Source organism: Phocoena phocoena, chromosome 4 (genome assembly GCF_963924675.1).
Source record: "Phocoena phocoena chromosome 4, mPhoPho1.1, whole genome shotgun sequence".
Lineage (NCBI taxonomy): Eukaryota > Metazoa > Chordata > Mammalia > Artiodactyla > Phocoenidae > Phocoena > Phocoena phocoena.
The window spans coordinates 7,991,255-8,135,433 of record NC_089222.1 but is presented as its reverse complement, the minus strand read 5'-3'; the positions used below and the strand labels follow the sequence as shown (position 1 = coordinate 8,135,433).

At 38.4% G+C, this 144,179-nt stretch overlaps 1 protein-coding gene and 1 pseudogene across 1 annotated transcript; both read right to left on the bottom strand.

Annotated features, from left to right (window-relative positions):
• Positions 1-27,366: 27,366 nt before the first annotated feature.
• SGO1 (shugoshin 1) lies at positions 27,367-41,530 on the bottom strand. Its single transcript, XM_065876679.1, has 8 exons — positions 41,384-41,530; positions 37,553-37,707; positions 37,273-37,469; positions 33,395-33,471; positions 31,672-31,730; positions 30,353-31,159; positions 27,679-27,868; positions 27,367-27,472 (listed from the first exon to the last, which is right to left on the bottom strand). The coding sequence occupies exons 2-8, from the start codon at positions 37,692-37,694 to the stop codon at positions 27,367-27,369; spliced, it is 1,578 nt and encodes a 525-aa protein (XP_065732751.1). The 5' UTR covers positions 37,695-37,707; positions 41,384-41,530.
• A 13,993-nt stretch (positions 41,531-55,523) lies between these two features.
• Positions 55,524-83,312, bottom strand: LOC136122607 (nuclear receptor subfamily 2 group C member 2-like; annotated as a pseudogene).
• Between the last annotated feature and the right edge of the window lie 60,867 nt (positions 83,313-144,179).

Genomic DNA, 144,179 nt, shown 5'->3' with positions numbered 1-144,179 from the left:
GCATGTGGGCTCAGTAGTTGTGGCTTGTGGGCTCTAGACCGCAGGCTCAGAAGTTGTGGCGCTTGGGCTTAGTTGCTCTGCGGCATGTGGGATCTTCCCCGAGCAGGGCTCGAACCTGTGTCCCCTGCATTGGCAGGCGGATTCTTAACCACTGCACCACCAGGGAAGTCACCAAAGTGGTCTTGAGGGAAAAAAAACGGAGCTGGAGGAATCAGACTCCCTGACTTCAGACTATACTACAAAGCTACAGTAATCAAGACAATATGGTACTGGCCCCAAAACAGAAATATAGATCAATGGAACAGGATAGAACACCCAGAGATAAACCCATGCACCTATGGTCAACTAATCTATGACAGAGGAGGCAAGGATATACAATGGAGAAAAGACAGTCTCTTCAATAAGTGGTGCTGGGAAAACTGGACAGCTACATGTAAAAGAATGAAATTAGAACACTCCCTAACATCATACACAAAACTAAACTCAAAATGGATTAGAGACCTAAATGTAAGACCAGACACTATAAACCTTTTAGAGGAAAACATAGGAAGAACACTCTTTGACATAAATCACAGCAAGATCTTTTTTGATCCACCTCCTAGAGTAATGGAAGTAAAAACAAAAATAAACAAATGGGACCTAATGAAACTTAAAAGCTTTTGCACAATAAAGGAAGCCGTAAAGAAGATGAAAAGACAACCCTCAGAATGGGAGAAAATATTTGCAAACGAATCAGTGGACAAAGGATTAAACTCCAAAATATATAAACAGCTCATGCAGCTCAATATTAAAAAAACAACCCAATCCAAAAATGGGCAGAAGTCCTAAATAGACATTTCTCCAAAAAGAGATACAGATGGCCAAGAAGCATGTGAGAAACTGCTGAACATTGCTAATTATTAGAAAAATGCAAATCAAAACTACAATGAGGTATCACCTCACACCAGTTAGAATGGGCATCATCAGAAAATCTACAAACAACAAATGCTGGAAAGGATGTGGAGGAAGGGGAACCGTCTTGCATTGTTGTTGGTGGGAATGTAAATTGATACAGCCACTATGGAGAACATTATGGAGGTTCCTTAAAAATGTAAAAATAGAATTACCATATGACCCAGCAATCCCACTACTGGACATATACCCAGAGAAAACCATAATTCAAAAAGACACATGCACCCCAATGTTCATTGCAGCACTATTTATAATATCCAGGACATGGAAGCAACCTAAATGCGCATTGACAGACGAATGGATAAAGAAGATGTGGTGCATATATACAATGGAATATTACTCAGCCATAAAAAGGGACGAAATTGGGTCATTTGTAGAGACGTGGATGGATCTAGAGACTGTCATACATAATGAAGTAAGTCAGAAAGAGAAAAACAAATATCGTATATTAATGCATATATGTGGAAGTTAGAAAAATTATACAGATGAACCAGTTTGCAGGGCAGATATTGAGACACAGATGTAGAGAAGAAACGTATGGACACCAAGGTGGGAAAGTGGGGGGGGTTGGTGGTGGGATGAATTGGGAGATTGGGATTTTCATATATACATTAATATGTACTAAATGGATAACTAATAAGAACATGCTGTATAAAAAAATAAAAAATTCAAAAAAATAGATAAACAACAAGAACCTACTGTATGGCACAGGGAACTATATTCAATATCTTTTGATAAACCTTAATGGAAAAGAATCTGAAAGAGAATATATACATATTCGTAAAATGGAATCACTTTGCTGTACACCTAAAACTAACACAACAATAAAAAAAAAAAAACATACAATTTAAAAAGATACCTGTAAAGCAAATGTGACTTCACCCCCAACCTCACAAAACCATCTCCTCTGGGCCCCATATACAGAGAAATTCTGGAGCTTCCACTAGTATAGTGCTATGAGGCTATGGAAAGGAAGGCACAGTCTGCTAAGTGGGGATTAAGGGAGAGCTTCCCAGAGGATGTGTCTTTTAAGTTGTTTAGTGAGGTGAATGGGGAATGAAGCACAATCTGGAGGAAGACAGGTGGAAACAATACAGGGTGAGAAATCCTCGAGGGAGTCAAAAATCAACTGAGAAAATCCAACAGGACAGGAATGTGAGGAGCAAAGAGGAGTGGTGTGGGATGGTATAGGGCCATGATAGGCCATGGGAAGAAGATGGGATTTAATTTCACAGGAAATAGGAAATGGCTGTTTTTAACAAATCAAATTTTTTTAACAAATCAAATTTTGTGATAAAAAAAAAAATCTTCACAGTGGATCAGAGACTTCTGATTGCGAGAGAGCAAAGAATAACTTAAAACCCTTGCTCTTACGCAGACAAGATGGTTGAGTAGAAGGATCTTGAGCTCACCTCCTCACACAAGAAACACCAAACTTACATCTAACTTCTGAACAACCATCAAAAGAAAGACTGGAACCTACCAAAAAAGATATTCTACATCCAAGACATAAACAAGAAACCTATGAGACTAGTAGGGGCACACTCATGATATAATCAAATCCCATACACCCCCTAGATGGGCAACCCACAAACTGGAGAACAATTATATCACAGAAGTTCTCGCACAGGAGTGAGAGTTCTGAGCCGCACGTCAGGCTCCCAAGCCTGGGGGTCCAGCAACAGGAGGAGCCCTAGAGCATTTAGCTTTGAAGGCCAGTGGGGATTGAGTGCAGGAGCTCCACAGGACTGGGGGAAACAGAAACACCACTTTTGGAGGGCACACAGAAGGTTTCGTATGCACCAGGACCCAAGGCAAAAGCAGTGATTTCATGGAAGCCTGGGCCAGACTTACCTGCTGGTATTGGAGGGTCTCCTGGGGAGGTGGGGGTAGCTGTGACGACCTGTGGCGACAACACAGTTAGTGGCAGAGGTAATTTGCAATATTCATCAGTGTGAGATCTCCTGGATGCCGCCATTTTGGCACTAAGGCCTGGCCCCATCCAATAGCCTGTAGGCTCAAGTGCTGGCATGCCTCAGGCCAAACAATGAACAGGGTGGGAACACAGCACAATCCATCAGTAGACAGGCTGCCTAAAGACTTCCTGAGCCCACAGCCAATTCTAGGCATGGCCCTGGCCACCACAGGGCCAAGAACCAGCTACACCAGTGGACAGGCACCAAGCCCTTCCACCTGTAAACCTTGCACAAGCCTCTAGACCAGCCTCACCCACCATGGGCCAGACACCAGAAGCAAGAAAACTACATTCCAGTTGCCTGCAGAACTGAGTCTGCAACACAGATCAGAACCTACTGCGAGACCAGTTGGGACAGACAGGTGGAGGCTAAATGATATTTTACTAAACAACCAATGGATTACTGAAGAAATCAATCAAAGAAGAAAAGGAAATAAAAGGAATCCAAATTGGAAAGGAAGAAATAAAACTGTCACTGTTTGCAGATGTCAAGATACTGTATATAGAAAATTCTAAAGATGTGACCAGAAAACTATTAGAGCTTGTCAATGAACTCGGTAGAGTCACAGGATACAAAATATAAAGAAATGTATTGCATTCCTGTAAACTAACAATGAGCTATCAGAAAGAGAAATTAAGGAAACAATCCCATTTACCATCGCATGAAAAAGAACAAAACACCTAGGGATAAACCTACCTAAGGAGGCAAAAACTGGTATTCCGAAAACTATAATATGCTGATGAAAGAAATCAAAGATGACACAAACAGATGGAAAGATATACCGTGTTCTTGGATTGGAGGAATCAATATTGTCAAAATGACTATAATACCCAAGGCAATCTACAAATTCAATGCAATCCCTATCAAATTACCAATGGCATTCTTTACAAAACTAGAACAAATATGTTTTTAAATTTGTATGGAAACACAAAAGACCCTGAATAATGAAAGTAATCTTGAGAAGGAAAAACAGAGCTTGAGGGATCAGGCTGTCTTCAGACTATACTACAAAGCTACAGTAATCAAAGCAGTATGGTACTGGCACAACAACAGAAATATAGATCAATGGAACAGGATAGAAAGCCCAGAAATAAACCCATTCACATATGGTCAATTAATCAACAGTAAAGGAGGTAAGAATATACAATAGAGAAAAGGCAGTCTCTTCAATAAGTGGTGCTGGGAAAACTGGACCAGTACAGGTAAAAGAATGAAACTAGAACATTCTCTAACACCACACAAAAAAATAAACTCAAAATGGATTAAAGACCAAAATTAAATTCCTAGAGGAAAACATAGGCAGAACACTCTTTGACATAAACCACAGCAGTATCTTTTTAGATCTGTCTCCTAGAGTAATGGAAATAAAAACAAAGATAAACAAATGGGACCCAATTAAACTTAAAAGCTTTTGCACAGCAAAGAAAACCATAAACAAAATGAAAAGACAACCCACAGAATTGGAGAAAATATTTTCAAATGATGTGACCAACAAGGGATTAATTTCCAAAATATACAAACAGCTCATACAGCTCTATATCAAAAAACAAAAAGACCAAACTCAAACAACCCAATCAAAAAATGGGAGAAGACCTAAATAGACATTTCTCAAAGAAGACATACAGATGGCCAACAGGCACATGAGAAGTGCTCAACTGGCTAACTGTTAGAAAAATGGAAATCAAAACTACAAGGAGATACCACCTTACACTCATCAGAATGGCCATCATTAAAAAGTCTGTAAATAATAAATGCTGGAGAGGGTGTGGAGAAAAGGGAATCCTCCCACACTATTGGCGGGAATGTAAATTGGTGCAGCCACTATGGCGAACAGTATGGAGTTTCCTTAAAAAACTAAAAATAGAGCTACCATATGATCCAGCAAACCCACTCCTGGGCATATATAAGGGGAAAACTCTAACTCAAAAAGACACATGTACCCCAATGTTCATATCAGTATATTTACAATAGCCAAGACATGGAAGCAACCTAAATGTCCATTGACAGATGAATGGATAAAGAAGATGTAGTATATATGTACAATGGAATATGACAAATACATTAAAAAGAATGAAATAATGCCATTTGCAGCAACATGGATGGACCTAGAGATTATCATACAAAGTGAAGTAAGGTAGACAGATAAGGAGAAATATGATATCACTTATATGTGGAATCCCACCCCCCAAAAATTAATGATACACATGAACTTATATACAAAACTGAAACAGACCCACAGACATAGAAAACAAACTTATGGTTACCAAAGGGGAAAGTGAGGGGTATAAATTAGGAGTTGGGATTAACATATACACACTACTGTGTATAAAATAAGTAATCAACAAGGACCTATTGTATAGCACAGGGAACTCTACTTAATATTCTGTAACAACCTATATGGGAAAAGAGTCTATAAATGAGTGACTACATGTATATGTATAACTGAATCACTTTGCTGTACACCTGAAACTAACACAACACTGTAAATCAACTATACTTCAAAAACGAAAGCCCTTGACCCCTAAAAATACCTGGAAATGCTGGATAAAAGTGAAATAAACTTAAGGACATAGCTGAGTTTACAAGGAAGAAAAGGCAATCATGAAGTGACATAACTAATAGGAAATTAAAAACAGGGGCATCAACACTGGTACTAATTCTTTGGCCACTCTGGGAAAGTTGATATCTCTGTAATTAAGGGTCTTAGGTTTTAATATGTCTGTGAATTGATCAAAACAAGCTATTTCCACCAACACCACCCTAGACACATAAAGACAGAATCTGTAAAGGTCTGCACATACTAGTGAAGCATGGGCTAAAAAGTTTCCTAAGGATTTGAAGCCCTAAGACTGTACCTCAGCCAGGCTTGGGCTTCAAGGTTACTTTTCCTACCTGATCTAGGAATCCCTAAAAAATCCCCAAGCATAACATAAAGTAAAAATTGGTTCTTGGGCAGATGATATCTCTAAGGGCTCCTGGTCAAACACAAACTCAGTCTACAGGGATGTTTCCACAACCTAGTCCACAAATTTTTCTCAGAACAAAAAAATAAGTCCCTTGAAAGATGAGCTCACAAAGAATTGGGAAACGTGCAAAGAAATCATAATCAAAAGTCAGAAGATCAAACAAATACCAGGTTTAGACACCTAAAGTGAGAAAACACACCAATGCTCTGAAATAAAATAAGTGTTTATAATTGTTAAAACGGAAGAAAATATTAAGGGACTGGTTAAATAGACTATGATACAGTCAAGAATAGAGTGAGTGAATTAGAATGCAGAGCTGATAAAATATTACAGAAAGAACACAGCTAAAGTGATGAAAATAGGAGAAAGAGTTAAGGGGCAGGATAGGCTGTAAACAATGTGAATTCCATTAGAGCAGAGTATGTGCTTTGCTCACTGAAGTATCCTGAATGCCTAGAACAGTGTCTGGCATAGGTGGTGCTGAATATCAGTTAAATCAAAGTCCAGCAATTATTAGAGGTAAGGAGAGAATGGGGAAAAGGCAATATTTAATGAACTAAGAATTTTTTTTTTTCGTTACGCGGGCCTCTCACTGTTGTGGCCTCTCCCGTTGCGGAGCACAGGCTCCGGACGCGCAGGCTCAGCGGCCATGGCTCACGGGCCCAGCCGCTCCGCGGCATGTGGGATCCTCCCGGACCGGGGCACGAAACCGCGTCCCCTGCATTGGCAGAAGGACTCCCAACCACTGCGCCACCAGGGAAGCCCAAGAATTTTTTTTACAATCAATAAAAGGCATGAATATTTATAATCAGTTGAATCCATTATGTCATTATGAAGACATAATGACTATAGGACTTCTTCACCCACTATAAATGAGAAAATTGGACTTAGTATATTAATCAATTGTTTTCATAAATTGGGCAATAGGTATTACAGGATTATGACCCTAGAGAGACGGCAAATAAGGAGGGCAAGCCCTATGAATTTCTTCCCAAAGCAGTTTCCCAAATTATAGCAAAGGAGGGGGAGTCCAAATAGTCCAGTACTATCGCTGGGTTGAGGAGACAGAGACTGAAGTTTCAAGGAAGCTAGAATTTGCTAGCAAAGTATTGGAGACGAAGGTGCTATGCAGAGACAGAGCTCCAGTGTTCTGCTCAGGGGTCCTTGAGTCTTAGTTGAATACTAGTCTGCATATGTGTAGGATGAAAGTTCACGAAGCTAGAGAAAGAACAGCTGTGGCGTAAAGAACAGTTACATAAGCTGAATCACTCTAAGAGCTCACACAGGCCTGGGAGTCATTCATGCATTCAGCAGACAGAGGGGACAGATCTTGTTGGATACATGGCACACTCAGTGGAGACCTTAGATGCTTCAAAGCTTAGTATTGGGGATAAAGGAACCCTAGAGTAAAAGCTACCCTAGACCTGCCCCACCAAAGCCTAAAACCAAGCCTACAAAGATCAGGCTGATCTTCAAGTAACTTAATTGCCCAACAAAACAAAGTTCAAAACTCTTTAAAGGTCTATAATAAAATACAGTTTATAAGGATGTTTAATTCCCAATGTACAGTATCCAATAAAAGAAAATGACAAGATAGAAGCAGGAAACTGTGATACATAACTAAAAGAGACATTGACCAATAAAAACTGATCCAGTAATGACAGAGATAATTGAATTAGCAAAGAAGGATGTTAAAACAGCTTTTATAAACATTATAAATATGCTCAAGGATATAAAGAAAAACATGAATATAATGAGGAGGAAAATAGAATATATATATAAAGATCCATATGGAGTTTCTAGAGGTGAAAAAATATGGTGTCAAACATAAAAAATTTACTGGGTGGGATCAATGGAAGATTTGACAAAGCAGAAAATAGAGGTAAACGTGAAGCAGCAGCAATAGAAGGTATACAAAATGAAGCATAGAGGGAAAAATGACTAAAAGTCATAAACAAAATTAGAAAATATCTTGAACTAAATGAAAGTGAAAACACAACATATCAACTTTGTGGGATGCAGCTAATACAGTGCTTAAAAGAAAAATTACAGAATTAAAATACTCACTAAAATAAGAGAGGTCTTAATTCTGCCTACCCTAAGGTAGGAAAAAAGCAAATTAAACCCAAAGAAGAAGGAAGAATAATGAAAGAGTACAAGTCAATGAAATAGGAAATGAATGAACAAAAAAGAGATTAATCAATGAAAGTAATAACTAGTTCTTTGAAAAATTGATAAACTTCTAGTTAGACTGATGATAAAAAAAGAGCACAAATTACCAATATCAGGAATGAAAGAGGATATTACTAGGGTCTTTCATGCAAGATGTTAAAAGGATAAGGAAATACTGTCAACAACATAATGCCAGTGTATTTGATAACTTAGATGAAGCGAACAAATACCTTGTGTGACACAAATTAGCAAAACTGATTAAAGAAGAAATTAAAACCTAAAAATCCCTATAACAATTAAAGAAACTGAATTCATAATGAAAAACTTTTCTTCAAAGATAACTTAAGGCACAGATGACTTCACTAGTCTGCCAAACAGTTAAGGAAAAAGTAATATCAATCCTACACAAAAGCTTTCAGAAGACAGAGGTGGAAAGACTTCTGAATTTATTTTATGAAGCCCTGGTACCAAAGCCAGAAAAAAAGAAATTATAAGAAAACAGTACAGCAATAACCATCACAAACATAGGTGAGAAGATCTTTTAACAAATATTAGCAAATGGAACTCAGCAATATACAAAAAGGATAATAGACTGTGAGCAAGTGGGGTTCATTACATTAAATGAAGGTTGGTTGACCAGTGGAAATCCATTAATGTAATTAACTATATGAATGAATTAAGGAGAAATAAACATGTTTATCTCAATAGATGCAGATTAATTAATTAAATAAGCATCAACAAAATTCAATCCATTCATGATTTAGAAGAAAGAAGAAAAAAACTCTCCCGGTAAACAATGGATAAAAGGAAACTTCCTCAATATGATAAAGATTATCAATAAAAACTTACAGCCAACGTCATAGTAATGCTGAAGGACCAAATGCCTCCATGGTGGAGATCAAAACAAAGATGTCCACTCTCATCACTTCTATTAAACATTATAGCAGAGGGTCTAGTCAACACAATAAGGCAAGAAAAGGCATAAACTTAAAAATACAGAAATGAACTATATTTGTAGACTATAAAATCAGGTACATAAAAACAATTACAAGGAATCTACAAAAAAAAGGTACTAGAACAAGTGAGTAAATTTAGCAAGTTCTATAAATAAAATTCAATTGCATTTCTACAAACTAGCAGCAAACAAGTGAAAGCAAATTTTAAAAATACTTTTATAATAAGTCAAGAACCTGAAATGCTTAGGATAAATTGACAAAAATCTAAGTAAAGATAAGACTGACAAAAACTTCTCAACCAGAAGATCAAGACCTTAAGAAAATGAAATACTGGGGGAGGTAATGGTCAACCTACACTCAACAATCAAGACCAAGGGCAAAGAACTGAGACCAAGATGGCGGAGTAAAAAGACCCTGAACTCACCTCTCACAAGCACACCAAAATCACAACTCTCAGCAGAACAACGACTGAAGAAAAAGACTGGAACCTACCAAAAAAGGTATTCTACATCCAAGACATAAACAAGAAACCTATGAGACTGTAGTAGGGGCACACTCACGATATAATCAAATCCCATACCCCCTGCCCCCACCCCCAGATGGGCAACCCACAAACTGGAGAACAATTATATCACAGAAGTCCTCGCACAGGAGTGAGAGTTCTGAGCCCCACGTCAGGCTCCCAAGCCTGGGGGTCCAGCAACAGGAGGAGGAGCCCTAGAGCATTTAGCTTTGAAGGCCAGAGGGGATTGAGTGCAGCAGCTCCACAGGACTGGGGGAAACAGAAACTGGGGTCCCAGAAAGAGAAGAGAGAAAGGGTCAAGAAAATATTTGAAGAGAAAAAAGCTGAAAACTTCCCTAACATGGGAAAGGAAACAGTGAACCACATCTAGGAAGTGCAGAGTCCCATACAGGATCAAACTAAAGAGGAACACACCAAGATACATTGTAATAAAAATGATAAGAATTAAAGGTAGAATACTAAAAGCAGCAAGGGAAAAGCAACAAATAACATACAAAGGAATCCCCAGAAGACTATCAGCTGATTTTTCCGGTGAAACTCAGCAGGGCAGAAGGGAATGGCACAATATATTTGATGAAAGGAAAAACCTACAACCAAGAATACTCTACCCATAAGGCTCTCATTGAGATTTGACAGAGAAATCAAAAGCTTTATAGAAAAACAAAAGCTGAAAGAATTCAGCACCATCAAACCAGCTTTATAACGAATGTTAAAGGAACTTCTCTAGGCAAAAAAGAAAAGGCCACGACTAGAAACAAGAAAATCATGGAATGAAAAACTCACTGGTAAAGCAAACATACAGTAAAAGTAGGAAATCATCCACAAAGAAAGCTAGTGTGCAGGTTAAAAGACAAAAGCAGTAAAATCATCCGTATCCACAATAAGCAGTTAAGGGATACAGAAAACAATTAGATGTAAAATATGATATAGAAAACAGTAATTGTGAGTGGAGGAGAGTACAAATGCAAGGTATTTAAATGCATTTGAAATAAAGAGATCAGCAATTTAAAACAAAAACGTATATATACAGAGAGAGACTTCTATACAAAAACCTCAAGGTAAACAAAAACCAAATATCTAAAATGAATATACACACAAAAAGGAAAAAGGAATCCAAACACAACACTAAAGAGAGTCATCAAATCACGAGAAGAGACCAAAGTAAGAAAGGCGAAAAAAGACCTACAAAAACAAATCCAAAACAATTCACAAACTGAAAATAAGAACACAGATATGGATAATCACCTGAAATGTAAATGGATTATATGGTCCAAACAAAAGACACAGACTGGGTGAATGGATATAAAAACTATATTCGTGTATATGCTGCCTACAAGAGACTCATTTTAGATTTAGAGACACAAACAGACCAAAAGTGAGGGGATGGAAAAGGTATTCCATGCTAATCGAAATCAAAAGAAAATTGGAGTAGCAATACTTATATCAGACAAAACAGACTAAAGACTGTTACAAGAGACAAAGAAAGACCCTATATACTGATGAAGAAAAAGCAGGACACTACATAATGATAAATCCAAGAAGATATAATAATTGTAAACACAGACACACATCAATATATATGGCAAATGTTAACAGACATAAAAGAAGAAATTGACAGTAACATGATAATAGTGAGGGCTTTAAAACCCTACTCACATCAATGGCCAGATCACCCAGACAGAAAATCAATACAGAAGCAAAGACCTTAAATAACACATCAGAACAAATGGACTTAACTGATATTTATAGAGAATTCCACTTGAAAGCAGCAGAATACACATTCTTCTCAAGTGCACATGGAACATTGTCCAGGATAGATCACATGCTAGACCACAAAACAAGCCTCAGTAAATTTAGGAAACCTGAAATCATATCAATCATCTTTTCTGATGAAAACACTATGAGATTAGAAATCAACTACAAAAAACCCCTGCAAAAACCATAAACATAATTAGGCTAAAAAACATGCTAATAAACCACCAACGGGTCACAGAAGAAATCAAAAAGAGAATTAAAAAAAATACCTAGAGACAACTGAAAATGAAAACACGATGATCCAAAACCTATGGGATGCAGGAAAAGCAGTTCCCAGAGGGAAGTATTTAGAGATACAAGCTTACCCTAAGCAACAAGAAAAACCTCAAATAAACAACCTGAACTTACACCTAAAGCAACTACAGAAAGAACAAGCAAAACTCAAAGTTAGTAGAAGGAAATATATAAAAACGGAGCAGAAATAACTGAAAGAGAGATGAAGAAAACAATAAAAAGGATCAATGAAACTAAAAGCTGGAGCCTTCTAAAGATAAACAAAATTGATAAACCTTTAGCTAGATTCATCAAGAAAAAAAGGGAAGTGGGCCTGAATCAATAAAAGAAGAAATGAAAAGCAGGAGTTACAACCACCACCACAGAAATACAAAGACTCTTAAGAGACTACCTAGAGCAACCACATGCCAATTAAATGGACAACCTAGAAGAAATTGACAAATTCTTAGAAAGGTACAATCTTCAAGACTGAACCATAAAGAAATAGAAAATATGAACAGACGAATTACCAGTACTGCTGTTGAGTCAATAATATCAAAAGTCCAGAACCAGGGAGTTACTTGGTAGTCTAGTGGTCAGGATTTGGTGCTTTCAACCCGTGGCCCGGGTTCAATCCCTGGTCTGGGAACTGAGATCCTGCAAGCTGCGTGGTGCAGCCAAAAATAAAACCAAAACAAACAAACAAAATAACCAAAAAATCTCCAGGACCAGATGGCTTCACAAGTGAATTCTACAAAACATTTAGAGAAGAGTTAACACTTACCCTTCTGAAATTATTCCAATAAATTAGAGGAAGGAACACTTCTGAACTCATTTTATGACGCTACCATCATGCTGATACCAAAACCAAACAAAGATACCACAAAAAAATAAAATTATAGGCCAATATGTTCAATGATGAACATAGATGCAAAAATCCTCAACAAAATACTAGCAAACTGACTCCAACAATATATTAAAAGGATCATATACCATGATCAACTGGGATTTATCCCAGGGATGCAAGGATTTTTCATATCCACAAATCAATGAATGGGATACACCACATTAACAAATTGAAAAATAAAAACCATATGATCATCTCAATAGATGTAGAAAAGCTTTTGATAAAATTCAATACCCGTTTATGATAAAAACTCTCCACAATGTGAGCACAGAGGGAACAATCCCAACATAATAAAGGCCATATATGACAAATCCACAGCTAACATCATACTCAATGGTGAAAAGCTGAAAGCATTTTCTCTAAGATTAGGAAAAAGACAAGGATGTGCACTCTCACCACTTTTATTCAATATAGTTTTGGAAGTACTAGCCACAGCAACCAGATAAGAAAAGGCAATAAAAGGAATCCAAATGGGAAAGAAGTAAAACTGTCATTGTTTACAGGTGACACAATACTATATATACATAGAAAATTCTAAACATGCCACCAGAAAACTGCTAGAGCTCATCAATAAATGTAGTAAGTTTGCAAGATACAAAATTATACAGAAACCTGTTGCATTCCTATGCACTAACGACAAAATACAGAAAGAGAAATTTTAAAAAACAATCCCATTTATGATTGCATCAAAAAGAATAAAATACCTAGGAATAAACCTACCTAAGGAGGCAAAAGAGCTGTACTCTGAAAACTAATGAAAGAAACTAAAGACAACACAAACAGATGGAAAGATATACCGTGTTCTTGCATGGGAAGAATAAATATTGTTAAAATGACCATACTCCCAAGGCAACCTACAGATTCACTGCAATTCCTAAAAAATTAGAAATGGCATTTTTCACAAAACTGGAACAAAAATTTAAAAAAGCTGTATAGAAACACAAAAGACCACAAATAGGCAAAACAATCTTGAGAACGAAGAATGGAGGAGATATCATGCCCCCTGACTATACTACAAACCTATAGTCATCAAAACAGTATGGTACTGGCACAAAAACAGACACACAGATCAATGGAACAGGATAGAAAGCCCAGAAATAAACCCATGAACTTATGATCAATTAATCAACAGTAAAGGAGGTAAGAATATACAAAAGAGAAAAGATAGTCTCTTCAATAAATGGTGCTGGGAAAACTGGACAGTGACATGTAAAAAAATGAAATTAGAATATTCTCTAACAGGATATATAAAAATAAACTCAAAATGAATTAAAGATCTAAATGTAAGACCAGATATTATAAAACTCCTAGAGGGAAATAGAGGCAGAACATATTTTTACATAAACCGCAGCAATATTTTCTTGGATCCGTCTCCTAGAGTAATGGAAAGAAAAGTAAAACTAAACAAATAGGACCGAATTAAATTTAAGTTTTTTCACAGCAAAGAGAACCATAAACAAAACAAAAAGACAACCTACTGAATTGGAGAAAATATTTGCAAATGATGTGAGAACAAGGGATTAATTTCCAAAATATACAAACAGTTCATACAGCTCAATAGGAAAAACAAACAAACAAAAAACTGAACAATCCAATCAAAAAATGGGAGAAGACATAAATAGACATTTCTCCAAAAAAGACAGATGGCCAAAAGGTACAGGCTAAGATTCTCAAAATTGTTAATTGTTAGAGAAATGGAAAGCAAAACTACAAGGAGGTATCACCTCACACCAGTCAGAATGTCCAGAGTGGGTGTGGAGAAAAGGGAACCCTCCTACCCTGTTGGTGGGAATGTAAATTGGTGAAGCCACTATGGAGAACACTCGCCACAACTACTGAAGCCCGCGTGCCTAGAGCCTGTGCTCTGCAACAAGAGAAGCCACTGCAATTAGAACCCCACACACCGCAATGAAGAGTAGCTCCTGCTCTCTGCAACTAGAGAAAGCCCACACAGCAATGAAGACACAATGCAAGCCAAAAAAACCCCCAAAAAACAAAAACTAGTTTTAGTAAAGAAGGCTAGATATCATCAATGGGCTAGGTTATAAGTTATAAAAATAACAATGTAGGCACAAAGAATGTGAACAAAGAAAACTAACAATGGCAGAAAGTAATAAAGTAGGAAATTAAGAAAAAACTGAGGATCGACAAAAGCTCATCCTTTGAAAAGATTAAGAAACCAGAAAAGATTAAGAATGATTAACAACAATGAAAAAAATGGATCAAATACAAGAGAAAGCAGGCACAAATAGGCAATTTTTAAAAATGACATAATTACAGAGTATAGAGATTAGAAAATACTTAAGTATGATAAATAACTTATACCATTAAATAGAACAATGGAATACATTTCATTTCCTGATAAAATTAATTTAATTAAAATAAAAAAAGAATTAGAGAAACTGTAAGACTTATAATTTAAAAAATGAGGCAAAAATTTTCTTACAAAAGCTACAGGATAAAATAATTTTAGTGGTAGGTTTTACCAGATCTTCAATAAGTCCCATTTGTTCCATAAAGCAAAAAGAAAAGATTCTCCACTAATTTTATGAGGCTAGTAGTCTTGCTACCAGAAATACAAGATATATATGGGAAAGGATATGGGCAAATTTTACTTATGATCATACATACAAAAAATTCTAAACACAATACTAGCAAACCAACTCCATCTATGTATTTTTTTTTAAATGCGACTTACAAGAAAACATAGGTGAAAAGCTCCATGATGTTGGATTTGGCAATGATTTCTTGGGTATGACAAGCAAAAGCACAGGTGATAAAAGGAAAAATAGATAAATTGCAGTTAGTTAAAATTAAAAACTTTTGTGCATCAAAGGAAAACAGAGTAAAAAGGCAACCCATATAGTGGGGGAAACATTTGTAAATCATACATCTGATAAGGGATTAATATCCAAAATATATAAGGAACTCCTAAGACTTAAGAACAAAAATAAACAACCTAATTCAAAAATGGGCATAGGACTTGAATAGACATTTCTCCAAAGAACGTATACAAATAGACAATGAGCACAGGAAAAGATGCTCAACATCATTAATCACTAGGGAAATGCAAGTCAAACACAATGAGACACCACTTCACACACATTAGAATAATTATTATTAAAAAAACAGAAAACAAGTATTAGGAAGAATGTGGAGAAATTGGAACACTTGTGCATTGCTGGTGGAAATATAAAATGGTACAGTTGCTCTGAAAAACAGTATGGTGGTTCATCAAATATTAAACAGAATTAACATATGATATAGCAATTGTACTTCGAGGTATATATCCAAAAGAATTGAAGGCAGGGACTCAGATATTTGTACATCCATGTTCATTGCAACATTATTTCCAATACCAAAACTGGGGAAACAACCCAAATACCCATTGATGGATGAATGAATAAACAAAATGTGATATATACATACAATGAAATATTATCCAGGCTTAAAAAGTAACGAAATTGTGATACATTCTATGACATGGATGAACCCTGAAGACGCCATGTTAAGTAAAATAAGCCAGACACAAAAGGACAAACATTGTCTAATTCCATTTATGTGAGGCATCTGGAATAAATAGTCAAATGCATAGAAACAGAAAGTAGCATAGTGGTTACCAGGGCATGCGGAAAGGAGAGAGGGGTGAATGGGGAGTTACTGTTTAACGGGTACAGAGTTTCAATTTGGGATGATGAAAAAGTTTTAGAGATGGGTAATGATGATTGCACAACAATGTGAGTGTACTTAATGTCACTGAACTGTACACTTAAGATCCAAATAATAAAATAGATTTTAAGTTAGTTATCTATGACTGCCAAAAAAACAAAAATTGTCACCATACAGTAACCAACCCAAAGGTAAACAAACCAATGGAAAGAAACTTGGTATATGACAAAGGCGGCAATATTCACCAGTGGGGAAAGGATAGATTAGTCAATGGATAGGGCTGGGACAATTGGCTATTCCCATGGGCGGAAAAAAACTAGATCCCTACTCCTCAAAATGCCATGTGGTTTAAAGACCCAAGTGAAAAGCAAAGCAATACAAATTTTAGACAAAAACCTTAATGAAAGAGGTGATAGAGGATATTAATATTTAAAACTCCTGGGACTTCCCTGGTGGCTCAGCGTTTAAGAATCTGCCTGCCAATGCAGGGGACACAGGTTCGATCCCTGGTCTGGGAAGATCTCACATGCTGCAGAGCAACTAAGCCCACGCTCCACAACTACTGAAGGCTACGTGCCCTAGAGCCCATGTGCTGAAAATACTGAAGCCCATGTGCCTAGAGCCTTTGCTCCGCAACAAGAGACGCCACCACAATGAGAAGCCCGAGCGCTGCAACGAAGGGTAGCCCCCACTCACCGCAACTACTGAAAGCCCACATGCAGCAACGAAGACCCAACACAGCCAAAAATTAAATAAATAAAACTCCTGAACGTCAAAAAACATTATAAACAAGGTAAAAAAAAAAAAAAAGGTAAAAACTGAGGATAGACAGTTATAACCCATGTAAACAAAGACAAGGAACAGTACCTAGAATATATAAAGAAAGCATACAATTTATTAAGAAAAATACATTCTAGTAGAATAGTAGGCAAGAGTTATAATAAGCAGTTCATAGAAAGAATGAGAATGACCACTGACACTTGCGTTGCCACAAATAATTAATTCAATGAGATAAAAATCTCATAAGTAATTAATGAGAAATCATTTCACACTCGCTGGCTTGGCTAATTTTATTGTTCAATAATACCAAGTGATCGTGCCTAGGGGAAACTGGAACTTACAAATTGCTATTAGGGACAGTGGCCAAGATGGTGGAGTAGAAAGACCATGATCTCATCTCCTCTCACAAGCATGCCAAAATCACAAGTATCAGCAGAACCATCAATGAAAAAGACTGGAACCTACAAGAAAACATCTTCTACAGCTAAAGACATAAAGAAGGAACCACAAGACAGGTAGGAGGGGCACACTCACGATATAATCAAATGCAATACCCCCTGGGTGGGTGACCCACAAACTAGAGAACAATTATATCACAAGTTTTCCCACAGGACTGAGAGTACTGAGCCCCATGTCAGGCTCCCCAGCCTGGGGGTCTGGCACCAGGAAGACAAACCCCCCAGAACATTTGGTTCTGAAGGCCAGCAGGACTTGATAGCACGAACTCCAAAAGACTGGGGAAAACAGAGACTCCATTCTTGGAGGGTGCACACAAGATCTCGCACACACCAGGACCCAGGGCAAAAGCAGTGACTTAATAAGAGCCTGGGACAGATCTACCTGCTGGTCTCGGGAGAGTCTCCTGGCAAGGCAGGGGCTGCCACGACTCACCCTGGGGACATAGACACTGGTGGCAGATACATTTAGGAACATTCAACCATATGAACTCTCCTGGTAGCTGACGTCTTGGCTTATTAGTGCCAAGACCTGGCCCCACCCAACAGCCTGTAGGTGCCAGTGCTAGGATGCCTCATGCCAAATTACTAACATAGCCGCACCCATAAGCAGAAAGCCTGCATAAAGACTTCCTAGGCACACAGCCTACTCTAGAAAGGCCCCTAGACATGGCCTGGCCCACCAGAGGGCCAGGACCCAGCTCCACCCACCAATGGGCAGGCACTGGCTCTTCCTGCCAGGAAGCCTACTCAAGCCTCTATTTCAGCCTCAACCATGAGGGGGTAGAACCAGAAGAAAGAAAAGTATGACCCCACAGCCTGTGCAACCAGTCTGCCAATTCAGGCCAGACCCTTCCCTGGGACCAGTTGGGCCATGGCTCTGCCCACTAGCAGGCCAAAGCAACCTTCAGGATACCCTGGACTTCATACCCAAGTGTCAGGAACTGTTCCCTCCCCCAACGACCTGAAATGAGTTTTGGGACCCCAGGGGCCTGCAGCCAGACTCCGGGAACTAGCCTTGACCGCCAGTAGTCCCAGCACTAACCCCAGGGTCTGGCTTCAACTGCCAGTGTGTGGGCAAAAGTCCCAGAGTCTTTGGGATCCTAACTCCGCCCACCAGTGAACCAGTACTAGGCCTGGGGCACCCTAGTGTTCCACAACCAGCCTCCCTGTAACCAGGCCCCTGAACAGCAGCCAGTAGCATCCTCACAAGGCAAGGCCTGGCAACCAGAGTGGGGGCCAACCAAGCCTACCAGACCACCCACATAGTCAGCCCGCCACAACATAAGGACCCAGGCAGCCCTCTTAGAGGGACCCCCTAGAGCTTATCGCTTGGGGGATGAGAGGGGGGTGCCCTGCTGGGACGCCTAGGATGCCTCCTATAGAGGGCTACTTCTCCAAGGCTGAGAACCATAATCAACCTACCACATACATAAAAATAGAAACAGCAACTTAAACAAAATGAGGCGGGTGAGGAATATGTTCCAGATAAAGGAGTGAGGTAGAACTCCAGAAGAACGAAGCAAGGTGGAGATAGGCAATTTACTGGAGAAAGTGTTCAGGGTAATGATGATAAAGACGATTAAAGAACTCAGAAGGAGGATGGATGCACAGAGTGAGAAGTTAGAAGTTTTTAACAAAGAGTTAGAAATCATAAAAAACAACCAGAGATGAAGAATAAAATCACTGAAATGAAACATACACTAGAAGGAGTCAAGAGTAGACTAAATGACACAGAAGAACAGATCAGTGAGTTGGAAGACAGAATAGTGGAATTCAATGCTGCTGTACATAAAAACGAGAAAAGAATGAAAAGAAACGAGGACAGTGTGAGAGACTCCTGGCACAACATCAAGCTCACTAATATCTGCATTATAGGGGTCCCAGAAAGAGAAGAGAGAAAGGGTTGAGAAGATATTTCAAAGAGAAGAGATAAAGCTGAAAACTTCCCTAACCAGGGAATGGAAAGTCAGCCAAGTCCAGGAAGCACAGAGTCCCATACTGGATTAACCCGAAGAGGGGCACACCAAGACAAATGGTAATCAAAATGACAAAAATGAGAGATAAAGGGAGAATAGTAAAAGCAACAAGGAAAAAGCAACAAATAACATACAAGGGAACCCTCATAAGGCTATCAGCTGATTTTTCAGCAGAAACTCTGCAGGCCAGAAAGTGGGTGGCATGATACATTTACAGTGATGAAGGAGAAAAACCTATAAACAAGAATACTCCACTCAGCAAGGCGCTAATTCAGATTTGATAGAGAAATCAAAAGCTTTACAGACAAGCAAAAGCTGAAAGAATTCAGCACCACCAAACCAGCTTTATAAAAATGCTAAAGGAACTTCTCTAGGAAAAAAGAAAAGGCCACAAATAGAAACAGGAAAATTACCCAATGAAAATGCTCATTGGTAAAGGCAAACATAAAGGTAGGAAATCATCCACATACAAAGCTAGTAGGGAGGTTAAAAGACAAAAGCAGAAAAATCATCTGTATCCACAATAAGCAGTTAAGGGATACAGAAAACAAATAGATGTAAAATATGATATCAAAAACAGTAACCGTGAGGGGAGGTGAGTACAAATGCAGGATTTTAAAACGCATTTGAAATTAAGAGAACAGCAACTTAAAACAAAAACCTCACAGTAAGGACAAAACATAAATCTATAATAGATATACACACACAAAAAAGGAAAGGAATCCAAAAGTAAAGACAGTTATCCAATCGTAAGAGAATAAAAGAAGGGTGAAAAAAAACCTATAAAAAGAAATCTAAAACAATTAAAAACTGTCATAAGAACATATATATCAATAATTACCTTAAATGTAAATGGACTAAATGCTCCAACCAAAAGACATAGACTGCCAGAACGGATACAAAAATAAGACCCATATATGTGCTGCTTACAAGAGACTCATTCAGATCTAGAGACACATACAGACTGAAAGTTGAGGGGATGGAAAAAGATATTAGATGCAAATGGAAATCAAAAGAAAGTATATAAAAATATTTATATCAGACAAAACAGACTGTAAAATAAAGACTGTTACAAGAGACAAAGAAGGACATTGCATAATGACCAAGAGATAATTCAAGAAGATATAACAACTGTAAATATATATGCATCCAATATAGGAGCACCTTAATATATAAGGTAGATATTAATGGACATAAAAGGAGAAATCAACAGTAACATAATAATAGTAGGGGACTTTAACACCCCACTTACATCAATGGACAGATCATTCAGACAGAAAGTCAATAAGGGAACACAGACCTTTACTGACATATTAGATCAAATGTACTTAATTGCTATTTATAGGGCACTCCACCTGAAAGCAGCAGAATATGCATTCTTTTCAAGTGCACATGGAACACTCCCCAGGACAGATCACAGGCTAGGCCACAAAACAGTCTTCAGTAAACTTAGAAAAATTTAAAACATATCAAGCATCTTTTCCGACTGCAACACTAGGAGACTAGAAATCAACTACAAGAAAAAAAACTGCAGAAAACACAAAAGCATATAGGCTAAACAATATGCTACTAAACAACCAATGTATCACTGAAGAAATTAAAAAGGAAATCAAGAAGTACCTAGAGACAAATGAAAATGGAAACATGACAATACAAAACCTATGGGATAGAGCAAAAACAGTTGTAAGAGGGAAATTTAGAGATACAATCTCAAACAAACAACTTAACCTTACACCTAAAGCAACTACAGAAAGAACAAACAAAACCCAAAGTTAGTAGAAGATGTCACAATATCAGAGTAGAAATAAACGAAATAGAGACTAACAAAACAATTAAAAAAATCAATAAAACTAAAAGCTGGTTCTTTGAAAAGATAAACAAAATTGATAAACCTTTAGCCAGAATCATCAAGAAAAAAAGGGAGAGGGCCCAAATCAATAAAATCATAAATGAAAACGGAGTTACAACCAACACCAGAGAAATACAAAGGACCATAAGAGAGTACTACAAGCAACCATAAGCCAGTAAAATGGACAACCTATAAAAAATGGACAAATTCTTAGAAAGGTACAATCTCCCAAGACTACACTGGGAAGAAATAAAAAATCTGAACAGACCATTTACCAGTACTGAAATTGAGTCAGTAATAAAAAAACTCCCAAGAAAGAAAAGTCCAGGACTAGATGGCTTCACAGGTGACTCCTACCAAACATTTAGAGTTAATGCCCATCGTTCTGAAATTATTCCAAAAAGTTGCAGAGGAAGGAACATTTCCAAACTCATTCTATGAGGCTACCAAAACCAGACAAAGATATCACAAGAAAAGAAAATTACAGGCCAATATCACTCATGAACACAGATGCAAAAATCCTCAACAAAATATTAGCAAACTGAATCCAACAATACATTAAAAGAATCATACACCATGATCAAGTGGGATTTATCCCAGGAATGCAAGGATTTTTCAATATCCGGAAATCAATCAGTGCAATACACCACAGTAAGAAAAGCCATACGATCATCTCAATAGGTGCAGAAAGAGCTTTTGACAAAATTCAATATCCACTTATGATAAAAACTCTCCAGAAAGTGGGCATAGAGGGAAACAACCTCAACATAACAAAGGCCAGATAAGACAAAGCCACACCTAACAACATACTCAAATGGTGAGGAGTTTAAAGCATTCCCTCTAAGATCAGAAACAAGACAAGGATGCCCACTCTCACCATTTTTTTTGTGTGTTTTTTTGGCTGCACCACGTGGCATGCGGAACTTTCCCAACCAGAGATCAAACCCGTGCCCCCTACAGTGGAAGCATGGAGTCTTAACCACTGGACCACCAGGGAAGTCCTCTCGTCACTTTTATTCAACATAATTTTGGAAGCCCTAGCCACACCAATCAGAGAAAAAAAGAAAAAGAATCCAACTGGGAAAGGAAGAGGTAAAACTGTCACTGTTTGCAGATGACATGATACTATACATAGAAAATCCTAACATGCCACCAGAAAACTACTAGAGCTCATCAATGAATTTGGTAAAGTTGCAGGATACAAAAATTAATATACAGAAATCTGTTGCATTTCTATAAACTAAGAAGGAACTATCAGAAAGAGAAATTAAGGAAACAATCCCATTTAGAATTGCATCAAAAAGAATAAAGTGCCTAGGAAGAAATCTACTTAGGAAGGCAAAAGACCCATACTTTGAAAACTATAAGACGCTGATGAAAGCAACTGAAGATGACACAACAGATGGAATGATATACCATGTTCTTTGATTGGAACAATCAATATTGCTAAAATGACATACTGCCTAAGGCAATATAAAGATTCAATGCAATCTCTATCAAATTACCAATGGCATTTTTCACAGAACTAGAACAAAAAATTTTAAAGTTTTTGTGGAAACAAAAAAGAATCTAAATAGCCAAAACAATCTTGAGACAGAAAAATGAAGCTGGACGAATGAAGCTGGACGAGCAAACTACAATGCTACAGTAATCAAAACCGTATGGTACTGGAACAGAAACATATATCAATGAAACAGGATAGAAAGCCCACATATAAACCCATGCACTTATGTTCAATTAATCTATGACAAAGGAAGCAATAATATACAATGGAGAAAAGACAGGCTCTTCAATAAGTGGTGCTGGGAAAACTGGACAGTTACATGTACAAGAATGAAATTAGAACACTCTCTAACACCATACACAAAAATAAACTCAAAGTGGATTAAGGACCTAAATGTAAGAATGGAAACTATAAAACTCCTAGAGGAAAACATAGGCAGAACACTCTCTGATATAAACTGCAGCAATATATTTTTGGATCAGTCTCCTAGACCAGTGGTTCCCAACCTTTTTGGCACCAGGGACCAGTTTCGTGGAAGACAATTTTCCCACAGACTGAGGCGGGGTGCATGGAGATAGTTCAGGCAGTAATGTGAGCAATGCGGAGCGGCAGATGAAGCTCTGCTCGCTCACCGCTCACCTCCTGCTGCGCAGCCTGGGGGGTTGGGGACCCCTGTCCTAGAGTAATGGAAACAAAAGCAAAAATAAACAAATGGGCCCTAATTAAACTTTAAAACCTTTTGTACAGCAAAGGAAACCATAAACAAAACGACAACCTACGGAATGGGAGAAAATATTTGCAAAGGATGCCTCAGACAAGGTCTTAATTTCCAAAATATAGAAACAGCTCATGCAGTTAAATATCAAGAAAAAAAACCAAACAACCCGATCAAAAAATGGGAAGACAACCTAAATAGACATTTCTTCAAAGAAGACATACAGATGGCCAAAAGGCACTTGAAAAGATGCTCAACATCGCTAAGTACAAGAGAAATGCAAATCAAAACTACAATGGGGTATCACCTCACACCAGTCAGAATGGCCATCATCAAAATGTCTACAAATAATAAATGCTGGGGAGGCTATGGAGAAAAAGGAACCCTCCTACACTGTTGGTGGGAATGTAAATTGGTGCAGCCAATATACAGAACAGTATGGAGATTCCTTAAAAAACTAAAAACAGAATTACCATATGATCTAGCAATTCCACTCTTGGGCATATATCCAGACAAAAGTCTAACTCAAAAAGACGTGCACCCCAACATTCATAGCAGCACTATTTTGTAACAGCCAAGATACGGAAGCAACGTAAATGTGCATTGACGGATGAATGGATAAATAAGGTGTGGTACATATATACAATGGAATATTACTCAGCCATAAAACAGAATGAAATAATGCCATTTGCAGCAACATGGATGGACCTAGAGATTATCATACTGAGTGAAGTCAGTCAGAGAAACACAAATACCATATGATATCATTTACATGTGGAATCTAAAAAGTGATACAAATGAACTTATTTACAAAACAGAAATAGACTCATGGTCAAAGAAAACAAACTTATGGTTACCAAAAGGGAAAGGTGGGGGAGGGAGGGTTAAATTAGGAGTTTGTGATTAACAGATGCACACTATATATAAAATAAACAAGAAGGACCTACTGTATAGCACAGGGAACTATGTTCAATATCTCGTAATAACCTATAAGAAGAACCTCCATTATAGGTTATATATATAACTGAATCACTTTGCTGTACATCTGAAACTAACACAACATTGTAAATCAAGTATACTGCAAAAAAAAAAGTAAATACATATTTAAATTAAAAAAAATTTGCTGTTTGGAAAATGATATACTCCTTGTGTCTGGAGAATTGGTACCACCATTTAGAAAGCAACCCTACTTCTAGGTACTAACTCCATGGAAACTTATTTACACACATACAAGAATATAGAATATTCAGTGCAGCACTAATTTATGATATTGAAAAAGTGGAAGCAAAATGTTTATCAAAAGAAGAATAAGTCTGGTTTATTTATATAATAAAATTCTGTACACCGATGAAAATAATCTATATCTGCCAATGTGGACAAATCTAAAAACACAATGTTGAGCTAAAAGTAGTTTCAAAAAGATACATAAAATATAACATTCCTGTAAAAATGTTAAAACACAAAACAATCTTAATAGTCTATGGATAAATGCTACAATAAGAATATTAAAATACAAAAACTGTAAAAGTATAAAACCACCAAATTTAGAAAAATAATTGATTTTGGAGATGAAGGGAAGGTGAGGATCAAAGATAGATGAAAAAACATCAGAAGAGAAAGATCTATAAAGTCACAGGAAAGGCAGTCAAAGGTAGCAGGAGTTGGCAAGCTTTTGGGGTAAAGGGCTCAAGAGTAAATATTTTAGACTTTGCAAGAGGCAAAATGAAGGATATTATGTAAGTACTAATAGGGGTTCAAAGTTCGTGTTTTCTATCATCAGAATCGATAGCAAGTTTTTTTTTTTTTTTTTTTGTGGTACGCGGGCCTCTCACTGCTGTGGCCTCTCCAGTGGCGGAGCACAGGCTCCGGACGCGCAGGCTCAGTGGCCATGGCTCACGGGCCCAGCCGCTCCGCAGCACGTGGGATCCTCCCGGACTGGGGCACGAACCCGTGTCCCCTGCATCGGCAGGCGGACTCTCAACCACTCCGCCACCAGGGAAGCCCCCGATAGCAAGTTTTTGATTTAAAGACATAAAAAACATTTTCAGACCATATGAAAGCAGGCAGAGGGCTGAATTCGGTCCGTAGTCTGCAGTTTGCACAGTGCTGGCCTAGAGCAACGTCATGCAATAGAACTTTCTGGGGTAACGGGAATGTTGTACATCTGCATTGTCCCCAGTATGGTAACCACTGGAGACACATGTGGCTACTGAAATGCAGCAACTGTGACTGAGAAATTAAACTTTACATTGTATTCAATCTTAATTAAGATAGCCATTCTAGAGTTTCTATGAATTCAAAGAACAGCTGTAAGAGCAGTGGCTGAACAAACAAACTAGAAAAATAAGAGACTGTGATGGGAGAGTAGAGCATATGAACCAGTGATTCCTTCAGGGACAGGAAAACTTGGGCTGATGGAGAGGATTTTGGGTGTGACTAGCATGGAATGCAGGAAGATGTGGAGTCGCAGTCAAGAAAACTTGAGGTCAGGGTTAGAAGAGTCACCCAGTAAAACAGAAATTGTTGATCATGGACAGGGCGGTTCCACAACGAGAAGCTGAAAGAGAAGAGACGTGTGAGGATGGGAGACCTATGGGGGCGAGGACTACAGAGAAAACCAAGGTTTGGGAGAGAAATGTCCAACAAGGGTGAGAGTGGTGAAGGCTGGAGAGAAAGATGACCAGGGAGATATGCTACCTCTGATATTTAAAGAACGGAAGAAAAACACAAGCACTAATCTTATACAAACTTTATTGCTCTTTAAAAATGAATAACTTTAAATTTTACAGAGGTATATACAAATGTAGTCTTCAAACTCTCAGAACTGAACTAATTCCCTCTCACTGAATTAATTTTTTTTTAAACTAGTTAAAATTTTACTCTTCAATTAGGAACCTTGAGGAAAAGAAGTCACATCATGATTTAAAGGCAAAGGCAGAGACCCAAAACCAGCTGGTTTTTCCTTGTTAGGCTGGAGCACAGTTTAAGCCAGGCCAGACCCACTCCAGCTCTGGCCACAGTCTGCTCTCTACAGCCTGGTCCCAGGTTTGTTTGGTTGCAAACTGGCTTCACTTCTCTGAAGACCCAGCTTGAGCAAATTCATGGCTTCCTCAAGTTTGAGCATCCCTCACTTCTGTCATTGGTGGTGCCACCGGCCATGGCCTTAGGAATTGATCAAAAATACAAAAAAGCCCTTGGCATTCACACATTTAACATTTGGCATTTTTGACTAAACAAGTAACTATACTGAAAGGCCATGACACAATAATTTGTGATTTTGCTGAGGTATCCCTATGAACAATGTATGCCTGGAGCTGGGGGTTCAGAGCCAATCACTTACCTGGTCCCTGAGCCTAAGCAACCATCAATTCTCTGATCATGATCTAATACACATTTTATCTGAAAAACCAAATACAACAATAGTATAAGGGATCCACAAACAGCTTAGGGTACACGCTACTGTGAATGACAAGGATTTATTTTGTTCAAATATTGTACAAAGAGTTTCAAAAGATCCTCAGCCTGTCTTCAAAAATCATTCATTCAATCATAGTATTACCTACTTAAGGGAAAAATAAAGATGCCTTATAATTAAAACATCTTAATCTGAAAAAACATTAATTTCCAAGTGTTGGTATAAGATATATTTTGACTAAAATTAGGCAGTATAAAAAATCTAAACTATTATAGTGCTTAAGTCCAATTATTTATACCTAAAAGAAAAAATAAACCAAATGTATCAAAGGTTTAAGAAAAACCATCACATTTGAAGCATAGTTTTGAAGAAATGTTCACGATCTAGAGTCCTGTCAAGAGAATATTCTATGGCAGTAGTTCAACCCACTTGAACAGTATCTTACAGATTCTCTCGGCACCACAGAAGAGGGTGTAGGATGAATTTAAACAACATCCAACAAACGCTTCATTGTACTCGCTTCATGCTTTTTTTTTTTTAGAACTGCGTCTGGAATCCTTTTTCTGCTTAAAAATAGGTGAATTCAAGAAACACAAATCTGTAAAAGGGTCCCCTCTTCTCAGTTTCCTGTAAGAGTAAAGAGAACTCGTAGGCATAATTATAAGCATCCCAATACTAACTTACTCTTCAGTATAAATCTACTGTAGAGTATGCCATTGTTAATATTCCCGGTTCAGATTTTCATCAAAATGGTGTATTTCAAATAAGGCTCCATAACCTTAATCCTCCCATGTGTATCATTAAAAGTTAGCTCCCACAAGCCAAATACTTACGAAGCAAGCGTGGGTTCCTTATAGTTCACACTGGCCGTGCACCTACGTTTATGCAAAGACACTGGTGGGCTTTCTACATTCTTTTTTGGAGAAAGAGAAAGTTTTCTGGTTTTCACTACAGGATACAAGGGGACATTTGTGATATCCTTCAGGTGAAAATGAGGTGACTGGTGAGTTTCAGGTAGTGCACCTACAGAAAACAAGTTTTATTGAATATGGTTCCAAAAAACAAACAAGCAAACACAGGAACTAAAACTGTATGCAATTACACATCTTAAAAGTATATAAAATCCAGCATTTTATAACACAGATTTTTAAAAACTTGTTTACCATTTTTTCCTCCCAGATAACACTGAAATATTAATTATTGTAGCTGTGAAGAACTGACTAAAACAACAGTTTACTAAAACTTAAATTTCTTAAAAATTAAAGAAAAAATTAAAATTCTTCTAGGATAGCTTGGGCACAACGAATTAGTTTAAACTACGCAATTTCATTTAGTCACACCTTGCTCTTTAGAATCATCCAGGCCTCAATCTCTTTCAATTCCTAAGTTTATCATCAAGTGACTTCTTATTGTCTTATAAAGCCACTCAAACTCATTCTATTAAATAAATGAGAACTCTAAATCGTATTCTCTGGGTAAACCAGGAGAAAAGGTGTTCCCTCTAGTAAAGCTAGTCGGTTAAACAGTTACCCAATGTTTTTCCTGTCATAAACATCCAAGTTATTCTACTTGGGGCTACATCTATATTGGGAGACAGCTACCCAGCACACAGGTTAAGAACACTATAAGACAAACAAGCTCTTAAAATAGTTTTAAAAAGCAAATCATTTCCCAAGAAAAACTAAATTGTAACTGTAAAATGACTTTATACTTATTAACCATTGTCCAGGGTTATTTGGGATTCAAATCTTCTGTCTTTCTTGTCCCTACATAAGCATCTTGTACCATACTAATTATTCCAACTTTTGGTTTGGAAAATATGGTTAAACAACAACATCAGATCAGTTGCTATATTCCGGAATAAAGCTTCTAAAACTTCAAAGCATATACAGATCTTCTGGGGATTTTGTTAGAGAGATACAGATTCTGAATCAAGGATGTGGGGTATGGCCTGAGATTCTGCTTTTCTAAGAAGTTTCCAGGTAATACTGATGCTGATGGTCTGGGGACCAAATTCTGAGTAACACTATCTTAGAGTGTATTTTTTTTTCTTTTAAAAACTTATTATGAAGTATTTCAAGTATACACAAAGACAGGGACACCAGTATAATAAGCCCCCAGTTACCCAGCTTCAATAATTATCAATATTTTGTCAATCTTGTTTGATTTACTCTAAAATCATTACAACTTTTTTTTTTTTTTTTTTTTTTTTTTGCAGTACGCAGGCCTCTCGCTGTTGTGGCCTCTCCCGTTGCGGAGCACAGGCTCCGGACGTGCAGGCTCAGCGGCCATGGCTCATGGGCCCAGCCGCTCCACGGCATGTGGGATCTTCCCGGACCGGGGCACAAACCCGTGTCCCATGCATCGGCAGGTGGACTCACAACCACTGCGCCACCAGGGAAGGGAAGCCCTACAGCATATTTTTTTAAAAAGATATTTGCATGCTACCACCACCTAACTGGTTGACCTTGGAGAGTCATTTAGCTTTTTTAGGTTTCAGTTTCCTTATAAACAAGACAAGCATGATCACACCTACATGTCACAGAGTTGTTCTGGGGATCAAATGAACTAGCATGACAATATTTGGGGAATAAAACCTGCCTGTTTATGTTAGTTTCTCCAGACTAAAATTCCCAGATGAGAATCTCTGTGGGCAGGTGCAAACTGTATCATCAACATTTGAACCATGCCTACTTTTTTTTTTTTTTTTTTGTGATACCTGGGCCTCTCACTGTTGCGGCCTCTCCCGTTGCAGAGCATAGGCTGCGGACGCGCAGGCTCAGCGGCCATGGCCCACGGGCCCAGTCGCTCCGTGGCACGTGGGATCCTCCCAGACCGGGGCACGAACCCGTGTCCCCTGCATCGGCAGGCGGACTCTCAACCACTGCGCCACCAGGGAAGCCCCCATGCCTACTTTTTGATCTAACCAACAAAAGCAAGATTTTTCTAAGCCACAGTTTTTAGATGTTTTACAAATGTCTTACAAAAGAATACTAAGCCCATCAATTGAGGAAAAGGTTTTCTTGGTCTAATTAGGCCACCTTCACTGAATAGAAAATTATTTTAAATTGTGGTTCCTGTCAAGTTGACTATATAAAGCAAAGCCATTAAAATTACAGGTCACTGGATTCAAGTTTGATTTCATTTTCAACGGGATGTTTCAGGGGAGTGTGTAGTAGGCATTTAAATTCAACTTAAACTCCACAAAAGTTTTTTCCTCGCCTTGGAAGCTTTCATTTACTGAAAGTAAAATTGCTTTCTCCGTAACAAGTAGTATTTGTTCTTAAAGAGGATTTAAATTAGCTTAAAGCATGTCGAAGCAACACAACTGTGATTTCCACCCCACAGCCCCCCACTATTTAATCTGACTGTAACTTTCCCCAAAGAGACAGATGGTAAGTCTGTAACCTCCTCCAGAGAAACAGATGGTAAGTATAGTATATAAGCACCGGGAGTGATCATTTATCATAAACATTAAAAATGCAGGCAAACAAGTAAATCACTTACTAGGAGGAGTTTTTGTTGGCTCAGAACCCTCTGTCTCCTTTTCACCCCTATGTTTCAGTGCTCTTTTAGATCGAGGCCTGGTGACTGGACTCCTATCCGATTCACTGGTGAGATCTTGACTGTACTTGGACGTGGGCATATAGAGGTCATCAGAATCATCTCCTGAACCACTTGTTTCACAGACGCTCACTTCAGATTCATTGTTGTTTTCTTCTCTTTTAGAATCATTGCTCATTTTTTGTCGGAAAGGAGTGAGATGAACACCCTCTTGCAAATTAAAATTGTAAGCATCCCTAGAGGTAACAGATTTATCCAACTTTTTTTGGGAAACAGTTTTTTTTTTGCTCCCTTTATATTTTGAGACAGATTTTGTTTTTTTCCTTTTGTTAGCTTTTCTTTTCTCTTCTCTTTTTCTTCCTTGGGCAGCTCTGTGCTTACTTTTAGTTTGGTCTAATTTATACTCTAAAATGTCTTCTTTTGTCTTAGTAGATTGTCCTGGGTGAATTAGCCTTGGTGATAAGTAAATTTGATCCTTGTTCCATTGACAAAAATTTTGTTCTACATTTTCAGGTATGTGCGTGTTTACTGGTGGGTCTACAAATCTAATTCTTTCCAGTTCCAAAAACTGCTCTGACAAATGACTGATTCCAAAATCATCCAAGGCATTGAACTGACATGGATTGTTGACATGTTTCTTTAAACTGCGACGGAGAGATACAGTTCTAGGTAAGACATTATCAGTTGACTTATCTTCACCTGAATCCAAATCGAATCCCAGTCTGTCTTGAGAAATATTAGGTACTGGCTCTGAGAATTTAAAAAAAACAAATGAGAAAGATAGTTTTACTTTATGGAAATTTAAATATCAAGAATCTTAGAATTCAAAGTTAAAAATGGAACTAATGAAAATTCATCCTGTAGTTTTCCCACATTTACTATAAATAAATAAAAATCTGGGGAGCATAATATTTACTTCCTTCCGACTGTCTGTACCTATATATTCCAAGGTTGTTATGAGGGTTAACTGTGGTAACATATGTTAAATGCCTAACACTGAGCGTAACACATAGTAGGCTCAGTAAACTGCAGCCACAGTTATTGGCAAGGTTTCTGACTATAGATTTGGAAAAATAAATGGATGTGTTTTAAAACTCTTGTTATTCTGTGTAAAATAAACAGATATTTGCTTTGAGCAGAACATCAGACGAGAAGATTTAAAAAGGTAAACAAATAAAAATTAGAGAAATGTAATTATGTTACTTGTTCACAAAAATCTCATCTTGCCTTTAGCAGTATTTTTAGATTTTCATTTGTATTACCTTCTATTTGGAACAATTCTTCTTGTCCTGGAAAGTCAGCGTCCTGAAGAGGAACTTGCCTTAGAAAATACCAATAAAAACAAAAATTTATTTAACAATTATGTAATAAAAACAAATTTTAAGATTTTCTACAAAGTAAGTTTTTTTCTTTAGTATCATTTCATAATTCCGCTCTAAATCAGTACATCTGTTCTATATCAAAGGAAACCAAAAAACACTTATGCTGATTACGTGGAGGCTGATTTGTTACGACTGACATTCAACTGCCACTGGAGGAACTAACGTATCAAATTGGACAGTTCCTCCTGAAAACGTTCCATAACTCACCATTTCATTTAACTGGAGAAACAGCCAATCAGATCGACTTATAAAATACATTAAAGAAATTCAGTTAGATCCTTCTTTAGGAGCCTGCATTATCACTAGCCGAGCTGTGATTTGTGGGCAGTGAACACGTCTACGGGGCTTACCTACTGACTCCTCTGAAGTTAATACTGTTCATTTTCTTTAAAAATTTTGTTCCCCTTTGGTTCATGGAACAAGAAATTTCCATTCTTTATGCTTTATATGGCTGTTTCATTCTAATTATAATTTTATTCTCTATTTTCTCTAGAGAATTTCCCCCTATGGACATCAAAACTTAAGTACAAGTTTAGGTAACAGAGTTATGGCAACCAACTAATAACAATTTTAGAAACCTTATAAAAACTCAATTACCTCATCTTGCTTTTTGATCACCACGTAAATATTTTGTCATATCTTAACATTCAACTGTTTAAAAACTATTCATGATTAAAATTAATATGGGGATAGGAATCATATTAGTGTTTACTTCTGCAAGGAGGGGGCACAGACTCGAAAGGGACATGAGGGAATGGCTTATGGCAGTAGCTCTCACCTAGGGACAGTTAACCTCCCCCTCCCCCCAACGCCCTCAGGATATTTGGCAATGTTGAGAGACATTTTGGTTCTTATAACTGTTCAAGGGGGGCTGCTATTGGCCTCTAGTGGGTGGAGACCAGGGATGCTGCTAAACATCCCACAATGCTTGGGACAGCCCCACAAGCAAGAATGATGTAGCCCAAAATGTCAGAGGTGCTTAGACTGAGAAACCCTGGGCCAGAGTGACAGCAATGCTCTGCATCTTAACTCAGGTTTTGGTTCACGGGTGTATACATTAGTCCAATTCACTGAACTGTGTAATTAAGATCTGTGCATTTTACTGTATCTAATTATATCTCAGTAATTCATAAGCAAACAAATAAAGTACACTGAATCCAAGAGAAGAAGAAGGTATATATGGTCTGATGGTATTTAAGAATGAATTGGATTAGCAAGACAGTGTGAAAGCTGTGTTAAATATGATATTTTATTAGATTTCTTTTCTAAACCAGACTATTTGTAGTACTGGCAAAATACCATCATTTGAATAACCAATCCTTAGAATAAAAACACAATACAAGAAAAATATAACTGAAGGGCATAGTTTAAAAGTTCAGGAGAAGCTTTTTATTCCTAGACATCAAAAAAGTAACTAAATAGAAGAAAGCTTTGGCTTGGCTACATAGCACAGAATTTCAACATATAAAATTTCTTACATACATTCTTAGAACATCAGACCCAAATATAAGAGTCAATATAATGCTAATTTCCTTTCGTAAATGGAGCACAGAATTAAATACTTCTTGGCATTAATAATCATAACAATGAATTTGATACTAACGGTAAATCCTCCACGAGTAAATTCCTGGAGTTGCTGTCGCTACTGGAGTCCATTCCAGAGCGACATACTTCCCGGTCCTGTCAATGTATTAAAACAAAGAAAACACTGGTACAATGGAAACACTCATAACAAAGCATTCATTTATTCAACAGTACTTATTGACAGTCTGCTATGGTGTCAGGGACTGTTCTAGGAACTGAATCTATAGCTACAAAATAGATTAAGTACTACTCTTTTAAAGCTTACATGCTAGTGTAGGGAGATGAAATTTTAAAAAGCTGACGGTGATAAATGCAATGAAGGAAATACTCAGGTTGAAATGACAGAGAGTAACTGATGTTGGAGGTCTCTTTTAGATGGGATGACTTTCATCTGAAATCTGAAGAACGCAAAGAGCCAGCCATTGAAGGAGGAAGAAGTGGAAACAGCAGATACAAAAGTCATGATATAGGAAAACCTTGCTGTGCTCAGAAAAGAAAGGCCACTGGGGCTGGAACATAGTCACTGAAAAGACCAGTGAGAGGTGGGCACACAGAGGCCAGATAATGTAGGGCCTTGAGAACCATGAGTTTGGATTTTAGTCTATGTGTGATGGGAAGTCATTTGAATATTAAGCAGGGAAGTAAAATGATCTGAGTTTTAAAGAGATCAGTCTGGCCACTGTGTGAAACATGGATTGAAAAGGGCCAAGGGCACAGGCTGTTAGGAAGTCATCATAGTAAATCAAGCAAGACATATCAGCTTGGACAGGATTCCTATGGCTGTGGAGGTGAAGCCCAGGGGAAGGCTTTGCGATAACAGTGCACTCACATTGAATAGGGGTGGAGGTAGGGACACAGAGTGAGAAGGAAGCTTCTTATGCTTCTGACTTGAGCAAACGGGTGGGTTGCCTTATTGAGCTGAGTAAGACTTACAGAGGGAGGCAGAAGTCCAATGTCTTGGGAAGGGGGAAATAAAGAGTTGTGCTTTGTACGCAATATATTTGAGATCCTTTATAAATATTTAAGTGAATATATCAAGTAGTAATTGTGTGTGTGTGTGTGTGTGTGTGTTTGTGTAGGTCTTGAGCTACAAATTTGGAAGCCACCAGCAGGCAGACAATATTTAAAGCTATGGGAGCGGATGAGATGGGCCTAGGACAACTGATGTTTAAAAGTAAAGAAGCCAGCAGAAGAGATGGACATAGAACAGTCAGAAAGAGTATGATGGTAAGAAAGCTAAGAGATCAAAGTATTTCCAGCAAAGAGTCATCCCTGTACTATGTTTTACTTCAAGGCCAACAAAAAAGAGAAGTGACCCCTGAATTTGGTAACACGGAGGTTTTGGTGACCTTGACACACAGTGACAACAGAATGGTGGGGATGAAAGCCTGGTAAGAGTGAGTTCAAATGTTAGGGGACGCTGAGGAAGGGAAGACAGTAAGTGCTCTGTTCTCTCTGGAAAAGTTCTGCTGTGAATGGAAGCAGAAAGATGAGATGGAGGAATGAGATCAGGAGAGGTTCCATTTATTTTCTTTTCCTCTTAAGATGAGAGATACTGAAGCACATTTGTATGTAGCTAGAACAATTCAGTAGAGGGAGGTAAATGTTGGAGAAGGGTGCAAAGTCCTAGAGGAGATGAAAAGAAGGGAATCTGATGCACAGGGGAGGGACTGGCCTTGGATAAGGAGCAGAGACACTTCTGCCAATGGCACAGGAAGGAAGACAGAGAACACAGTGTAGACACAGGAAGGTGTGTAGATCTCTGTTAGGAAGACGAGTGGCCCAGTCTGATTCCTTAAAAGTCATTCCAATTCAGTGCAGTTATTTTATGAAATTTGATGTACATATAATATGAAGACATTATAATGAACAGGTTAAAACTGTTCATCAGAAACAACTAGAAATTTAATCCTGTTAAAAGTTTTAAATTTATTATCAATATAACTAATGTTCTAAAGCTAGTATTATTACTGAAGATAAGTAAAGGAGGATATTTAACTACAGAGTGATATAAAAATTATTTAAAAGAGCCATGATAAAACTTAGGGAACAAAATGCTATTAGAAATTACTTTCTGATTAATCCTTACAAGGTAAGTTAATTATTGGCAGGCAAGAAAAACATTCTTTTTTTTTTTTTGCGGTACGTGGGCCTCTCACTGTTGTGGCCTCTCTCGTTGCGTTGCGGAGCATAGGCTCCAGACGTGCAGGCTCAGCGGCCATGGCTCACGGGCCCAGCCACTCCACGGCATGTGGGATCTTCCTGGACCAGAGCATGAACCTGTGTCCCCTGCATTGGCAGGTGGACTCTCAACCACTGCGCCACCAGGAAAGCCCAAGGAAAACATTCTTATTAAAGCATTTTAAGTTCTCCAGCACTGCAAAATTGACTTGATAAACAAGGATGCACACGTATACAATGATGGTTGAGAATGAGTGATACATACAGCGAGTACGTGGCAGAAAACTCTGATGTTTTAAATGCTAAGAATACTTTCACCCAGCAACTAACGATATCTTTTAATAAATATTCAAAAATCACTGATAAATGTCAAAAGGCCTACAATAACAGAATTTTTTCACCAGTTTTTGTGATTATCTCATTGAGTACTCACTTGACACCACTCTGTGATTTCAGCAAAAATTTGGAAAGGGAAAAGGAAGATTCAAATGTCTTTGGAGAAATTTTTTTCCTCACTAGTTGACCAAACAAGGAAAAGAAAAAAAATTAGGAAAGATTGTATTCTGAAGGAAAAATATTTCAAATAACCTTTACATGAAGGTAAAAAAAAAAAAATCGTATCTAATCTTTATAGACAATTTTCTACTATATTATGTATGTATATGTTGCTATATGTGTACATATTGTGTGTATACACACACATGTTCTATATATGTCATACACAGAAAAAATATGGAATTACCTTAGTTGCAGGGAAGCAAGAACTCTTTCACTGGCTCTAACTCTCAATGGAGAGGTGACTTAATTCCTTTCTGGAGTCCAGACCCCTACCCTAATCACTAGGCTCTGGCTTCTTCTCCTGCCCTAGGTGTCAACACAACTGTCTTCACTGGCATGGCAAACAGATGGACACCCAAGTGTTAACACCTGACACTCACCACTGCTCTTTTCTTTCTCTGCCCCATGCAGTTTTCCTGGCAGTGGCCTCTGGGAAAAGGAGAGAAACTGGCTTGTCCTCTCTCTTCTAGGGATTAATGTGTGACGAGACCCAGATAAGACCCTAAATCAAAATTTCTCCCCATCTCTTATGTTTCGACTGGCCTTTCTATACATTCCTGGACACAAACTGAATCAGACTGAAAAACAGACAGCAAAATGTTCAGGATATTTCTTGTTTGGGAGTTAATATATAGTTGTGCTTATTTAGCCAACTAGTAGGTAAAAATGATTCTCCATAAAGCGCTTAAATACTTCCCATCTCCCCAGTCAACGTAGTCCTTTCAAAACCCCACTGGTGTAGCAAAACTACATAGAAAAGCTACGATTAATAGCACTGATTAAAACTTTTGGACTAGTCTGCTTCCACAACCACTTTTAGACCTTTGGCTTGGTTGTCCCTACCTTTGACTCACATCGCTGCCATTCAAAGGGTCTGGCCGTGCAAGAGGCTAAACTATTTCTTTTATACGTTGTCTTGCTACCTGCTTTCAGAAGCAATTTATACAAGTATAAGCCTCAATCAGCTACGGGTATATGCTTGAAGCTTTCTTAACTGGCCCACATACAACTGGGCTGCAGCACTGAAGAAAGATGTTCTCATCACTTCACTAATAACAGAGCTATCAGTAATTAATTTAAAAAACAAAATTGATCTAAACTACTAATTAATGGCTTTAACATTTTTCCCAAGAAATTGAGCCTTTGTGATCAAAATACCTGAGCAGGTTCTTCTGTCTGTTGTGAAGTAAGTTTTTCTTTCAGTGTGTACAGCTGACACATGAGGTAGTAACATTCTTTCCTCAGCTGTAAGATGATATCATGGGCTTCTCTCACTTTGGACTTTTCATTTTCCAAAGCTAAGACTAACATTCTGTTGTTGTCTTGGTAGTTTTTTAGCAGTGTGGAAGTGTTGGCTAAAAGAGAATAAAAATTTTTTTATCAGTTATTAAATCTAATCTTAAACAGTGATGTAAAGGACAACATGAAAATCTCTTACTGATTATTTGGCATGGTGCAGCTATCAAAGACTTTCGTTTGCCAATCTCTGCCAAGTTTTTACTCCTTTTCTCTTTCATTCGTTTCTTTATGTCTTCAAGACTATCTTGAAAGGACTTTTTGAGGCATCTTTCCTTGGCCATCTTCTGCCTAGGACTTTAAAACAATGGAAAATATTTAATTTTTCAAGGGGTGATATCAAATATAAAACAGAACTGGAAACACAGGTTATTCATAAAAAACGGATTAGAGACTTTGTAACTGTAGAATTAGCCCAAAGTAGATAGCCAATCTGGTAATAACCTACATTTGCAGCTTTTAAATTACATTAATATTTGTGGCATACTTTTATCCTCCTCGGGTACTTTATACGGAAGGCTTAATAAATATGGATTTCCAACACAAAGGCTCTATAATATGCCACTCATTTATTCTTTAACAAATACTCATTGGAGGCTTACTATACATTGGGTTGGCCAAAAGGTTCGTTCAGTTTTTTCCATAAGATGATTCTAGTAGCACTTAGTTGTCTTTAACTTCATTGGAAACAATTTTGTTAGATCGTTATGTGACAGCTGTCATATCAGCGTGCATTAAAAAAAATACATAAAAAAAACATCAAAATTAGTGTTTTTTTTTTTTTTTTTTTGCGGTATGCGGGACTCTCACTGTTGTGGCCTCTCCTGTTGCAGAGCACAGGCTCCGGACGCGCGGGCTCAGCAGCCATGGCTCACAGGCCCAGCTGCTCTGCGGCATGTGGGATCTTCCCGGACCGGGGCATGAACCTGCGTCCCCTACATCGGCAGGTGGACTCTCAACCACTGCGCCACCAGGGAAACCCATAATTGGTGAATTTTTATGTAGCTATTTTAATACTGAAGATGGAAGAAAAAAAAGCAACATTTTCAGCATATTATGCTTTATTATTTCAAGAAAGGTAAAAATGCAACCGAAACTCAAAGAAAGATTTGTGCAGTGTATGGAGAAGGTGCTGTGACTGATCGAACGTGTCAAAAGTGGTTTGCAAAGTTTTCTGCCGGAGATTTCTCGCTGGACGATGCTTCATGGTCGGGTAGACCAGTTGAAGTTGATAGCGATCAAATAGAAACAATAATTGAGAACAATCAACGTTATACCACACAGGAGATAGCTGACATATTCAAAATATCCAAATCAAAAGTTGAAAATCATTTGCACCCGCCTGGTTATGTGAATCACTTTGATTCTTGGGTTCCACATAAGTTAAGTGAAAAAAACCTTCTTGACAGTATTTCCACATGAGATTCTCTACTTAAACGTCACGAAAACATTCCATTTTTAAAACAAATTGTGATGGGCAATGAAAACGGGATACTGTACAACAATGTGGAACAGAAGAGATTGTGGGGCAAGTGAAATGAACCACCACCAACCACACCAAAGGCCAGTCTTCATCCAAAGAAGGTGATGTTGTATATATGGTGGGATTGGAAGGGAGTCCTCTATTATGAGCTCCTTCTGGAAAACCATGATTAATTCCAACAAGTACTGCTCCCAATTAGACCAACTGAAAGCAGCACTCGACGAAAAGTGTCCAGAATTAATGAACAGAAAATGCATAATCTTCCATCAGAATAACGTAAGATCTCATGTTTTTGTTTTTTTTGGGTACGCAGGCCTCTCACTGTCGTGGCCTCTCCCGTTGCGGAGTACAGGCTCCGGACACGCAGGCTCAGTGGCCATGGCTCATGTGCCCAGCCGCTCTGCGGCATGTGGGATCATTCCTGGACCCGGGCACGAACCCGCGTCCCCTGCATTGGCAGGCGGACTCTCAACCACTGCGCCACCAGGGAAGCCCCCAGATCTCATGTTTCTTTGATGACAAGGCAAAAACTGTTACAGCTTGGCTGGTAAGTTCTGATTAATCCGCTAAATTCACCAGACATTGCAACTTCGGATTTCCATTTATTTCAGTTTTTACAAAATTCTCTTAATGCAAAAAATTTCAATTCCCTGGAAGACTGTAAAATGCACTTGGAACAGATCTTTGCTCAAAAAGATAAAAAGTTTTGCGAAGATGGAATTATGAAGTTGTTTGAAAAATGGCAGAAGGTAGTGGAACAAAAGGGTGAATACGTTGTTCAATAAAGTTCTTGGTGAAAACGAAAAACGTGTCTTTTCTTTTTACTTAAAAAACCAAAGGCACTTTTTGGCCAACCCAATACTAGGCATTAAGGGAAATGCTTAATATATTTTGATATTATTATTATTTATGTTTCCTATGACAATATTTATGACCAACTTTTAATGTTTATTAGGCTTACAGCATTAGTTCAGAGGCGAACACGTATCTGGGCTTTGCTTTCCAGTTACTTAAGATATGCACACATGCTCAAGAAAGTCAGGTGATCTTGAGAGGTTTAGTTATACTATGTAACACTATATACAATTTCACTAGGCTGTTATAACAATCACAGAGCTAGAAAAAGCAGGAACTGGGGCGGAGGAACTGCCAATTTTCTCATAGTTATTTTTAAAACTCAGATCATGTATACAGCAGACATTATATAATTATTGTTCTACATACAGTTGAAAGTAGCAATATATGCACTGCCAGGAGACCATACCATTGAGCGTATTAGTACATAAGTATATGTAAACCTTTCAATGCTGCAAATCAGATGGCTTCAGTATTTTGCTACTAAGCATGTCAAACTACTTTTCATGAACCTCTTTTGCCCTAGACTGTACTTTGCAGATATTAAAATTGCAAAAAATAATTGTTTCCTACCACAATCTACGTATACAAATTTCACTGCAAAAGGACACCTTCATCTCCTCTTAGTCAAATATTTTCCTGAATCTTACATTTTCTTGAGTGTTTTCTCCAGGCCTTCCTTATTTTCCTCTGGGGTCTTAAATATAGATATTGTAGATTTCATTAAATATTTTCTTTCTGCCAATACAGATACAATATATACTGGGATGCTTCCAGTAGAGCAAGCACAACTATTATTTTTAAACACTAATGTTAAGTAGGTTTTATAAAATACCCTACCACAATGGAGTTTTTGGAGTTCAAACCTGTAGATGTTTGAGAGCCAGGCAGATTATGTAACTGAGCAAGTTGGTTTGGTTATTTTAAAAGCAGAGCTTATATAAAAAACTTTCGTTCTTACATTTAATCAACTTAAAATTACAAAAGAAATATGCTCTATCATTCCCATCTAGGCTGATGGTCTTAAAAGGGGGTGTGGTGGAGAGAAGGAATGAAAACAGTCACAGCGCGGAGGGCAGTCTCAATCTGTACAGTATTCGGGTAAGGGGCCTAGGTTCAAAAGAACCTAGAATATTTGATCTCCATCATAATTCTTTCATCACTCTTGCTGTAGGACACTGGCCAGTGCCGGCTTTTCAGGGTAAGAGAAGCAGCAAAAGAAAAGGAGGTCAAAGGCATCGCGCCACACAAAAAATAGCTGCCAGTTTGTGTGCCCTCACGTTGAGCCTGGCTTTTAACTACTGTAAACGCTTTACCTTCACATCACTTAAGCCACACAGTTCCGCGAGGCGCGAGGTTCCGGGCCCACTGAACAGAAGAGGAAAGAAGAGTATCGCAAAGCGCAGGTCGGGGGGCTGAGCAGAGAGAGGCCCCTGGTCAGGCCGACGCCACAGCCTGAGTTTTTGGCCACCGAACTCAGAACAGAGAGACCCAGAGGAAAGGCGAACAGGGGTCAAGATGCCCCTGTGTCACATCCGAAAAACCTGCAACCTCCTTTTGAGAAAGCGGGACGGGGTGGGGGCTCCCGGAAGAGGCCCGGAGACCCGCCTCCAGCAGGGACGTCCACCACAGTACCTTGGCCACGGCTTCTGACACAGCTGTCGCTCTCCTCCTCACATTCCAAGGCTCCGCGAGGCTGTGTGGCCGTGCGCGCCCCGAGCTCCGAGCCCCCTTAGCCTCAGGGACCCTCTCTCACCGCCGCTGACCGCTGCAACCACATTCGAAATTCTTCGCCGCGCTCACCCATTGGCTGGCTGGACGAGGTCACGTGACGCTGCGGCGCAGCGCAAGGCGCAGGCAGAGCCCCGCCCCGCCGGGCGGCCTCATGAGACGCAATCCCTCCAAGAATCCGCATCCGGGCATCCGTCGCCCCCTCCCGCGGGGGCGGAGCCAGTTGTCCGGCGCTTTTCGGCTCGGAGTTATTGGTGTTTAGGGGCGGAGCCCCTCCGACACCTTTCAGGGCGGGTATTTTAGGGAGTTCAAAAGATTTCTGTTTCTCTAGTCTTACAGCTGTCCGTCTTCGAGGTTATGCGCAAGGGCTCCCTCTTGTGAGACGAATCTTCTCGGTTGTTTGCCCGCCTAAGTAGTCAACCTGCCGCACGGAGGCGGTTATAGGGATATTCAAACCAAAATAAGGAGCAGCTTTTGGATTAATGGGATTTTTGTAAGGAAGGTTGCAGATATCTGAAATATTCAGATCCAGGTTCTTTCTCTTTGCCCGACTACCTCTGGCTCTTTTCCCCTCAGGCAGTGACACCAGCATCCATCCAGTTACCTGCCCAGAAGCCTGGGGAATCGTCCTAATTTTTTATTCTCCCTTAGCTTCTCCACGTCCAGTTACCCAGTCTGGTCACTTCTACTTTCTAAGTAGTATTCAGGTCCAGACTCCACTAATTTCCATCTTCTAATCCAGGCACCTACCTAATCCCTTTCTACGAAGTGCGTTAGTACCCGCTCTGACTGCAGAGTCCATCCTGTTATACTGTCATAGTGATTTCCCCAAAATACTGGCTCTGACCTTAAAGAAAATTTAAGCTTTCTTCATGTTAGTGTGACCTTACCACTAACATGTTAATGTTAGTGACTGGTTTGTAGCCCATCAGCTCAAACAAGTAAGTTTAATAATTCTGCTACTCTAAAAAAATGGAACTTTTTAGTAACTAATCACATTAAAAAATGTTAACTCCTTCATTCATGCTTTACGAACTGAGCTGTAACTGCTGAAAGCTGAGCTTCTAACCACTTCTAGTTTGAAGTCTCCTGACTCGCAGTTTGATTCGCCTAATAAAATGTTCACATCAAGTAATGCTTTCTGAATTTACTTTTGAGAATGCTTTATGGGTCCACTGGAATTCTGTGAGCAGGTTCCATATCAGTACCTCTATAACTGGGATCACAGGGGTGCTGACAGCGCTGAGAGGCCTCTCTGGTTCCTTTTGAGCCAGAACTTGCTTTGGACCTAGAATGGCAATGGTGTTCTATGAATAACTGAGGAACATTTTTATTTTCTAACTGTACTTTCTAACCATCTTGTGCAGCATTTCTACTGTTCTGGTAAGAATGAAATAATATGCATGTAAGAGCTATGAAATATGAATTATGTGACTTTGGTGATTCTGCATGCAAGTTAAATGCTCTTATATTTGCATTTAAAACTAGCATTGACCAATATAAAGATGAATGGTAAAATTCATGCTAATGCTTGAAATTTTAAATTTTCCTTTACTTAGAATGACATTAAATGTCAAATGAAAATACACATTGACAAGTTGAGACAGATACTATGGAAGAAAGGCAAAATCTATAATTTTCTTTTTGCAAGTTGTGTATATATGTATATATAATGCTACAATGATCCTCGGGGTTCATATATCTTTTTTAATTAGTGTTTTTTCCTCAAAAAATTACCCAGAAGTGGAATTGCTGGATCATACAGGGAGATTGAGGAATCTCCATGCTGTTTTCCATAGTGGCTGCACCAAGTTGCATTCCCACCAGCAGTGTACTAAGGTTCCCTTTTCTCCACATCCTCACTAACACTTGTTATTTGTTGTCTTTTTGACGATAGCCATTCTGACAGGTATAAGGTGCTGTCACATTGCAGTTTTGATTTGCATTTCCCTGATGATTAGTGGTGTTGATCATCTTTTCATGTGTCTGTTGACCATCTGTATGTCTTCTTTGATAAAATGTCTATTCAGGTCTTCTGCCCATTTTTAAAATTGGGTTGTTTGTTTTTCTGATATTGAGTTGTCTGAGTTCTTTGTATGTTTTGGATATTTAGTCCTTATGAGATATATTGTTTGCAAATATCTTCTCCCATTTAGTAGGCTGCCTTTTCCTTTTGTTTAGTTTCCTTTGCTATACAAAAGCTTTTTAGTTTGATGTAGTCCCATTTGTTTATTTTTGCTTTTGTTTTCCTTGCCTGAAGGGACATATTAAAAAAATATTGCTAAGACTGATGTCAAAGAGTGCACTGCCTATGTTTTCTTCTAAGAGTTTTATGGTTTCAGTTCTAACATTTAAGTCTAAAGACCATTTAGACTGGTTTAAAAACCATTTTGAGTTTATTTTTGTATATGGTGTGAAAAAGTCCTCTTTGTCTCTTGTTACAGTTTTGCTTAAAGTTTATTTTGTCTGATATAAGTATAGTTATCCCCACTTTCTTTTGGCTTTCATTTGCGTGGAATATCTTTTTCCATCCCTTTACTTTGTCATGTATTCAAATTTCACCCTCTTAAAGTATGTTTAATTGGAATTATGATTGGCTAGATTTAACTAGAGCTTCCTGATTCTTTTCACTAATGCTGATATACTTTTTTTTTAGGTTTTTAACATGTCTATGTATTGCTAATTTTTAAAAAATTTTAATTGAAGTATAGTTGATTTATAATGTGTTAATTTCTTCTGTACAGCAAAGTAACTCAGTTATACACACACACACACACACATATATATATATATTCTTTTTCATATTCTTTCCCATTATGGTTTGTCACAGGATACTGAATATAGTTCCCTGTGCTATACAGTAGGACCTTGTTGTTTATCCATTCTGTATATACTAGTTTGCATCTGCTAATACCAAACTCCCAATCCATCCCTCCCCTACCCTCCGCCCTCTTGGCAACCACAAGTCTGTTCTCTATGTCTGTGAATCTGTTTTTTTTTTCCTAGATATGTTGATTTGTATCATATTTTAGATTCCACATGTAAATGATATCATATGATATTTGTCTTTGTCTGACTTACTTCACTGAGTATGATAATCTCTAGGTCCATCCATGTTGCTGCAAAAGGCATTATTTCATTCTTTTTTTTTAAACCATATTTTAATTGAAGTATAGTTGATTTACAATGTTGTGTTAGTTTCAGGTGTACAGCAAAGTGATTCAGTTATACATCTATATTATATATAATCTATTCTTTTGCAGTTTCTTTTCCATTATAGGTTATTACAAGATATTGAATATAGTTTCCTGAGCTATACAAGAGGTCCTTGTTTCCCATCATTTTTATTTTTTTAATTAATTTTTATTGGAGTATTGTTGATTTACAATGTTGTGTTAGTTTCTGCTGTACAGCAAAGTGAATCAGTTTTACATATACATATACCCACTCTTTTTTAGATTTTTTTCCCATATAGGTCATTACAGGGTATTGAGTAGAGTTCCCTGTGCTATACAGTACATTTTTATTAGTTATCTAATTTTTATATAGTGGTGTGTATATGTCATTCCCAATCTCCCAATTTATCTCTCTCCCCTTCCCCCCTTGGTAACCATAAGTTTGTTTTCTACATCTGTGACTTTATTTCTGTTTTGTAAATAAGTTCATTTGTACCATTTTTTTAGATTCCACATATAAGTGATATCCTATGGTATTTGTCTTTCTCTTTCTGACTTACTTCACTCAGTATGACAATCTCTAGGTCCATCCATGTTGCTGCAAATGGTATTATTTCCTTATTTTTTGTGGCTGAGTAATGTTCCGTTGTATATATACACCACATTTTCTTTATCCATTCATCTCTTGATGGACATTTATGTTGTTTCCGTGTCTTGGCTATTGTAAATAGTGCTGCTATGAACATGGGGGTGCATGTATCTTTTCGAATTAGAGTTTTGTCTAGGTATCTGCCCAGGAGTGGGATTTCTGGATCATATGGCAATTCTATTTTTAGTGTTTTGAGGAACCTCCATACTGTTCTCCATAGTGACTGTACCAATCTACATTCCCAGCAACAGTGTAAGAGCATTCCCTCTTCTCCACACCCTCTCCAATGCTGATATACTTTAAAAAATCCACAGTAGGAGCACCCTTAAAACAACTTGAGTCATGCAGTAATTAATCATCATACTAGAAAGTGGTTATTACCCTTATCTCTTTTCTAAAGTATATTATTCCTTCACATATTGGGAATTACTTATTGCTATGGTGTTCCCCCCAAATTCATAGTTGAAATCCCAATGCCCAATGTGATGGTATTAGGAGGTGGGGGTCTTTGGGAGGTGCTTAGGTCAAGAAGACAGAGCCCTTATGAAATTAATGAGCCCTTTCTGCCATGTGAGGACACAGCGAGAAGTCTCTGTCTATGAACCAGGAAGCTCTCACTAAACTGAATCTGCCATGATCCTGGACTTCCCAGCCTCCAAAACTACGAAAAATAAATTTCTGTTGTTTATAAGCCCCCAAGAATGTGATATTTTGTTATAGCAGTTTGATTGGACTAACACACTTATTAAGTGAAATAATTTATGGTACACTGATAGTATTCTATAAATAAAAAGGAAAAGGTGTATATAGGATTTAATCTAATTGGGAAAAAGATACAGAATCCTGTGGAAAATTAGGTAACAGTTATTTCATAACTAAGAAAGCTAATGAACTTATAAGATGATAAGGAACTGAATATTGCCAGGTGAGAATTAGAAAATGAATGTTATTAGTTGAGGAAATGGAAGCAATGTAATGACTCTAATTGATTTCATTCATTCCCAGAACAAATGTAATTTTAAACACAAAGGCAGAGAGTGCTCTTGCCTACCTGATATTCTTTCTTGTCTTCTCTCTTAATGGTAGAACCTCAACATAGTTGAAACAGCAATGTGACCAGCTATAAAGAGCATTTCAAAATTCCCTGTCACAGAAATACCTAGTGTGAATGGAAGTCCTTATATGGGAAACTATGTAAATTCTGTGACCTATTTATTTTCTTAAGCTTCTATCTTGAGAAGAGTCTAAATCCTAAACCAGGTAGAGCAAAAAAGGTTTCATCTCTCATGCCACATATCATCATGCTGTAATTACTTGTTCTAATGTCTGTCCTAAAATGTGTAAGGTCTCTGAGGACAGGGGCTGTGTACAGTGGACCTCAGAAGAGGCACAGAATAAATATTTGTTGCATGAATAAATGAATGAATGTGAATGAATGAATGAAGCAATGGCCATCTGAACTTTGTGTTGGGAAGGATTCTGAGTTATTATTGTACTCAGGGGAAATAATGCCATAGCCAATTTGTTATGACTGTCATAGACATGCCATAGGGGAGGTGACACACATATATTGGAGAAGTGTCATTTTCATTTCAGCTTTATGTTATAAACACAAATCACTAACTTTATATTCTTTTATTGGGAAGTTTGATTTTGTGTTATGTGTTGTTGTAATAAACATTAAAGGAATAATCAGAACATTAAAGTGGGGATGAAACCAGTTTGTTTAGTTCAATCTCCTTCAAGTTATAGATTTTGCAAGTTAAGTGCTTTATGGAAAGTCTCACAGTTTCCTGAAGTGATTTCTTGTATTTTTTTCCCCACATGTTCCTGCCTCACCTTATTAACCACTTCATCTCCCCTAATTTAACCACCCATTACAGAGTGGTATGGCAACTATTCTAGCACAAGGAGAAGCGGAGAAAACAGAGTGTCAGAGATTATTTTGAAATTTCATGAAAAGTCCTGAAACACTGAAACTCTGAAATTTTTGTTGCTCTCCTCTTTCCAATATCCTCTCACTCCAATTTTTGTAAAGTGAAATTAATAGTAAGTGCACAACGATGGAGACTCTGATACAATTTTTCTTTTCAGTTTTTTGAAACTTTCTGAATCACACACCCTTAATTCTATCCATTTTGATGAGAAGCATGTTTATTCAACATTCATTGTTGTTATACAAAATATTATAAAGTATCTACATTGTGGTTTATCCTTAGAAATCTTAATTCCATTTACTGTTATTTTATAATTTCTTTTGGAAGACCTTTCTTCCAGTAAACAGGATCTTTCTTTGCCCTACAAACTGCTGAAAGACTAGAAAGGAAGTGTGGGCTGAGAGAAGCTCAGGTTTTTTTTTTTTTTTCTTTTTTTTAAATGGAAGTATAGTTGATTGACAATGTTGTGTTAGTTTCAGGTATACAGCAAAGTGATACAGTTATACATATATCTATTCCTTTTCAGATTCTTTTCCCATTTAGGTTATTGCAGAATATTGAGTAGAGTTCCCTGTGCTATATAATAGGTCCTTGTTGTTTATATATTTTATATATAGTAGTGTGTATGTTAATGCCAATCTCCTAACTTAACCCCACCCCCGCCACAAGAAAAGGTCAGTTTTACCTAAGATGGCACCATGTGTCAGTGAGGGAGGGGCTGAAAATGAGAAAGAGGCAAACGACAAAGGAGGTATGGCACCCAGAATATGGTCTCCAGAATAGGCAAGAGATGCCCACACACTTGCAAAAGCCCACACTATTTCTTAGATTACCTATGGCACTGCTATTATATGAGCATGGCTAGCTACACGTGAAATGTCTCAGCTTCATGTGCAATGTGAAACAATAGGAGAAAGTGCTAACACTATTTTCCAGCATTTTTGTGTTTTAGATATTATTTTGTTCAAATAGAAATGCAGTGTTTATTAATAGCCTCAGACATTGGTCATGATTTAGTATAGAGTTATAATAAAAATAAAATATGGTTGACTTGAGACACTTGTAGATTATCCTATTAAATTGCCTCAGTGGCAGGACATTCAATAGTGGATTATTCCTTTTAACAGTGGTTAGTGAATTCTGTCAGATTGGGACAATGCACCGAGGGAAGGTAAGTTTTGCCTTATCTAAGAGACAGACTGGGACAGTCACATATTGAAACTCTTTCACTGGGGAACTTGGTAAAAACACAGAGGCATGGGCCTTATTCTACCTTCGTGACTCTGGGCCTTTCTCCTCTTTATGAGTTCTCCAGATATATATTCATCAGATTTTTACGTGCACATAAATCACTTGGGGACCTTGTTAAAATGCAGCTTCTGATTCAGTAGACTTGAGGCTGGGCCTGAGAGTCTGTATTTCTAACAAGTTCCCAGGTGTTGCGGATGCTTCCGGTCTATGGAGAACATTTTGAGGAGCAAAACTAAGACAGTGATTCTCAAACACCACATTGGAATCACCTGGGGATAGTAAAAATTACCATCTAGTGCCCACCCCCAGATATCTTGATTTGGTGACTAGAGAGATGGAGAGATGCTAAGGCACTAAGGGTTCTTAAAAGCTTCCTTGGGATTCAGCCAAATCTGAGAACCACTGTGGTAAGCGACAAACTCTAGGGCACCTGGTGTCTTTGGCTACCCACCCTCTTGACACTTAGGTTCTAAACCCCTTTTTGGAGAGTGATCTATGTTCCCGTCTCCACCTGGAAACAGATCTATTCCATTTGAAAACAAGTTGGAGACATGGTTCCGCTACTACAAAAAACCTTATTATGATACCACTCCTGGGCATATACCCAGACAAAACTATAATTCGAAAGGATACATGCACCCCTATGTTCATAGCAGCACTATTCACAATAGCCAGGACATGGAAACAACCTAAATGTACATGGATAGATGAATGTATAAAGAAGATGTGGTACATATATGCAAAGGAATACTACTCAGCCATGAAAAAGAATGAAATAATGCCATTTGCAGCAACATGGATGGACCTAGAGATTATCATACTAAGTGAAGTAAGTCAGAAAGAGAAAGACAAATACCATATGATATCACTTATATGTGGAATCTAAAATACAACACAAATGAACATATCTATGAAACAGAAACAGACTCACAGACGCAGACTTGTTGCCAAGGGGAAGGGGGTGGTGGAGGAGGGAAGTACTGGGAGTTTGGGATTGGCAGATACAAACTATTATATACAGAATGGATTAACAACAAGGTCCTACTGTATAGCACAGGGAACTATATTCAGTATCCTGTGATAAACCATAATGGAAAAGAATGTGAAGAAGAATATATATATATGTATAACTGTCACTTTGCTGTCAATGTAACAACATTGTAAATCAACTATACTTTAATAAAATTTAAAAAAAAACCGTATCATGTATCTCCTAGGAAAAAGAGACATTCTCTTACACAGCCTCAGAACAATGATCAAAATCAGAAAATTTTACATTGATACAATGCTATTACTTCATCTACAATTTATATTCAAATTTTGATTAGTACAATAATGTTTTTTATAGCTATATTTTTTCTCAGGTTCATAACCAATCTAGAATTACTCTGTTAATTTGTTCTTCAGGATTCAGTTTGATTCTAATCCTTTGCTACTATAATGCCAGGGCAGGATGGCTGAGTTCACTTCCCAAAGTGGCAAAAGACAAAGTTAACTTTTTTTTTTCCTTTTAAAATATAGCTTTATCTGTGTTAATCTGTCCACTTGCTATCAAGGCCTTCACACATTACAGAGAGCACAAATAAATTTTCTTTAACTTCTATTGCAGCCCACATTTCCTCCTGTAATGACTGTTTTGGGTTGCAGACATGACTCTTCAGCCAGTGCTGAAATAGACGGGTCTCACTTATTTGCCTCTCTAATAGCCCATCTAAAAAAGAGATGCCAAAAGCATGATCCATAAAAGGAAATATTGATAAAGTGTACCTCATCGAAATAAAAAACTTTTGCCCTGTGAAAGATCCTGTTAAAAGGGTAAAAAGACAAGCTACTGCCTGGGAGGAAAATGTTTGCAAACCACTCATAATAGAGTGAATAATGGCTGCTTAAAACTGTCAAGTCCTGACCCCTGAAACTTGTAAATGTTATTTTATTTGGAAAAAGGGTCTCTGTAGATGTAATTAAGCTAAGGATTTTGAGATAAGATTATTTGAGGTTACCCAAGTGGGCCCTAAATGCTATCACAAGTGTCCTTGTAAGGAAGAGGCAGAGGGAAATTGGACAAGTACACAGAGAAGAGAAGTCAGTGCGATGGAGGCAGAGACTGGAGTGATGCAGCCACCAGGCAAACAGACAGAGGAGAAGGTGATGTGAAGACAGAGAAGAGAGAGGGCAGTGGCCACAAGCCCAGGAATGCTGACAGCCACTAGAAGCTGCAAGAGGCAAAGGACGGCTTTTCTTCCAGAGGAAGTACAACCCTGCTGATACCTTTATTTTGAACTTCTAGTCTCTAGAATGGTGAGAGAATAAATTTCCATTGTTTGAAGACACACAGTTTGTGGTAATTTGTTCCAGCAGTGCTGGGAAACTAATACAACACCTATCCAAAAAGGACTAGTATTTTAAACAAATAAAGAACATCACAAACTCAACAGTAAAATACAATCCAATTAGAAAATGATCAAAAAGCAGGCACAGACATTTCACTGATGAGGATAAACAGATGGCAGAGAAGCACAGGAAAAACCATTTAACAGGACTAGCCATCAAGGAAATGCAAATTAAAACCACAATGAGATCTCACTACACACCTATCAGAATGACTAACACAATAAATACTAACACCAAATTCTGATGAGCATGTGGAAAAACTGGGTCACTCGTACGTTGCTGGTGGGAATGTAAAATGATACAGCTGCTCTGGAAAACAGACAGTTTCTTAAAAAACCGTATACCAGATTACCATATAATCCAGCTACTGCCCTATTGGGCATTCCCCCCCACCACCCTGTCCCGCTCCACAGAGAAATAAAAACTTATTTTGATGCAAAAACTTGTACATGAATGTTCCTAGAAGCTTTATTTCTAACAGCCCCAAACAGGAACCATCCCAGATGTCTTTCAAGAGGTGAATGGTTAAACAAATTATGCTGCATCCAAACCAAAGGTAACAAATAGAAAGAAACGAACTATTGATACATGCAACAATTTGGAGGAATCTCCAAGAAATTTTGTTGAGCAAAAAAAGTCAATCCCAAAAGGTTACACTGTGTATGATTTCATTTATGTAACATTTTCTAAATAACAAACTATTAGAAATAGAGGGCAGATTAATAATTGCCACTGAATAGAAATAAGGATAGGAAGGGGTGGGAATAGGTGGGTATGGTTATAAAAGCACAGCATGAAGGGCCCTCATGATTTGCCTTTGTTCTAACATTTAAAAAATAAATAATAACTTTATTGAGTTATAATTCACATACCATACAATTCACCCCTTTGAAGTGTATACAAATCAATGATTTTTAGTATATTCACAAATATTTGCAACCATCCTCACACTCAGTTTTAGAGCATTTTCATCACTCTAAAAAGAACCCCCATAACTACTAGAAGTCATTCCCTACTTCTCTCCAACTCCCCCACCACAGCCCTAGGCAAACACTAATCGATTTTCTGTCTCTATAGATTTGCCAATTTTGTATATTTCATATAAACGAAATCATGAAATATGTGATTTTTTGTGACTAGCTTCTTCCACATAGTACAGAAATTTCAAGGCTCATCTATGATGTAGCATATGTATGTATAACTTATTTCTTTTTATTGCCATGTAATATGTCATTGTATGGATATGCCACATTTTATTTATCCATTCATATGTTGGTAGACATATAGGTTCTTTCTGATTTTTGGCCATTATGAATAATTCTGCTATAAACATTTTTTTGTGTGTGAGCATATGTTTTCATTTCTCTTGGATATATCCCTAAGAGTAGAATTGCTAAGTCATATGGTAACTCCATGTATAACCATTTGAGAACTGCCAGAATGCTTTTCAAAGCAGCTGCATGATTTTACATTCCTATTGGCAGAATGTGAGGGTTCAAATGTCTCTACATTTTCACCAACACTTACTATCCTTCTTTTTGATTCTAGCCATCCTATGGGTGTAAAGTGGTATCTCACTATAGTTTTGATACGCATTTCTCTGATACACTAATGATACTGAGCAATTTTTCATGTTTTTGGGCCATTTGTATCTCTTCCTTGGAAAAATGTCTATTGAGATAATTTGCCCATTTAAAAAATTGTTTTTTTCTATTATTTAGTTATAAGAGTTCTTTAAGGTCTTTATATATTTTAGACAAAAAATTCTTATCATTGTTGGTGGGAATGTAAATTGATACAGCCACTATGGAGAACAGTATGGAGGTTCCTTAAAAAACTAAAAATAGGGCTTCCCTGGTGGCGCAGTGGTTGAGAGTCCACCTGCCAATGCAGGGGACACGGGTTCGTGCCCCGGTCCGGGAAGATCCCACGTGCTGTGGAGCGGCTGGGCCTGTGAGCCATGGCCGCTGAGCCTGTGCGTCCAGAGCCTGTGCTCTGCAACGGGAGAGGCCACAACAGTGAGAGGCCCGCATACTGCAAAAAAAAAAAAAAAAAAAAAAAACTAAAAATAGAACTACTATACGACCCAGCAATCCCACTACTGGACATATATCCTGAGAAAATCATAATTCAAAAAGAGTCATGTACCACAATGTTCATTGCAGCACTATTTACAATAGCCAGGACATGGAAGCAACCTAAGGGTCCATCGACAGATGAATGGATAAAGAAGATGTGGCACATATATACAATGGAATATTATTCAGCCATAAAAAGAAACGAAACTGAGTTATTTGTAGTGAGGTGGACGGACCTAGAGTCTGTCATACGGAATGAAGTTAAGTCAGAAAGAGAAAAACAAATACCATATGCTAACACATATATGTGGAATCTAAAAAAAGAAAAAGTTTGAAGAACATAGAGACAGAACAGGAATAAAGACACAGACATAGAGAATCGACTTGAGGACAAAGAGAGGGGGAAGACCAAGCTGGGACAAAGTGAGAGAGTGGCATGGACATATATACACTATCAAATGTAAAATAACTAGTGGGAAGCAGCCGCATAGCACAGGGAGATCAACTCGGTGCTTTGTGACCACCTAGAGGGGTGGGGTAGGCAGGGTGGGTGGGAGATGCAAAAGGGAGGGGATATGGGGATACATGTATACGTATAGCTGACTCACTATGTTATACAGCAGAAACTAACAAACCATTGCAAAGCAATTTTACTCCAATAAAGATGTTAAAAAAAACCATAAAAAATAAAATAAAATAACTCTTATCATATATATGAGTTGTAAAAATTTTCTCCCATTCAGTAAGTTGTCTTTTCACTTTCTTAACACTGTACACTGAAGCACAGTAAGACTTTTATAAAGTCTTATTTATTTATTGCTATTGCTTGCACTTTTGGTGTCATATCTAAGAAACCATTGCCTAGTCCCAGGTCACAAAGATTTACACCTTTGTTTTCTTCTAAGAGTTCTATAGTTTTAGCTTTTATGATTTATCTTGAATGTGGTGGTAGATATGTAAACCTACACAGGTAATAATATAGAACTTCATACATACACACACTCAACAGATGAGTAGTACAAGAAAAATGAGGAAATCTTATTAAGATTGATGGATTGTATCAATGTCAATGTCCTGGATATGATATTATACTACAGTTTTGCAAAATGTTATCATTGGGATAAACCGGCCAAAGTGTACAAGGTATCTCCGTATAATTTCTTACGACTACATGTGAATCTAAAATTATCTCAATAAAATTTCAATTAAAAATAATCATAGGGCTTCCCGCCTGCCGATGCAGGGGACACAGGTTCGTGCCCCGGTCCGGGAAGATCCCACATGCCGCGGAGCGGCTGGGCCTGTGAGTCATGGCCACTGAGCCTGCGCGTCCGGAGCCTGTGCTCCGCAACGGGAGAGGCCACAACAGTGAGAGGCCCGCGTACCGCAAAAACAAAAAACAAACAAACAAAAAATCATAGAAGTTGCTACTTTTTCATTTCTTGCCTAGTTAATGGTAGTCAACTTTTAATTTTATTTTCTTTTTGCATCTAAAAGAAGTGCAACATAATAGCAATTATTGCCAGGTGAATTAACAGCATTTATGTAGGTATAGTTAATTCTTGTCTTTAAAAATAAGCAGTAGGCGTGTAAGAGTTTTAGTGTAATTTTACATACATTCCTTATTTCAATATGTAGTATTGATTTTGATTTCCACCAAACGCTTAATCATAAGGGCATAGGTAAGTGAAAATTCGGTGAGTAGGAATAATTTTAGGGGAGCAATACTTTTAAAAATGTGTCTATCTACACATTGGAATATAGTCTACTTAACACATAATACGTAAATAAAAGCACAGGTTGTCTAACCACTTCTTGAAATTTTAAAATCAGAACTTGTCTAAACAATTTTATTTTTGCTAAGCTTTAATCTTTTTTTTCTTTTAAAAGGACAACTGTTGTTAATAGGCAATTAGCTGCTTTCTTGAATATAATGAGAAAACCGTCACAAACCATATTAATGCAAATTACTATAATAAGTACAAGGCAAAAGGGCATAGTAATCCTTTGTGGCTTTATTCTTCTTTGGAAGAGGTCAGGAGAATATTGGCTTGAATTCTGTCATCCTATCTACTTACTTTACTGTGTTCTTAAAAACACTATTCATAAAACTTCTTAGGTGACAAGTTAAGTTGAGCATTCAATGGAATGCTAATAGCAAATTATTTGCAAATGTCTAGCCTAAGGTTTTTTAAAATGAATTAGAATTTACCATGGAATATAAGGCTTCTTTGTTTTTCAAGAGTTTTCTCTTAGTTTTCTTTAATACTAGTCTCTGACATTATAAAACATTGTTTTTGTTTTTTTGCGTTTTGACAATTTCTAAATACAGATTCAGTTAAAAGATTGTTCCAAAATCTGCTGATTCATCAAAAGGCATTAAAACATTTCTTATGGCAGGAAAAGAGCCTATTAGTCTTTTAGTTGCTTGTGTCTGATATTAACAGGTAAGAAGAAACCAGGTAGGAAATGACTAACATACTGGAAATATTTGCACATACCAAAGTACCACGACTTCATTTTCTTTGTATCTGAGCGGTCCTGGGAGGAGCCTTGTGCTTCTCAGCAGGTGTGTGGTGTGCTCCATAGATTGGCATCAGTGATCTGGCCATTATACTCTGCCATCTTCTTCTTGAGGATGTAGGGGATTATGCTGTCTATGGAAACACTGCCAATGAGATCAGTAAAAAAACTTCTTCGGTTATGTTAGAGCTCATCAGCCTGAGGGCCAGCAGGCGATTGAGAATCTGGACCAATCAGTAGGTGTCTTCTGAGTAGGCTTTCTGAAAATAATCCTGCAACTCCATCTGTGCCTTTCTTGGAATTTTAAAATCTGACTTGTGCTGGCCAAACCTGGATGATGGGGGGTAAAGAAAACTACAGCTTTAAGGTATGCAGACTCATAGACGTCTTCTATACCCAGCTTTGCCATACTTTTACACAACTCCTGAAGCTTCCAGATGTGCTCCACGACTTGCTTTATCTGTTTGCCAGAAAGTTTATCTTCCTGGATATCTTCTGCAGCTGATTGACTATGGCCACAAGGTAATGGAAAAACTCATGATCTGGGCCAGTCCAGGGGTGAAGAGCTCATTTCAGCAGGCTTGCAACAGGCTGGTTTTGCAGTCCTTCCCAAGTGCCTGAAGGGCTGGGGTTGACCTGGCCCAGTGCATGGAGAGGAAAAGCAGGCAGAACGTAGACTTGCAGAGGTAGTACACGTTGAGATACTCTAGAATTGGGCTTGTCATGTGATGTGAGTGTTTAAAAGGAGGAGGGCTTGGACCTGAATGATGAGTGTGGACTGGTCTCTACTGATGACATAGACGTTCCCTCCTCCACTGGTGTCTATCCCACCTGCCAGGCTTGGAGGCAAGGAGCTGTGTCGTATTAAGTGCTTTAGCGAAGGTATTACATGCCCGAGTAATCTCACTTGCAGATTGGTCCTCCTACTGTATTTCTGAAGCATCACCACTGTTAAGGGATTCACTTAGGTTGACAAAGGAGGTTACTCCATTTGCCAGTGTGCCCAGAGCTGCTTGTTTCAGCCTCGGAATCCGTGGTCAGGAGAAGGGTACCATCCCAGGAAAGGCTGCATCCAGTTCACAAGCATCCCGGATCAAGACCTATTTGTCTTGATCTACTTTGTCTGCCACAAATGTGGGACTGGCTATCAGAGGATTTCTGGATCCTTCTGGATAAAGATTTTTCTCAGTTGAAGCAGCACAATTGCTTGGTTTTTCCCTTTGCATATCAAAGGGCTTCTGTTCACTAATCCCAAACTCCTAATTTATCCCTCCCCCCATCCTTCCCCTTTTGGCAAGTTTGTTTTCTATGTCTGTGAGTCTGGGAACTTTGATCTTGTACATCTGTGGAGGAGTGTTCACGGAGGATGCTTGTGGTTCATTACCTGTACGTGGGCAGACTGCTGAAGTGTGATTTCTTGCACATGGCTTTCTTCTTCGTCAAATTCCACGTGTAGAACAGAGTACTCAGTAATGTCTACACAGTAGATTTGTGACAGAGTTTTTGGGGCACTTGGGCTGTTGATAGGTACCTTCATAAAATGGCTCTTAGTGTTTGAGGGCCGTTGCTCTGGGGAGACATGCCACAGTGTTATTCAAGAACCTTATTTCAGGGGCTTCCCTGGTGGCGCAGTGGTTGAGAGTCCGCCTGCCGATGCAGGGGATGAGGGTTCGTGCCCTGGTCTGGGAGGATCCCACATGCCGCGGAACGGCTGGACCCGTGAGCCATGGCTGCTGAGCCTGCGCATCCGGAGCCTGTGCTCCGCAACGGGAGAGTCCCGCATATGGCAAAAAAAAAAAAGGACCTTATTTCAGAATTATATAAACCCTCATTGTAACTTGTATTACACGCTAATGAAATACAAATACTCAAATAAAACATAATCTATGTTGATATGCATTTTGTGGTCTGTTTGTGTAATTAAAGTGATTGTGTATTAATCCTTCACATGCTATTCTGAAGTCAGTGCCCAGTCCCCATCCCTCTGAATTTTGGGACAGCAGGCTTTCCTTTTCATGAGTCAGCTGGTCAAGAAAGGTCAGAAGAGCTGACCTAAGGAGACAGCGAGGGATTATTCTATGACACTAATGACTCGACTGTATCATTTTTTTAAAATTTATTTTTTAGTTATTAATTTTTGGCTGCATTGGGTCTTTGTTGCTGTGCGTGGGCTTTCTCTAGTTGTGGCAAGCAGGGGCTACTCTTCGTTGCGGTGCACGGGCTTCTCATTGCGGTGGCTTCTCTTGTTGCGGAGCACGAGCTCTAGGTGAGCAGGCTTCAGTAGTTGTGGCTTGCGGGCTCAGTAGTTGTGGCTCGCGGGCTCTAGAGCGCAGGCTCAGTAGTTGTGGCGCACGGGCTTAGCTGCTCCGCGGCATGTGGGATCTTCCCGGACCAGGGCTTGAACCAGTGTCCCCTGCATTAGCAGGCAGATTCTTAACCACTGCGCCACCAGGGAAGCCCTCGAATGTATCAGTTTACCATTCTTTGGGGATCCGAAAGAGGAGGGGGTAGAGGGGAAGGTCTCAGGAAGAACAACTTTTTGCAATTAAAACTATTACCACTTCCTCCTACATGATATTCCAAATCCTGACTACTCTGAGGATGTCAGCCTATTTTGAAACTAACAGGGAAGGGAGAACCAGAAATGTGGAAAAGGATTAGAACATGACTTTAAGTGTCTTATAGGAAAGCATTTCTATTTTATTTCTTGAGAAAATGTAAACATTATCTTAAATAAAATAATTTAAACCTTTCGAACAGTTGGAAATAGATGTTAAATGTATTTGTTAAATTGTTTATGATTCATTAATTCTCAAATATTAAATGTTAACCCATAAAATGTTTTAAGTTTTAAAACTTTTAAAAGTTTTAAAAGTTTTAAATCTAATGTTTTAAGAGAGGGGTTGGTTTTATGATCTGGAAACTTAATTTAATTTTTTATGAATGAAAAGTTCACTGAAGGTTTTCCTCTGGAACAGTTTCATAAAGAAGAGGACAGGACAAATATCTACAACTATTAATAGTCTCATATTGAAAAAGTTATTAGTATTTTAATAAAATCGATACATTGTTTTGTGCTAATAATAACTAGAATACTTTAAAACTAGTTAAAGTTATTAGTAATTTAATAAAATCAATACATTGTATTGTACTAATAATAACTGGAAACTTTAAAACTAGTTTCTATTTTTTGTGTCATCTTTTCAAAGGATTTTTGTTCTGTTTGTATTAAATTTTTAACCTTTCTTGCTTTGAAACAATTTCAGATTTACAGAAAATTCGCGAAAGTAGTGCAAAGATCTATAGAGCTCTGTATATCCTTCAGCCAGATTTTCAAAATGTTGATATTGTTCATATTTGCATTCTTTTACTCTCTGTCTCTCTACATGCACACAAACACACACACACATATACACACACATAAATTGACTGTGGGTTTTAGTTTTTCCTGAACTACTTGAAAATAAGTTGCATGCATGATGCCCTGTAACCCTTGATATTTAGAGTGTATTTACAATGCAAAAATCAAAATTATGAAATTGACATTCATCTAACATGACCATATAATCCACACATCCCACTCAAAGTTTGCCTATTTTCTCCAAAATTTCCTTTATGAGCTCAAGATCCAACCCTGGATCATGCATTGCATTTAGTTGTCACTCCAACTTGGAACAGTTTCTAAATCTTTGTCTTTCATGACTATAACATTTAAAAAAATTTTTAAATTTTCTATTTTGTTATTGTAAAAAATACTTTTCAGGCTTCCCTGGTGGCACAGTGGTTAAGAATCTGCCTGCCAATGCAGGGGACACGGGTTCCAGCCCTGGTCTGGGAAGATCCCACATGCCACGGAGCAGCTAAGCCTGTGCACCACAACTACTGAACCTGTGCTCTAGAGCCCGTGAGCCACAACTACTGAGCCTGCATGCTGCAACTAATGAAGTCCACACGTCTAGAGCCCGTGCTCCACAACAAGAGAAGCCACCACAATGAGAAGCCTGAGCACCGCAACAAAGAGTAGTCCCTGCTTGCTGCAACTAGAGAAAGCCCGTGTTCAGCAACAAAGACCCAATGGCAGCCAAAATAATAATAATAAATAAATTAATTAATTAAATAAAATTTTAAAAAGTACTTTTCCCCATATTGTTTGTCCAAAATATAAATTTTTTCACATCTTTATTGAAGTATAAATGTGTTACAATGTTGTGTTAGTTTCTGCTGTACAACAAAGTGAATCAGCTCTTGTGTCTCCCTCCCACCCTCCCTATCCCACCCCTCTAGGTGGGCACAAAGCACCGAGCTGATCTCCCTGTGCTATGCAGCAGCTTCCCACTAGCCATCCATTTTACATTTGATAGTGTATATACATCAATGCTACTCTCTTACTTCATCCCAGCTTCCCCTTTCCCCCCACCCTCGTGCCCTCAAGTCTGTTCTCTACGTCTGTGTTTTTTTTCCTGCCCTGCCACTAGGTTCATCAGTACTGCTTTTTAAAATTTCATACATATGCGTTAGCATATGGTATTTGTTTTTCTCTTTCTGACTTACTTCACTCTGTATGACAGACTCTAGGTCCATCAAACTCACTACAAATGACTCAATTTCGTTCCTTTTTATGGCTGAGTAATATTCCATCGCATATACATGGCACATCTTCTTTATCCAATCATCTGTTGATGGACATTTAGGTTGCTTCCATGTCTTGGCCATTGTAAATAGTGCTGCAATGAACATTGTGGTACATGGCTCTTTTTGAATTATGGTTTTCTCAGGGTATATGCCCAGTAGTGGGATTGCTGGGTCATATGGTAGTTCTATTTTCACTTTTTTAAGGAACCTCCATACTGTTCTCCATAGTGGCTGTATCAATTTACATTCCCTCCAACAGTGCAGGAGCGTTCCTTTTTCTCCACACCTTCTCCAGCATTTATTGTTTGTAGATTTTTTGATGATAGCCATTCTGACCCGTGTGAGGCGATACCTCATTGTGGTTTTGATTTGCATTTCTCTGATGATTAGTGATGTTGAGCTTCTTTTCATGCATTTGTTGGCCAACTGTATGTCTTCTTTGGAGAAATGTCTATTTAGGTCTTCTGCCCATTTTTGGATTGGGTTGTTTGCCTTTGTGATATTGAGCTGCATGAGCAGCTTGTATATTTTAGAGATTAATCCTCTGCCAGTTGCTTCATTTACAAATATTTTCTTCTATTCTGAGGGTTGTCTTTTTGTCTAGTTTATGGTTTCCTTTGCTGTGCAAAAGCTTTTAAGTTTCATTAGGTCCCATTTGTTTATTTTCATTTTTATTTCCATTTCTCTAGGAGGTGGGTCAAAAAGGATCTTGCTGTGATTTATGTCATAGAGTGTTCTGCCTATGTTTTCCTCTAAGAGTTTTATAGGGTCTGGCCTTACATTTAGGTCTTTAATCTATTTTGAGTTTATTTTTGTGTATGGTGTTAGGAAGTGTTCTAATTTCATTCTTTTACATGTAGCTGGACCATAACATTTTTGAAGAGTAAATACCAGTTACATTAGAGACTCTTTCTTCATCTGGAGTTGCCTGATGTTTCTTCATAATTTATGCATTTTGGGCAAGGATTGTCTTATCTGTTTAAATTTGTATTTTTGTATATGTTACATAAGATAGATAATTTGTCAGTAGTGTAGAACATGTGTATAATTTATAAACAAATAAAAGGAGCTACATGCTTAAACATTTTTTTACTGATGGTGATACATGGAGATAAAGGCTTGGAGGCTGCTATACTAAGTGTTAAGGAGGATAACCAGACACAGTCTAGGAGCTGGAGCCTAGAAAGAAGAGAATGGGCATTTCAACTGGGGAATTGTGGGAACCCAGGAGCTTTGAGCTGCTGAATTATCCTGGTTCTGAATATGTATGCAATTTAAGCCTTGCATCATTGCATGATCAGATACTTTAATTAAAAAACCTGGTTTAACATTTTGTGATGTAGAAATTCAAAAGCCTGTGTTTTCAATTTATTTAGATACTTGATTTTATTGGCTGTCATGGTTGAAAAAATTCTTCCAACAATATGTTAATCCAAATGGAAAAAGTGTATCTTTGACTATGCTTTCCAAATTGTAATTTTCATTGTTTAAAGTTAATTCAAAATTACTTAAATATTATTGTTAAAAAATAACTAGGAAATTTTTATCTACTGGAGGTTTATAATTTTAAAAGTTTTAACATCTAGGTCTTTTTTTCTTTTTTTAAAAAAATTGAAATGTAGTTGCTTACAATATTATATGTTATAAGTATACAATATAGTGATTCACAATTTTTAAAGGTTATACTCTATTTACAGTTATTACAAAATATTGGCTATATTCTTTGTGTTTTACAATATGTCCTTGTAGCTTATTTTATACCTAATAGTTTGCACCTATTAATCTCCTACCCTTATATTTTCCCTCCCCCTTCCCTCTCCCCACTGATAACCACTGGTTTGGTCTCTATATCTGTGAGTCTGCTTCTTTTCTGTTATATTTACTAGTTTGTTGTATTTTTTAGATTCCACATATGTGTGATATCATACAGTATTTGTCTTTCTCTGTGTGACTTATTTCACTTAGCATAATGCCCTCCAAGTCCATCCATGTTGCTCCAAATGGCAAAAATTCATTCTTTTTTATGGCTGAGTAGTATTCCACTATATATATATCACATTATCTTTATCCATTCATCTGTTGATGGACATTTAGGTTGCTTCCATACCTTGTCAACTGTAAATAATGCTGCTCTGAACACTGAGGTGCATGTATCTTTTTGAAAAAGTTTAACATCTAGGTTTAACATGCACTGAAACTATTGAAGCTTTTTCACAAGTTGAAACAATTTTCCAGGTTTCTTAAGTGTGCATGCATTAGAGATTTTTAGGCTACATAAGTTTTGGAAACAACATGTAAAAAAAAAATGGTTCAGATGAACCTAGGGTAGGACAGGAATAAAGACACAGACGTAGAGAATGGACTTGAGGACAAGGGGAGGGGAAAGGGTAAGCTGGGACGAAGTGAGAGAGTAGCATTGATATATATACACTACCAAATGTAAAATAGATAACTAGTGGGAAGCAGCTGCATAGCACAGGGAGATCAGCTCGGTGCTTTGTGACCACCTGGAGGGGTGGGATAGGGAGGGTGGGAGGGAGACACAAGAGGGAGGGGATATGGGGACATATGTATACGAATAGCTGATTCACTTTGTTATACAGCAGAAACTAACACACCATTGTAAAGCAATTATACTCCAATAAAGATGTTAAAAAAAAAGTAGTCTATTGTTAGACTGAATTTTTTGTGGTGTGTCACATCCTTGTGTCTTCTAGTTGTCACTATAGCCAAGGTCAGCACATTTGGATCTCTTGATTTCTTTGTAAGAGGCAAATGAAGAACTCATCTTTCAGTTGGCCAGTTCTTTCAGGCATTTTGCCAGAGTCTCTCCTTCAATCCTCTGCATGGTGGCTTTGGTGGACGCCGTGAGGCACTTCCCCCAGCCCTTCATGTCATGTTGGTGGCTGGCAAGTCATCCTCTAGGTACAGCCCTCAGTGGAAGAAAGATGCCTCACCCAAGGTCACGTCCCCTCCCAGGGGCAGCTCTCATTCAATAATTGGTCGGGTCTGGATTAAGGGCTGGGCCAGCTTGTGGCGAGATGGGACCACGTTGAGGGGCCATCCCAGCTCCAGAGCTATGCAGGGGATTGGTTGAGGACCTTGTGGGAACTGCGTCTCAGTTCAATTTCTCCTTCTGCCTAATCCTGCCTCCTTCACTTCCCCACAGTTGGTCCTAAGGGCATTCTCCAATAAAATTTCTATGTGATATTCTTTCTCAGAATCTGCTTCCCAGGGAACCTGATCTAAGAAAGTTACCCTCTCTACAAGAATGCAAAGAGTCCCCTACATTTTAAAATGTCTTGTTTTTATAAGTCTAACCTCACCACGACATCCTGTAGCACTTTGCTGTCTTATGGCTTCACCATCTTTGCTGCCAATAGCTTGCCTGTGAATGATAGATGGAATGCATTTCATGTGGGGTACTTTATCTGTACCTTTGCTTGGGAATTTCTAAAATTCCAATTCAAGTAGTTTCCTGCTCTTTTCCATGTATTGTAATCTTTCTAAAAGAAGTTATTTATAACTGAGGGAAAATATTATTTCGTCCTCTATTGTCGTGTCCCACAAAAAACAGTTCTTCATGTATTTTGTTATTGGAAACAGAATCCAGAAAATACCATAAGCTGAAATGTGTTAGAAACATGAGTGCTTCATCCAAATATATAGCAAACCTTCAACACTATGTAATTTGTTCCAACATTTGTTTCTTTACTCTTCTGTAATGCTTTCCATGTATCATCCAACAATATTTGGCTGACAAAGATATACATTTTGGGTTTCACCATATGCTTTTTTTGGTATTATTTCAGTCTTTAACTGTGACAGAACAAGTGTTTCCCCAATGAATGTGGCTCTGATTTGTAAAATACCTTTGCTTTAAAATGAGAAACCTCAAAAGAAACTTCTAAATATTTATTACCACATTTCATGACACTTTGTAAAATTCCATATGTAGTGTTGCATGATTTATAAATCCCTGAAAAATCGTAATGGTTTTTCTTCAGGTTTGAGGTGCATCATTTTAACACAGCCTATTAATGTTTATGGCATCATGCTACCACTTGCTATGTCTATTTCTGGCAACATGGCAAACCAGATTACCCAGAAAGCTTCCTGCTAGAAAACACTTGCACATGTTAGAGGAAATATAAAAAGATATCATTTAAAAATGTGTAACTGAGCCCGAAAACATGTAAGGACATTTCCAATGGGCTAAAAATGAAGTATAAACTGAACTCCAGAGCCAAACCACACTGTAAGCCTGGGAATGGGATCAGGAGAGGGTAACGTGGAATCCTTGTCTCAGTCACATAGAGGTTCATCTGAGGACCTACATAAGCATAGGTGATAATGACTTGGGAATTCTATGAGTTTAAAGGCTGCATTTGAGGCCCCCATAGAAAGCTGGGGCATTTTTTTTTTAATTAATTAATTTATTTTTTGGCTGTGTTGGGTCTTCTTTTCTGTGTGAGGGCTTTCTCTAGTTGCAGCAAGCGGGGGCCACTCTTCATCACGGTGTGCGGGCCTCTCACTATCGCAGCCTCTCTTGTTGAGGAGCACAGGCTCCAGACGCGCAGGCTCAGTAGTTGTGGCTCACGGGCCTAGTTGCTCTGTGGCATGTGGGATCTTCCCAGACCAGGGCTCGAACCCGTGTCCCCTGCATTGGCAGGCAGATTCTCAACCACTGTGCCACCAGGGAAGCCCAGAAAGCTGGGGCCTTTGAAGATGCACACTAGAAAACTTATCCAGTGGTGCAGAATGGTGTCTGAAGGACGTTTGTATGTCTTCATTTAGATTTGAGATAGAAAAAGTCTTTCCTGAAAATTCACAACTATATCCCTATCCTCACCCAGAGTTGGGATTGAAATCTTTCTAGCTGTATGGTTCTGGAAACTTCAAGTCAATAAATTAACGTTAAAGAGCTCCGAGCCTGTGAAAGAGGTAGGCTTTTGGCAAAGTAAATGTAAAACCTCTCAGGAGGAGTACCCTCCATCCAGATAGCATGAGATACCCACCAAGAGAGTCCCAAAGAGTCCTGAAGGGCTCACAATACAAAATTACAAAGCACATAAGGAAACCCGGTACCACCATTGTGAGTCAGCATGGTCAATGAGCAGCAGTAATGTACTCTCAAGAGCTTCAGGTAAGAGAACTACTGAAGAGTAAGGATTAAATAAGGATGCCTAAAATAGTGAGCTTCGAGGACGGCTCCTAGAGCTTTAGGAAGGATGGAGCTGAGACTTACTGAGATGGGAAAGACTTAAGGAGGAAAGGAGATTTTTTTTGGTAGGGGTGGGGGTAGGAATCAGGAGTTTGGATTTTTACATCATAGTTTTGAGATATCTATTAGCTATTCAAGAAATGAGACTTTTACAGGCAGCTAGATCTATCTATCTATCTATCTATCTATCTATCTATCTATCTATCTATCTATCTATCACTTTACCTATCTATCCATCCATCCATTTACCTATCAGCTATCTCTAACTCTTTCTCTATATATATATCCAGACTTCTTAGTATGGAAATTTGGCATATAACTGGCATCTGTTGACTCCTCCCATTACATTTTCTTCCAGTTCCCCACAGGTATCGGGCCCGCTTTTGGCCCTTCGAATGCCAGGGACTCTCAATTGTTGCATATAAAACTACCTGGGGGAGATTTAAAAAATCCTGATGCCTGGGTTGCATCCTATTATATTTATCAGCATGTCTGGGGGGTGGAGCCAGGCATCAGTACTTTAAAAAGACTTGTTTTTTCTCCAGTTTTATTGAGAAATAATGACACACATCACTGCATAAGTTTAAGGTGTACAGCATGATGGCTTGATTTACATATGCTGTAAAATGATTATTGCAATACGTTCATCTAACATCCATCATCTCATATAGATACACTATAAAGAAAAGAAAGAAGAAAAGAAAAAGGGAAAAAAATTCTTGTGGTGAGAATTCCTAGGATTTACTCTCAACAAATATCATGTATATTATACAGCCGTGTTAACTAGAGTCTTCATGTGGTACATTGCATCCTAGTACTTATTTATCTTATAACTGGAGATTTGTACATTTTGACCACCTTCCTCCAATCCTTCCCCCTCTTCCCTCTGCCTCAGGTAACCATATGTCTGATTTTTTTCTATGAGTTTTTTTGTTGTTGTTGTTTGTTTTGTTCTGTTTTTCTTTCTTTCATTTTTAGATTCCACATATAAATGAGATCATACAGTATTTGTCTTTCTCTGACTTATTTCACCTACCATAACAACTTCAAGTTTCATACATGTTGTTACAAATGATAGAATTTCCTCATTTTTTTTATGGCTGAATAACATTCCATTACATATATACCACAACTTTTTTATCCATTCATCCATTGATGGACATCCATTGATGCCCATCCATTGATGGACACTTAGGTTGCTTCCTAAGTATTTTAGCTATTGTAAATAATGCTGCTGTGAATATGGGGGTGCGTATATCTTTTTGATTTAGTGGTTTCATTTCCTTTGGATATAGTCCCAGAAGTGAAACTGCCAGATCATATGGTTGTCCAATTTTTAATTTTTTGAGGAAACTCCATACTGTTTTCCACAGTGGCTGCACCAATTTACATTCCTACCAACAGTGTACAAGGGTTCCCTTTTCTCCACATCCACACCAGCATTTGTTATTTCTTGTCTTTTTGATGATATCTCATTGTGGTTTTAATTTGCATTTCCCAAATGACTAGTGATGTTAAGCGTCTTTTTATGTACCTGTTGGCCTTTTATATACCTCTGGGAAAATGTCTGTTTAGGTTCTTTGCCCATTTTTAATTGTTTTTTTTAAACTATTGAGTTGTATGAGTTCTTTATATATTTTGGATATTAACCCCTTATCAGATATATATCTTTTCCTTCTTTTTCTAATTGTGAAACCAGTACACAAAGAAACATAATTGGAGGAAGGTGGTCAAAAGGTACAGACTTCCAGTTATAAGATAAATAAGCACTAGGATGTCATGTACAGCATGATGACTATGGTTAACACTGCTATATAATATACAGTTAACCCTTGAACAATGCAGGGGTTAGGGGTGCCTACCCCCCACACAGTGGAAAATCTAAATGTAACTTTTGACTCCTTAAAAACTTAATTATAGGACTTCCCTGGTGGTACGGTGGTTAAGAATCTGCCTGCCAAGGCAGCGGACACGGGTTCGATCCCTGGTCTGGGAAGATCCCACATGCTGTGGAGCAACTAAGCTCGTGCACCACAGCTGCAGAGCCTGTGCTCTAGAGCCTGCACGCCACAACTACTGAGGCTGCATGCCACAACTACTGAAGCCCGCACACTTAGAGCCTGTGTTTCACAACAAGAGAAGCCATCACAATGAGAAGCCTGCGCACCACAACGAAGAGTAGCCCCCTCTCTCCACAGCTAGAGAAAGCCCATGAGCAGCAACGAAGACCCAACACAGCCCAAAATAAATAAATAAATTAATTAAAAAATTAACTACTAATAGACTACTATTCACCTGAAGCTTAACCGGTCCCATAAGCAGTTGATTAACACATATTCTGTATTTTATATGTATTATATCCTGTATTCTTATAACAAGGTAAGCTAGAGAAAAGAAAATGTTATTAAGAAAATCATAAGGTAGAGAAAATACCTTTACAGTACTGCACAGTATTTATCGATACTGTTAGGTTTGTGTCTGTCTACAAGATAGATCACCTGTCTGTCAGTACCTACAGCAATATTGTCTTATGTGATGCAATACACTGTAGACTTTATGCTTATGACTAACACTAAACTTCAAAGTGAAAAGGTAATGTGAAAAATAAATTTATGTTTATTTAGAGGTATATCAATTCATGCATTGATATTGAAGCAGTAGCAGCATGACTGCTTTATGGTAGCCTAGTGTAATCAGTTGTTTCACAGTAGCCTCGCCTGTACACTAATGAATGAATCACTGCAAAATTTTTATGGCATACAGTATTATAGTCATATTCATAATATAGCAATGGAAACATTGTTACATTTAAAAAAACCACTTACCTGTGATGATAGGCGGATAATGCAATTTCTCCAATTACAAGAGAGAGACATACTGTATGGTAATGTAATTCTTTTTTTTTTTTGTGGTACGCGGGCCTCTCACTGTTGTGGCCTCTCCCGTTGCAGAGCACAGGCTCCAGACGCGCAGGCTCAGCGGCCATGGCTCACGGGCCCAGCCGCTCCGCGGCATGTGGGATCTTCCCGGACCGGGGCACAAACCCGTGTCCCCTGCATCAGCAGGCGGACTCTCAACCACTGCACCACCAGGGAAGCCCCCTAATTTTTTGAAAGCAAAGTTATAAAACAGTAAGAAAACTAACACATTGTTCATTTTATATTAAATATCACTCACCTTATGCCTATGTAAAGCAGGTTATTCACTTCAAGTCTTGCACATGATATTCTACATGTTTATTTTTGTATATTTATTGAAAAATATCTGCTTGTAAGTGGATCATACAGTTCAAACCCATGTCGGTCACAGGTCAACTGTCCAGGGAAGTTAAATGAGTAGATCCTAAGAGTTCTCATCACAAGGAAAAAATCTTTCTTGTCTTTTTTTGCTTTCCCTTAAAATAATTTGTTTTTTATTGGAGTATAGCTTGTTTACAATGTTCTGTTAGTTTCTGCTGTACAGCAAAGTGAATCAGTTATACAGGTAGATGTATCCACTCTTATTTAGATTCTTTTCCCATATAGGTCATTACAGAGTATTGAGTAGAGTGCTCTGTGCTATACAGTAGGTATCTATTAGTTATCTGTCTTATATACAGTAGCATGTATATGTCAATACCACTGGGCATATTCTGGAGAAAACCATAATTCAAAAAGATACATGCACCCCAATGGTCATAGCAGCATTATTTACAATAGCCAGGACATGGAAGCAACCTAAATGTCTGTTGACAGAGGAATGGATAAAGAAGATGTGGTACATATATACTGTGGAATACTACTCAGCCATAAAAAAGAATGAAATAATGCCATTTGCAGCAACATGGATGAACCTAGAGATTGTCACACTAAGTGAAGTAAGTCAGACAGAGAAAGACAAATATCATATTATATTGCTTATTTGTGGAATCTAAAAAAAATAGTACAAATGAATTTATTTGCTTTCCCTTTTTATTGTATCAGTATGAGATGATGGATGCTAACTAAACTTGTTGTGGTGACTATTTTACAATATGTGTAAGTCAAACCATTATGCTGTACACCTTAAACTTATACAGTGATGTATATCAATAATATTTCGATATAGCTGGAAAGCAAAGTACGTAGAAAGCATGAAGTATTTGTCATCCTGTCACTCAGAAAAAAAAATCAACCTTTTTGGCTTACACTTTTCTAGTGTTTATACGGAAATAATACGACTACACAGTGTCTTATAAAACTCCCAGGATCTGCCCTCCTCATCCATTTCTGACATGTTTTCTGCTCTTTGTTCTTCCAGCATGAGCGCCCCCTGGCCCCATTGCTGTCACTTACGCGCTCCAGGCACACTGTATCTTCAGGCCCTTGTCCTGGCTCTTTCCCAAGTGCGACTGATTTCTGAGAGACACCAGTGAGCAGCAGCTGGAAGCGAGACCTTAGTTCCCTGACCCGGGATTGAACCCTGGTCGTGGCAGCGACGGTGCCCAATCCTAACCGCGGGACAACGAGGGCCAGTGGCTAGTCTGAGCTCCTGTCCTTGTCTGCCTTGAAAAAAAGAATTCTGACAAGGAGACGGAAGGTAGAGAGGAACAAAAGGTGTTTATTACAAAAGCAGAGTACCTGCCGACAGATGCACAGGTGAGCTCGGAGAAAAGTCGCGCCTTTGGGAAGTTTAAATCATTTATAGAGGGGTAGTCTTCCCGGTCTTTGTTTCCATCTGGCTAATCGTCTTGCTTTGTTCTTTGACTCAGCCCCCTCCCCCATTGGACCCCCGAGGAGCCTTTCTGTGCATATGCAGTCAAGGCCTCCCTGGCCCCAAGGATGAGAAATACGTGATGTCTTGATCTTTTACCCAAGCAGGGTTTAGCTCCTCTCTGCCCCTGCCATGATTGTTATTTTAAAGTGTTCACTGGAGACAAAGTCCAGCTATTTACCTTGTTCCTGTTGTTATTTCTATCTCGAAGTGTAAACAGGGGGCTGGTTGTAAACGTCTAGCCTGGAGCCCATCTATCTCCTGCCTTAGGACCATCTCCCTAAATACCCCTCACCTTCTAGTCTTTGCTCAGATCTCACATTCTCAAAATAGCCCAGCCTGACAGCCTTATTTAGATCCAAAACCCACTCCACATTTCCTTAAACCCACCACTTCTGGGCCTCCTTAGTCTGCCCCACTCTGCTTTCCTTCACAGAATTCAGGATTTTCTAACATACTGGAGAACATACTTATTTAATTCCATCTATTGTTTATTGCCAGGTTGCTTCCCCCAGACCCCCTTCTAGAATGTAACTCTTTAAGGCCAAAGGATCTTTGTGAGTATAACAGTGATTGGCAGCTGGTAGATGGGCAATACACATTTGTTGAAGGGATGAATGAATAGATAACTGTAACTAAAAGTCACACACTGTGACATGCTGTTTTGTAGCCTTAGTGATAGACTTAGTTTTAAACTTAGCCATATATTGCATCCATCTCGTCCCATAAATCAGTATTCTTTGACATGGCTATATCCCTGAAAGGTCTCATGATTTATTTCAAACTGTTTCTGTTTGCTTTGTTAAGTACAAACATCAGTAAAGATTTGAAGCAAGGCTAGGGAAGAGCTGACCACACCCCATTCATTACATGTATTCATATTTATTTGTTGAATAAATGAATATATATTTTATTGTATAAATATGAAATATTTTAATAAATATTATACTTTATATGCTTCAAATCATAGGCCATACCTATTCATTATTATATATATTGGTATATATACATCTTATGAAAAACTGGTAGTGGAGAAGCTGAGGGAATAAAGAATTGAATTATATATTGAAATAATATTCTTGCAGGTAGGAGATATATGGGACTTAACTTTTTTCTCAACAGTCATTGGCTATAGCAGAAGCTCTCTCCAGCTCTGATTGGGGTTATCCCTTTCTCACTGAAGTGGAGGTGTCTGTGACAGCAGCTGCCCCTCTCCCGTAGGAGAGCAAAGCCAGCAGCTTCCCTTCCCCCTGCCTCTGCCCCCGTTTCCATGGGTGGCCGGTCCTCTGGTGGAAGACAAAATGACTCCAGACTAAATTGCACATTTTATTCTTAGATATCATTTTCAGATTTGGGGGGAAATGGTGTGTCACCGGGAAGAAAGAAGCAAAGACTCTTGTGATTAATGGAGGGAATTCCATTTTGCCTCTGGTCTCTTCCTTTGTTCCTGGGTTAGGCTTATTCTCCCCTCTCCATTGTTCTGCTGCGGACTGTTGCGATTGTGTGACCTCCTATGGCTTTTTCATCTATTTGCCAGTGTGGTTCACTCATTCCAAACAACAGCAGAGACATAAGGAACTGTAACTCAGACTGGAAAAATGGCCAGCCTTTCTTATTGTTCTTCTTTGGCATTTGTGTTGTTTTTAATAACTCTTTCTTGCTAATTATCCTGGTGACATTCCTCTGAAGCTACAAAAACTTGCCATGGGGCCCCAAACCCCTCTCAACCTTCTGCTGCTTCTTTTTTTTTGGCCACACCGTGTGGTTTGTGGGATCTTAGTTCCCTGACCAGGGATCAAACCCGTGCCTCCTGCAGTGGAAGCGTAGAGTCCTAACCACTGGACTATCAGGGAAGTCCCTCAACCTTCTTATTGACGGTGATAGTATGCTCTCAAAGGGAGAGCAGGCAGGCTCAAGTGAGTAGCTGCTCTGAGTTTCTTTGTCAAGCTGGTTATGTGGGGGGCAGAAATGAAGGGACAGAACATTCATTGGGGAGGGAGGAGTTTGGGGGTCGTATTCCCTGATTTTCATGCCAGTTCCACCTTCCCGAGGGGAGGAGGGATTTGTGTCCTCATTTAGCCTTGATGGGAAGTTTCACAGCAGTGGTGCATGATGGGAACTTCTTATCTGCAAGGCTAATTTTATTGTAATGAGGGCATAGTGAGCAAAAGGTTACATTCAGATGCTGGAGATTCCTGCCTTTTCCCACCTTCCTTTGCCTCCAGGACACTTATCACCCCCAAATGTGTGGTTTCCTGTCAGTCTGGAGGTTCCTGCTTTCCTCTGTCTGCCCAAGGACCCCTGTTGTTGACAAGATATGTGGTTTCCTGACACCTGGCCCATTCCCCCCTTTCTCTACTTGTATCTAGCTACCTGCCTGCTGTAACATTCCGCACCCCCCCCCCCCCCCCCCCCCCGCCACCAAGGAGTCTGGACCCTTAAAATATTTTAAAGGCAGGGGTAAGACGGGAATAAAGACACAAACCTACTAGAGAATGGACTTGAGGATATGGGGAGGGGGAAGGGTAAGCTGTGACAAAGTGAGAGAGTGGCATGGACATATATACACTACCAAACGTAAAATAGGTAGCAAGTGGGAAGCAGCCGCATAGCACAGGGAGATCAGCTAGGTGGTTTGTGACCACCTAGAGGGGTGGGATATGGAGGGTGGGAGGGAGACGTAAGAGGGAGGGGACATGGGGATATATGTATACATAGAGCTGATTCACTTTGTTATACAGCAGAAACTAACACACTGTTGTAAAGCAATTATACTCCAATAAAGATGTTAAAAAAATATATTTTAAGGGTCAAGGGTCAATAGTCCCTCTTCTGTAAGTGCTTCCAGCTGAGCATGGGCATTGTCCTTACCTGAGGGTCCAGATCTCTTTGCTTTTCTGTCAGAGAGAGGGTTCTCGGGATTGTTTATAGTGGCGGAGGTGGTTAGTGGGGAGTAGAAGGAAGCAGCAACCTTGTCCAGTGGGTGTTGATGGTCCCCATCCTCAGGTGGGATGTGTTGAAATCCTGATGCATCGTCATCTAAAGATGGAGATTTTTGAAGCCATGGTGTTTTTTTTTTCTCCTTTGGCACCTCAAGTTTTGATACAGCAGCTGTAACAGGGAGGAACTGGAGTACATCTGAATATAGTTATTAGTTATATTAAACATTAGTTTGGAATATTGTCTACTCCCTGCGTTGGCTTTCTCTTGGTATTGTTAACCATTATCATGTTTTTATTGTGAGTTTTAGTTTTGTTTATTCCAGTCACTAGATTCTTCCACCAGATAGTGACATTCCCCGCTGTTGGATATTGGAAGTCTGGTTGGTGTCTGTCACCCACCTGTGATTACTAAAAATTAGACTGTGATTGTAGTAAGTTTCATTAAGCCATCTTAATTTTTGTCCCTGGATGTTAATACCAGAAAAACAGAGGCTAGCTTTGCCTAAAAGCTGAAATACTCTTTCCTCTGATTTGGAGGCGGGTGTCTGTTCCAGAGAATTTGGCCCCCAGTTGGTTCCTGCCCCAGTCCTTCCTTCCTTACTGGGTGGTAAATGAGAACCCAGCATATTTTGCTGTTACCCCATCAGGTCGCCCAAGGAAGCGGGGAGTCCTAAAAGATGTAGGTCCTCTGGGGAGGTGCGGTTGCCAGGGCAGATCCAACAGTCAGATGAGTTAGTCACTTTAGCAATGGCATTCATGGAGTTGGACAGAGCAGCGGTCCCCAACCCTTTTGACACCAGGGACCGGCTTCGTGGAAGACAGTTTTTTCACGGACTGGGAGGTGGGGGGATGGTTTCGGGATGATTCAAGTGCATTACATTTATTGTACAGTTCATTTCTATTATTACATCGTAAAATATAATGAAATAATTACACAACTCACCATAATGCTGACAGGAGATGGAGCTCAGGCGGTGCTGCGAGCGATGGGGAGCGGCTGTAAATACAGATGAAGTTTCACTCGCTCACCCGCCGCTCACCTCCTGCTGTTGGGGACCCCTGGCGTAGTGGATGTTTGTCAACTGGAGCTGTGCTGACGTGAACAACAAGAAGGACCCTTAGTATGGGTGTGGTTAAAGGAGACGTGACTTCATGAGAAGCAGAAGAGCAGAGAAATGGAGAGTTTACTGGAAATAGAGGGTATTGATGCCTGGAAGGGAGATTATTAGCCTCCTTTAAGTGATTTTTATAGGGGTGACAAATTTTGTTTTCCTGGGATTCCCTGACCCCAGACCTGTGGATCTATAAGTTTTTTAATTTCTGGGGGAATATTTTGTGTCCTGTATAATACATAGAGCAGACAAAAATATTCCCTGGTTTTGGTTTTCAGGGAGAGTAAGAGTTGCCCCCCAAGGCTGGGAGAAAATCTCTTTCCAATAATGGGCTGGGGCATTAGGCATGACAAGAAACTCGTGAGTTATAAGTGTCTTTCCCCAGGTGCAGGTTAGAGGGGTGGTGAAATGTTTTACCTTTGGTTTTCCTTCTACCCCAACAATAGAGCAGATTTCAGGGGCCCAGCATGAGAAGGCAGGACAGAGTAAATGGCTCCCATGTCCACTAGAAACTGGACAAGTTTACCTGCCACGTCAATGGTCACCCGTGGTTCCTCCTGTGTGATGATGACTGTCTTCTCGGGAGCCTTGGGAGATCTCAGGTCCCTCAGTCAACCATTGCCATGACTGGCGTCGGGGACCTTCCTCACTCCCTTCGGAGCTGGGGGCATTCCCTCCTTCAGTGGCCCATCTTCTTGCAGAGTGGGCATGGCTTCTTGGGTGTAGGCTTGTTGCAGGAAGCAGGACCCTTCCAGGGCCCGAGAGCGGGCTCTTCTCTAACACTTGGAAATGAATTGTCTGAGGAGACACATGTGCTGACAAAGCAGGAGATGTTATTGGGAAGGGGGACCCAAGCAGAGAGCAGTAGGGTAAGGGAACGCAGGAGAACTACTCTGCCACGTGGCTCACAGTCTCGGGTTTTATGGTGATGGGGTTAGTTTCTGGGTTGTCTCTGGCCAATCATTCAGACTCAGGGTCCTTCCTGGTGATGTGCGCATTGCTCAGCCAAGATGGATTCCAGCAAGGAGGATTCTGGGAGGTTGGTAGGACATACGGACTTATGGACTGGTGTCTCCTCTCTCCTTTTGACCTTTGCCAGATTCTTCCGGTTGGTGGTGGCTTGTTAGTTCCGTGTTCCTTACCAGGATTTCCTGTCGTAAAATAACATGCAGATGATTACTGTGGTGCCTGGCCAGGGTGGACGGTTTCAGTCAGTGGTTTCCCTAACAGGCTGGGACCTGCGTCCTGAGCATTCCTTGCTCCAGTATTTGGGGCTCCCACAGCTAAAACAGGCTCCCTTTCCTGGCGGGGGTCTTCAGAGAGTACTTTTGCGGTGACCGGGAGGTGAATTTTTTTTTTTTAAAAACATCTTTATTGGAGTATAATTACTTTACAATGGTGTGTTAGTTTCTGCTTTATAACAAAGTGAATCAGTTATACATATACATATATCCGTATATCTCTTCCCTCTTGTGTCTCCCTCCCTATACCACCCCTCTAGGTGGTCACAAAGCATCAAGCTGATCTCCCTGTGCTATGCGGCTGCTTCCCATTAGCTATCTATTTTACATATGGAAGTGTATATATGTCCGTGCCACTCTCTCACTTTGTCCCAGCTTACCCTTACCCCTCTTCTTATCCTCAAGTCCATTCTCTAGTAGGTCTGCATCTTTATTCCCGTCTTGCCCAGGTTCTTCATGACAATTTTTTTCTTTCTTTTAGATTCCATATATGTGTTAGCATACAATATTTGTTTTTCTCTTTCTGACTTACTTCACTCTGTATGACAGACTCTAGGCCCATCCACCTCACTACAAATAACTCAATTTTGTTTCCTTTTATGGCTGAATAATATTCCATTGTATATATGTGCCACATCTTCTTTATCCATTCATCTGTTGATGGACACTTAGGTTGCTTCCATGTCCTGGCTATTGTAAATAGTACTGCAATGAACATTGTGTTAGATGACTTTTTTTTCTTTTTTTTGCGGAATGCGGGCCTCTCACTGTTGTGGCCTCTCCCATTGCGGAGCACAGGCTCCAGACGCACAGGCTCAGCGGCCATGGCTCACAGGCCCAGCTGCTCCGTGGTGGGATCTTCCCGGACCAGGGCATGAACCCGTGTCCCCTGCATCGGCAGGTGGATTCTCAACCACTGCACCACCAGGGAAGCCCATGACTGTTTTTGAATTATGGTTTTCTCAGGGTATATGCCCAGTAGTGGGATTGCTGGGTCATATGGTAGTTTTATTTTTAGTTTTTTAAGGCACCTTCATACTGTTCTCCATAGTGTCTGTATCAATTTACATTCCCGCCAACAGTGTAAGAGGGTTCCCTTTTCTCCACACCCTCTCCAGCATTTACTGTTTGTAGATATTTTGATGATGGCCATTCTGAGCGGTGTGAGATGCTATCTCATGGTAGTTTTGCTTTGCATTTCTCTAATGATTAATGATGTTGAGCATTCTTTCATGTGTTTGTTGGCAAGCTGTATATCTTCTTTGGGGAAATGTCTGTTTAGGTCTTCTGCCCATTTTTGGATTGGGTTGTTTGTTTTCTTGATATTGAGCTGCATGAGCTGCTTGTAAATTTTGGAGATTAATCCTTTGTCAGTTGGTTCATTTGCAAATATTTTCTCCCATTCTGAGCGTTGTCTTTTTGTCTTATTTATGGTTTCCTTTGCTGTGCAAAAGCTTTTAAGTTTCATTAGGTGCCATGTGTTTAATTTTTTTATTTCCCTTCCTCTAGGAGGTGGGTCAAAAAGGATCTTGCTGTGATTTAAGTCATAGAGTGTCCTGTCTATGTTTTCCTCTAAGATTTTGAGAGTGTCTGGCCTTAAATTTAGGTCTTTAATCCATATCGAGTTTATTTTTGTATATGGTGTTAGGAAGTGTTCTAATTTCACTCTTTACATGTAGCTGTTCAGTTTTCCCAGCATCACTTATTGAAGAGGCTGTCTTTTCTCCACTGTATATTTTTGCCTCCTTTATCAAAGATAAGGAGACCATATGTGTGTGGATTTATCTCTGGGCTTTCTATCCTGTTCCATTGATCTATATTTCTGTTTTTCTGCAAGTACCATACTGTCTTGATTACTGTTGCTTTGTAGTATAGTCTGAAGTCTGGGAGCCTGATTCCTCCAGCTCCGTTTTTCTCTCTCGATTGCTCTGGCTCTTCGGGGTCTTTTGTGTTTCCATACAAATTGGGAAATTTTTTGTTCTAGTTCTGTGAAAAATGCCAGTGGTAGTTTGATAGGGATTTCATTGAATCTGTAGATTGCTTTGGGTACTATAGCCTTTTTCACAATGTTAATTCTTCCAATCCAAGAACACAGTGTATCTCTCCATCTATTTGTATCATCTTTAATTTCTTTCATCAGTGGCTTATAATTTTCTGCATACAGGTCTTTTGTCGCCTTAGGTAGGTTTATTCCTAGATATTTTATTCTTTTTGTTGCAATGATAAATGGGAGTGTTTTCTTAATTTCACTTTCAGATTTTTCATCATTAGTGTATAGGAATGCCAGAGATTTCTGTGCATTAATTTTGTATCCTGCTACTTTACCAAATTCATTGATTTGCTCTAGTAGTTTTCTGGTAGCATCTTTAGGATTCTCTGTGTACAGTATCATGTCATTTGCAAACAGTGAAAGCTTTCCTCCTTCTTTTCCAATTTGGATTCCTTTTAATTCTTTTTCTTCTCTGATTGCTGTGGCTAAAATTTCCAATACTATGGTGAATAATGGTGGTGAGAGTGGGCAACCTTGTCTTGTTCCTGAGCTTAGTGGAAATGGTTTCAGTTTTTCACCATTGAGGATGATGTTGGATGTGGGTTTGTCATGTATGGCCTTTATTACGTCGAGGTAAGTTCCCTCTATGCCTGCTCTCTGGAGGGTTTTTATCATAAATGGGTGTTCAATTTTGTCAAAAGCTTTCTCTGCATCTATTGAGATGATCATATGGTTTTCCTTCTTCAATTTGTTAATATGGTCTATCACATTGATTGATATGCATATGTTGAAGAATTCTTGCATTCCTGGGATGAACCCCACTTGATCATGGTGTATGATCCTTTTAATGTGCTGTTGGATTCTGTTTGCTAGTATTTTGTTGAAGATTTTTGCATCTATGTTCGTCAGTGATATTGGCCTGTAGTTTTCTTTCTTTGTGACATCCTTGTCTGGTTTTGGTATCAGGGTGATGGTGACCTCGTACAATGAGTTTGGGAGTGTTCCTTCCTCTGCTATATTTTGGAGGAGTGTGAGAAGGGTAGGTGCTAGCTCTTCTCTAAATGTCTGATAGAATTTGCCTGTGAAGCCATCTGGTCCTGGGCTTTTGTTTGTTGGAAGATTTTTAATCACTGTTTAAATTTCAGTGCTTGTGATTGGTCTGTTCATATTTTGTTTTTCTTCCCGGTTCAGTCTTGGAAGGTTGTGCATTTCTACGAATTTGTCCATTTCTTCCAGGTTGTCCATTTTACTCACATATAATTGCTTGTAGTAATCTCTCATGATCCTTTGTATTTCTGCAGTGTCAGTTGTTACTTCTCCTTTTTCGTTTCTAATTCTATTGATTTGAGTCTTCTCCCTTTTTTTCTTGATGAGTCTGGCTAATGGTTTATCAATTTTGTTTATATTCTCAAAGAACCAGCTTTTAGTTTTATTGATCTCTGCTATCATTTCCTTCATTTCTTTTTCATTTATTTCTGATCTGATCTTTATGATTTCTTTCCTTCTGCTAACTTTGTGGTTTTTTGTTCTTCATCCTCTAACTGCTTTAGGTATAAGTTTGGGTTGTTTATTTGAGATGTTTCTTGTTTCTTAAGGTAGGATTGTATTGCTGTAAACGTCCCTCTTAGGACTACTTTTGCTTCATCCCATAGATTGTGGGTCATTGTGTTTTCATTGTCATTTTTTTCTAGGTATTTTTTGATTTCCTCTTTGATTTATTCAGTGATCTCTTGCTTATTAAGTAGTGTATTGTTTAGCCTCCATGTGCTTGTACTTTTTCAGATTTTTTCCAGTAATTGATATCTAGCCTCATAGTTTTGTGGTCAGAAAATATACTTGATATGATTTCAATTTTCTTAAATTTACCAAGGCTTGATTTGTGACCCATGAGATGATCTGTCCTGGAGAATGTTCCATGAGCACTTGAGAAGAAAGTGTATTGTGTTGTTTTTGGATGGAATGTCCTGTAAATATCAATTAAGTCCATCTTGTTTAATGTATCATTTAAAGCTTGTGTTTCCTTATTTATTTTCATTTTGGGTGATCTGTCCATTGGTGAAAGTGGGGTGTTAAAGTCCCCTACTATGATTGTGTTACTGTCGATTTCCCCTTTTATGGCTGTTAGTATTTGCCTTATGTATTGAGGTGCTCCTATTTTGGGTGCATAAATATTTACAATTATTATATCTTCTTCTTGGTTTGATCCATTGATCATTATGTAGTGACCTTCTTTGTCTCTTGTTTTAAAGTCTATTTTGTCTGATATAAGAATTGCTACTCCAGCTTTCCTCTGATTTCCATTTGCATGGAATATCTTTTTCCATCCCCTCACTTTCAGTCTGTATGTTTCCCTAGGTCTGAGGTGGGTGTCTTGTAGACAGCATATATACAGGTCTTGTTTTTGTATCCATTCAGCCAGTCTATATTTTTTGGTTGGAGCATTTAATCCATTTACATTTAAGGTATTTATCGATATGTATGTTCCTGTTCCCATTTTCTTAAGTGCTTTGGGTTTGTTATTGTAGGTCTTTTCCTTCTCTTGTGTTTCCTGCCTAGAGAAGTTCCTGTGGCATTTGTTGTAAAGCTGGTTTGGTGGTGCTGAATTCTCTCAGCTTTTGCTTGTCTGTAAAGATTTTACTTTCTCCATCAAATCTGAATGAGATCTTCGCTGGGTAGAGTAACCTTGGTTATAAGTTTTCCCCCTTCATCATGTTAAATGTGTCCTGGCACTCCCTTCTGGCTTGCAGAGTTTCTCCTGAAAGATCAGCTGTCAACATTATGGGGATTCCCTTGTATATTATTTGTTGTTTTTCCCATGCCGCTTTTAATATTTTTTCTATGTAATTATTATTTTTTAAATTAATTAATTAATTTTTCGCTATGTTGGGTCTGCGTTTCTGTGTGAGGGTTTTCTCCATCTGTGGCAAGCGGGAGCCACTATTCATTGTGGTGCATGTGCCTCTCACTGTTGTGGCCTCTCCCATTGTGGAGCACAGGCTCCAGATGTGCAGGCTCAGTAGTTGTGGCTCACGGGCTTAGCTGCTCCGCAGTATGTGGGATCTTCCCATACCATGGCTCAAACCTATGTCCCCTGCATTGGCAGGCAGATTCTTAACCATTGCACCACCAGGGAAGCTCTGTAATTAACTTTTGATAGTTTGATTAATATGTGTCTTGGCGTGTTTCTCCTTGGATTTATCCTGTATGGGACTCTCTGTGCTTCCTGGACTTAATTAATTATTTCCTTTCCCGTATTTGGGGAGTTTTCAACTATAATCTCTTCAAATATTTTCTCAGTCCCTTTCTTTTTCTCTTCTTCTTCTGGAATCCCTATAATTCGAATGTTGGTGTGTTTAATGTTGTCCCAGAGGTCTCTGAGCCTGTCCTCAATTCTTTCATTCTTTTTTCTTTATTCTGCTCTGCAGTAGTCATTTCCACTATTTTATCTTCCAGGTCACTTATCCGTTCTTCTGCCTCAGTTATTCTGCTATTGATCCCTCCTAGAGAATTTTAAATTTCATTTATTGTGTGTTCATCACTGTTTGTTTGCTCTTTAGTTCTTCTAGGTCTTTGTTCAACATTTCTTGTGTTTTCTCCATTCTATTTCCAAGATTTTTGTTCATCTTTACTATAATTATTCTGAATTCTTTTTCAGGTAGACTGCCTATTTCCTCCTAATTTGTTAGGTCTGGTGAGTTTTTATCTTACTCCTTCATCTACTGTGTGTTTCTCTGTCTTCTCATTTTGCTTAACTTACTGTGTTTGGGTTCTCCTTTTCTCAGGCTGCAGGGTCGTAGGTCCTGTTGTTTTTGGTGTCTGCCCCCAGTGGTTAAGTTTGGTTCAGTGGGTTGTGTAGGCTGCCTAGTGGAGGGGACTAGTGTCTGTGTTCTGGTGAATGAGGCTGGATGTTGTCTTTGTGGTGGGCAGGTCCATGTCTGGTGGTGTGTTTTGGAGTGTCAGTTGCCTTATTATGATTTTAGGCAGGCTCTCTGCTAATGGGTGGGGTTGTGTTCCTGTCTTGCTAGTTGTTTGGCGTAGGGTATCCAGCACTGTAGCTTGCTGGTCGTTGAGTGGAGCTGGGTGTTGGTGTTGAGATGGAGGTCTCTGGGAGATTTTCGCCATTTGATATTATGTGGACCTGGGATTTCTCTTGTGGAATAATGTCCTTAACTTGTCTCTCCCACCTCAGAGGCACAGCCCTGACACCTGTCTGGAGCACCAAGAGCCTGTCCTCCACACAGCTCTGAATAAAAGGAATAAAAAAAAGGAAAGAAAGAAGATAAAATAAAGTAAAATTAAATTAAATAGTTATTAAAATAAAAGTAAAAAATCATTATTAAAAAAGTTTTTTTAAAGTAATAAAAAAGAAAGAAAGAAAGAAGAGAGCAACCAAACCGAATAAGAAATCCACCAATGATAGGAAGCGCTATAAATCATACTAAACAAACAAACAACAAAACAAACGGACAGACAGAACCCTAGGACAAATGGTATCAGCAAAGCTATACAGACAAAATTAAACACAGAAGCATACACATACACATTCACAAAAAGAGAAAAAGGGAAAAATATATGTATATCGTTGTTCCCAAAGTCCGCCTCCTCAATTTGGGATGATTCGTTGTCTATTCATGTATTCCACAGATGCAGGGTACATCAAGTTGATTGTGGAGCTTTAATCCGCTGCTCCTGAGGCTGCTGGGAGAAATTTCCCTTTCTCTTCTTTTTTCGCACAGCTCCTGAGGCTCAGCTTTGGATTTGGCCCCGCCTCTGCGTGTAGATCGCCGAAGGGCGTCTGTTCTTCGCTCAGACAGGCAGGGGTTAAAGGAGCAGCTGATTCGGGGGCTCTGGCTCACTCAGGCTGGGGGGAGGGAGGGGCACAGAGTGCGGGGCGAGCCTGCGGCGGCAGAGGCCAGTGTGACGTTGCACCAGCCTGAGGTGCGCCGTGCATTCTCCCAGGGAAGTTGTCCCTGGATCACGGGGCCCTGGCAGTGACAGGCTGTACAGGCTCCCTGGAAGGGAGGTGTGGATAGTGACCTGTGCTCGCACACAGGCTACTTGGTGGCTGCAGCAGCGGCCTTAGTGTCTCATGCCCGTCTCCGGGGTGCGCGCTTTTAGCCGCGGCTCACGCCCGTCTCTGGAGCTCCTTTAAGCAGCGCTCTTAATCCCCTTTCCTCACGCACCCGGAAACAAAGAGGGAAGAAAAAGTCTCTTGCCTCCTCGGCAGCTCCAGACTTTTTCCCAGACTCCCTCCCGGCTACCCATGGTGCACTAGCCCCCTGCAGGCTGTGTTCACACCGCCAACCCCAGTCCTCTCCCTGCGCTCCGACCGAAGCCCGAGCCTCAGCTCCCAGCCCCGCCCGACCCGGCGGTGAGCAGACAAGCCTCTCGGGCTGGTGAGTGCCGGTCGGCCCTGAACCTCTGTGCGGGAATCTTCCCCCTTTGCCCACCGCACCCCTGTGGCTGCGCTCTCCTCCACGGCTCCAAAGCTGCCCCCCTCCGCCACCCGCAGTCTCTGCCCGCGAAGGGGCTTCTAGTGTGTGGCAACCTTTCCTCCTTCACAGCTCCCTCCCACTGGTGCAGGTCCGTCCCTATTCTTTTGTCTCTGTTTATTCTTTTTCCTTTTGCCGTACCCAGGTACGTGGGGAGTTTCTTGCCTTTTGGGAGGTCTGAGGTCTTCTGCCAGCGTTCAGTAGGTGTTCTGTAGGAGTTGTTCCACGTGTAGCTGTATTTCTGGTGTATCTGTGGGGAGGAAGGTGAGCTCAGCATCTTACTCTTCCGCCGTCTTAAAGCTCCTCCCAGGAGCTGTTTTAGGTCTTGTCATGATGGCTGCCAGAAGCCTGGCTTTCCGTCTTTGCTTTCTTAAGTCACGCTGTTCCTTCCTCTCCTCTTCAGCCTGGTCTCTATTGTTAAAGACTGTATCAGTAAGAAGGTTGAGGGGGTCTTGCAGCCCCATGACAAGATTTGAAGCTTCCGGTGATGTCAGGGGCAGACCGGTTAATGAAGTGAGTTAGAAATACAGTGTGTCCCTCTAAAATGTTTAGGTCTACATTCATATACTTTCTGAGGGCATCTACCATGAGCCTGAATAGGGCTGGATTTTCATTTTGGCCTTGGGTGATCTCTTTATCCTTATTATCGTTAACGGGTTTAATTATGCATCATTTCATCCCTTCAATGAGGCAAAGGATCATGTGACCCCTACTAGTGATATCTGGTTGGCTTGGCTGTTAGTGCCAGTTGGGATCCATTAGAGGCACTGGGGTAAGGTCCACAGGGCATTGATGAGGTTGGGCAATGTATAATCCATCAGCATATGTTTGAGCCCAAATAAGGGTCTTTTCCTCAGTGGTGCAGCAGTGGGAAAGAACAATACTTAGGTCCTTCCAGGTAAGGTCAAAGGAGAGAGGCAGTGCCTGGAATTCTTCGGGGAACCAGCTAGGGTCCTCTGAGAAACTGCCTAAGCAAATGCAGCAGTGGTTGAGGTTAGACAAAGAAAAAGGGGTGTGGACTTTGGCCTGAGCCCCACCTACTACTTCCTGAAGTGGGTAACGAAGCTCTGGCTGCACTTCCGGTACCGAAAAGGGAGAGGCTAAAGATGGGGCTTGGGTTCCTCCAGGGATGCCACTAAAGAGGGCGTTTGTGGAGCCTGAATGGGTCCCAGCCAGCAAGTTTCCCTAATATAGGACTTGCATAGCTCTGGTTCTTTCTTAGGGCCATAAGAGCCTGAACATAAGGAACTTCTGTCCATTTTCCCTGCCTTTTGCAAAAGAGGATGGTATTTTATAACTGTAGGATGGTATTTTCTTTCTTTCTTTTTTTTTTTTTTTGTGACCGTGCTGCACAGCATGTGGGATCTTAGTCCTCTGACCAGAGATCCAACCCACTCCAGCCCCCTGCAGTGGAAACGCAGAGTCTTAACCACTGGACCACCAGGGAAGTCCCTGTAGGATGGTGTTATAGTTGAGGCAGACGCAGGGCAGGTCACCCCTTGGGCATGTATACCCAGAGAGTGGCCATGTGCACCCCGCTCTCTGCGGTGAGTTGCCCCACCCCGCAGGGCGAGGTGGGGGTGGAGATGAGGGCGGGGACGGATGCCCACTGCCTGGTGGTCCACGGACTGTGGCCCAGTGCTGGGGGATGAAGAGTGGCACCCTCACGGTCCCACCACCATGAGTCCCAACTGTGCGGCAGGGGACCGTCCCCCTTCCCAACTCCTGGGGGTACACGCACAGAACTCCCGCAGCACCAGGGAGCTCCTGAAGGGACTGAAGTGGCGCAACCACGGGACAAACTCTAAGTAGGGTTGCATTTTATATTCCCACACAACTGGACCTGATGACAGTTAATTAATGGTGGATAAGGCAAACCCAGAGGTCAAAGCTCCTATGATTCAGATCCCTAGCTACCTGTGAAGACGGCTGGAAACTTTTCCTGATGTGCCCTGTACAGTGAGATGTGCAAAACCTAGGGCGAGGTTGGAAAATGCCTGGCAGATTTCTTTTCTCCCGTTTCCAGCAGAGTTAGGCACGAAAGTAAGAGTGAGGTAGGGGTGCAGTGAGGAGAGAAGGATAGGCATAGGTAGACCAATAATAAGCCTATAAGGGTAGCCCTGGGGAGGAGGCGGTGTTATGCTTTTAACTGTGTGCCTAAAACGTCGTGTGGAACTTGCCTTGAGGTAGGCAGACAGACTTATCCTCTCTCTAGTCCCTTCCATGACCCCACTCATCTGGTGGGAGATTTCTTGCGACAAGCGCCCTAGTGGATTTTATGGCCTTACCTGTGGCCACGTAGTTGCAGTAGGTCCCAAAATGCGACAGAGAATAGGGGGGAGAGAGAGAGAGAAGTGGGAAGTCAGGCAGTGCCTCAAGCACAAGGGAGGCGAGAGGCTGAGGTTCGTGGAGTTCTCCTGGCTGCCCCTGCCAAGATGTTCCTGGTGAAAAGTTCCTGTCTCGTTGGAGAAAGTATCTGGAGACGAGACAGGAGGAGGTCAAGAAAGCAAAGTGAGGGTTTATTTAAGCCATAATACGCTTTCAAGGGGAGAGTGGGCAGGCTCATGTGAGTAGCTGCCCAGAGTGTCTTTGGCAAGCCGGTTATGTGGAGCACTGGTAGTGTGGGAGGTCGTATTCCCTGATTTTCAGCCCAGCTCCACCTTCCCGAGGGGAGGAGGGATTTGTGTCCTTATTTAGCCTTGAAGGGAAGTGTCATTGCAGTGGTGCATGATGGAGACTTCTTATCTGCAAGGCTAATTTTATTGTAATGAAGTCATAGTGAGCAAAAAGTTAAGTTCGGATGCCAGAGATTCCTGCCTTTTCTCTCCTTTCTTTGTCTGCCTGCAGGACAGCTATCACCCCAGAATATGTGGTTTCCTATCAGTCTGGAGGTTCCCGCTTTTCTTTGTCTGCCCAAGGACCCCCACTGTTTACAAGATGCGTGGTGGTTTCCGGCCATTAGGCCTGTGTCCCCACCCTCTTCTCTGCTCCTGCCTAGCTAACTGCCTGCTTTAACACTGGAAGACAGCGAATATTAAGGGCCTTCCATCTGACTACATATGAAGTCAGAGAAGGCTGGCATCTTCTCTTTTCAGAAGTGAATTAAAAAAAAAAAAATGAACCCTTCTAAAGTGTACATTACTCTTTTTACTAGAATGAGGAAAAGTTTCTAGAAGGCACGCCTGCTGAATGCCTTAAAGAAGAACTTCAATTGAGATGCCGGATGAAAGTGTAACAAGAATTTCTTATAGATTAAATAACTGAAGAATAAGAGGCATCTATTGTCACTATCATGTCCATTTTTCTCTTTATCTTTTCTATATTGTGTATTTGTCGTAGTTCTTTTGAAAACTGTATTGTGTCTTTCAGCCCCAAAAAGATTTCTGAGAAGTCCTGTTTGTGATGGAAAGGTGGAGTTACCTAATAAAATGTAAAGATATTTTATATCTATATATATAAAGATATATAAAGATAACTTGAGCATAAAGTAGACTACAAGGTTATCTTTTCTAGAGTTGGAAGATGAATTTGGTAAGTCTGACATGTATGCATAAAAATTATCTAACACATTTGTGTGAAATGAGAGTGGATATCAGTATTCTTTCTGAGTAGTCCAGATAATGAGAAAAGAAGTAAAGGGGGTAAAACCCACTAGAAGTAAGAAGATTTAATTTCATATGTAATCAGAAGAGCTATGCCAAGTAATTCATCACTAATTCAAACAGTCAAGAAAAATCTAGGAAAAGCCCTAGGAAACATAATTAGCTCTGCAGAGGTTGAAACATTTGCAAAATGTCACAGTTATAAATGATCATTCCCCCCCCCCCACCCCCACCCCATGAAACCTGAGCAATGCTCTCACCAACAAATCCCAAAAGAATTTTCAGCAAGTCTCAACAGGAAATACTTGCACTTGATGCAGGACTTTTCACCTAGAGAGAGGAGAGTCTGATTTTGGAAGATTCGCTTCTTATTTTTTGAAAACCTTTCTGGAAGTCCGCCACTTATACTTTCTGGGCTTTATCTCCTCTTCATGAAAAATGGGGGAACTGTGACTGTTACCCATTTGTCTCCCATGGGCGCTGTAGAGCGTCTGCAGGAAGTCCATTTACCCACTGTCCTGTGCTGTGAAGGACAGGCCAGTGGGCCTCTCTGGCCCAATAATGTGTTCTTGGTTTCTTCTGCATCAGCGAAGGGAATACCTTATTATCCTCTAACCTCCTATTGATAATATTTATTTGCTATAGTTCAGACAGCTCTTGATTGAATACAGAGCTCAAAAACTTATCTTAGACAGGAACCTTGACCTGACGACTCATCTCCAGGCCTCGTTGCCAGAAGTCCTCTTCACAAAGCAAGCTGGTGTAACAAAGTGGGGTCCAGCTGCTTGCTGCTCAAAAACCAATAAAGAGGCAAGGTTGGTGGAAAGGAAAGTTTGCTTTATTTCAGAGGCCACAACTTGGGGGGGGGGTGGCGGACTCCTGTCCTAAGGCTCACTCTCCCCGCTGACAATAAGGGGGCAAGAGCTTTTATAGACAGAGGGAGGGGGCTACATGCAGAAACAGCACAGGCAGCTCTGATGGTCATCTTGAAATTGGTCATCGGTGGTCTGATTAGTGTCATCTTGAGTGTTTTAAGTACAGTTAGTCTTTAGTTCCAAGGTTGGTTTGTTCCCATTTTTTGAGGCCAGCTCTCAGAATTGTGGCAGCTTATGTCGTGGCTACAGCCTGGTCACCGTGTAGTTAATTTCTTCCACCTCATGCGAGTTTCACTATCTATAAGACAGCTCACAGGACAGGGCTCAGAATATTATCTATAGCCCTTGAGGAGGAACTAAAGGTCCTTGACTTTGCTTAATGACTAAACTGTTATTATTTGGTCTTGTTTGCCTGTTTTCCTTTGTTTCTGCATTTTCTCATTTCTCTGATTAAACTTATTGTTTGGCGAGTTTTTCCACAGACAAAAGGCAGGCAGAGGGCATGGTAGGGAAGGACCATAGGGTCCTCCTCCATTTCACTGGGACTGGACCAAAAGTTCTGATCCTGGAGGCATCCGGGTGTGCTTGGGACTCTTCCTGGCTGCCACTGGTTATGGTGAGACTGTCTAGCTGGAGATTTTGTTGGGGTAAGAGGGTGGGGAGGTCTAGGATTGGGGGATGCTTTTTTATTTCCTAATTTTTCTTCCTGATGCTTATGGAATCACTGGAATCTCCCCCGCTGTGGCTTTGGATAGAAGGTGGGGACGATTTACCTTCCCACTCCTAGGTGTACATCAAGAGGAAACTAGCACTATGGTGTTTGGGGTAGAAGTTGGCCTTGGTTTTCCTTGAGGAACAATACTGTCAATGATGGTTGGGTTCTTTGGGCCTATTAGTAATGATATAATTCATCTATGATATGAGTTAAGTGGACTTCTGTGGGCTGTTCTACCCTGTCTATAACATTGTTTTTATGAAAATAATATATCCTGAGTTCCAAAAAAAAATGGACTTAAAAATGTTTGGAAGGCAGACCATTTCTCACTGGGGGACAGATGTGAGACAGCCATAATGGAGAGTTGAGGAAATGCGGTCCCAATTGGCATTCACTTTGCTTGCAAATTTCAGTCTTGTTGCTCCAAGTGTCTTGATAGCTCCCCATTTCTCTGCTTGCTTTAGGAGTTTGAATGTATGCAATTCTCTATTCAGGTGAAAAAGTTTATTTTCCATTTATCCCCCATCTGTAGTTGCCCTAAAACTTTCTTTTTGAATGCAATGATATTTTATTTTTGTAGTTTGGTGAAAGGTTTTTCTTTTTTTTTAATTTAAATGATTAAATAATGAATAAATGCTGCATTTTCTTAGTTGCACAGATCAAACTTTTAGAATTCCCCTTGACTCTTCTTTCTCTTAGACCCCATAAACAATCTGTCAGCAAAGAATATTGTCTCTACATTCAAAATATATTCAGAATTCACTGACTTCTCAGTGTTCTCATCCTGGTTTAAGCCACTATCATCTCTTGCCAGGATTATTGCAGTAGCATCTTCACTAGTCACCCTGATTCATCCTTCCCATCTACAATCTATTCTGATATGGTTATTTGAGTGATCCTGGTCGTTTGAGTGATCCAGTTAAAGTATAATAACATCTTGTCCCCTTTTTTTTTTTTGCTTAAACTCCTTCAGTGGCATCCTATCTCCGTGGCAGCAAAAGCCAAAGTCCTTACAAGGCTCTATGCAATCTGATCTCATTTCCGACTCTCTGATGTATGCTCTATCAGCTCCTTCAAATGTCCCTCACTCTGCCCAGACACGAAGTTCTTCAGGTCTTCAGGCACCCTCCTGTCCAGAGCCATTGCCCTGGCTGGGCCTTCTGTCAGAATTCTCAGACTCCCACGTATCTCTGGGGCATAGTCTGTCACCTCCTTCAGGTTTTCTCAGATGTAACCTTTTCAGTGAGGCTTTACCTGACAATCTTATATAAAATTTCAAGATCCTGCCCCTTTTGGGCATCCTACAATGCTCTCCCTTGCTTAATTTTTCTCCATCTGCTGTATCTCATTGTATTTTCATTGAAATACAAATTTCATGGAGGCAGGGATTTTTTTCCAGCCGCTGGAATAGTGCCTGGTACATAGTAAGCACTAATAAATACTTAAGAGAATGAATGAATGAAATACCTTTTGTGATTCTATTGAGATAATCATATGCCCTTTCCTCCTTCAATGTCAATATAGTGAATTGTATTAATAGGTTTTCTAATGTGAAACCAACCTTATTTCTTGGGAGGAAACACAGCCTAGTCATGTTGTGTTATCTTTTTTTTTTTAAGAAGATGTTGGGGGTAGGAGTTAATTAATTAATTAATTAATTTTTGCTGTGTTGGGTCTTCGTTTCTGTGTGAAGGCTTTCTCTAGTTGTGGCAAACAGGGTCCACTCTTCATTGCAGTGCGCGGGCCTCCCACTATCGCGGCCTCTCTTGTTGCGGAGCATAGGCTCCAGACGCGCAAGCTCAGCAGTTGTGGCTCACGGGCCCAGTTGCTCTGTGGCATGTGGGATCTTCCCAGACCAGGGCTCGAACCCATGTCCCCTGCATTAGCAGGCAGATTCTCAACCACTGCACCACCAGGGAAGCCCTGTGTTATCTTTTAAATTAGTTAGTTGCGGGATTCAGGTTGCTAATGTTTTATTTAGGATATTTTTATTTATGTTCACTAGTGATATTGCCTTTTCTTCTATACTATCTTCGGTATCAAAGTTGTACTAGCCTCGTAAAATGAGAGTATACCTTGTTTTTCTAGTCTCTGTAAGAATTTATGTGAGATTGGACCAGAAAATTCTTAAATTTTTGGTTAAAACTCACCTGTTATAATGTATAGGTGTGTGTGTGTGTGTGTGTGTGTGTTGTGTGTGTGTGTAAATCTTTTGGATTATTGACTCCATTCCTTTAATTAACTAGTTTGATTAGTTAGTTAAAAAAAATTCCTCCTTGGGCTTCCCTGGTGGCGCAGTGGTTGAGAGTCCGCCTGCTGATGCAGGGGACACGGGTTCGTGCCCCGGTCCAGGAGGATCCCACATGCTGCAGAGCGGCTGGGCCCGTGAGCCATGGCCGCTGGGCCTGCGCGTCCGGAGCCTGTGCTCCGCAACGGGAGAGGCCACAGCAGTGAGAGGCCCACGTACTGAAAAAAAAAAAAAAAAAAAAAAAAAAAAAAAAAAAATTCCTCCTTGACTCAGTTTGGGTAAAGTGTGTGATTGTGTGTTTGTGTGTGTGTGTGTGTGTGTGTATGTGTGTATATGCATATATAAATATATATGTATGTATGGAATTTGTGCACTTCACCTAAGTGTTTACATTTATTGGAATATAGTTATTCATAATAGTCTCTTTTTAATCTCTATAATGGTGCATCTGTAATAATTTCCACTTTTTTATTTTTAACAGTTTTGGAGAAGGGTTATCTATTTTATTCTTGATCAATCTTGCTAGAAGTTTGTCAATTTTATCAGCATTTTCCAAGAGCCAACTTTTAGTTCATTGATCCTCTTTCTCAGATTTTTTTAACCTATTAAATTAATTTCTGTTTATTTTATTTCTATCTTTTTAACATTTTTATCTTGTTCTTTTTCTAGCATCTTAAGTTAAAGCTCAATGAATTAATTTTGTTTTTCTTCTTTTCTAACAAGCTAAATAACATTTTAATAGATACTATTTTACTTAAAATTCAATTCTATTCTCTAATTTTCACACTGATGCTTTCTTTTAGTCTGAATTATTTAGAAAATTTCTTAATTTCCAAATGCATTAAAAAATTCTTTGTAATATTTTAAAATTGCATTATGATTCACATGAAAACAATTATTAAAAATTATTGAATTTTGCCTTATTAATAACAAATGGTCAATTTTATATACATTATTATGTTCTCAAAAACATGTTCTTTCATTTTTGGGTTTAGTATTCTTTATATGTCTTTTAAACATGCTTATTTATTATGTTGTTACAATTTTCTATATTCTTACTACTTTTTGGTAAGTATATAAGAATCTAATATAACAATAGCTAAAACTGTGTAAAACTTCCATATATAACATATATTTTATATAATGTAAAATTCCTAATATAAAAACTCTTTATATAATGTCAACATATTTTAGTTCTGGCAATTTTTGCTTTTATTTTAAAACTATGCTTTAGGTGTGTACACATTTAAAATCTTTATATCATCCTGGTGAAATGCCCCTTTTACTCATGAAGTGGTAATTCTTTTTTTCTAATAATGCTTTTTGCTTTAAAGATTATTTTTGATGTTAAAAATATCAAATATTATTTTTGATATTTTGATAGTTTTGATATTACTCTGCAAAGTCGTATATTTACAGCTGTTTGTTATAGGGAAAAGTTGGCAGCAACAAAAATGTTTAATGAGACATTGATATACAAAGGTTAATATATTTCATATTTGGAAGACTGTGCATTTATATAAAATAATGTTGTACATTATAACCTCCATAAAGAAAAAAGAAAACTAGAAAATTACTTGTACTATATTGATACTATTTTTGTACCCCCCAGATACATGTGTGAATGTATGTATAACAAATAGCCTGATATTATCTACCAAGAATGTGATATTGGCTACTTTTGGCTGGAGGAATTATAAATAGTTTCTAATTTTTTTTCTCTTTTAAAAATATGTTTCCATGTCAGGAGTTAATTACTTCTTTTGAATAATGAACATATTACTTTTTATTAATAGAAATACAATATAGCTTTTTATTTGACAAAAAAGTCCTCTCCCATTATTCTGCAGTTTTTGAGCTAGAGAAACAGGAATTTTGAGCTAGAGAAACACTTGCTTTTCAAAAACTATACTTTAAAAATGTCCATGATGCTTTCTTACATGGGGATAGTTTTTTTAAGAATAAGATGACTACTCTATGTTATATAAACTTTAATTTCTAAAACACAAATATCTGGGGAAATAAGAAACTTGCATTCTTTTTTTTCCTCAACAAAAGTAATGATAAACTCACAATGGAAAGTGAAATAATGAATTTCAGAAATCCTTTTATTATATGATTATGTATTTCAAGCTGATATATTGATATTTTAGAAAGACAGAGTGATGGATAGAATTTCAGAAGTTCAAATGCAAGATTTTTTTCAAACCATGAAAGAATAGAGAAAAATACCCTCAAGTGTGGTCAGCTGGATGAACATGTTTTATGTAGAAAGTATTATTTTGTTAGCATCCTCTTCAGAGGTTATCAGATGAGCAGCAACACAGCAACAAGATGAAACTGTCACTTGGTGGAGCTAGAATACTATGAAATTCCAATATGCTCTTTCAGCCGATTTCTTGGGAAAAATGGCTTAATGGCAAAATTTAAGACTAATGCCCCCAGTTGCCAAATATTGGGATACATAGCCTTTGCGGAAGCCTGTTTTTATGGTTATTATTGTGCCAGAGTTTAAGTAAACGTCAACTTTATTGGGCAGAAAAGTCTTTTACTTGTTGTAGTCAATACATTAGTCTTTTGTTTTTTTTAATAACCATTAAAAAAAAATGGACGTATAGTTAATTTACAATGTTGTGTTAGCTTCAGGTGTACAGCAAAGTGATTCAGTTATATTGGGTTGGCCAAAAGGTTTGTTTGTTTGTTTTCCATAAGATGGCTCTAGTAGCACTTAGTCATCTTTAACTTCATTGGAAACAGTTTTGTTAGATTGTATGTGACAGCTGTCCTATCAGTGTCCATTTCAAAAAAGACATCAAAATTGGTGAATTTTTGTGTAACCATTTAAATATTGAAGATAGAAGAATAAAAGCAACATTTTTGGCATATTATGCTTTATTATTTCAAGAAAGGTAAAAATGCAACTTAAATGCAAAATAAGATTTGTGCAGTGTATGGAGAAGGTGCTGTGACTGATGGAACATGTCAAAAGTACTTTGCAAACTTTTATGCTGGAGATTTCTCTCTGGACCATGCTCCATGGCCAGGTAGACGCGTTGAAGTTGATAGCGATCAAATCGAAAGAATAATTGAGAACAATCAACGTTATACCATGCGGGAGATAGCCGACATACTCAAAATACCCAAATCGGGTGCTGAAAATCATTTGCACCAGTTTGGTTATGTGAATCGCTTTGACATTTGAGTTCCACATAAGTTAAGCGAAAAAAACCTTCTTGACTGTATTTCCACATGCGATTCTCTACTCAAACGTAATGAAAACGTTCCATTTTTAAAACAAATTGTGACGGATGATGAAAAGTGGATACTGCACAATAATGTGGAACGGAAGAGATCGTGGGGCAAGTGAAATGAACCACCACCAACCACACCAAAGGCTGGTCTTCATCCAAAGAAGGTGATGTTGTGTATATGGTGGGATTGGAAGGGAGTCCTCTATTATGAGCTCCTTCTGGAAAATGAAACAATTAATTGCAACAAGTACTGCTCCCGGTTAGACCAACTGAAGGCAGCACTCGACGAAGTGTCCAGAATTAGTCAACAGAAAATGCATAATCTTCCATCAGGATACTGCAAGACCTCATGTTTTTTGATGACCAGGCAAAAACTGATACAGTTCAGTTCTGATTCATCCACCCTATTCATCAGACATTGCACCTTTGGATTTCCATTTGTTTAGGTCTTTACAAAATTCTCTTAATGGAAAAAATTTCAATTCCCTGGAAGACTGTAAAATATACTTGGAACAGATCTTTGCTCAAAAAGATAAAAAGTTTTGGGAAGTTGGAATTATGAAGTTGCCTGAGAAATGGCAGAAGATAGTGGAACAAATGTGTGAATGTGTTGTTCAATAAAGTTCTTGGTGAAAATGAAAGATGTGTCTTTTATTTTTACTTAAAAACTGAAGACACTTTTTGGCCAACCCACTGCATACGTGGATACATACATATATATATTCTTTTTCAGATAAATAAAAAACAAGGACCTACTGTATAGCACAGGGAACTATATTCACTATAGTCTTTTTTTTTCTTTTGAAACAGAAGTTTGCTTTTTAAAATTTATTTATTTATTTATTTTTGGCTGTGTTGGGTCCTCATTTCTGTGCGAGGGTTTTCTCTAGTTGTGGCAAGCGGGGGCCACTCTTCATCGCGGTGCGTGGGCCTCTCACTATCGCGTCCTCTCTTGCTGCGGAGCACAGGCTCCAGATGCGCAGTCTCAGTAGTTGTGGCTAACGGGCCTAGTTTGCTCAGCGGCATGTGGGATCCCCCCAGACCAGGGCTCGAACCCGTGTCCCCCGCATTAGCAGGCAGACTCTCAACCACTGCGCCACCAGGGAAGCCCTCACTATAGTCTTTTTACCAAGCTGAATTCAACACTATAATTCCTCCCACCCCAGGAGTCTGATAAATAGGTATAATATCTACTGATTGGATGATATCTTAGCACATTTCATATGGCACCTAAAAGTCCATGATTATTTCACTTGCCATGTCAATTACTGTAAGATCAAGATGGACTTTTAGGTAGCTTATGATGCTAAGAACAAAATGCCTGGTAGATGTTACACAAGTGTTTGTTGATAGATACCAGCCTTGGGGATTCTCTGGGAAGGTTGGAGATTTTAGGGCTACTTCAAATATTGACCAACGCCTTTAAGATAACATTTTCAGGTGGCCACTAAATAAAGACTACTATAGACTAGGGAGCTCCTTGCCAGGAACGAACTGAACTCTTTTGGAAAATTCTGGATCACAGCCTTTCTTACTTTGATCTTCCTTAAACTGGAAAATCAAAGACAGATTTTTATATTTATAGTATTGTGTGGGTAGGTCAGTTTTGTGCTTTTATCAAGGTTACATTTTGCCAACCTTTCCTCTCAGGTAGTGGATGTATTCCAAAAGATTGATTCTAAAATAACATCAGTATCTTCCATACTTAAGATGTCTTAGCTAAGATAAAATCATTGCATACTTTGTATGAATGGAATAATGAAATTAATGTAGATGTGGATGATTATAATGACATGTGAAAAAGAATAATTGAGGGTTCTTGAAGATTTCTTAATTTGCCTTGGTTCTGCTACTCTCATACCTGTATTTTTTCTTTTTTTTTAATAGAAGACTTGTTTTCTTTTTTCTTTCTTTTTTTTTTTTTTGCCGTGAGAAAGATTTCATTTGACCCTGTAGGTGACCCTCTCTGGGAGAAGTGTGGAAATAGGATAATTAGCCTTCTATTATTCTCAGGGTAGGTCCAGGTTTTGTGGGATTTGACCTTGAAGCCCTATACAGTTTAGAGCTCTTTTTTATAAAAGGACACACAATTATAAATGCTAAATTGGGCACAGAAGTCCACATTTGTTTAAAATTCGGAAAAAGTAACAAATTGAAAATGTAGAAAAGCTGAAAAAAAACCCTAAAACATCACAAGCTCTAGAGACATAATATTTTTGCTAATTAACTGCCAGTACATCTGTATAATAATTTTCCACAGACGATCTTCTGGCTCCAAATACTTACAATCTTGCTTTTTCTCTGCTGTGCAGTCCTGGATACCATAGCCGTGTTCATATCCCTATATTACTTCTGTCTCTCATCTTAGCAAAATGATGCTGGATAATTCACTACAGTGGGCCGTAGGAGTATTTTGGAATCCATTTATACATCAGGAGCACCAATTATAACTGTGCAGGGAGGTGACTGCAAGCCACGTAAATAACTCCCACTAAACTCAAACTAAATGTATCTCCAACTCAACACCCCAGAGGTTCTGTGAGGGCCCCAGACAAACAAGGAACCTGTAATGTAAACTTCATTAGCTCCATAGTAATCCTACCTTTAAAATATCATCCTATCATAATGCACCTCACATGGTTAAAATTGTCATTGTCTTTAGGGTGATTAAAAATCTGGAAACCACTGTTGCTAACAACACTCACACATCAAGGGATAGTAAGTTTGGGTAAAAATATTCTTAGAAATATTGTATAAATGAGAACATACACATAAGGATGTTAATTTCAAGATATTGTTTTCTAAGAATTGTTTGTTGGCTTTAATAAAGAGTGCTGAAGTAAATAAAGGCAGTAGGACTTTAATTCTTACTTATTTTTGTGATGCACCGTCATTATTTCGATATACCATTAGAAAATTTCATTTAAAAAATTTGGCTTACATAAAGAGAAACGAAATTGAGGTAATTGTAGTGAGGTGGATGGACCTAGAGTCTATCATACAGAGTGAAGTAAGTCAGAAAGAGAAAAACAAATACCGTATGCTAACACACATATATATAGAATCTAAAAAAAAAAAATGTTCTGAAGAACCTAAGGGCAGGACAGGAATAAAGATGCAGACGTAGAGAATGGACTTGAGGACATGGGGAAGGGGAAGGGTAAGCTGGGACGAAGTGAGAGAGTGACATGGACATATATACACTACCAAATGTAAAATAGATAGCTAGTGGGAAGCAGCCACATAGCACAGGGAGATCAACTCGGTGCTTTGTGACCACCTAGAGGGGTGGGATAGGGAGGGTAGGAGGAAGATGCAAGAGGGTGGAGATATGGGGATATTTGTGTACGTATTGCTGATTCACTTTGTTATACAGCAGAAACTAATACAACATTGTAAAGCAATTATACTCCAATAAAGATGTTGAAAAAATAAATAAAAATGGAAAAATAAATTGGCTTAAAAAGCACAGATACTTTCCTATTGTTCAATTTGTATTCTTTACCTATCAGAAAGATCTGCAGCTCCAACAGGAAGATCACAGGTTATTTCACGGAGCTTACGCACGTTATTCAAAGACCCTCCCTTTTAGTGATCAAATTAAAAAAAACCCAAACCAAAGCCAACGCAGCTTTGTGTCAAATATGAAATTGTGTTTGGTTTGATGATGTAGGAAAATCTCTAACCTCTTTAACAGAGGACCCTATGCATGACCCCCCTTTGTTGAACATAAAGCCATGGTAATCGTAACAGTCAATGTTTATCAGGTGCTTGCTATCAGTCAGGCACTTAATGAAGTGCTTTACATGTGTTCCGTGTTTTATCCTCCAGACAGTTCTATGAAGTAGCTACTGCTTTACAGGTAAGGAGACTGAGGCTTAGAGAGTTTAAAAGACAAGCTTAGATCCATGAAATGTAAGTGGCAGGGGCTTCCCTGGTGGCACAGTGGTTGAGAGTTCGTCTGCCGATGCAGGGGACACGGGTTCGTGCCCCGGTCCGGGAAAATCCCACATACCACGGAGCGGCTGGGCCCGTGAGCCATGGCCTCTGAGTCTGCGCGTCCGGAGTCTGTGCTCCGCAACGGGAGAGGCCACAATAGTGAGAGGCCCGCGTACCGCAAAAAAAAAAAGGTAAGTGGCAGGCTTGGTGTCTGAATATAGACTTAAAAAAATCTACCTTGCAATATTGCCCCAGAAGCAGGGAGTGAGTAGTAGGGGCGTTCGAAACTTGTAGATAGCACGTGAATGACCACAACTTTGAAAAGGGAGAAACCCTAAATTTAAGTGAGAGAATAGCAAGGAAAAGCCAGTAGAAGTCCAGCACTAGAGTCAAACTGTGTGGGTTTGTACCTTGGCCCCATCATTTACTGGCTGGTTGACTCTTGGCACATTACTTAACCTTTCTGGGCCCTAGTTTCCCCTTCTGTTAAAAGAGGTTAATATGAATAAGGTGTGAGGAGTTAATGAGGCAATGCAAAGATTTTAAACCAGTGTCTGGTACGGTAAACCTTAAGCTGTATAAGTCATTATTGTCCATTAATATTTAAGTGTATTTGTCTTTTGAAATAGAGTATGTAGCATGAACAATGCTAAGCAAATAGTATAAAATGATTTCTTTATCTTTCTTACTTTTACAATATGTATATTATTTGGTAAAGGACGCTGTACGTATATTGGAGAGTGCATTTATATAATATTTATAGCAATATTATAATATCAGTATAAAAATGTATTCTAGTTTAAAAAAATGAAAACACTTCCCGGGAAAATAAAATTTTTAAAGTTTGTACCTTATTTATATTTTACTTTGATTTAAAGGATATTGCCACTGGGTGAAAGAGTTGCCAGTTCAGGTATGTTCCAGTAGATGTTATGACTTTTCAAAGCTTAATGTACTATTTATGTTATAAAATTATTAATATCTTGTATCTCAGCAGAAACAGTAATACAACATAATGAGAAAAGTTGCATCTCCGCTCCTGATACTTTTAATAAACACATTATTCATTTTTTCTTCAATTTAACTGCAAATAGCTATATCGAAAACATTGCTGCAGGGTACATTTCTATTTTAGGGTGACAGGAGATTAACTCCTGAAGAGTCTCAGAAGTGAGAAACAAAATATAAATTGTATAGTAGATAGAAAAGCATGAAAGATTCTGATACCTATGAATAACTATTTCCCAGAAGAGTAAACGTTAATGACTTTAATTAGGTTATAATTGCTCATGAGAGCAAGCTCTTGCATGAGATAAAAATACCTGACAATGCATTACGACTGAGCTTTCCTGTCAGAAACATAGGATGGGTTAATGCACATGCCATTTAAAGGAGGGGCATTCCCTAAATGTAAACTAAGCCCTTAATCAGTGCCAACATGATGAAAAGCCACTCTTGTAATTAGGTCAAATTCGATTCCATCCTGACAGTTTTGCATCACATTGAGGTTTAAGACAGGATTGTTTTTATGCAGGACTCCAGAAGCTTACTTCTTATGAATATTTCTTATTTCACAAATGTTATAAAAATAAACAAATGAGAATATTTTTCTTTTTTGGAAATTTCTTTTTAGTATATTGTACTTCTCATTTGTTTGGAGAAACTCTCCGGACATAATCTGGTTTGCAATGAGATTTAGAGAGTTTTTTAAAAATTTCTTGGGCACAGCACTGGGGTCTGTATTTACTCCATCAGTCACCCTTGGTCCAGGGGACTCTGTTAAGAATAGATGCATTTTGCAGTTTCCTTAGGTATTAAAATGGCTCAGTCGTAGGCTAAAAAGTTTAGTCTAGGATTTTCAGGTCTTGCTGGAAAAACAGGTGATATTTATTGACATGCTAAGTAACTAAGCTCTCTATGATTTCTTAATGTAACTAAATTCTCTACAATTTCTTAATTTATCTTGTTTTTGACACTTTTAAAGAGGAAAAGCATCTTGGGTTGGGCAAATCTGGTCCTTACAAGACTTTCATGGATTGTGATGTTTTTAGATCCATCTCGTAGTGTGGGCCGTGGCTAAACATTTTGCATAATGGATCTTATTGTGATTTTGTAATGAGTCCGTCTGTCATCAGACTCACCATAGTTCACTGTGTTGAAATTTTCTGTGATACCCTTCAGAGCTCATTAAGTTCTCCTGAAGCCATACATTTCATCTTCGACACAAATCAGTCAGGCAATATAAATCAGTGAAGCAGGTGAGGGGGATGGTGGTGAACTGGAGGTACAGCCTCTGTCCAGTGGGAACAACAGATAGCCATGTGGGGTGTGGTGCCCACTGTAACCAGACCTGATGATTGAAATGAGACTGCAAATCTGTTTGTTTGTTGATTGGTTGTTTTTTTGACTGTGCCTTCGATTTCTCTCTTTTTTAAAAATTTGTATTGAAATATAGTTGACTTAAAAGTTGTTTTAGTTTCAGGTGCACAGCAAAGTGATTCAGTTATATGTATATATATATATTCTTTTTAGATTGTTTTCCAAATCTGTCTTTTTATGTAAACTCTGGTAGTTGAATGTAAGCAACGAATTAAAAGAAAAACATAGGAAACCAATTATGCCAATGTCTGCTAGCCTCTTATGACATCTGTGTAAGGAATTTGAAAAAAAAGTCTGTCAATCTCTACAGTACAGACTAGCTAGCCAAACCAATATCTTGTTCCAGCCTCATATTCTGCTATGCATTTCACATCTAGGTATTTTCTAAAATTAATGCAGTTGTATTTTAGCTGCATATGACTAACAGTACAGTACAGCAGTGATAAGGTGCCATATTCATAGAGGAAGGATAAGTGAGAAATTTACCCCATTGATGACGATCTGCCTCTCCTGTTTATTTAAACCTTTGAGCATCTGTGCTACTGTGTGGATTAAGGAAGAGATGGAGGAGTTGTGATTTAATGGCACAGCGTTTCAGTGCCAGTTGTGCCTCTAACTCCAGGTGCCCGTTGTCAAAGGAAATCATCCTGTGCTATAGTGTTTGGTTTTGAAAAGCCACTCAAAACAATTAAGATACTCTGCAAATATAAAATGGTACCTCAAAGTTTTTAAATTGTAGGTGATGTAGTTCTGGATGAAACAATTTTTTGTTTCATAAAAAGAATTTTATATACAGCTAATACTGATGTGTTATAGAGAAAGGCAGGCACATAGTCATAATACGTGTGAAAATCTATCTCTATTGGCATGAAATTCTGCATTACTGCACCATGAATGCCTGATGCAGACTTAAGAGTGCAAAAAGAAAAGAATATAGAGGTCATGGTGAAGCACAAACAAAATGAATCAGCAAGCAATAGAATTAAATGAAGAATAAATGGACAGGATAAAAGTGGAAGATACTGGCCAATTGTTAGTAAGATACATTCTAGTTATTTCTAGCGTTAAGGGATAAATTGTTTATCCAAAGCAAGGATCTCCTTTTAAATCAATAATGTCTACCTGGAGGTTGCTGATAGATTAATATTAATTTTGCAACATGTGACCATGGAATAAAGTTTTTTTCTCACCTCCTGTGAGATCAAATACAAATTAAACACAAGACCCAACTTAATTAGCTTGGCAGTAGATAAGCATGGCCTTTAAACGTTTGCCTGACAGCTCTGGGCATGAATCTCAGTTCTGCTTCATACAAGGTATGTTGGGAAAATACTTCACTTTTCCAACCCTCAGTTTCCTTATCCACACCTGGAGGCAATAATGTTATTTACATCATGGGGTCATTGCAATGTTTATAGAAAAGAGTCTATGTTTCCATGTATACAACAACACCAGACACACAGCAAATGCTCAGTAAGTGGTGACTGCAATTACTGTTACAAAATGAGTGACCCTGACAGTCCAGATCTGTTCTAAGAAGTACAATGGGAGGAATCTGATCTTAACCGATTCCCTCAATAAGCACTCAATAAAGAATAATAGAAGCAAGGTAAAGAACGGACACACCATTGGAAAACACTCTCAGTGGGCTATCTGTTATTTAGCAAGGAAAAGAAAGCTTGATGTGTGTCCTAGTTTTTTAAATGATATTGAAGAGGATTTGAAGAATCACTAAAAGGACACTTCTATTTATTTGCAGTGATTGAAAAGAAAAAATTGACATGCACTTAGATTGCATTAGGAGATATCTGGAATGAAATTGGAACCTGATGTGACGCACTGAAATGAAATTATGTGATAATTCTGAGAATCTCTTTCTCTGGAGATTTTGTAGTTTATATCTCTTAGGTAGGTTGTAGACCCTGAGGGTTGGAACTGTTAACATCAGGTTACTAATTCCACCAATATTTTATTTTTATCTAATGGTGAAAATGTAATGTTTTCAATATAAAATTTGAATAAGAATAGAGATGCTATTAAAAAATAACTTGCAGATTGAAATTAACAATTAGCAGTGGCACTTTTCACTTCAAATAATGTGAACAGTTCTGGCCTTCTACAAACTTTTAAACTTTAGTCTTTATGGGAACATAAAAAGGAAACAAAGGCCACTTGATAGTAGTGAGGTTATAAATTCACAGCATGTGGTTTGTTTAACTAAATGCTTTCAACCTGGGGGTTGAAAAAGTAGACTCTGGGACAAAGATTAGAAGTCTCTATAAGTGGATCTGGCTAACAATTTACTATAGAAATATGTAGTAACAGAACACAGAATCTGTAATATAACTTGGAAACAAATTCCAGGTACAAAGCAATTTGAAATTCACAGCTGAACATTTGTGAAATCACTAAAGAGTCTACTTTAGGCATGCTTTGTGCGAATGGTGTATATATTATTATTCAGAATAGCTATGGGAGAAATGGAGGACATTGGATACAAAGGACATCTTAAACACACAAAAGATATGTTAGATATGGCAACACAGTTGAACTCGAGCATTTTGGCAAACTGAAAGTGGCAGACAAATTATAGGCCCAGCAACATCTGTAAAAATCTACGAAACAAAATGGATAGAGTTCAATCATGCAACCAGTTGCAGAAAACTTGAAAAAACAACATCAGGTCGTCAACATTTACTGAGTACCCTTTACTAGGTATTGAGGGGAAGGAAAACCATAGAGTTGGCATGAGATGGAATAAAGAGGTCAGTATAATCCATGGGTGGGAGTGAAATCACCACACACGGGCATCCGAGGGGCCATCAGTTGGAATAAGGCTGAAGTTGCCAAACTAGTTGTAAAGAATGACTGTGAACCAGGTGAGGTACCCATTCAGACTGGAGACACTGTTCTTACTGTCATGGAAATGTTAAAAAATATTAAAACTATAGAAGTGAATCTGTATGTGTTTAAAAATGAACCTTTTTTTTTTTTTGGCTCTTTTTGGTCCCTGTTATACGTGGTCCAAGGACCACCTCCATGTACCACACAATATTTATACAATAAATCTTTTCAAAATTGACTCATTTTTCACTAAAGAAAGCTTATGTCATTTTCATAAATGAAAAGCTAGTGTCACTAGTCCTAAATACGTGTTAACTTTACTTAAAAGTAAAAACAATGGAAACAAAAGAAATGTCCTTAAAGTCTAGCTAACTTTGGTGGCTAGTTGAAAGCTCTCATTCTCAGGCATATTCTCTGTTAACATAAGTGTAAAAAAATGCTGTATCCCTTTGCCTAGCAAATGTATGTACTTCTGTGAGTCTATATTAGAAATCTGTTTATGCTGAGCCAATGACTTATGTTCCAGGTTACTTACTGAAGCATTGTTTGACCTAGCAAAAGATTAGAATAAAATAAATGCTCATTGATAGTGATTAATGAAAAGTTATGGTGCATCCTACAATAGAATATAATGCAGCTATTAAAATGCTGTGAAAGATTTCTGTGTAAAGTAGATTATGATGTGAAAAAAGATTCATTGGTAATTTACACCCATACACATTGGTTCATATATATATATATATTTATTTATTATTATTATTTTTTATAACCACAGTATTTTACACTCATTCCATGCCATCTTCATTTATCTGTTCCTGCTTCTCCTTCCTCCCCTACCCAAACTTGGAATGCATGTTTAAATGTTACAGCTTTTTCACAGTTGATTTTTTTTTGACTGCGTTGGGTCTTCGTTGCTGGGTGCAGCCTTTCTCTAGTTGTGGTGTGGGGGCTTCTCATTGCGGTGGCTTCTCTTGTTGAGCATGGCCTCTAGAAGTGCCGGGTTCAGTAGTTGCAGCGCGTGGGCTCAGTAGTTGCGGCTTGCGGGCTTCGTTGCTCCATAGCATATGGGATCTTCCCGGACCAGGGATCGAACCCATGTCCCCTGCATTGACAAGCAAATTCTTAACTGCTGCGCCACCAGGGAAGTCCCATTCTTATATATTTGTTTATTACAGGTATAGAAATCTCTGGAAGGGTTTACAAAAATATTATGACAGTAGTTGTATCTTGTTGGGTGGGGGGAGATGGCTGGAGCAGAGCAGAAGGGAGACTTACTTTTCACTTTGTGTCCTTTTGGAGCCTTTCAATCATAGAATAGCAGTTAACAGCACAGGTTAGCTTGTCTGGGTTCTAATTCTTGCTGTGCCAGTTACCAGGTGTGTGACCTTGAGCAAGTTAATTTCTTTCTGTCTTAGTTCTCTAACCTGTAGAATGGAGATATGAATTGTATTTACCTCATAGAATTGTAATACAGGTGAAATAAAGCATGTGAAAAGTATTTAGAACCGTGCCTGGCACATAGAAAAGCTATATAAATATTTGCAATTATTTTCATCATTGTCCCATGTGCTTATTTGATCAATTGAAAAAACAAATACTTTTAAAAGTTTTTTTATTGAAGTATAGTTGATATACAATGTTTCAAGTGTACAGCAAAGTGATTCAGTTATATATATATAGTCTTTTCCATATTCCTTTCTACTATGCTTTATTATAGGATATTGAATATAGTTCCCTGTGCTATATAGTAGGTCCTTGTTGTTTATCAATTTTATACATAGTAGTCTGTATCTGTTAATCCCAAATTCCAAATTTATCCTCCCCCTCCTTTCCCCTAAACAAATACTTTTTAAAAAGAGCTTTTACTGGCAAGAATTGACAACTGTAGCTTTCTATACGTGATAATCGGAAGGAATGAAATACAGTCAACCCTGCACAGGATGCCAAACCCTCGAAACCAAGAGCCGGATGTATTCATTGTAGGACTGTGCTCTTTGTATGACTGTATTCATTGTAGGATTGTATTCATCGGAGGACTGTGTTGATTGTACTCTGGCATTTTATATAAGGGACTTGAGCATCCGTGGATTTCGGAATCCGCAGCGGGGCTCCTGGAACCAAGTCCCCGGCAGACAGCGGAGGAGGACTGGAGAACCAAAAGGAGAATTGCTGCTTCACTTTAATATTCAATGTTATGTAATGTTAGGTCTGTATAGGACCTAAAACCATCTGTGCTTTTCTTTTTTTAATCCCTACTTCTAGAAGTTCTGCATAGAAGAGTCAATACTGAATAATACCCCATTCTGCATAGCTTTGTCCTTTGCTCCGTTTCTGAACGCCTGACTGAGCATTTTTGTCGCTGGCTTGCTTTTTTTTGTCAGCTAGCAACCTCCATATTTTCTGGTCCAGTGTTTTTTACTCTTAGGATCAGAACCCATTGGAAGCGCATGAAATCAATTTAGTGGGTTAAAAAACAAAGAAGCAGAACAGAATAGAAGAGAATAGAATAGAAAATATCAGAGTATTTACCACAGTAAAGCTAAGTATTGTTTCATGAAACTTTGCCTCTTCCTACTCCACCAAAAAAAAAAAAAAAAAAAGAAGTCTGAAAACTGTCAAATATTTCTGAAAAACCAATAGCAATTCCTCAGCCTTCAGGGAATGATGGTGCAGGCCTCTAATGTGTGTTTGAGGAGAAAGTCACACTGAACTAGGTATTCTCTGGAGCAAGTTGGAATTTCCAGTAATCCTGGAACTGACACAACCATCTAAGGCCCAGAATAATCTCTAGACCATGTGTCCCAGCAGCCTCAGGAAATAATGGAGGAACCAGAAGGGGGATCAGAATTTATCAACCAGAGGTTTGGGTCTATGACTAGGAAATAGGAAACTAAAGACCTAGAGACAATACACAATTGATTGGTTTCCTTCTGAAATGAGGATGTGCCAGATAGCCCAGCACGTTTTCTTATTTTAATATGTTTTCAGGTTTAATATGGCAGGTCTATTTTATTGTCTTTTGTGGAATATCAGAATATCAGTCAGCATCAGAATTTCTTATATATTTTGAATGCTTAAAAATCTAGATGTATTTAAGCATTTCTTATATTCCTCTATTTTTTAGATTCAGTTTCCTCTGTGTAAAAACTTGCATTTCTCTCCTAATTATAGAAAAATTATAGAAACTTTAGAGAACAGAGAAAAATACAAAGCAAAAAAAAAATTATATAATAGATGCTACCAGAGAGATTAGGAAATTTAAAGAACTAAAAGAAAGTAAAATTTACACATAATGTCACCACCTAGCAATAAATACTGTTCATTTTTCATGTATTTCCTTCTAGTTCCATTCTTTTTGTTATTGTTAACAACAATTTGACAGGTATGTAAATCTTCACCAATATATTTGACAAAAGGAAATGACCATTCTACAGCCTCGTTTATTACATTGCCAAATCTCTTTCCAGGAAGCTTGCATAATTTACATGGTCATCAATGGTGCCAACAGTGGAGTCTATTCCAACAGATTCTTGTCAGTACTGGTTATTACTACCTGTTTGAATATTTGCTAATACAACGTCAAAAAACTTATATTATTAATCTTTTACTTTTTGGCCACTAGAAAGGTTGAATTTCAAAGTGTATTCATTAGCCAGTCTTATTTCTCTTGGGATTGTTGGTTCATGTTCTTTGCCCTGGTTCCTGTTAGAGTATTAATTATTCCTTATTAATTTTTCTAACCTAATTAAATCAATGAAGAAAGGCCTTAACCTCTTATCTCTTATATTTGTGGCAAATAATTTTCCTGATGTTCTTTTAACCTTTCAATTATTTTGGAGTTTTTAGACAGAATTTCCAAAATTTTCTCCAAAGTCTTTTTTTAATAGTTCTTTATAGTTTGTTCCATGGTTTTTATGTTTAGAAGTTCCTCTTCTATCCTGTGATCAGAGAAATATTTACTTATATTCTTGTTTGGTTTTGGAAGAAAATGGTTTATTTTATTAAAAATATATTTTTCTTTAGAGTTGTTTGTTTGTTTATTTATTTATTTATTGGCTGTGCCACACAACATGTGGGATCTTAGTTCCCTGACCAGGGATCAAATTAGGGCCCTCGGCAGTGAAAGGGCTCTCGGAGTCTTAACCACTGGACTGCCAGGGAATTCCTCAAAATGGTTTATTTTAAATATTTAATAGTATACTCCAGTTAGAATTTATTTTGCTTTGTTGCTTTAGATAAGAATCTAAACTTGATTTCTCATCACTAACATAATTAACTTACTGATTAACTCCATTTGGTGAATAATTTTTCTTCAGTGATTGTGATACCAAATTCATCTGTTTCGTTCTGTTTAATTTCTTCATCTATTAGTGTTTTTTCCCTACTGTTTGGATGATTGTAGCTTTACTATATGTTTTTTTTAAAAAAATTTATTTGTTTTATTTATTTATTTTTGGCAGCGTTCAGTCTTCATTGTTGCATGCAGGCTTTCTCTAGTTGTGGTGAGCAGGGGCTACTCTTCATTGCAGTGCGTGGGCTTCTCATTGTGGTGGCTTCTCTTGGCACGTGGGCTTCAGTAGCTGTGGCTCACGGGTTCTAGAGTGCAAGCTCAGTAGTTGTGGTGCATGGGCTTAGTTGTTCTGCAGCATGTGGGACCTTCCTGGCCCAGGGCTCAAACACACGTCCCCTGCATTGGCAGGAGGATTCTTAACCACTGTGCCACCAGGGAAGTCCCTTTACTGTATGTTTGATATCTGTTTGGAAAGTTCCCTACTCTTTATTTTAATTATTTATTTATATTTTTTATTTTGAAATAAGTTTAGATTTACAGAGAAAATACAGAAAGTTCCCTGATGTTCTTCACTCAACTTCCCTCAATATTAACCTCTTTCATAACCATAGGACAATTATTGGAACTAAGAAATTAACACTGGTACATTATTAACTGAACTTCAGACTTTATTTAAATTTCCTCAGTTCTTCCTCTGATCCTCTCTTGTCTTGCTTGTCACAGCTTTTTGGTAAACTTGAGAATGGTGTTAACACTTTGTAGAAAATGTCTTACTGAGATTTTGGATGGAATTTTATTAAGCATGTAGATGAATCTGTTAAAACTGACATCTCTATGATACTCAGGTTTCTAATCCAGGACCACAGTATCTAGTTCTGTAACTAAAGGCTTCAGAAGCCATCTCCAACCTTTCTGTAAGCTATTCACTTCCTATTTAAGCTTCTGCAATTATGTCTTCTGATTTTGTCATCTTTCATATTTCTCACTAGCAGTTTGTGGTTCTCTTCACTTAGGAACTACGTGTTTTATGTTAAAGTTATTTATGGGTAATTAAAATTTTTGGCATATAATCCTCTATTTGTTATAATAATTTTGTTTTCTTCATTTAGGTGTTTTAACCTCTTATTTCTTTATTACGTTTTATTGTCTTGCCTAGAAGTTTTGAGATAATAGAAAATAACAGAAATAATAGAAAATAGTGATCTTATAATGCCCTTATTGAACTATCCTTGCACTCCTGGGATATAAGAGGAGAACCAGAAAATATGATTTTTATTTTAGGTCAAGTGAAGGAAGAGTTTCTAGAAGAAAGGAGGGATAGACAGTCTGCAATGCTGCTTATAGTTCAAATAAGAAGATAAAAACAAATTAGTCTTTGGATTTATCAATGTGGAGGTCAAAAGTAAATTTTGTTGGCGTGATTGAAATGATGGCCTGATAGGAGTGCTCTAAAAGAAAATGTGAGAACTGGGGGACACCAACTGGGGGACAAGCATTTTCAGGAATTTTGCTTAAAGGGACAAGAGAAATAGGGTTGTAGCTGGAGAAGAATATGAGGACAAATAGATTATATTTTTAGGGTGGGAGAAAAATATGAAAATGGGAGTTATCATAACAAGTATGTATGCTGATAGGAATAACCAAGAAGAGAGAAAAGTAGATGCAGGAAAGAGGGGGAAGGATTGCTAGAGAAGTATCATTTTAGGGGGAGTGAATGTAGTATACAAGTGTAGGGGTTGGCCACTGATAGAATTTGGACAATTCATCTGGGAAGGGCAGGGTTCATGAACACAGATGCCGGCAGGTGGATAAATGTGGTAGAAGCAGTTCATGGAAGTTCTCTTCTGATTCCTTCTATTTTTTCATTCAGCTAAGAATGAGGATGGGGCAGGAGATGGTACAAATTGAAGAGAGGACAGAAGGCATGAAGTAGTTGGCTGGGAAAGTAGGAGAGTGGATGAACTATGGACATGAGTCATTATTAGTGGACTTCATTAAGGGTGTTAATGGAAGGAATTTAAGTTGAGCCTGGTCAGTCTGGTTGACTGATTTTCTCCATCAACTTTCAGTTGCATAAGACAGTAGCAACATCTGTGCATTTAATCAAGATTGGGAATATGGCAGGCAGTAAAATAAAAGGACAAAGGAGTGGTTATAGTGATTGACAATGTAATTTAAGGTAAGTAAGGGGAGATGTAAGTATTGAGAGTGAAAAGGAATGATGAAGATTCTCAGTTGATCAACTGATCAACTACATCTTTGATTTTTGTTCTGTTTGCAATATATGTTGATATATGAGGGCAAACACAGTTCTCAGGCCACTGCTTAGAGAAAATATCAGTCACACAGTAAAGGATGTCTGTCCAGTTCTCTGTTTGATCAGAACTTGGATCCATAAACAAGGCTCAGGCAAGGTAGTCCCCAGTTTTAACATCCCAACCTGTAGAATTAATAACTCATAAAAGAAATAAATCTAGACGTTCATCCTTCAATGATAAACTCTTAAAAAGGTTTCAGGATAATTTATTAAGAAACAATTTTCAGACTTGATAACAAATTGTGCAGACATTTCAGCTGTCCAAGATAAAAGTGAGATTTTGAATGCAGAGAGTCAGAAACAGAAAGAAGTGTAGAAAATTAGAGAGAAAAGAAAGATCAGACTGTGGAAAATAAGAAACAGAGGTAAGAATATCACATATATTTGTATTTGGATCTTTATCTCCTTGTTTTATGTAAAAAGAGATTGAACAAGGGTGTGTGCTGGGAAGGTAAAAGGATCAGTCAAGGCAAACAGAGTGGGAGAAAATGCATCTTACAGGGAAACTTAAGAAATTGGGAAGGCTACCTTGTTACTGAACTAGATTTACCCCTGGCAGGAATGGAGGTAACAAAGTGAAAAAGGGTGACAAGTTTCAGCAGGGTGTTACCCAATACATTGTGTATATCTCTCATTGTCTCGCAAAAAAAGAGTTGGCATTTGGAAGCTAGCCTGCGGATGGAATTTTATCTTTTTTCTTTAGCTTCCTAGCTTTGCCAGGTTTCCTGGAATTTTAATTTAGATCCAGACATCCCAGGCATAATTTTTAGGCAGCTTCTGTTAAAAATATCAATCTATATGTTTAGCTCAGTGTAATCAGCCCTTTCTTTTAAAGTAATGCCTGTTTATTCCAAGCATTTATGTTTTATAAAACACACACAGACATGATCAATAATTATTGTAAAATAGTTTAATTTTGAATGTCACTGGCTCCACTGAATAATAGAAAAGTTATCTAATTGTAATTACTTCCAAGGAGTACCCCCCAACCCCTGTTTTCCTTAGTATTTGCATTCTGTTGAACTTTCGAGGACACATGCAAAACATGCTGCTAGTTATTTCTGTCTTTAAATCTTGACCTGTGAATTTTTTGGTATTGTATATGGAATCTAACTAGCACACTGTAGGCTATTTTATGGCTTTTATATTGAACTTTTTTTGCTTAACGTAGTTTTTTTGTGTAATTTTAAGTGGAAAATTCTTTTAAAAAACCCCTCAATTATCTATACATGCTTAAACAGTTTAAGGGGAAAATTGATGTATAAAACAAAACGGATGGCATATTTTTCCAGGGAAAGTTGTACATCTTCCATGGTTAGATTCGGAAAAATACATCAGGCTAAAATAATAAAAAATTACACTTGAATAATGAAAAATTACACTTAAAATATAGATGCATTTTTCTAGGTGTGATTGCAATTTTAGGTAAAGGCCAAATGTTATTAAAAAAAAAGTCCCCTCCCTGAAGGATTTTATAATATGCTTACTTGAAATCTTATTCAACTCTCTTCAACACAAGAAGAAAAATATAACTCAAGTGTATGACACTGCAGTAACAACAAATACACTTCTAGAAACATGACAATAGATAAATTATTGTCACACAGTTCCAGGAGAAACATGTGAGCAGGGAAGTTTTGGGAAGAATTAAAAAATGCAGTAGATGTTCCTGGGCAATCACATTGCCAAGTATTGCTGAGTCAAATACATTTCCTAGTATACTTTTTAAAAAAGTTAATTATTTTTATTTTGGGCTGTGTTGGGTCTTCGTTGCTGTGCATGGGCTTTCTCTAGTTGCGGCGAGTGGGGGCTACTCTTCATTGTGGTGCGTGGGCTTCTCATTGTCCTGCCTTCTCGTGTTGTGGAGCACGTGCTCTAGGCCCGTAGGCTTCAGTAGTTGTAGCACTCGGGCTCTGTAGTTGTGGCTCACGGGCTCTAGAGTGCAGGCTCAGTAGTTGTGGCGCACAGGCTTAGTTGCTTCACAGCATGTGGGATCTTCCCGGGCCAGGGATCGAACTCGTGTCCCCTTCATTGGCAGGCAGATTCTTAACTACTGTGCCACCAGGGAAGCCCTGCAAGTACACTTTTATTTCTGTTTATTCCCTTCTCTTCAATTCATAAAATCATTAGAATGAGACATAAATGCTATAAGAATGCCTTTTAAACTAGATATTGTTATGATATTGTCTAAAATAAATGGAAATTGAATCCCCTCATTTTCTATGTTGAATGATGCTAAATTTGACTAGGGCAAAACCTGGGAATTTGGGACTTCCTCAAGCTGGGTATAATGGTTTATGATTGTTCAAATGTTGCCACGACTTATATGGCTCTGATTTCAGTGGGAAATTTCCAAAATCTAGGCTCATCTAGGCTGATTTTGTTTAAATAATCTCTCAAATATTTATTAAGTCAGTCATCATTATACATCCCAAAGAAATTCCAGAGTTTTACACCAAAGGTCATTTTCAGGATAAATTACCTTGGAAGTTTCTATGTTCATGTTTGTGTTGCTCAAATTATTTTTAGAATTGCATGTATGCATATGTGTGTGTAATCATCTTTTGAGACGTTTCAGTGTAGATTCAGGCAAATATTTATTCTGAGGGTAGACTTTTTTTTTTTTTCAGTATAACTTTTCCTCTGATTATAAAAGTAGTAAAAGTTTATCAGAAAAATGTTGAAAACTCATAACCTTTTATATAGTGGGAAAGAATCTTTGGAATCACATTGTAATTAAAATGTCAAAAGTTAAAGATAAGAAGAGAATATTAAAAGCAAAAGAAAAACAACTTATTACATACAAGGGAATCCTCATAAGAGGTTTCAGTAGTTTTTTCAGCAGAATCTCCACAGGCCAGATAAGAGTGTACTTATATTCAAAGTACTGAAAGAAAAAACAACCAGTGGGTGGAGGATCATGAATTCCAGGAAAAGAGAACTTTTCCATTGTGATGGAGAAATCACGGGTGTCAAGTGCATCAATGAGGTCCAGCAAGATAAGAATAGAAAACTACAATGTTCATCAACACAGCGGTTCTATTACTTTTGTGAGACTAGGGTCAGTAGGGATGTGTTGGGCAGAGAAATTGGGCAAGATGAATGGCGGAGAGGGGACTGGGTGGGAGATGCACACCCAGATGCAACTCTGGAAATCCGAGTTGGAAAAACCTCTCTCAAAAGGCTTGGCTTTGAAAGGAAGGGAAAAGGAAAGAAATTCCAGAAAAGGTCAACATAGAGTTTTCCTTTGAACCGAGAGCTACTTCAGCCTGTTTAAACAGGAGGGAATCTAGACTGGGAACAGATGAGGATATCGGAAAGAGGGATGAAGACAATTGATGAATGGAGATATCTGAGAAAGCCAGGAGTGGTATCAGATTTATCTCAGAGACAGGGAAAGATACCTCTCCTGCTTTGAGAGGGGGAAAGAAGCCAAGTTGGCTGGATATTTTGAATTGAGGAAGGAGATAACATTTGAGTGTGTTCTCAAGTGATGACTCCTCTTTTTTCTTTGATGTAGGAGATGATCTCATGACACTTGGGTTAGGGTTAGGCTTAGGGTTAGGGTTAGGGTTAATCTTGATTAAGGAGGGAGGTGGAGGGCGAGGAGCTTGCAGTGAGTGGAGTGTTTTGAAAGAGACATACTGGGGAATAGGGGAGAGAATTGTCTAGGAACACACAGGATTTTTGGATAGAGCTGAAAACCCTTCTCCTGGGAACTGTGAATTTGTAGTGACACCAAACTATGAAAAATGAGCCAACTAAGCAAGCTGTGAGGGCTGGAACCTTGACTGTCTTGTTCACCACTATACCTTCCAAATCTACCAGAGAATCTGGCACATAGTAGGTACTCTAAAATATTTTGTAATTTTCTCTGAAGATACTCAACAACCTGATACAGGAGATGAGGTAGCAGGATATTACCATGATCTAGAGGGTTTTTTTCCCCCTAAAATCTGTGTACTTTATTATTTTTTTGGGGGGGGGGAGGGTACGCGGGCCTCTCACTGTTGTGGCCTCTCCCGTTGCGGAGCACAGGCTCCGGACGTGCAGGCTCAGTGGCCATGGCTCACAGGCCCAGCCGCTCCGCAGCATGTGGGTTCTTCCCGGACCGGGGCACAAACCTGTGTCCCCTGCATTGGCAGGCGGACTCTCAACCACTGCGCCACTAGGGAAGCCCTGCGTACTTTATATTACTGGATGCACTAGAATGTATTTCTTAAGGTGGTTATAGGAACCAATGTATTTGGAATCTCTGTTTGATCCTTCTACATAAAAAGAGAAAAGAACTACCTGTCTGAATCAGACTTTGGACAGTGACAGTATACATGGGGAGAGGGCAGGCAAGGATGAAGTAAAGAGACCTTTAGCAGAATCTAAAGGTTTGAACATGAAATTATGGCTCAGGTCAGTCATTCTAGGGAGTGGTCTCATGAAAAATGGACCCAAAGTTACATTCCAAATTGTGAGATTGAACTTTGGAAGAGGGATCTTGAAAACCATGAAAAGGATTCTGTAAAATCTAAACAGAATTCCAGGATGAGTGCTATCCATTCAGGGCAGGATAGAAATTCTCTGAGTTTCAAGTAATAGGGGTGGTCCACATGGTACCTCAGGACAGTCACACACCAGATATCAGAAACTCAGATGTGGGCAAAATCCAGTTTCTGAGGGATTGGGGCATAAAGCAAGGACACTAGATAAGTGTGGGGCGTCTAGGAATTTGGATTATTTTTTATTCATCCATTCGTGTGACAAATAGTTATTGAAAAATGTGTTAGACACTCTGTAGGGAAAAGGAGGAAGATAGGCAATTGGGAGTAAGACCACAACACAGTGATAGACGAATTGGAGTGTGAAGTTTATAGAAGTTGTTTAGCAGCAAAAATGATCTCGAATATATCCACTGTCTGGGGTGGGATGACCCTACAGGCAGGATTTATGTTTGTCAGCTCAGTTGCTGGAGTTATAGAGTGCTAAGCCAGGCAATAGAGAGTCATTTCTTTTCAACTGTGTCGGAGGATGGTGGTTTAAGGTGGTCACGTGTATTGAGCAGATCAAGGAAACAACTTTCTCAAACAGCCTTGGTTCTGTGGACCCAAAGACGAAGTACTTTTTGGTTAAATCTCACAGATAAACAGATTGCTAACCTGGTTAGAAGGGAATTATTGTTATTATTATTTTAACATTTTTATTGAATGAAAGATTCTTTAAATTTTATGATGCTTTACAATTTTCAAAAGTTTCACACACATGATTTCATATGATCCCCTAATAACCCTTTTTAAAAAAATCTCCTACCCCTATGTTGCCCCTCCCCCTTCTCTCACTCCTCTGGTAACCACTAGTTTGCTCTCTAAATCTATGAGTCTGCCTCTTTTTTTGTTTTTTGTTTTTTTTTTAAAACATCTTTATTGGGGTATAATTGCTTTACAATGGTGTGTTAGTTTCTGCTTTATAACAAAGTGAATCAGCTATACATATACATATGTTCCCATATGTCTTCCCTCTTGCGTCTCCCTCCCTCCCACCCTCCCCCTCCCACCCCTCCAGGCTGTCCCAACGCCCCGAGCTAATATCCCTGTGCCTTGCGGCTGCTTCCGCCTAGCTATCTACCTTACTACATTTGTTAGTGTGTATATGTCCATGACTCTCTCTCGCCCTGTCAAAACTCACCCTTCCCCCTCCCCATATCCTCAAGTCCGTTCTCCAGTAGGTCAGCTTTTTTTGTTTTATTCAGTAGTTTGTTGTATATTTTAGATTCCACATGTAAGTGATATCATACAGTATTTGTCTTTCTCTGTCTGACTTATTTCACTTAGCATAATGCCCTCCAAGTCCATCTATGTTGCTGCAAATGGCATTATTTCATTCTTCTTTTTTTATGGCTGAGTAGTATCCCATTGTACAGTGTATATGTACCACATCTTCTTTATCCCATTCATCTGTTGATGGACACCTAGGTTGCTTCCATACTTTGGCCATATTAAATAATGCTGCTGTGAACATTGGGGTACATGTATCTTTTCAAATTAGTGGTTTTGTTTTTTTGAATATATGCCCAGGAGTTCATATGGTAATTCTATTTTTAATTTTTTGAGGAACTTCCATACTGTTTTCCATAGTGGCTGTACCAATTTACCCACCCATCAAGAGTGTAGGAAGAATAATTTCTTTCTCCAGAAAGAAATTATTTTTAGAAAAGACTTAAGTCACTCTAAGGGACCAGAGCAGACTTCCATATAGATGACTGCCAAAACCTTGTCATTTCATGGGACGAGGAAGATCTTCCTCAACCTAGTCTGCCAAATATTATTTACAAATTTCTTTATGATGGGTGTAAATGCTCAAAATTCCACCACGACTCCTCATTAGTCAAGCTGGGAACATATGGAACTCGGGTGTGAATCAGTTCATTAAGATCTTTATTATTTTGATCAGTAAGGAGAGGGTAGGGAAGGTGCTTTACAAGACTGAATCTCTGAGAGAGGGAGGGGAAATTTTACTAATGGACAACTAAGATAACAAAAGGGGAAGAGTACAGAATGCTCCCAAACCATCTTTGATTATTTTAAAAACTCTACCTTCCAAGGAGGACAGAATCAAAATTCTTGAGTGCATCCCTGTCATCTTATGCTCTTTGAAATGTGAACTGTATTTTTGCATTACGTTAATCGTGTTCTTGTGCATAGATTTCAAATTCCCTGGATAACCTGCTGAAAAGTTATTGTGTTGCATGCACAGTCCAATAAAGTTATTGATTTCTACAATGTTTGTAAGGTGAAGTTCAATTCAGTGAATAAATTAATAAAATGAACAAATAATAAATGAATTGAAACATATAAATTAATAAAACCTCAATATAGTATGCCTTTTAATATGTTCAGGAGGGAGTGTTTTACCTGTTAAAGGGATTGCAGTTAAATGAATTAAAAAACAAAATAAATTTTAAAATGCTCCATTATTCGTTAAAGTACTTTAGGGCCTCATTAATCTATTTTAGATCACTCAGGCCCATATGTGCCCATTGTCAAAAGTTGATAAAATGTGAGGAATTGCTCTTCATACCCCCGAGTCAACTGAAGGCAATAATGCTCTTAGAGTGTTAAGGTCAAGTGTCTAGGGCATAAAGGAAGTGCCTTTGCAGCTTGAAAACTTTCAGAAAGTTTTGGAGGAGTTATTTTCATATTTTGAAATAGTCATTCTTTAAAATTTGTTATTCTTTTCAAAAAATTTAAATATGAAATGGAAGAAGCTTCTTAATTTTAAACAATTCAGTTTAAAGTGAGATACATCAATGGGCCAGCCTGGAAGATTTTTCTGAGTTAAAAACTCAGTTGCCAAAAATATAATTAACATGTGATCCAGCAATCCCACTCCTGGGCATATATCTGGAGAAAACTCTAATTCAAAAAGATACATGCACCCCAATGTTCATTGAAGCATTATTTGCAATATCCAAGACATGGAAGTAACCTAAGTGTTCATGAACAGATGAATGGATAAAGAAATTGTGGTACATATATACAATGGAATATTACTCAGCCATAAAAAAGAATGAAATAATGCCATTTGCAGCAACATGGATGGACAGAGAGATTTTCATACTAAGGGAAGTAAGTCAGATGGAGAAAGACAAATATCATATGATAACACTTATATGTGGAATCTAAAAAATGATACAAATGTACTTATTTACAAAACAGAAATAGACTCATAAACATAGAAAACAAACTTATGGTTACCAAAGGGGAAAGGGGGAGGGAGTGATAAATGAGGCGTTTGGGATAAACAGATACACACTATTATATATAAAATAGACAACCAACAAGTACCTACTGTGTAGTACAAGGAACTATGCTCCATATCTTATAATAACCTATATGGGAAAAGAACCTGAAAAAGAATAGATTTATATACATATAAAATATGTGTATATTTTTATATATATGTAAATAACTGAATCACTTTGCTATATGCCTGAAACAGCACAACATTGTAAATCAACTATGCTTCAATAAAAATTAAAAAAAAACTCAGTGGCAATTTTCATTTTCTTGAGCAATGTTGTCATCTCAGAGATAAGTTATGTGTCCTTGAAATCATGGGAAATTTAAGACAAGTGTTTTAAATGATTTGACAGGCAGATCTACACTTTCAGCGTACAAACATGTATGGTGGAGAGAACGCTGGATGTTACTTCTGTTCTTTGTGACCTTGGTTAAGTCTCAGTCCCTCTGAATTTGGTTTCCACCATGAGGTGAATCATAGTGGGGATGGCAGACTAAATGACAGTGGCATTTTTTTCTAGACCTAATGATCTCTTGTTCTTTTATAAGAAATGTAGAATAAGCAAAATCATAGAAGATAAACTTTTAACACCCAGGGCACTAAGATTATCATGAGAAAACAAAGCAAAACTAAGAGCATGTTATTAGAATATCTTTGGATGAATTGATTGGAGATATTTAAAGCTGTTAACTCTTTTTTTTTGCCACCCATAATCAATTCGGAACATCTGCTTTTACTGTGGGATGCTAGGGATATCCTGAACATTCTTCAGAGCACAAGCCATTTTACTGAGGCCCAGATCTCATTTAACAAGAGTGTGAAATCTAAACAGTGGGAAAATCCAGACCATCTGGGGTCACAGTGTCACCTAAGATGGTGCAGTGGAAATCCTAATCCTCTTTCAGATACTTCCCCTGGTCCCCCCATTCCATCACAATCTAAGGCTTTTGCTAGACGTATCAGGAAAGATATCCTCTAGTCCTTGGGATAAAAACTGTTAGGACCAAGTAATCTTTGAACTACTAGTGAATGGTCAGTTTACCTGCCACTTGGAGATAGCCTGCCAGAAAAAAATATACAGCTAAACTAGAGGAGATGGGAAGAGTCTTAAAGACAGTAGTCAATCCCTGGATCAAGCCATGCCTGAACTCCTAAATTTTCAGTTATGTGGCAAATAAATTTCCTTCTCAGCATTAGCTAGATTGAATTGTTTTCTGACATTTGCTCCCCAAAGAGCTATTATTAAAAAAGAAAGTAACATGGAATGTCAGCCATTTATTTATCAACATTAATTACTATGTTTCTTCCATTCTAAGATACCAATGATTGCAATACATATCGTTTATTTAATAATAATTAAGGGGGACAAAAAATGCTACTGTATTAAACCTATGGATCTATTTTTAGATGAATCCATATTTCAAAAATATTAAATGCAATAACTATACCTCAGAATGAGGAAATATGGAAATTTAAACACATTTTTTTCCTTAATTATAATAGTTAAAATTATTCTTTTGATTAAGTGAGAGGTTTGAAGGGAGATTTGGAGAATAGGGAGAAAAAGCAGAGAAGAAATTTGAAACAAGATCTTTTGGATGAAATGAGATCTTGTGGAAGGAGACTGGCGTGAAGGACTTTGTGTGTGTGTGTGAGTTTTTTTTTATTAATTTTATTGGAGTATAGTTGATTTACAATGTTGTGTTAGTTTCAGGTGTACAGCAAAGTGACTCAGTTATATATATATACATATATCCACTCTTTTTCGGATTCTTTTCCCATATAGGTTGTTACAGAATATTGAGTGAAGGACTTTGGACCATTATAAAGCATAGGGATGACAGTGGGGAATAATACTTGGATGCAAGAGGCAAGCTAAAAGTAAGATAATAATAATGCTGCACACTGTGCAGGGCACAGAAGACCCAATGGTCACCATGGCATTTGTGGTTCCTGCCCTCATGGGGCTCACAGTCCAGGGGGCAGCCTAGAGGCTTCTGGTGCCTTTCTGCTGAGTCTCCTCTGCTTGAGAGCCCAATGACAAGACCCAAGTCGTCCCATGCTGGCTCTCTTGACAGATATCTCTTCACCAATCTCTGAAAAATCTATCTAGCTTCTTTTTATAGCCTTGATCTTCCTTAGGGATCTATGGATTATCAAACAGGCTTTCTTAGTTCTCTCATAAAGTCTGTGTATGAGGGTGAGTTTGTCTCATTCATTTTGGAATGAGACCGGAAGTCTCATTCTAGCTTTATTTACTGAATGTATCACACCTACAATTTATAAGATATTTACTAAAAATCTCCCTTTTGTAACTACGTGTAGTGATAGAAGGTAACTAGACATTGTGGTGATCATTTCACAATATATACAAATATTGAACCATTATGTCATACACCTGAAAGTAATATAATGTTATATGTCCAAAAAGACTTCCCCAAATATACTTAACAAATCTATAATTAAATACATTTAGAATGACATTGCTTAGTGATGTCTATAATAAGGCTATTACTTTTTTGCATTTTTTATTGAAGTAGAGTTGATTTACAGTGTTTTAATTTCTGCTGTACAGCAAATTGATTCAGTTATACATATATATACATTCTTTTTTAATATTCTTTTCAATTATGGTTTATCATAGGCTATTGAATATAGTTCTCTGTGGTATACAGTAGGACCTTGTTGTTTATATATTCTATATATAATAGCTTACATTTGCTAACACCAACCTCCCACTCCGTCTCTCCCCCAACCCCTTCCCCCTTGGCAACCACCAGTCTGTTCTCTATGTCCATGAGTCTGTTTCTGTTTCATAGATAGGTTCACTTGTGTCATATTTTAGATTCCACATGTAAGTGATATCATATGGTATTTGTAAGAAGACTATTATTAACTCAAATATGTTTCTATATGATAAACCCTTCTTATAATTCAGAATGACTAAAGTTTTCTTAAAACCTTTTATAATGGTCTGCTTTCTTTTATTAGAGATCACTAATTTTAAAACCACTTGAGTGTTTTCTTTCTATTTTTCCTTTTCTTGGATGTAAGAATTTCAGAGCTAAGTTTTATGATCTTCTGCAGTATCTTCTTTTTCACTGATTTTATTTTTCTAGATTTAACCTTTTCGTTATCTCACCTTCCTTGATTCTAATCTTTTACTCTTCTTCAGAAATTCTCTTAAATATGTCTCTTTAAGCTGCTTCAAATTCTTTCTACAAACAGGCTTGTTGTAATGGGTACAGCGATTTTTACACATCAGATTGTAATTTAGAATACAGCTTGGAAATTATAATAATGTACTGTGCAATTTCAGAAAAAATGTTCAATTCTAATTTGTCTATTTTACCATTCATTCATGCACTCATCCATTCATTCATACTTCTTACTTCCTCACAGATATAAAGTGGCTTTCAGGATATATACATAATGAAGAACCATAGTGTTTTCCAAGCCATATTCTGAGATATTGATAGATATCATGACAAAACTGCTCTATGTTTAAATTTGTTTGGAATTTTGGTTAAATAAACTTCAATGGGTTTCCTTAAAATTCAGTACCAAGTGACTCTTGGGGATGGCACAGGACTATAGTTATGATGCAACATTTCCCAAACACATTTTTAAAGCAATCTGGTTTTTTCCCAATAAAACATTTATTAATATATATAAGAATGAATGTTCTAGGAAACCCAGTTGGAGAGATGCTTAATTAGTTAAATATAAATAAAATCAACAGCAGGAAAAGCCAAAATAGAGTAAATTATACCAGAAAGGAAAAAAAAAAAACAAATCCACTATACAGTCTCGTGATTAAGCTGTGAATCTACTTCTGACCTCCCTGGAGGTCAAAACAAAAGAGAAAGATGGTTTACTACATAATTCCCACTGTACTGGGAGAAAAAAGAATATATAATTTCCCTGGGGGCAGACACACTGTGACTGGATTATGACAAATGCGTTTCAGTTGAATCACATGAGGTCTCTGGGGCTCTTTTTGTAGCTTTTCTAATGTCAACCTTTGAATAGCTGATAGGAGAAAAAGCTGGGTAGGTTTTGCCAGAACCAGTGGTCCTGTAGTCAGGCAGTTTCATCAGTTATCAGAGGTGAGATGTAGTGAAGCCAGCTCAAGTGTGGAGAAGCAGACAGGACAGAGGCAGAGTCTGAACGTTGGAAAGATACAGAGAAGTTGCTGGACAATTTTATATAACCACACACCACCTCCCCTACTTAGGGTTCAGTTTGAAAATAAACTCATCTGAATCAGAAACAAATATTATCTACCTGAATATTATCATCCATACATCCATCCATACATCCATCCGTCCATCCATTCATCCATTCATCCATCTTCTATTTATTCATCTATTTAAGGGGATATTGTATATATCTTTTAAGGCATCATTTAAATTTTTGATAGTTAGGGTGGGTTATTTTTTCACATGCAGTTTCTACATTATCTGTTTCGTCCATAAAATAATCCTGAAATGAAACGGTTGACCCAATCACTAAGTTGATGTAATTTTTCAGTTGTCTAGGATCTGGAGGTTAGACCACCTTCTCATGGAAAAGAAAGTTTTAAAAAAATGCTTGCTTGGGCTTCCCTGGTGGCGCAGTGGTTGAGAGTCCACCTGCCGATGCAGGGGACGCAGGTTCGTGTCCCGTGCCGCGGAGCGGCTGGGCCCGTGGGCCATGGCCGCTGGGCCTGCGTGTCTGGAGCCTGTGTTCCACGACGGGAGAGGCCGCAGCAGTGAGAGGCCCGCGTACCGCGAAAAAAAAAAAAAAAAAGCTTGCTTTATGAAACTTGATCAGGTTAACCAACCTTATTTTTTTTGAGCAGACATAGGACATGATCACTAGTTCAGTAGTTTATTTATGATATTGTGGAAGGATAATTATATGCTATATTTCTTTATGCCATGAAAATAAATAATTTCTCATTTATCATTCTTAGAATTATAGCATAGAGGCTCAAATGAAAGCCTTAGAAGTTATAGTACATTTTCAAGATTAAGAAATATTCGATTTTGATGGATCTGACCCCAGCTACACCATCTACTTTTTTTTTCCATCTTACATTTTCTTAAACATCTTTATTGGAGTATAACTGTTTACAATGTTGTGTTAGATTCTGCTGTACAACAAAGTGAATCAGCTATATGTATACATATATCCCCATATCCCCTCCCTCTTGTGTCTGCCTCCCACCCTCCCTATCCCACCCCTGTAAGTGGTCACAAAGCACCAAGTTGATCTGCCTGTGCTATGCAGCAGCTTCCCACTAGCCATCCATTTTACATTTGGTAGTGTATACACGTCAATGCTACTCTCTTACTTCATTCATCCCAGCTTCCCCTTCACCCCCACCCTTGTGCCCTCAAGTCTGTTCTCTACATCTGTGTCTTTATTCATGCCCTACCACTAGGTTCATCAGTACTGCTTTTTTAAAATTATATACATATGCGTTAGCATATGGTGTTTGTTTTTCTCTTTCTGACTTACTTCACTCTGTATGACAGACTTTAGGTCCATCCACCTCATTACAAATAACTCAATTTCGTTTCTTTTTATGGCTGAGTAATATTCCATTGTATATATGTGCCACATCTTCTTTATCCATTCATCTGTCAATGGACACTTAGGTTGCTTCCATGTCCTGGCTCTTGTAAATAGTGCTGCAATGAACATTGTGGTACATGACTCTTTGAATTATGGTTTTCTCAGGGTGTATGCCCAGCAGTGGGATAACTGGGTCATATGGTAGTTCTGTTTTTAGTTTTTTAAGGAGCCTCCATCCTGTTCTACATAGTGGCTGTATCAATTTACATTCCCACCAACAGTGTAAGAGGGTTCCCTTTTCTCCACACCCTCTCCAGCATTTATTGTTTGTAGATTTTTTGAAGATGGCCATTTTGACTGGTGTGAGGTGATACCTCATTGTGGGTTTGATTTTCATTTCTCTAATGATTAATGATGTTGAGCATCCTTTCATGTGTTTGTTGGCCATTTGTATATCTTCTTTGGAGAAATGTCTATTTAGGTCTTCTGCCCATTTTTGGATTAGGTTGTTTGTTTTTTTTATATTGAGCTGCATGAGCTGCTTGTAAATTTTGGAAATTAATCCTTTGTCAGTTGCTTCATTAGCAAATATTTTCTCCCATTCCGAGGGTTGTCTTTTTGTCTTGTTTATGGTTTCCTTCGCTGTGCAAAAGCTTTGAAGTTTCATTAGGTCCCATTTGTTTATTTTTGTTTTTATTTCCATTTCTCTAGGAGGTGAGTCAAAAAGGATCTTGCTGTGATTTATGTCATAGAGTTTTCTGCCTATGTTTTCCTTTAAGAGTCTGATGGTGTCTGGCCTTACATTTAGGTCTTTAATCCATTTTGAGCTTATTTTTGTGTATGGTGTTAGGGAATGTTCTAATTTCATTCTTTTCCATGTAGCTGTCCAGTTTTCCCAGCACCACTTATTGAAGAGGATGTCTTTTCTCCGCTGTATATTCTTGCCTCCTTTATCAAAGATGAGGGGACCATATGTGTGTGCGTTTATCTCTGGGCTTTCTATCCTGTTCCATTGATCTATATTTCTGTTTTTGTGCCAGTACCATCCTGTCTTGATTACTGTAGCTTTGTAGTATAGTCTGAAACCTGGGAGCCTGATTCCTCCAGCTCCGTTTTTCTCTCTCAAGATTGCTTTAGCTATTCGGGGTCTTTTGTGTTTCCATACAAACTGTGAATTTTTTTGTTCTAGTTCTGTGGAAAATGTCACTGGTAGTCTGATAGGGATTGCACTGTATCTGTAGATTGCTTTGGATAGTATAGCCATTTTCACAATGTTGATTCTTCCAATCCAAGAGCATGGTATATTTCACCATCTATTTGTATCGTCTTTAATTTCTTTCATCAGTGTCTTATAGTTTTCTGCATACAGGTCTTTTGTCTCCTTAGGTAGGTTTATTCCTAGGAATTTTATTTTTTGTTGCAATGGTAAATGAGAGTGTTTCCTTAATTTCTCTTTCAGATTTTTCATCATTAGTGTATAGGAATGCAAGAGATTTCTGTGAATTAATTTTGTATCCTGCTACTTTACCAAATTCATTGATTAGCTCTAGTAGTTTTCTGGTAGCATCTTTAGGACTCTCTATGTATAGTATCATGTCATCTGCAAAAGTGACAGTTGTATTTCTTTTCCAATTTGGATTCCTTTTATTTATTTTTCTTCTCTGATACCTGTGGCTAAAACTTCCAAGAAAACTGTGTTGAATAATATCATACCATCTACTTTTAATAGCTGTGTGAACTTAGGCAATTGCCTGAATCTCTCAGAACCTCAGTTTCCTTATTTTTATAATGGGAAAATATTAAGTACACACCTTATGAAGTTTTGGTGAGGAATACATAAGACTAACAAACAAATTATTGGAGACTAGCACATCAAAATCACTCAATAATTTTTCAGGATTATTATGATGATGATCAGGTATTTTATAATGAAACATAGTCTCATTGACTACTGTAGCACTGTTTTCAAAATTGTATAAACAGCAGACCATTCATATGTGGCCAAATGAGGAAAGATAAGATCAAATCCCCTCTTCTTTTTATTATTATCTATTTATTTATTTTTGGACATTTCATTATTGTGAAATGACAGAGATTGACCTATATTCAAACCGATTATTTTCAAAGGACTCTCTTTCCTCAAACTTGACAGCCCCAGAGGATATTGGCATTCAGCACTAACATTCTGAAGTTCAAGCTGTGTTTGCACCATTTATTTAATGAAAATTTGGAGTTTTTCAGAAGTTATAGTTTTGTTGTTTCTGTGTCAACTTCGATTAGGAATGTCATGTTCTCCTAATCTTTACAGCTGCTTTTAGAATTCAACATCATTTTAGGATTTATTAATTGGATTCAAGGATGGGTGGCAGTTTTAATGTAGTAGGTGAGAAATGTTAGAAATAGATAGAAGAATGAAAAAGGGAGGAAGCATTGTCTGTTATGGCACCAATGCATTTTTCTGTGAACATTTATCAAGAACAGAGTTGTCACTTAAAATAACCTTGCTGTAATAGGTGGAATCTAAAAAAGGAAAAAAGGGTACAAATGAACTTATTTACAAAATAGAGGTAGAGTCAGGGATGTAGAAAACAATGCTATGGTTACCAGGGCATGGGGGGGTGGTGCAGATAAACTGGGAGGTTGGGACTGACACATACACACTACTATATATAAAATAGATAGCTAATAAAAACCTGCTGTATAGCACAAGGAACTCTACTCAATACCCTGTAATGGGCTATATGGGAAAAGAATCTAAAAACAATAAAAAATGATAACTGATTCACTTTGCTGTACACAGGAAACTAACACAACATTGTAAATCAACTCTACTACAAAAAAAAAAAAAAACTTTTCTACTTATGTGTTTTATTATAGATAAAGAGAGTCATTAGTGATTCAATAAAACCCTCAAGAAGATATCAAATTGAATAATTTATTAGAGCAATTATTTTCACTTGTTGATAGCTTGTAAATGGGGGAAAAAATCCCAATGAGTTCATTTTATCTTCGGAAAAGCATCCAAAGCAAAATGATCATGATCATATAATGCTTGAAGATTGTTTATCCAGACCCTGACCTGCTCTAGGTTAGTACTGTTTCTGGAGTTCAGAGAGTATAAATTCCATAGAGCACAATGATTGACAAAAGACATTGTGGCATATTGCACATGTGATTGTTTTTGCACCAATGTCAGCCCGATCTATGCCAAGTGACACTTCAGCATCCCAGAAAGAGATACTATGCTACAAGTTTCTAGTTACTTCAAAGTTTTTTGAAATATCCCACAAAATAATTATAACTCTCATGAATTGATATTGCTACTTACTGATAATTTCTAAATTAAAACCCTAGTAAAAATTAAAAAAATTCAACAAAGTGAAAACCCCCCACCAATTTTATATAAAACCATGGCAGTAATTATACTGATTATGAGTAAACATTGTGCGTATGTGTTCACAATAGGGCATTTCACAACTACTTATTTGTTCTGTAGCATTTTATTAAAAGTAATAATTAATCAACCCTTATTTAGTGTTAGCATTTCATTAAGAGCAGGGATGGTTAGTGCTATTGTTTCAAATAGACCCAGATGTATCATTTGGTGAAAACCTAATTTACCTGACTTCATTGATCTTTTCCTTTCTTTTCAAATTTTCAAATGGAATCTCAAGTGAATAAATTAGTAAATTTATCATTTTCTCTATAATACTGTCATAAGGACAGTTTGATAAAATAGCTCATTATAGTCAATGATGTGAAATATGAGTTCCATCAGCATACTTTCATCAAATGCAGCTATGGAAATTAGTTTGCTATTATCAATGGCTGTGGAATGCAAAAATAAAATTAAGCATGCTATTATATTGGTTAAATTTTGGGATGGCCCAAGTGAATTAAAAAAACAACTTGTAGTGACAAAAGAAAATCAAAGAAATCATCCAAAATTAACTGACAAGTGATAATGCTAGTCATGTCATGACTGTGTTTGAAATAAGTTGTCATCCCCTTCAAAGGTAGCATTCAGATATACTTTTTTTTTTATGCAGCCACAGTGCTAAAATATGATTTTTAAGTCTTCTTTTGGTAAAGAAAATCAAATCCTATATATAATAAGGACCACTTGTTATTTATAATTATTGTTTATGTAAATTAAGTAATTGGATTAATTGTATCTGTACTTACTGTATCTGTGTTTTGAACCCTCATTTTGCTTAAAATTGTACATTTAAGAAGGAATGGAGAAATCTCAGTTGTGACTGGTAAATGACTGGTTTATGGTGAATATACACATACATCCATTATGACTAAGGGCTGGTATTAGAATATTTCACTCCTATGAACATATATATTAGTTAGCTATTGTTACAAAAGTAGCACAGAGCCAATGATAACAAAATGTTGTGGCATACGACAATGAGCATTTATTTAGCTCATGTGCCTCGGGGTAGATGGGATTGGTTGTTCTTGGCTGGGGTAGCTGGCTGGATGAGTCAGCTCCATAAATTTTTCATCCTCCTCCTGGAATCAGCAGGGTTTTTTAGGCATATTCCTCTTTCAGCAATGGTAGAAACACAACAGAACAAGGGAAAACATATGAGGCCTCTTAAAGTCTCAGCTCAGAACTGGCACATTGGTCAAAGTCATATGGCCAAAGTCAAAGGGTGGGACAGTATACTTCAATATGTGGATGAGACAAACTGCAAAATCACACAGCAAAGACCATGGTTACAGGGAGGGGTGAAGAATTGGGGCTGAGGTTGAGATTTACCATAACATCAATTCCATTAAGATAATATTATAGTTAATCTTAAACACAATGAATCAAGCCATGATGAAGATAAAAGCAAATAAAAAGTTGCTATGGCTGTCAACTCTTTTCTTTTTTTCCTTTTTTCCTTTTTAAAACATCTTTATTGGGGTATAATTGCTTTACAATGTTGTGTTAGTTGCTGTTATATAACAAGGTGAATCAGCTATACGAATACATATATCCCCATATCCCCTCGCTCTTGCGTCTCACTCCCACCCTCCCTAATCCACCCCTCTAGGTGGTCACAAATCACCTACCTGATCTCCCTGTGCTATGTGGCTGCTTCCCGCTAGCTAACTATTTTATATTTGGTAGTGTATATATGTCAGTGGCAACTTCTCACTTCGTCTCAGCTTACCCTTCCACCTCCCTGTGTCCTCAACTCCATTCTCTACATCTGCATCTTTATTCCTGTCCTACTCCTAGGTTCTTTTTTTTTTAAACATCTTTATTGGGGTATAATTGCTTTACAACGGTGTGTTAGTTTCTGCTTTATAACAAAGTGAATCAGTTATACATATACATATGTTCCCATATCTCTTCCCTCTTGCATCTCCCTCCCACCCTCCCTATCCCACCCCTCCAGGCGGTCACAAAGCACAGAGCCGATATCCCTGTACCATGCGGCTGCTTCCCACTAGCTATCTACCTTACGCTTGTTAGGGTATATATGTCCATGCCTCTCTCTCGCCCTGTCACAGCTCACCCTTCCCCCTCCCCATATCCTCAAGTCCGTTCTCCAGTAGGTCTGTGTCTTTATTCCTGTCTTACCCCTAGGTTCTTCATGACATTTTTTCCCTTAAATTCCATATATATGTGTTAGCATACGGTATTTGTCTTTCTCTTTCTGACTTACTTCACTCTGTATGACAGACTCTAGTTCTATCCACCTCATTACGAATAGCTCAATTTCGTTTCTTTTTATGGCTGAGTAATATTCCATTGTATATATGTGCCACATTTCCTTTATCCATTCATCCGATGATGGGCACTTAGGTTGTTTCCATCTCCGGGCTATTGTAAATAGAGCTGCAATGAATATTTTGGTACATGACTCTTTTTGAATTTTGGTTTTCTCAGGGTATATGCCCAGTAATGGGATTGCTGGGTCATATGGTAGTTCTATTTGTAGTTTTTTAAGGAACGTCCATACTGTTCTCCATAGTGGCTGTACCAATTCACATTCCCACCAGCAGTGCAAGAGTGTTCCCTTTTCTCCACACACTCTCCAGCATTTATTGTTTCTAGATTTTTTGATGATGGCCATTCTGACTGGTGTGAGATGCTATCTAATTGTAGTTTTGATTTGCATTTCTCATGATTAATGATGTTGAGCATTCTTTCATGTGTTTGTTGGCAGTCTGTATATCTTCTTTGGAGAAATGTCTATTTAGGTCTTCAGCCCATTTTTGGATTGGGTTGTTTGTTTTTTTGTTATTGAGCTGCATGAGCTGCTTGTAAATTTTGGAAATTAATCCTTTGTCAGTTGCTTCATTTGCAAATATTTTCTCCCATTCTGAGGGTTGTCTTTTGGTCTTGTTTATGGTTTCCTTTGCTGTGCAAAAGCTTTGAAGTTTCATTAGGTCCCATTTGTTTATTTTGTTTTTATTTCCATTTCTCTAGGAGGTGAGTCAAAAAGGATCTTGCTGTGATTTATGTCATAGAGTGTTCTTCCTATGTTTTCCTCTAAGAGTTTGATAGTTTCTGGCCTTACATTTAGGTCTTTAATCCATTTTGAGCTTATTTTTATGTATGGTGTTAGGGAGTGATCTAATCTCATACTTCTACATGTACCTGTTCAGTTTTCCCAGCACCACTTATTGAAGAGGCTGTCCTTTCTCAACTGTACATTCCTGCCACCTTTATCAAAGATAAGGTGTCCATATGTGCGTGGGTTTATCTCTGGGCTTTCTATCCTGTTCCATTGATCTATCTTTCTGTTTTTGTGACAGTACCATACTGTCTTGATTACTGTAGCTTTGTAGTATAGTCTGAAGTCAGGGAGCCTGATTCCTCCAGCTCTGTTTTTCGTTCTCAAGCTTGCTTTGGCTATTCGGGGTCTTTTGTGTTTCCATACAAATTGTGAAATTTTTTGTTCTAGTTCTGTGAAAAATGCCAGTGGTAGTTTGATAGGGATTGAATTGAATTTATAGATTGCTTTGGGTAGTAGAGTCATTTTCACAGTGTTGATTCTTCCAATCCAAGAACATGGTATATCTCTCTATCTATTTGTATCATCTTTAATTTCTTTCATCAGTGTCCTATAATTTTCTGTATAGAGGTCTTTTGTCTCCTTAGGTAGGTTTGTTCCTAGATATTTTATTCTTTTCGTTGCAATGGTAAATGGGAGTGTTTTCTTGATTTCAGATTTTTCATCATTAGTATATAGGAATGCCGGAGATTTCTGTGCATTAATTTTGCATCCTGCTACTTTACCAAATTCATTGATTAGCTCTAGTAGTTTTCTGGTAGCATCTTTAGGATTCTCTATGTCATCTGCAAACAGCGACAGCTTTATTTCTGCTTTTCCGATTTGGATTCCTTTTATTTCCTTTTCTTCTCTGCTGTGGCTAAAACTTCCAAAACTATGTTGAATAAAAGTGGTGAGAGTGGGCAACCTTGTCTTGTTCCTGATCTTAGTGGAAATGCTTTCAGTTTTTCACCATTGAGGATGATGTTGGCTGTGGGCTTGTAATATATGGTCTTTATTATGTGGAGGAAGGTTCCCTCTATGCCTACTTTCTATAGGGTTTTTATCATAAATGGGTGTTGAATTTTGTCAAAAGCTTTCTCTGCATCTATTGAGATGATCATACGGTTTTTCTCCTTCAATTTGTTAAGATGGTGAATCACATTGATAGATTGGCGTATATTGAAGAATTCTTGCATTCCTGGAATAAATCCCACTTGATCATGGTGTATGATCCTTTTAATGTGCTGTTGGATTCTGTTTGCTAGTATTTTGTTGAGGATTTTTGCATCTATGTTCATCAGTGATATTGGCCTGTAGTTTTCTTCCTTTGTGACATCCTTGTCTGGTTTTGGTATCAAGGTGATAGTGGCCTCATAGAAGGAATTTGGGAGTGTTCCTCCCTCTGCTATATTTTGGAAGAGTTTGAGAAGGATAGGTGTTAGCTCTTCTCTAAATGTTTCATAGAATTCACCTGGGAAGCCATCTGGTCCTGGACTTTTGTTTGTTGGAAGATTTTTAATCACAGTTTAAATTTCAGTGCTTGTGATTGGTCTGCTCATAGTTTCTATTTCTTCCTGATTCAGTCTTGGCAAGTTGTGCATTTCTAAGAATTTGTTCATTTCTGCCAGATTGTCCATTTTATTGGCATAGAGTTGCTTGTAGTAATCCCTCATGATCTTTTGTATTTCTGAAGTGTCAGTTGTTACTTCTCCTTTTTCATTTCTAATTCTATTGATTTGAGTCTTCTCCCTTTTTTTCTTGATGAGTCTGGCTAATGTTTTATCAATTTTGTTTATCTTCTCAAAGAACCAGCTTTTAGTTTTATTGATCTTTGCTATTGTTTCCTTAATTTCTTGTTCACTTATTTCTGATCTGATTTTTATGATTTCTTTCCTTCTGCTAACTTTGGGGGTTTTTTGTTCTTCTTTCTCTAATTGCTTGAGGTGCAAGGTTAGGTTGTTTATTAGAGATGTTTCCTGCTTCTTAAGGTGGACTTGTATTCTACAAACTTCCCTCTTAGAACTACTTTTGCTGCTTCCCATAGGTTTTGGGTCGTTGTGTCTCCATTGTCATTTGTTTCTAGGTATTTTTTTATTTCCTCTTTGATTTCTTCAGTGATCACTTCGTTATGAAGTAGTGTGTTGTTTAGCCTCTATGTGTTTGTATTTTTTACAGATCTTTTCCTGTAATTGATATCTAGTCTCATGGCGTTGTGATCGGAAAAGATACTTGATGCAATTTCAATTTTCTTAAATTTATCAAGGCTTGATTTGTGACCCAAGATATGATATATGCTGGAGAATGTTCCATGAGCACTTGAGAAAAATGTGTATTCTGTTGTTTATGGATGGAGTGTCCTATAAATATCAATTAAGTTCATCTTGTTTAATGTATCTTTTAAATCTTGTGTTTCCTTATTTATTTTCATTTTGGATGATCTGTCCATTGGTGAAAGTGGGGTGTTAAAATCCCCTACTATGAATGTGTTATTGTCAATTTCCCCTTTTATGGATGTTAGTTTTTGCCTTATGTATTGAGGTGCTCCTATGTTGGGTGCATAAATATTTACAATTGTTATATCTTCTTCTTGGATCGATCCCTTGATCATTCTGTAGTGTCCTTCTTTGTCTCTTCTAATAGTCTTTATTTTAAAGTCTATTTTATCTGATATGAGAATTGCTACTCCAGCTTTCTTTTGGTTTCCATTTGCATGGAATATCTTTTTACATCCCCTTACTTTCAGTCTGTATGTGTCTCTACATCTGAAGTGGGTCTCTTGTAGACAGCATATATATGGGTCTTGTTTTTGTATCCATTCAGCTAATCTGTGTCTTTTGGTGTGAGCATTTAATCCATTTACATTAAAGGTAATTATCGATATGTATGTGCCTATTCCCATTTTCTAAATTGTTTTGGGTTCGTTTTTATAGGTCTTTTCCTTCTCTTGTGTTTCTTGTCTAGAGAAGTTCCTTTAGCATTTGTTGTAAAGCTGGTTTGGTGGTGCTGATCTCTCTCAGCTTTTGCTTGTCTGTAAAGGTTTTAATTTCTCCATCAAATCTGAATGACATCCTTGTTGGGTAGAGTAATCTTGGTTGCAGGTTTTTCTCCTTCATCACTTTCAGTATGTCCTGTCACTCCCTTCTGGCTTGCGGAGTTTCTGCTGAGAGATCAGCTGTTCACCTTATGGGGATTCCCTTGTGTGTTATTTGTTGTTTTTCCTTTGCTGCTTTTAATATGCTTTCTTTGTATTTAATTTTTGACAGTTTGATTAATATGTGTCTTGGTGTATTTCTTCTTGGATTTATCCTGTTTGGGACTCTGTGTGCTTCCTGGACTTGATTAACTATTTCCTTTCCCATATTAGGGAAGTTTTCAACTATAATCTCTTCAAATATTTTCTCAGTCCCTTTCTTTTTCTCTTCTTCTTCTGGAACCCCTATAATTCGAATGTTGGTGCGTTTAATGTTGTCCCAGAGGTCTCTGAGACTGTCCTCAGTTCTTTTCATTCTTTTTTCTTTATTCTGCTCTGCAGTAGTTATTTCCACTATTTTATATTCCAGGTCACTTATCCTTTCTTCTGCCTCAGTTATTCTACTGTTGATCTCATCTAGAGTATTTTTAATTTCATTTATTGTGTTGTTCATCGTTGCTTGTTTCATCTTTATTTCCTCTAAGTCCTTGTTAAATGTTTCTTGCATTTTGTCCATTCTATTTCCAAGATTTTGGATCATCTTTACTATCATTATTCTGAATTGTTTTTAGGTGGACTGTCTATATTCTCTTCATTTTTTAGGTCTGGTGCATTTTTATCTTGCTCCTTCATCTGCTGTGTGTTTTTCTGTCTTCTCATTTTGCTTATCTTACTGTGTTTGGAGTCTCCTTTTTGCAGGCTGCAGGTTCGTAGTTCCTGTTGCTTTTGATGTCTGTCTCCAGTGGCTAAGGTTGGGTCAGTGGGTTGTGTAGGCTTTCTGGTGGAGGGGACTAGTGCCTGTGTTGTGGTGGATGAGGCTGGATCTTGTCTGTCTAGTGGGCAGGTCCACATCTGGTGGTGTTTTGGAGTGTCCGTGGACTTATTATTATTTTAGGAAGCCTCTCTGCTAATGGGTGGGGTTGTGTTCCTGTTTTGTTAGTTGTTTGCCGTAGGTTGTCCAGCACTGTAGCTTGCTGGTCGTTGAGTGAAGCTGGGTGCTGGTGTTAAGGTGGAGGTTTCTGGGATATTTTCACTGTTTGATATTATGTGGAGCTGGGAGGTCTCTTGTTGACCAGTGTCCTGAAGTTGGCTCTCCCACCTCAGAGGCAGAGCCCTGACTCCTGGCTGGAGCACCAAGAGCCTTTCATCCACACGGCTTCAAATCTTCTTCAATGTGTTCTTTGAGTTAGTTTTCCAGTCTGTTGGATCAAGGAGTTTTCCTTCTTCTTATTTTACAAAGAATTCTCCCTTTTTTTCCTCTTTGTACTTCCTAGTTTCACTCATTCATTTGGTGCTGGGGTCAGAGGTCTCACACCTGGCTCTTCATACCAGAGTCCATAGTGCAAAATGGCTGTCAACTCTTTTCATAAACTTGCAGCAGGGTGTGGGGGGGTATCCAACTAAACCACTATATTTTTTAAAAAAAAATTATTGGAGTATATTTGATTTACAACGTTGTGTTACTTTCAGGTGTACAACAAAGTGATTCAGGTATACACATACATGTATTCAGTCTTTTTAAGATTCTTTTCTCATATAGGTTATCACAGAATATTGAGTAGAGTTCCCTGTGCTATACAGTGGGTCCTTGTTGGTTATCTGTCTTATATATAGTAGTGTGTGTATGTTCAAACCAAACTCCTGATTTATCCCTCCCTACCACATTTCCCCTTAGGTAACCATAAGTTTATTTTTGATATCTGTAAGTCTGTTTCTATTTTGTAAATAAGTTCACTTGTATCATTTTTTAAAAATTAGATTCCACATATGAGTGATATCATATGATATTTGTCTTTCTCTGTCTGACTTACTTTACTTAGTATGACAATCTCTAGGTCCATCCATTTTGCTGCAAATAGCATTATTTCGTTCTTTTTTAAGGCTGAGTAATATTCTATTGTATATATGTATCACATCTTCTTTATCCATTCTGTGATTGATGGATATTTATGTTGCTTCCATGTCTTGGTTATTATAAATAGTGCTGCAATGAACATTGGGGTGCTTGTGTGTTTTCTAATTATGTAAACCACTGTAACTTAAATTCTTAGTGTGTCATAACTTCAAATGAATCAAAGGTAGATACTAAAAAAATAAAATGCTTCCTAATACTTAGTGGAAAGTTAGTATATTTAGGTAGGCCCACAAATAAAAATATATGTATGTTCTTTTGATTATACCAGAAGGAAATTCACATACTATGATTTGATATAATATTCCAATTTAATGGTTTCAGCAAAAGTGTTTTGTTTCCTTGGACCCCATCTTCTTTCTTGACTTTGTAACGGAATAGTGAAGTCAAAGTACATAAATTATCATAGCACTTTTAACCCAGACCAAATGTATATTGTGACAGATGAATTCAAGCAAATTCTGTTTTGAAATAGGTAGTGAATAAGTTATAAATAAAAGTGCAAATGAAAATTTTTATAGAAATACATTGTTATATAGTGAGTAGAAAATCTGAAATCTCAAGCATCTGGAATCATGTCATATCTGAAAATAAAAAATTGCTCTATTTATTCTATATAAAAGTTGAAAAACTAGTGGGAAGAGAACTGAAAAATAACTCAGCAGAAGAGGACAGAGGATGACAAGTACAGAGTAAATATTGGGAGAGTCCTGAGAGTTTCAAACAGAGATTCAGGGATTATGTGCTGAAGTTTTCTGATAGCAGAGAAAGGGACATTTCTGACATGTTAAAATGTCAGAATTTGGTAATGGTAACCTGTTATTTTAAAACCACTTCAACTATGGGACAGCTCAGTAGACAGGAACAGGGGGTATTTTACAAAAAGCTAAGCTAAGCATCATTGGATACCATTGTTTTTAGATGGGGTTATTCTGAAGTCACACAAACTTACATTGTTGGACTCTGAGGCTTTTTGTTTGAAGTAGAGTGACAAAGTAAGTCACAATAAAATAGAGTGACAGGGAGACCTTCAAGATGTTAGAGGAGTAAGACGTGGAGATCACCTTCCTCCCCAACAATCATAAAAAATACATCTACATGTGGAAAACTCCTACAGAACACCTACTGAATGCTAGCAGAAGACCTCGGACCTCCCAAAAGGCAAGAAACACCCCACATACCTGGGTAGGCAAAAGAAAAAAGAAAAAACAGAGGCAAATGAATACTATGGGACCTGCACCTCTGGGAGGGAGCTGTGAAGGGGGAAAAGTTTCCACACACTAGGAAGCCCCTTCACTGGTGGGGATGGGGGGTGGGAAGGGGGGAAGCTTCAGAGCCACGGAGGAGAGCACAGCAACAGGGGGGAAAAGGGCAAAATGGAGAGATTCCCACACAGAGGATCAGTGCCGACCAGCATCCACCAACCTGAGACTCTTGTCTGCTCACCCAGCACGGCAGGTGGGGGCTGGGAGCTGAAGCTTGGGCTTTGGAGGTGAGATCCCAGGGAGAGGACTGAGGTTGGCTGCAGGAATGCAGCCTGAAGGGGGCTAGTGCACCACAGCTAGCTGGGAAGGAGTCTGGGAAAACATTTGGACCTGCCTAAGAGCAAGAGACCACTGTTTTGGGGGGGATGAGGAGGGGGGATTTCTGCTCCATGTGCCCACGGAAGGCAGAGCACTGCCTAAGCAAGCTCCAGAGACAGGTGCGAGCCACAGCTATCAGTTCGGACCCCAGAGAGAAGCATGAAATGTTAACGCTGTTGCTGCAGCAACCAAGAAGCCTGTGTGGCAGCAGAGGTCACTATCCACACCCACCCCCAGAGCCTGTACAGCTCACCACTGCCAGGGTCCTGAGGTCCAGGGACAGCTTCCCTGGGAGAACACATGGTGTGCCTCAGGCTGTTTCAATGTCATGCTGGCATCTGCCGCCACAGCCTTCCTCCTCATCCCAATTATGACTACCGTACCCCTCCCTCCCCGAGGCCTGACTGAGCAAGAGAGCCCTAATCAGCCGCTGCTTTAACCCCCTCCTGTCTGGGCAAAGAAGAGACTCCTGAGGGTGGCCTACATGCAGAGGTGGGGCCAAAAGCAAAGCTGAACCCCAGGAGCTGTGCAAACAAAGAAGAGAAAGGGAAATCACTCCCAGCAGCCTCAGGAGCAGTGGATTAAATAAATACCCAAAATTGACCTGACGACCCCTGCATCTGTGGAATACCTGAACAGACAACAAATGTTCCCAAAATTGAGACAGTAGAATTTGGGAGCAACTGGAGACTTAGGGTTTGCTTTCTGCATCTGATTTGTTTCTGGTTTTTATGTTTATCTTAGTTCAGTTTTTAGTGCTTGTTATCATTGGTGGATTTGTTTATTGGTTTCGTTGCTCTCTTCTTTTTTTATTTTAAAAATTTTATTATTTTTAAAATTAACTTTTTTTTCTCTTTTTGTTAGTGTGTATGTTTCTTTGTGTGATTTTGTCTGTTTAGGTTTGCTTTTACCATTTGTCCTAGGGTTCTGACTGGTTTTTTTTTGGTTGTTGATGTTTTTGTTTGTTTTCTTTTTATGAGTGTATGTTTCTTTGTGTGATTTTGTCTGTTTAGTTTTGCTTTTATCATTTGGCTTGGGGTTCTATCTGTTCCTTCCCCCCCCCCCTTTTTTTCTTCCTTTTCTTCTGAGCCATGTGGCTGGCAGGGTTTTAGTGCTCTGGCCAGGTGTCAGGCCTCAGACTCCGAGGTGGGAGAGCCGAATTCAGGATTGGGCCATTAGAGATGTCCCAGCCCCATGTAATATCAATTGGTGAGAGCTCTCCCAGAGATCTCCGTCTCAACACTAAGACCAAGTGCCACCCAACAGCCAGCAAGAACTAGTGCTGGATGACCCATGCCAAACAACTAGCAAGACAGGAACACAACCCCACCCATTAACAGAGAGGCTGCCTAAAGTCATATTAAGTTCACAGACACCCCAAAACACACCACCGGATGTGACCCTGCCCATGAGAAGGACCTGATCCAGCCCCAACCTGCAGAACACAGGCACCAGTTCCCCCTACCAGGAAGCCTACACAAGCCACTGAAACAATCTCACCCACTGGGGCAGACACCAAAAACAACAGGAAATATGAACCTGCAGCCTGCAAAAAGGAGACCCCAAACACAGTAAGTTAAACAAAGTGAGAAGACAGAGAAATATGCAGCAGATGAAGGAGCAAAGTAAAACCCCACCAGACCAAACAAATGAAGAGGAAATAGGCAGTCTACCTGAAAAATAGTTCAGAGTAATGATAGTAAAGGTGATCCAAAATCTTGGAAATAGAATGGAGAAAATACAAGAAACATTTAACAAGGACCTAGAAGAACTCAAGAGCAATCAAAAAATGCTGAACAATAGAATAAATGATTATTAATAATTCTCTAGAAGGAATCAATAGCAGAATAACTGAGGCACAAGAATGGATAAGTGACATGGAGATGAAATAGTGGAAATAACTGCTGCAGAGCAGAATAAAGAGAAAATAATGAAAAGAATTGAGGACAGTCTCAGAGACCCCTGAGAAAACATTAAACACACCAACATTCAAATTATAGGGGTCCCAGAAGAAGAAGAAGAGAAAAAGAAAGGATCTAAGAATATTTGAAGAAATTATAGTGGAAAACTTCCCTAATATTGGGAAGGAAAAAGTCAATCAAGTCCAGGAAGTGCAGAGAGTCCCATACAGAATAAATCCAAGGAGAAACACACCAAGACACATGTTAATCAAACTATCAAAAATTAAGTACAGGGCTTCCCTGGTGGCGCAGTGGTTGAGAGTCTGCCTGCCGATGTGGGGGACACAGGTTCATGCCCCGGTCTGGGATGATCCCACATGCCGTGGAGCGGCAGGGCCCATGAGCCATTCCGCTGAGCCTGTGTGTCCGGAGCCTGTGCTCAGCAATGGGAGTGGCCACAACAGTGAGAGGCCCATGTACCACACACACACACACACACACACACACACACAAATTAAGTACAAAGAAAAAATATTAAAAACAGCAAGGGAAAAGCAACAAATAACATACAAGGGAAGCTCCATAAGGTTAACAGCTGATCTTTCAGCAGAAACTTTGCAAGCCAGAAAAGAGTGGCAGGACACATTTAAAGTGATGAAAGGGAAAAACCTACAACCAAGACTACTCTACCCAGCAAGGATCTCATTCAGATTCGATGGAGAAATTAAAACCTTTACAGATATACAAAAATTAAGAGAATTTAGCACCACAAAACCAGCCTTACAACAAATGCTAGAGGAATTTCTATAGGCAGGAAACACAAGAGAAGGAAAAGTCCTACAATAGCAAACCCAAAACAATTAAGAAAATGGTAATAGGAACATACATATCGATCATTACCTTAAATGTAAATGGATTAAATGCTCCAACCAAAAGACAAGGACTGGCTGAATGGGTACAAACACAAGACCTGTATGTATGCTGTCTACAGGAGACCCAATTCAGACCTAGGAACACACAGAGACTGAAAGTGAGGGGATGGAAAGAGCTATTCCATGCAAATGGAAATCAAAAGAGAGCTGGAGTAGCAATACTCATATCAGTCAAAATAGACTTTAAAATAAAGACTATTACAAGAGACGAAGAAGGTCACTACATAACGATCAAGGGATCAATCCAAGAAGAAGATATAACAATTGTAAATATTTATGCACCCAACGTAGGAGCACCTCAATATATAAGGCAAATGCTAACAGCCATAAAAGGGGAAATTGGCAGCAACATGATAATAGTAGGGGACTTTAACACCCCACTTTCACCAATGGACAGATCATCCAAAATGAAAATAAATAAGGAAACACAAGCTTTACATGACACATTAGACCAGATGGACTTAATTTATATTCATAGGGCATTCCACCCAAAAACAACTGAATACATTTTCTTCTCAAGTGCTCATGGAACATTCTCCAGGATAGATCATATCTTGCATCACAGATCAAGCCTTGGGAATTTAAGAAAATTGAAATCATATCAAGTATATTTTCTGACCACAATCCTATGAGACTGGACATCAATTACAGGAAAAAGTCTGTAAAAAATACAAACTCATAGAGGCTAAATAATAAGGAACTAAAGAACCAAGAGATCACTGAAGAAATCAAAGAGGAAATCAAAAAATACCTAGAAAAAAATGACAATGAAAACACGATGACCCAAAACCTATGGGATGCAGCAAAAGCAGTTTTAACAGGAAAATTTATAGCCATACAATCCTACCACAAGAAACAAGAAAAATCTCATATAACCAACCTAACCTAACACCTAAAGCAATTAGAAAAAGAACAACAACAAAATCCAAAAAAACCCAACAGACTAAAAGCTTGTCCTTTCAGAAGATAAACAAAATTGATGAAAGACTCATCAAGGAAAAAAGGGAGAACTCAAAACACAAATGAAAATGGAGAAGTAACAACTGACACTACAGAAAAACAAAGGATCATGAGAGATTACTACAAGCAACTGTATGCCAATAAAATGAACAACCTGGGAGAAATGGACAAATTCTTAGAAAAGCACAACCTTCCAAGATTGAACAAGGAAGAAATAGAAAATATAAACAGAACAATCACAAGCACTGTAATTGAAACTGTGATTAAAATCTTCCAACTGCACCTCCCTGGTGGCGTGGTTGTTGAGAATCCACCTGCCAATGCAGGGAAAATGAGTTTGAGCCCTGGTCGAGGAAGATCCCACATGCCAAGGAGCAACTAAGCCCATGTGCCACAACTACTGAACCTGTGCTGTAGAGCCCACGAGCCACAGCTACTGAGCCCATATGCCACAACTACTGAAGCCCACATGCCTAGAGCCTGTGCTCCAAAACAAGAGAAGCTATGGCAATGAGGAACCCGCACACCACAACGAAGAATAGCCCCTGTTTGCTGCATCTAGAGAAAGCCTGCATGCTGCAATGAAGACCCACCACAGCCAAAAATAAGAGAATAAAAAAAAAAATCTTTCAACATACAAAACCCAGGATCAGTGGCTTCACAGGTGAATTCTATCATATATTTAGAGAAGAGCTAACACCTATCCTTCTCAAACTCTTCCAAAATATAGCACGGGAGGAACACTCCCAAACTCATTCTTTGAGACCATCATCACCGTGATACCAAAACCAGAAAAAGATGTCACAAAAAAAGAAAACTACAGGCCAATATCACTGAGGGACATAGATGTAAAAATCCTCAACAAAATACTACCAAACAGAATCCAAAAGCACATTAAATGGATCATACACCATGATCAAATGGGGTTTATCCCAGGAATGTAAGGATTCTTCAACATACGCGAATCAATCAATGTGATACACCATATTAACAAACTGAAGGATAAAAACCATATGATCATCTCAATAGATGCAGAAAAAGCTTTTGACAAAATTCAACACCCATTTATGATAAAAACCCTCCAGAAAGCAGGCATAGAGGGAACTTACCTCAACATAATAAAGGCCATATATGAGAAACCCACAGCCAACATCGTCCTCAATGGTGAAAAACTGAAACCATTTCCACTGAGATCAGGAGCAAGACAAGGTTGCCCACTCTCACCCCTATTATTCAACATAGTTTTGGAAGTTTTAGCCATGGCAATCAGAGAAGAAAAAGAAATAAAAGGAATCCATATTGGAAAAGAAGTAAAACTGTCACTGGTTGCAGATGACTTGATACTATACATTGAGAATCCTAAAGATGCTACCAGAAAACTACCAGAGCTAATCAATGAATTGGGTAAAGTAGCAGGATACAAAAATAATGCACAGAAATCTCTTGCATTCCTATAAACTAATGATGAAAAATCTGATAGAGAAATTAAGGAAACAATCCTATTTTCCATTGCAACAAAAAGAATAAAATACCTAGGAATGAACCTACCTAAGGAGACAAAAGACCTTATGCAGAAAACTATAAGACACTGATGAAAGAAATCGAAGATGATACAAACAGATGGAGAGATATACCATGTTCTTGGTTTGGAAGAATCAACATTGTGAAAATGGCTATACTACCCAAAGCAATCTACAGATACAATGCAATTCCTATCAAACTACCAGTGACATTTTTCCCAGAAGTAGAACAAAAAACTTTGCAATTTGTATGGAAACCCAAAAGACCCCGAATAGCCAAAGCAATCTTGGGAAAGAAAAATGGAGCTGGAATAATCAGGCTCCCAGACTTCAGACTATACTACAAAGCTACAGTAATCAAGACAGTAAGTTACTGGCACAAAAACAGAAATATAGATCAATGGAACAGAATAGAAAGCCCAGAGATAAACCCACACACATATGGTCACCTTATCTTTGATAAAGGAAGGAAGAATATACAATGGAGAAAAGACAGCCTCTTCAATAAGTGGTGCTGGGAAAACTGGACAGCTACATGTAAAAGAATGAAATTAGAACACAAAAATAAACTCAAAATGGATTAAAGACCGAAATGTAAGGCCAGACACTATAAAGCTGTTAAAGGAAAACATAGGCAGAACACTGTATGACATAAATCACAGCAAGATCCTTTTTGACCCACCTCCTAGATAAATGGAAATAAAAACAAAAATAAACAAATGGGACCTAATGATACTTAAAAGCTTTTGCACCACAAAGAAAACCATAAGCAAAATGAAAAGACCACCATAAACAAGATGAAAAGAAAACCCACAGAATGGGAGAAAATATTTGCAAATGAAGCAACTGACAAAGGATTAATCTCCAAAATCTACAAGTAGCTCATGCAACTCAATAACAAAGAAACCAAAAAACCCACTCCAAATATGGGCAGAAGACCTAAATAGACATTTCTCCAAAGAATATATACATCTTGCCAACAAACACATGAAAGAATGCTCAACATCATTAATCATTAGAGAAATGCAAATCAAAACTACAATGAGATATCACCTTACACCAGTCAGAATGGCCATGATCAAAATATCTACAAAGAATAAATGCTGGAGAGGGTGTGAAGAAAAGGGAACCCTCTTACATCAGTGGGAATGTAAATTGGTACAGCCAATATGGAGAACTGTATGGAGGGTCCTCAGTAAACTAAAAATAGAACTACCATATGACCCAGCAATCCTGCTACTAGGTCTATACCCTGAGAAAACCACAATTCAAAAAGAGTCATGTACCACAATGTTCATTGCGCCCTATTTACAATAGCCAGGACATGGAAGCAACTTAAGTGCCCATCGACAGATGAATGGATAAAGAAGATGTGGCACATATATACAATGGAATATTACTCAGCCATAAAAAGAAGCGAAATTGAGTTATTTGTAGTGAGGTGGATGGACCTAGAGTCTGTCCTACAGAGTGAAGTAAGTCAGAAAGAGAAAAACAAATACCCTATGCTAACACATATATATGGAATCTAAAAAAAAAAAGGTTTTGATGAACCTAGGGGCAGGACAGGAATAAAGACACAGAGGTAGAGAATGGATTTGAGGACACAGAGATGGTGAAGGGTAAGCTGGGACGAATTGAGAGAGTAGCACTGACATATATACACTACCAAATGTAAAATAGCTATTGGGAAGAAGCTGCATAGCACAGGGAAATCAGCTCTGTGCTTTGTGACCACCTAGAGGGGTGGGATAGGGAGGGTGGGATAGGGAGGGTGGGAGGGAGACGCAAGAGGGAGAGGATATAGTGATATATGTATACATATAGCTGATTCACTTTGTTATACAGCCGAAATGAATAAAAAATTGTAAAGCAATTATACTCCATTAACGATGTTAAAAAAAAAAAAGACAGTACACCCCAATGTTCATTGCAGCACTGTTTACAATAGCCAGGTCATGGACCCAACCTAAATGCCCATGGACAGATGAATGTATAAAGAAGATGTGGTACATATATACAGTGGAATATCACTCAGCCATAATAAGGAACAATTTTGGGTCATTCGTAGTGATGTGGATGGACCTAGAGACTGTCATACAGAGTGAAGTAAGTCTGAAAGAGAAAAACAAATATTGTATATTAATGCATGTATGTGGAATCTAGAAAATAGTATAGATGACCTTTTTGTTAAGCAGAAATAGAGACACAGATGCAGAGAACAAAAGTATGGACACCAAGGGGGGAAATAGGGGGTGGGATGAATTGGGAGATTGGGATTGACATGTATACACTAATATGTATAAAATAGATAACTAATTAGAACCTGCTGTATAGGACGGGGAACTCTACTCAATGCTCTGTGGTGACCTAAATGGGAAGGAAATGCAAAAAAAAGGGATATATGTATACTTATATTTGATTCACTTCACTTTACAGCAGAAGCTAATACAACTTTGTAAAACAACTATACCGCAATTAAAAAAAAATAGAGTGCATAGTAAGTCACAACAACACAAGTTGTAGTCTACATAATAGTATAAAGTGGAATATATACAAGCAACAGAGGGATCATAAATTTCAACTTATACATTCAGTTTCTATAAAACTATTTCAATTTCTATGATATCTTTATGACAAGATATCATCTATCTTCCTGGAAACACAAAAGGCAGAAGTATAAGAATGATGTGCTAACATTAACAGATAAAATGTAGAGCAGAATGTGATTTGAAAACTGAAAATAAAGGGAAGGGAAATATTGGCAAATCTATAAAATACTGACTAACTTGTATTATATGATTAAAAACCTCAGAAACAGTAGCTATACAGATTGATTGTGAAATCCAAGGCAACTAAAACAGCATACTATAGTGGATAGTAAGAGCATGAACTTCGGACCCAAATAGAACTGGCTTTGAATACTGGTCTCCTATTTCCTACCTAGCATGGATGACATTGGGACAGTCATTCAAATGCTCTTTGTCTCCATTCATTCATCTCTATAATGGGT

What these genes read in the sequence shown, in the direction of transcription:
- SGO1 (XM_065876679.1), bottom strand. Translation starts at nt 37,694, where the DNA reads ATGGCCAAGGAAAGATGCCTCAAAAAGTCCTTTCAAGATAGTCTTGAA. An exon ending in TGCACCATGCCAAATAATCA is followed by an intron (nt 37,470 to 37,552) that starts GTAAGAGATTTT and finishes ATTCTCTTTTAG; the next exon opens with CCAACACTTCCACACTGCTA. An exon ending in AGACAGAAGAACCTGCTCAG is followed by an intron (nt 33,472 to 37,272) that starts GTATTTTGATCA and finishes ATACATTGACAG; the next exon opens with GACCGGGAAGTATGTCGCTC.